We start from the raw sequence: 141,756 nt of genomic DNA on the forward strand, positions 1-141,756 counted from the left end.
AGTTATACTGACATATATCTACCAGCAGGCAGTGCTATTGTGTTGATCAGATACTTTCTGGTTATGTTTCCTTTGTCAGAAAATTTAGTTTAATGTTTATCTATACATCATCAATTTTACGACATACATAAGAGAAGGCAGGATCAGAGTATATTTGCCAAGTATGTACAGTAGAACTGTATTTCATTAATTACAACTCTGAAATGACAAATTAGTCTATCTGATTATAAGTTTGCTCTAGGGAGCAGTAAAGGCCTGTTGTGGCAAGCTCGAGAGGAATGGGTGCAGTCTTTGTTGTCTTTCTTGTTGCAAATAAAATGTCCACCTGATGGCGACAGAGTTTAACATATATGCTGTAGTTGTTATTCACAGTATTACAGTTGAATAAGGTTTAATTATGCCCAGGTGCTTTGTGAAAACAGAACAATATTGACAATTTACTGTCAGCACTCTAGATAGCAGGGCACCAAGTGGTATACCAATGGTATCCATTTTATTACAAATTACTTTTGATAAAATAGAAAATGTGATGTTTTTCATACCCATATATGCTATATGACTTAAACTAGATATATTTACACCCTTCATAAACCCTTTCATGACGAAAAATGCAAAATGAAAGGAAAACTCTTCTAAATGGAAACAAGATGCATCATACTTCTGCAGCTCCATCATAATATAACCACTGGTGGAGAAGTTACGGCCTTTAATATCAGAAATTTTGCAAATTATATAAAGTTAATTAATGGTAGCCTAATGTTTGGTATTAGTAATACACCTATAATCACCCTTGGCCAAGGAAATAGTGGCCTCAGAGTTGGAGCTGGACACAGCACTACACTGTGGTTGCACTGTTCCTAAATAGCTGGCAAGAGTGAAATGCACACTTTCTCACGGGGATTAATTCAAAGCACCAAATTCTGTTATCCCTCAAAATGTCACGTTTCCTTCCCCAAATCTACTCTTACACATTAAATATGTTAATTATTGTCTTGATGTGTGATGTGTAGCATTTTAAGGCCATTCTAAGCTACAGGTATTTTCATTTTCACATGCAATGATCAGTGCGCGAAATAACTCATTTGTAGTCCCTGGAGCTAATTAAAAACACGCTTCTAGGGGTAGTGATGCCTTCAAATGCTCCTAACGAAACATTAAGTGAGACCAATCGTTTATTGTGCATTCAAATTGAGAATAACAACAACATTTACTATGTTTCTTAGAATGCAGGCAGTTTTTCTTCTTATTTTAGATCACCAAGCAGTGCCAGAGCTTATTTTTATTCACCGGTTTTGTGACTGATGTTGACATTTTAACTTGCCCAAGTTAATTTGTTACTAAAATATAAGACTGTATGTTCACAAAAAGAAATGAGAGAACAATCATTGTAGGAGGAAGATGTCAAACTGTTTAAATCTGATTGATCTTTCAATAAAAAACAGAATTGTCAAAAAACATATATAAGTAAAGAAAAATGAAAATAAAAGTAAAGAAAAGTAATATATATATATAATTGAAAACAACTTGTAGCTAAATTGCATTTGCAGCTGTTGTTTCAAATTAGAAGAATGACCAAAATGCATGATACCTCTTAAATTTAAGAAAGAGCAAAAATAAACTTTGCACAAACAATGTCAAACAACAAGCCCTTAAATTATATATCCCTGTGTGTGGTGGCGACCTGTCCCCGAGCTCTCCGCCCCCTCTATCACGTCACATGTTGTTAACTCGGTTATTATTGGAAAATCCCAGCTCACTCATTCATCACTTCGTCGGTGCTTCGTGCTCCACTTGTGATTCTGATATTTCCGACGGCACAGTAAAGGCAGCACCGATTGGAAGCTCAGCGGTACCGCGTCGCTCCCGACAAACTTACGGAACAAAGTGTGTAAACAAATATGAAACGTCCCGGAAATGTAATAACAGTGTATTTAACAACAGTCACTCTTCTGCTTTGCCTATCTTCAGTCAGAGGTGAGTCTTTTTTTTTTTTTTTTAAACCAGAGACACGTATCAGAGTGTATTAATTACATCCATATAGCTTATAGGAGTCCTGTGATCAAACTAGTATGTTCATGTTGTTGTCTGGTTTGTATCGCCTCTACTTCTAACACCACAACTCATTCATTTTGCACCATGCCATCCACAAGGGGACTCTGGAACAGAACTATGCCAGCTAGTCTTATTTTCCATGCTATTTTCCTCCCTTTTCCCATTACGATGGAGCAACCTAACCAGTTCATAGGCCTGCTGATTTTACTGACTCGTGAATATCCTGTTTTTGTGTGTGTAAAGGTCTCATAGTGATGGGAAAAGTGGGGGCTATAATGAATGACCAAAGGGGAGATGTGCAACAGGTTGATAACACAAATTAAAATCTAGATAATGTTATAAGTTATTATCTTTGACAGTGTTAACATGTCATCACCAAAGTCATTATTTATGAACTTTGGGGGGTTTCCCCCCCTAAAATCTGTAAATATGTATATATTGTTCACCCTATATTCCAAGTTTATTATTCTCATGGTAAAATGAGTGATTAGATGTGACACTCTGTTATTACATATGAGACTCTGTTATTTTGTGCACAGCAGTTATATTGTAAGAGGCGGGTCTGTAAAAGAGATGTCACCTGCAGCAGTCAGCAGTTGTTATGTGTTATTTGTGTGTACATTGTACTGTATTCGTGTCCCAGCTTTCACCTTTGTGGTCACGCTAAGAGCTGGTGCAGATGGAGAAGAAAATAACGCCATATGTGCCTCAGTCTGGAGTCAACTTGAACCAGCTGTCCCCTCACCTAACTTTAGTTCGACTTTAAAAAAAGCACTGCCAACCTGGAGCCTTTGACACCACCTTAAATGCTCTGTGTAAAACCTGGAGACAATAAGTGTTTTGACTGTCTGAGCTGTATGTGGCAGCTGTTCTTCTGCTACCATGATGTTTTGTGTACGTGTAAACAAATATGAAATGTCCCGGAAATGTAATAACAGTGTATTTAACAACAGTGACTCCTCTGCTTTCCCTGTCTTCAGTCAGAGGTTAGTCATTTTTTAAAATCAGAGACACATATCAGAGCATATTAATCACATTCATATAGCTTATAGGAGTGCTGTGATCAAACTAGTCTGTTCATGTTGTTGTCTAGTTTGTATCACTTCTACTTCTAACACCAAAACTCATTCATTTTTCACCATGCCATCCACAAGGAGACTTGGGCACAGAACTATGCCAGCTAGTCTTATTTTCCATGCCGTTTTCCTCCCTTTTCCCATGACGATGGAGCAACCAAACCAGGTCACAGGCCTGCTACTTTACGAATACGAAACCTTTATTGTCCACAATGTGGAAATTTGCCTTCAGTTTCACTATAAGCCATGTCATAAAAACATAAAAACAATCACACGACAAAACGTCATCTCAGCATACACATTCATAATCCTACTGGATCCTCGTTTCATTTGTTACCTTTGGACAAAGCTATCGGTAATCTATAACATCTCCCTGAGGGTAGAAGTTCAAATTCACTGTACAGTGGGTGAGAAGGGTCATCAATACTTCTGTCAGCTTTACTTCTCAAGAGTTCATGATACATATTACTCAGCTGCTTTTGTGGCTTCGCTAAGATTTTGGAGGCCATGTTACTGACTGTTAAAGATCCTGTTTTGTGTGTGTTAAGGTCTCATAGTGATGGGAAAAGTGGGGTGATAATGAATGACCAAAGGGTAGATGTGCAACAGGTTGGTCACACAAAATCAAATATAGATATTTTTCTAAGTTATTGTCTTCGATAGTGTTTAACATGTCATCCAAAGTCATTATTTTTAAACTTTGGGGGTTTTCCCCCCTAAAAGTAGTCAATATGTAATTTGCTCACCCTATATTCCAAGTTTTCAGTTTATTATTCTCATTGTAGAGTGAGTAATTACATGTGAGACTCTGTTATTTTGTACACAGTGGTTATATTGTAAGAGGCAGGTCTGTAAAAGAAACGTCACTCGCAGCAGTCAACAGTTCTTGTGTGTTTTTTTCTTGCGTGCACCGGCTGCATTGAAGAATAGTCTCTGAAATGTAATGAGATGATGCTGTAAACAACAGATGTGTTCATGTGTTATTTGTGCGTACATTGCACTGTATTTGTGTCCCAGCTTTCACCTTTGTGATCACGCTAAGAGCTAGTGCAGATGGAGAAGAAAATAACGCCATATGTGCTCTAGTCTGGAGTCAACTTGAACCAGCTGTCCCCTAACCTAACTTTAGTTCGACTTGAATAACATGCTAGGAGCCTTAACTGCTCTGTGTCTGAGCTGTATGTTTTCTTACGCTGCCATGATGTTTTGTGTACATTGAGGATCTATTGCCCACCTGTCAGTCAGGTGTGCTGCGTGTCCTCAGCTAATCGTGAGCCGCTGCACTGTCATGTTGTGTAACTGCTCATTCCTGAAAGAGCTGAATGCTTCTGCGGCTAATCCTACAATCTCTTAATCCCGCACATAAACACATTCTGCTGTCAGTCTTGGCCGCATAAAAATGTGTTCGTTTAAGATTTGTTTTCCCATTTACTATCCAAGAAACTGGAAACACAAAATGTTCCCACGAAGTCAGCATCAATTCAACCAGAGGAGGCTGAATAATTTTAATTTACTGCTACTTTTATCCCCAGTGATGCATCTTTGAAAGTTTTGTTTTCACATCAATTAACCCACATTAAAATCTATCATCACTGATGTCATTTAATCTGTGAATTGCTCCACGTGGTGGTCAATTTATTCGTCTTTCAAAACATCTGTGCTCAGATTTTTTCACACGCTAAACAAGTTTGTCACTTCGGTAGTAAAGCCAGTCTGTCCAGTTCAAAGAGGTTTGACAACAGCTGTCAGACCAGTTCTAGTGTAAAAGAGAGTGAATGTGATGTCTAATAAGGACAACAATGATCATGTTCAAATACTCAATATAGCATTTCTATGCTACATAATTGTGGTGACAAGTCTACTGTATTCACAAATGATGCAAAGGAAAATTACTAAAAAAGTCCAGAAATTTCACCTGAGGCTGCTGAGAGCTTGAATAATGACTCTGATTTTCATCAGCTGAGTAAAGAATAACACAATGATTACGAGTTAATGATTAAGGTTAAAGGTTTTGCAGTTTTGATAGCTCAAGTGTGACTCATATATGTGTGTTTTGCCACTCCTGCTGAAGGTCTCTGCCATCATATTCCTGATCCAGCCAGGATCTATGACTCAGCAGCTGAAGCTGCAGAACTTCTGTTATAAAAATCACTCAGACCAGACACACCGGCGACAGAGGAAACACAGCTGAACTAGGGATATACTGATGCTTCGTTTTTCCCTCCCAATACTGACTCTGATACCTTAACTGTTTAGTACAGTTGTTAAGAGAAGAAAAGATCCAACAATGCCACAAATCTCTCCCAAACTCAGCATGTATTTTACTATTATCCATGAAAAATCCACCTTTAGATGCTTTTATGCTGTTACATATAAATCCCCATGCAATATGACGTGCATTCAAGGGATTATTTTGGGATGAATTGTTGTCTTTTTACTTTTTGTTTCACCAAAACCTGTGTTATTTTCTTCTACCAAAGGGATCAATGTCCCACATTTCCTATAATTACTTTTGGCAAGCTCCAGGGAATGAGAGGAAGTTTGTTCAGTTCAACTGGGATTTAAAATTAAATCCAGAAGTTTCCAAAATTTTCAAGATGAAGCAAATGACTCAAAACAACATGTGTGTTTTGTAGCTACTGGCTGTGGAGAACTTTGTGTGTCTGGTATCCATGGTAATAAGTAAAATACGCCACCATTGTACAACAAAATGAGAGGTGCGCTGGCAGTAGCTGTGTTACAGTGTTGTAGGGTGGATTTCTAAGAGTTGTATAAGTTATTTTTTTGCCTTTTGCTCACTGTTTTTCTCTCTCTCATTTCTTCAGGTGACTACTGTGAGGTGAATCTTTGCCATAATGGAGGAACGTGTGTGACGGGGGTAGGCGAGGATCCCTTCATCTGTATCTGTGCGGATGGATTCGGTGGAGACAACTGCAACCTGACAGAGACAGGTAGAGCAAAGAGGAAAACATTTGGAGAAAAATCAGGGTTAATTACATACTTAACTAAAAAACTTAACTCTTTTTACCCTTTTCCATCTTTCTTCTCTCAGGACCTTGCAGTCCTAACCCCTGTAAGAACGATGGGTCGTGCGAGGTCATCGCTCCGACCAGACGAGGAGACGTTTTCAACGAGTACATCTGCAAGTGTCAGCCCGGCTTTGAGGGAGTGCACTGCCAGATCAGTAAGTAAGATCTCTTACTGTGAGCTGAGGCTGGGCATCCATACAACGTTTTTTTAGACAATGTATTAATTGTTTATTGCCTTAGATATGCACACATAGGAACAAAAAGTAAAGCTGTATAAACAAAAGTACACATTGTGGAATTTTACAACAAATGATAAGGTCCATACATATCACAAAAGCAATAAATTGTCCTCAAACCTTTGTGGAAGACTTGATAGCATCTGTCTAACTCACTGTTTAACACTAGTCTTTTTCCTGTCAGTCTTTTGGCTTGCATAAAAGATCCATTATTTTTCTTTCCGCTTCAACATAACTGTGTTTCTTCTGGATTCAACCCTAATATTAAATCTTTGGATCCACTGGAATGTTTTCAGAAGTGCGTTGCCAAATACACTGTAACAGCATCCGCTTTACCTCAGTTTATTAGTGTATAAATCTGGAATGTTACTGTAATATTGATTTGATTTTATGGGAGGGACATATATTCGTACAATCAATCAATCAATCAGTCAATCAACATTTATTTATATAGCACAATTTGTACAGTGGAAGTAATTCAAAGTGCTTCACATAAAAACATAAAAATCAAGATAAATTAAAACAGAATAAAAACAATTCAGAACTCATGAATAATAAAACAAAAACAAGCTTAAAACTTGATTATCAAATTATAAAATCAACAATTAAAAACAAAAAAAAAAACAACAGTGCAAGAAAAGTTATCATATGAGAAGCAAGTAAAGAAGGAGGAGGAAAGGTGGAGGAAGGCACCATCGCAAACACAGTCACATTCAAAATACAAGCCCTTAACACTTTCCAGAAGATTTATTTTCCATAAATACAACAGCCAAATTTGTCAGAACAGGTCAGAAGAATGTGCAACACAAATAGCAACTTGACCCACTTTCAGATGATTTCTCTTAAACCCTTACATACTGTTCGGGTCAAATTTGACCCATTTTGACATTTGAAAGCAGTAAAAACACCCTAAACAACATTCTTTAAGCCTGAATTTTTAGGACTTTTCCTAAAGTGGCCCAGGATATACAAAAATTGAAGTATTTCATAATAATTTATTTTTGTGCAGCTATTATAAATATTTGTACATAGAGAGTGTTCCGGGTCAAATTTGACCTGTATTTATTCAATGGGATTTTAAAGTCACTAGAGGCAGTCAAATCGAGGTAAAGAGTGGTTATGGGGAATCTTGAAACAGTGAAACTATAGATTTGCATGTGTGTGTCTTTCTGTCATTGGGACAGTGAGGACAGGGCTCAATGGGGATGTTGACACTGTCACAAGAACTGCCTGTGTTCCCAACATACTGCTATATTTGCCAGGGTTCCCATCCAGGTGGGCATCTGCACCTGCAAACAAGCCTTTATATAAAGTAACAAATCAAACCCATCAATTCCCACACAACCAACATAGTGGTTGCCCAACATAGTTCTCCCTATAGTGGAGGGCAGCTTTCATATGACTATAAAAAGCACCTGAGCCCCTGATTGTACTGCTTTGGTGGATCTGTTATTCTAAGAAGACAAAGGAGACAGTGAGTTGAAAGTATTAAAGAGGAGGACAACATGGAGAAAAGGCCCTTGTGACTTCTCTTATGCAAAGGCGACACCACCTTCCCCACACGCCAGCCACAGCAGCAGCACAGTAGTCCGAATCTTGCTCTGATCAGTCTGCAGTCCCATAGTTTATTGTCACAAGGGGACAAGAGTGAAGGAAATACAACTTCTACACAACAAAAAAGGATTATAAACGTAATGTTTTTTACTTTGTTTTATGACTAACACACTCAATGCAGAGTTGATTGTTTACAATTGACAGAAAAGTAGAGCATGTGGTTTACAGGCAGTGTCGATTGATGGTTTTAATGGTTATAATGAAACCTACCATTCAAGTGTTGTGGCATCCTTCACTTCACAATAATATTCATAGAAATAACTATGGCGGTTTTGTTCTCCTGTTTTAGATAACATGAAATCATAATATAGTGTGATTGTGAACATATTTTCTCTATAAACGAATATGTATCAAACCTAAAGAAAACACTCTCTCTGCTCTCTGAAACATTAATAAAGGATAAATCACCTGTTTATTAATGACTGATAAGAGATCTATGGATGCAAAATACATTTGTGGCTCAAAATATGGCACAGTGACTATTTATAAAGGGATACTTGAGCAGGGTCAAAAATGACCCGCTCCATACTATGAAGGGTTAGGATATGAACAGTATGTAAGGGTTAAATGTGAAAGACTTAAGGTTTTTCCATCTTGTGGTAGCATCAGCAGTAGAGGGGATGTGTAGTCAGCTCAGCAGCTTATGAAAGGGCCTTATTCAGTAGGTTGTGTGGTCACTCTGTTTGGCTAATTAGTAAAAAACCACTCCAAGTCTCTTAGCATGCAGACGCCTTCCACACAGGTTCAACACTGTTTGTCTTTCTCACAGACTTAATCTTGACCCAGTGAGCTGAAAGGTTTGATATTAGTGAATTCCATCATATCCTCTTAATGTAATAACTAAGTTTGCTCGTACAGTAATTATTTAGAGGTTGTTAGTGGAAGAATGAATGAAATACCAGGATTATTTCACAAGGGTGGTGAATGTCATCGTCATAATCCTATAGAGTAAATGTAGTATTTCTGAGTCATAATCTACACCCATAATTTGGAATTTAAATAGCTATAAGCACTGTGTGTGTGACTGCTCAGAGCAGCTAATTAAAAAAAGGTGAATTATAGTTTGAAAATAACTCAGCCAGTGTAACTATTCCTATTCCTAAAGGGGCGTTTGTTATGAATGAACCCTCCCAAAGCCCACAGCCTGACCACCAATTGTAGTGTTTGTGCAGTCTGGTAGTCAACTCCCAAACATTTTCTAATTTTGATTCAGTCAGACGTCGTAGTCTGGACTGGTGAAGAGGTGCAGGAATGGGTTTAAACCCATACAGCAAATTCAGACATACAGACTTAACTTCAGAGCTAAAATTAATGACATGTTAGTAGTTAAATAATATTTCTGAGCTGGACAACTTGTGTTTGTCAGAAATTTGCAGTGCACTTTCAAATTCTGGATACCATATGTCCTTTTACTTACGCTTGATCTGCATGAACGTCAACTCAACTGTGTTGCCAAAGCATGTGAAAATTAGGTTAACAAAATAAAATGCTCAGCTCAGCCTGCACGGTGCTGACCGGATTTTAAAGAGCAAATCAGAAAGGCTGTTTCATGGCCCTTCTCTCGGTAGGATCACTTGTTTCTCAGTGTTATTAGCTGTGTTTGTGCAAGCGCTGTCACAGCCATACAGGCATTTCTTTCTAAGTTGTGACCAATCCTCTTAGTGTTCACGGGAACAAGAATTAAACAGACCCATGTGGCATTACGTCAACTTGTCATCTGCTTTAGATGTGAAGTAGGGTCTCTTTAGGGTGAGTGAGACAGGTAGAATGAAGTAGTAATTCAGTATTGTTTCATGATGTTTAAATGATATAATGGCACAGATACATTATTATGGTGTATTATATATAGATATATAATATATATAATATACAGATATGGGACAGACACGGGGATAAACTGACTACTGGGATGGATGACCCATCCTACCCAGTATCCCAGTTCACTGGCTCACAGTTCTATACATAGAGCAGGCACACTGGACTGGACAGATTGAGTTTGAAGCGCTTATGTGTCCTAACGTTACCCCCTGCAGAGCCGAAAAAGTCCAGAGCAGTTACACTGATTTAGACGGTGGTGTAACATCTGATTCCACCTGACCTGATCTGGCTGCAGCGAGCAGTCAAGGACAGTCTCAATGCATAGAGTTAAGAAACTCTTTATAAACATACATTAAAATCCAGTCAAAACTACAAATTCCCTGCAAGAACTACTGTTTTTGTTCAAATTATAATAAACACATACTGTATAAAGCCAGGTTTTCCAGACATGCAGTCACCAGGTGTTCAGTCTGTGATTAAATGGTGAGAGAGAAACTCAAAGGCTGTGTCCAAATCACTCTTATTCACTCATTCACTGCACCCTATTTAATAGACGCTCAGTAGTTCACTCTATAGTGAGCAATAAATTGAGATTTCAAGCACGTATGAATCATCATCATTTTCCGTCTTCACTGACAGGTGTAGACTCGCACCACTGTTACTTTTGCATCTATAAAATGCAACACATTGCATTGAGGATTGATAGGAGAAAGTAGTGTACATGCCATGGACGCCACCTTTTTTTGTCCCACTGTGGGAACTTTTTAGGGCACATAAATTTATTCAGACACACATTAAACACTGGGCAGTAAATTTTGTGCACTATATAGTAAATAAAGAGTGATTGAACCTGTCAGTAGAGTAATGGGCATCTGTTATGCTTTGTGGTTGGAAAATAGTGTTTATAATTGCAGTTACCCTCCATTTATGAAAATATTATGGTCCAGAGATGAATGGAAGGAGCACATTTTACCGCTGTGTACTCATCTCACTGCTGTAGACAGTTTACAGTGTAAGTGTGCCACCTTCTGGAGATCAAAGAGCATTACATGATCAGTGCTCAGAAGGAATACAGGAAGCAACCAGATGGTTACTGTGAAGAAGTCTGTCTATCTGTGAAATGGGATCTTTATTAGAGGAAGAGAGAGCAGGAAAACCTCAGATATGACATCTATCGGCTGATATCACCATCAGTGCAGCTGAAATAAAAAATGTTTGCTCTTTACTGACATCAGAGCTCTTTGTCCTCCTGCATGAGACAATAATGAAGCGTAATCTTTCACCTTTAACCTGCTGTGCCCTCTGAACTGGTTGCCAAGTGTGTCCCGTCTCCTCAGTGTTGCCCTCAGGGGCATTTCTGTCATCATCTGAGACTTAAGAGAAACTTCATGTCACCATCTGTACGTCAGAGGACAGTGAGACTATTGTGTTCCTCCACCTGCTTCAAAACCCCTCTGTTCTCTCACTGAATCACTTGCGGGCAGGTGTGCGCCACATCTTAAACTTTTGTGATTGTTGCGTGTCACAGAATATTTCTCAAACTCTGGACTAAAGTAAATTTTAAGGCGTTGAAAATAATATGATGTCCTTATTTTCAGACGTGAATGACTGTGCCAACCAGCCTTGTAAGAATGGAGGGATGTGCAGAGATCTTGATGGAGACTACACCTGCCAGTGCCCCTCACCGTATGTTGGGAAGCAGTGCCAGCTACGTACGTTCACTAACTTTGATATAATTGCAGCCACTTTTTTTCTGTAAATGTATTCATTGTTCAAATGATTGCTTCCTTGGCCAATTTTGACACACACATTTCCTCAAATATGTATAACTTTCCTCAAAAACCTTTTTCAAAAAGTACAGCATCAAAGAATGTGTTTCTAGAATTGGCCAATTCAAGACTATGTGTACTGATTTCATCTTAAGTCAAGAGAATGATACAATATTTGATATGACAGATTATTTTAATTGGAAAATGCAAAATAAACAAATCAAAGCAAGATTACCATTTTGGACTAACTATTTAGTGTATAGCTTCAGTTTCCATGATTTGTAGGGAAATAGGAAGAGGTAGATGTAGAATTAGGGACAATCAGGGAGAAAATGTAATGACATGCTTCCATCCTTGGTAATATTTTAATGTCTGTGTCCTAGGTTGTATTTCTCTGCTGGGGATGGAGGGAGGAGCAATCGTCGAGTCCCAGATTTCTGCTTCTTCTGTGCACTACGGCGTTCTGGGTCTTCAGCGTTGGGGCCCGGAGCTGGCTCGGCTCAACAACCAAGGCATCGTCAACGCCTGGACGTCAGCCACTCACGACAGGAACCCCTGGATTGAGGTGAGAGAAGCCGGACTGAACACTAAAAACCTTAACAGGTCACACACGCTGACCAATGAGAGCTGTGAGGCTGATTAACACTCAACCTCTTGTTGTTGAAACCAGATCAACATGCAGAAGAAGATGCGTCTGACAGGAATCATCACTCAGGGTGCCAGTCGCATGGGCACAGCGGAGTACATCAAGGCCTTCAAGGTGGCGAGCAGCTTTGATGGGAACACTTACACCACGTACAAAGTGGAAGGTCAACGGAGAGACAAGGTTAGACCTTATCTCACACTAAATATTGGTTACATACCATGTTTTTAATTGTACCAGCAGCTTTTACACAATCTTACAAAGTAGATTCTACAAAAGTTTCTTCTTCCTCCACTGACCTGCCTCATACTCTTTGCCTGTGCGCTGCAGGTGTTTGTGGGTAACGCAGATAACGACAGCACAAAGACGAATCTTTTCGACCCTCCTATTGTGGCCCAGTACATCCGTATCATCCCTGTGGTTTGCCGCCGGGCCTGTACGCTGCGCATGGAGCTGGTGGGCTGTGGACTCAATGGTAAACACTCAGAAAGCACACGGTTTAAAAGCACAATGCAAGTTCAGAAACTTGTCAGATTGTAACAGTAGATACAGACACACATGTGATATTGATGGAAAAGGATGGATGACATAAGGTTTAAGTCAAGTCATGGCCTTAGTGAACTTTCCATTTTGAACCCCAGTTCAAACAAATATGTCTAAAATCCCAAAGGAGGGTGAAGTGAGGGAAGACTCTTTTGTTTAACTTTCCCTTTGTCTCTTGTTTTATTGTGTTGACGTCTTCTTGTTGCGGTCACACTGACAAGTAAAATGACAAAGGGTGTTTTTCAACTGTGTAACATCTACTCGTGGTTAGACCACATAGAAAATGTATCATATAACCAGTATTCTGTGGGTAGCCATGCTGTGTAGCAATAAAAGCTAGACAGAAACACATCTTACTTGTTTATTCTTCTGTCTTTTGTCTTTGTTGAACATAACAGAGAAACATGTGTACACACTACATATGTAGCTCTATGCACATCACCGCATGCATTCTTCGACTGTCTTTACGCTTTTTTCTTTTCCTTCCACTTGGGCATTTGGTGGGTTAACCCTTTCTCAATGTTCCTGATTTTCTTTGAATGGTGGACGAAGTTGATTCCTCTTTTCTTTGGGTGTATTCACTGGTGTTTTCTTCTCTCTCTTCCTGTCGCTTTGTTTTTCCGTCCCTCCGTCTTTCCGTCTTCTTTTTTTTTTTTTTTTCTTTTATTCACAGTTTATTCAAACACGGCAGGTTGCTCAGAGCCTCTGGGAATGAAGTCTCGCCTCATCTCAGATGGGCAACTTTCATCCTCCAGCTCTTACCGCACATGGGGCATTGATACCTTCACATGGCACCCTCAGTTTGCCCGACTGGATAAGCAGGGAAAGACCAACGCCTGGTCTCCTGCCCACAGCAACCGATCAGAGTGGATCCAGGTGAGAGAGTCCTTAGTCGTAAACTGTTATAATTGGTCAGTGTTTGCATGAGGAAGTTCAGCGGCACCTTCACACTGTTCATGTGGCTTTTGAGTGTAACTGTTTTCTTCTTGTTTTCCTCACCAGGTCGATCTAGAGAAGACAAAGCGCCTCACAGGCATCATCACTCAGGGGGCCAAGGACTTCGGGGTAGTACAGTTTGTGTCAGTGTTTAAAGTTGCTTACAGTAACGATGGAGAGTCTTGGAGTACGGTGAAGGATGAGGACACCAGCAATGATAAGGTCAGACATATGTTGATCCCTAAAATTTACTTTCTAAAAAAGTTATACATGGTTATCAGCCTGTCAGCACTTTTGTTTATTTCTTTCCCTTCATGATAAGATAGATTTTTCCCTTCGTGTAGCAGTGGAAGACTTGTTGCTCAGCATTGACCCTTTTCTCTGAGTGAACCAGGAAATATTTTTCTCCTTTTCCTTTTTTAGAGAATTTGAGCTGTTCTTATTACGGTAGCTGGACCCAGATGATCCAATAAAACTATAAAACAACCTTTGATGTTTTTATTGCGCACAGAGCTGACAGGCTAATGACATAACCATGCTGCCCGGGGCTTTGTCTGGGTGCTTTTAACGTTTTGGTGGGGCTTATAGGATCTGGGTTGTAAATAGAGCTGCACCAATTAGTCAATTAATTGATCAGAAAAAAATATTATTTTGTTATTTTAATAGTCAGTTCATGGTTTTAGTCATTTTTCAGATAAAATGTGGCAAATATTTGACGGTTATGGGTTCTCAAATGTGAGAATTTGCTGCTTTCCTAGTTTTTCATTCTAATAAAGAGAATATTTTTTAATTTTGGACACTTGATTGGTCAAAACAAGACATTTAATGACGTTGTCTTGTGCGCTGGGATATTTTGATAGGAATTTATGACAATCAGTCATTGAGACATTTGGTGGATGTATTCACCCAGAGAGTCATGAAAATGTGCAGGTCTAACGTAGTTGGAGCCAATAGAAATGAAAACCTTACTTCAATATGTTAGTTTCAAACTCATTAACTATGCAGAATCAGCAGCCTCCCTCCTTATCACCTGTTCCTTCTTATAATAGAATTTTCCTCCAAGATAAACTGCACAAAATTGAAGATAACATACATAATATGCAGCAACTATTGCCCATAAGTCATTTTCATTCTTTTTTTTAATTTTAATTGCAGCTTTTCCAAGGCAACATTGACAACAACACTCATAAGAAGAATGTATTTGAGCCACCGTTCTATGCCCGATACGTCCGAGTCGTCCCCTGGGAGTGGCACGAGCGCATCACTCTACGCATGGAGCTGCTGGGCTGCGATGACTAAAAAAAACTTATCAGTCACCATCTATCAGTGCCCCATCCTCATCCAGCGTCCCCATCACCTCAGACGACAGCGGACAATGGATCCCTGACAGAATCGTCTGTTTGTTTCTCTGGATGGATAAAGATCCTGTTGGCTAAATAGCTGGGACTGTTACACTTATAGCACTTTCTAAATAGTGATTTTTTTATGTTCATGTTAATGAAATTGTTTGACATTGCTCTACTGAGTATTCATGCTTTTGAATTTAAAATTTGTATAGATTTACTCTTAGTCCATATTTTTTGCTCCTTCTAAAAATTCATGTTGATTTTGACTTGATAATAGTGCTTTTCGCCTCTTCATTATACTCCAAACTAAAGGCAAAATTGCCAATTTTAACCCTTTTTCTGTCCTGGCTTTGAAATTACAAACAACCCTGCAATTTTTTAGTAGTTTTAATGGTCTGCAGAGGACAGATAACAAGAATCATGTATCTCACTAAACTCATTATCCAACTTGTCCGGCACAAACTAGAATAATAAAGCAGGGCCTGTGCAATATGTGTTTTAAGATGTGAGGAAAAAATACCCAATGTAGAAAAATAAAATTTGAACTCCAGTACACTGCTCTGTTACTCAAACTGGAATGACAAACTGTAGTTTTTACTGCATGATGTTTTAATGTTTTTCATGTGACATCAGTGTTTTGTTTTGTTTTTTTAACATATTTTACATATTTTAACTTGATTTTCCATTTCATCCTGACACATAATTTCATTTCGTAATTTAATAGTTTTTACAACAAATGTGAAATACAGTACGTAGAAAGATGTGTAGAAAATAAACACGGTTTACATGTTTTGTTTTGTTTTTTATTAATTGTTGGTCTTGAACTGAGATCATTAATTAAAAAGTTAAAAGAAATATTTGCATTTGTTTCTTTTCAATCAAGAAACATAGGACATGCTTTGTCATGCACGAAGTATGAGATTTCATATGGCATGTCACCAGTTACATAATAGTTTTATTCCCACTGCTTGACAGAGTCTCATTTGGTCAGACAATGTCCATGTCAGAGTGGGTGTTGGTGGCCGTTTTCCTGCATGTACAGACTGGTTATTGAGGCCACATACAGGGGACTGGATCTGTGACTGGGGACCATAAAGGGAGCTACATGAAGGAGAGGAACATGCTTATCAAAAAGTGCTTTTAGGGGGGCATTACTGCAACGTTCAGATGCGGTTATGATCCAAAAATTAGACCTTCCTATGTAACATGAAGCATATCAACATAAGATGATATGAAAGGAAGGTATAGTAGGACCTTTTTACTTGCATAGAAAGAATAAACTCAAACATTTTGCAGAACAAGTTGCATTCTGCTTTCCTGTCTTCAATGTTTCCTTGAAGATGTAAACACAAACTCAGTCCCAGCCACTCAGAGATGTTGTGAGTCTCCTCCATGCTGGACTACCGGTCTTTGGCCTGCTGTTTATGAGAGTAATTACACCCTGTTAGCCCCTCATCTCCCCGCTAAACTCACAGTCCTGGTATGTTTGGCCCCTGGCAACAGCTTTCATCTCTATGAAATGAATGTGGTGGAGGATGGAGCATCTCTGACACATCTGTCACTACTGTGCATGTGTATGCCTACACTGTATGAGAGTGTGTATATCATGTGTGTTTTCCGCAACATAGCAGGGTTCCCCATAAAAGATCACAGTACTTCCAGGAAGTACAGTCCACAGTCGCCAGCTGGAGAGATGTGGGGACCCTCGTCAACTAACATCTGCTTTCACAGAGTTAAGGAGCAATGCAAATGATGCAAGATCACAAGATATTCCTTCCACAAACAGCTGGACGAAATGAGCCTATTTGTTATGGTCGGCCCCGTTGTGATTTTAAAAAACAGTGATTCTGTAAATTATGTTTGTGGGAACATGACCAAAACAACTTGACCGAGTGTTAATATGTGAATTCACCCAGTGCACAAATTGTCACTTTTGATCACATTAATATAAAAATCAAATAGACCAAATATATTTGGGTTCATGTTAATCCTAAAGCAGATTTAGCTTTGGCATGTATTTTATTAAATGAGAAATAAGCTAACTGTGACCACACAAAAATGGAACTGGCATTGGAAATAACATGATGTTTGGTTTTAGATCCATATGGACCATATAGTCTTCTTTCTGTAAAATAATTTACATTTTAAATCTTTCTCATCTTTGGTTGTTTTGCAGAGAATGCTCATGAACTTCAAACATTTACATTCATAGGAACATTTATTTATTTATTTATTAACAAATGTACACTTCACTGCCCAAGATTAGACAAAAATAAGGAAATTCTTTTTTCATTCTTTCATTTGTTTAAACACTGGCACTATACATTTAGAATATGTATGAATTTTGTTGGTGGACTTCATATTTGGCATCACTGTTCCTCTTTCACTCACTGGCTGTAGAAACACTCAGGTGGGTTCATTAGTCCACAGAGGCTGAACTGTTCCTGCAGCAGAGCGGCTCTGCTACTCTTCAGGGAAACTTTAGACTACACGTATCATTGTGAAATGTTGCACCTAGTTTAGTGTCAAACATCTGGTGTAAGTTTTTTCTAATTAACGACAAAGATCGGAGACAAAAGCCCGGATTTTTTTGTTTTCTTCAGTGATATCAGATAACCGCTGTGATCGTCAGAAGAAGAGACACTGACGTGCGCATCTTTTTCTTCAGCTTCTCACCATCAAAGCTTTCCTTTCAGAGGGATTTAAAACCACGACAGCAGAATTGTTTTGCGGTGAGTGAAGAACAACAAATATTAATAAAGTGCTTAATTATGTTCTTTAATCTTAATAAAATGCATCACCTCATTAGCCAGAGGAGCGTCTGTAAATTTGTCTTACGTTCCCTAAATTTAGAAGAACTTTTTGCGTTTTTATTCCATGTTTTTCAATGAGCTCACCTGTGTCCAGGTGTTAGGTCCCTGACACTGAGGAAGCTGTTTTCACGGGTAGATGCATATATTTAGATGCAGATCAGGGTACGGATGCAAATAAGTCTGATGCTAAAATTATCTTCTCAACAGAATTATCTGTATTATAGAAATAAATCTGTCGAAAATACAAAGTGAATTACCTCAGCTTATATTTTAAATATGTAATTTGAAGTAACTGTGTTCGGTTACAATGAAAAGAAAACTATTTCCACAAACTTACAGGTCTAAAACACAGCAAAAAGTTGTCGAAGTAGAAACATGAAGTTTTATAGAAAACAGACGGGACTTACTAACATGGTGTCATACTGGCCTCTACTGGCACTGTACTGTCACTACAAACAATGTTAAAAATACAGCAGACTGTGTATTAACTAAAAATACAGTCAAATACAGTAAAAGTAATTATTCTGCTATGTGTTTCTGGGAATACAGAGCTAATCAGATCTCTCTCCACAGGTCTGAAGATTGTACAGACACCATACAGGATCAGGATTTGTCATTACAGTCAGGACGATGGTTTGTTGCGTCCAGGCTCTGCTGTTGTTGGGAGTCCAGCTGGCTCTCTCAGACCGGGCCCTGGCTGTCCCCAGTATCCCAAACCGCTTCTTCTACCACAATTTCCTCAATGGAAAGGGCAACAAAGAAAGTATGCACATTATTAACAGAATATATTGTAAATCCTTATAGATGTTTACATTAGAGCTGCATTTCAATCTGCTTAAGGTCATATTTTTAATATAAAGGTGATATTTTCAAGCTCTATTCTCAAATGTAATGTCTGTATTTCCTCTAGTTCATTTCAACGGTGTGAAGCTCCACGTGGACTCTGCTCAGTCATCTGTGTTTTCAGTCAGGGGGGGTAATGCCACTCTGCCATGCAGGTTTTGGTACGAGCCTGAGCTCAGCTCTCCAAGGGAGGTCCGAGTCAAGTGGTCCTGGTTCCCTGTTGCTGGGGAACATGAGACAGACGTGCTGGTGGCTATTGGGTCCCGCAGTCGAAGCTTCGGAGACTTCAGGTTGTTGGAAAAACCAATGACTATTTAATTGATGATCATTCTTTAAACTTTTACTTACAGTGTGTCTGTTGGTTTGTTGCTTGTTGCCTGTCGATCAGAGGTCGTGTGCAGCTCAGACAGGACTTCCCAGGAGACGCTGCACTCGTGATGACTGAACTCCAGCTGAATGATTCAGGTCGTTACATCTGTGAGGTGGTAGACGGACTAGAGGACAAGAGCACGTCTGTTGAGCTGGAGTTACGAGGTACTTCATCCTAAACTTTGACACTTTCACTTCCTTCCGATGCGAGTTCAATTATTACAGACACTTTTAATTGAGATGTAAGTAAAACAAAAGTGTGACATTTACTAATTATAAGAATTTCACTCAAATTGTATAGCCAGAACACATCCTAAGACCCTAAGACAGGATCGTTTTGACCATTAGAGTCCTTTAGAATGACATTTTAGATTTTACATTGCTTAATTGTTTGTTTGTTAGTACACTTGCATGCTTGTGTATATATAATTCATATTCATTCCTTGAAATAAATGTGTTGCTTTATATTGACTGCTAACACTCACTCTCACTGTCCAATGACTTTTGTAAGAAGGATTTAATCATTTCTTGTAGAATTAAATTAGATTCTGATAAGTCTCATTGTTATCACTGGCAGGATGAGTCGTAGCAGAAATACATTATATTTTAGATCATATTAATAGTAATACATGTTTAGTTCGTTAATTAGTGGTAGTAGCTGTAGTTGAAGAGTAGTAGTACTTGTAGGAGAAGTATGATAAGATAACCTTTATTGTCTTGGACCATGAGTGCTGCTTATGTCAGTCATGACAAATACTAAACATCATCTAAACAAAAGCCATCAGACAAACATCTAGTGCAAAAAAACAGATCATACAAAGATAACAAGGTAAAAGATGTACTGAATAAATAAATAGAATACATAGACGTACACAAAGGCTAGAGCCTAGAGCTAGCAGCAGACAGATATTACACATGTGCCCAGTAAAAAGTACTCACATCATGGTGACAATGAGACAAAAAAATGGGTGAGAAACGCAATAAAATACTATCGATAATAAAACATGATCTAAATGATACACTCATATCTATGTCTCGGTGCTATTTAAAAGTCTAATGGAGGTTGGGATGTATTAATAGCAGTGGATGCAGAGATACTAGCAGTGGTAGTAATAATAGAAATATTTTAGTGTACATATTTTAAAGGTAATCAAAACACTGCAAGGAGTTTTACTGTGCAAACCCTCATAAAATGTAACGTAGATGTACATCTCACTATTATAAATTCACAGCTGTCTGATTAATTCCACCACACAGGTGTAGTGTTTCCCTACCAGCATCCTCGTGGACGTTACCACCTGAGCTTCCTGGGTGCCCAGCAAGCCTGTGAGGAGCAGGACTCCACACTGGCAACCTTCGCTCAGCTCTTCCAATCCTGGAAGGAAGGCCTGAACTGGTGCAACGCAGGCTGGCTGGCTGACGGGACGGTCCAGTACCCCATCACCCGGCCCAGAATGCCCTGCGGGGGGCACGACCTCGGCCCAGGAGTCCGGAGCTACGGCAGACGCCAGCTGCACCTTCATCGCTACGATGTCTTCTGCTTCTCCTCCTCACTGCGAGGTGAAGTGATCTTTGAGAAATTTAACATGACTGAGGACATGTTGACATGTCAGAGTAGGAAAAGCACAGGTGTCACTAATAACATCAGCTCTGTGTCATCATGCATGCACAATACCAAGACCCTGAAACCACAGCTAAATGGAATTAATTTAGTTATTTACGCCTGTGACCTGTCCAAATGTCTTCCATGGTAGAGGCCTATTAAATATCTCCCTTTGGTCTTCATCAGTGAATTAAATTGAAGTTTCAATGATGAAGTACCTCCCTGCTTTGAAACTATCTTTGCCAAAAGGCACAATTTTTATCTCTCTGTCTCTGTTGCCTTTATTAAGAGGGCGCTGTCACTGGAAATTGTGTGCAATATTCATAAAGCCCAATATGAAGCCTCATTAAATCTACATTGACCTGTATGCTCAAAAGTGAACAATTATATAGCAATATTAAGTAACTATGAGTTTGAAGATATCTAACACTAAGAAATTAAACCACATACAAGGATTCAAAGACAAATTACAACATACTGACTATATAACAAAAAAGCCTCCATACTTTACTTTTTCACCCCATAATTGGTCAAGTTTTGTCCTTTTTTTTTTTTACCTCATGACCGAAGTCAGTCACCATAATAGTAGAAATATTTATACCCCAACCCCATAGCTTTCTTTTGGTTTATGTACATTACAGTGTAAAGTAAATCAACACTTATTCCCTGAGTCTTTGCAACCAACCTATCAAATGGTCTGTACTTTAATGAAGGGTCTGTTTGATTGCATGATCTAGCCTGCAGAAAGATCTCTAAATACCACCATAAATATGTTTCCTCTAAAGGGAAGGTCTACTATCTTCAGCCCTCTCAAAAGATGAATCTGACGGAGGCTCAGCAGGCGTGTGAGGAGAACGGAGCAGAGATTGCCAAAGTTGGACAGCTCTTTGCCGCCTGGAAATTCTCAGGTTTGGATCACTGCGACGCTGGCTGGCTGGCTGACGGAAGCGTTCGGTATCCCATCACCAGACCAAGAAGAAACTGCGGCCCCTCTGAGCCGGGGGTGCGCAGCTTTGGCTTCCCGCCTCCACAGCACAAGCATGGAGTCTACTGCTACAAGACAGATGATTAATGAACGTTCAGTCGATCCCAAATCGTCTGTGGGGTCAGAAATGTAAAATTTACACTGATTTCTTTAAAATATTTATCCTTATCAGCAAGTGGCTTTAATAATAATGTGTAGACCCCAGTTTTATTATTATAACTGCATCTCATGCTATTTTTCTATTAGTACAATCTCTCTGTGAATTTAAAGCATTACTTTAATGTGATGCTGTCTCATTTATGAGCTTTTCAAACTATTATTTGTGAAGTACTTGAGCATTGAATTCTGCAAAAGCTAGTAAATGGACCTTAGAATGATTTTGTCAATAACATTTGTACTGTTTTATCATGCACCTCAGTTGATTTCCACATTAAGGTAAGCGTTGATTTGTGGATATTCACATTCCTGGAAGAATAAGTTATTTTGTGTATCAAATACATTTCCACCATTAAAATCCTTGTACAAAGATCCCTGTGTCTCTCCAGACAAAGGTTTATGCCCCCCCCCACACACACACAACTTAAACCTGCTATCCTGCTACCAAAAAAGGTTTGAAAGAGACATATCAGGTGGAGCTTTAAGGTCCCCCTCCAGACAGTTTTATAAAATAGACAGCTTTAAAAATATTAAAACTTTATTTGTGTAGCACTTTCCTTAACAAAGTTGCAAAATGCTTTACAAAGAAAAGCAAATTATGAAGACAAAAGTGAATAAAAACAAACAATAAGATCATCAAACACAGGAAATTAAAAAGTATGAGAGTAGTTTTAAGATATAGACAAATACTCTGTACTACTACTGCTTGGAATAATAATATTTCCATAAAAAAAAAGATTATCATGTTAAAAATCCTTAAAATTACATCTACTCCTCCCTTATTGAAAGATCCAGAATCAAGGAATGTGCAAATATTATTCATTTAAAAAGTTAAACTGCTGGAAACAAGATGTCTCCTGAAAAATCAATTCTCATTGTATGTGCACTGCAGGCTTCAAGTTTCAAATCAAGCACAGAGAAGCTTCATTTGAATGAAAAAACAAACATATCAACATTTTTCAGGTTTGACAAACAGCAGCTTCATTTCTTCATGCAAAGACTCTGTCTGAGGTAGGTTCAACAGGCTTAACTGCCTAAAGCATTTGGTTATTCTTTATTTACCATACAGCACACATCTCCGTCTTATTGTGAAAGTCTAAAAAGTATAGATCTTACCACAACTGTCCAATTTATTTTGAGCAACTATTTTGTTTCACACACACTCAGTATCTCCTTTTATAACTGCCAGGATAATCTGCATGGAAAAACATATAATACAGTACTCTACGGTGTTTTCATACATATTAGTGTTCAATCAGAGGAAATATTGAATTCAGTCTGTGGTAGCAGCTATACTGAGTATAAGGAAAGTGGCTGTTAGCAGCATACTGAACTTAAGAATATTCATAAGATCCAGAGTAGATTATTGTTCTCAAGTTCAGTCCAATATCAGAAAGCAACAAGGCATCTCACCTTAATGAGTGGTATCAATGCTTCACAAGAGCTGTAAATAGTAGTTTTACAGCTCCACTGAAGGTGCAGTGGCCTGGCACAAAGATACTGTTGTGTACAGTGTATTTCAGGTAATGTGCAACCATGTGACTAAAACTCTGCTTATTACAATCCCCCCCCCAAAAAAAACACATGATGATCATTTTGTTTGTTTGTGTGTGTGTGTAAACCCTCGGCTACTCAAACCCAGCCTCAAAGAGAAGTCTCTCTATTTTCATGCTGACCTCTGCCTTTTTCTGAGGGGACAACCTTTTAAACATTTCCAAAAGGCCCATGAAGTAGTATTCATCGCAGTCTTGTGGTTTTTCAGAGTTTGTCGAAACAGTTTGTTCATTTTTTGGAGAGTCTGTGCTCCTCTTTGTCATTCCTGCAGTGTCACATTGGTTTGACTCGGAGATGACGGAAGAACCTGACTGGCTGCTGCCTTCTCCACCGTTTTGGTCGTCTTGATCCTGGATGATGATTATTCCGCTACTGTCATCTGTGTTCTTCTGTGAGGAAAACACATTTTTTTAAACAACAAACTATGGGGTTCAAAGACAATCCATATTATATAAACAATCAACATATGATGCACAGCTTGTGGCTCAGTGATTAGCACTGTTGCCTCACAGCAAGAAGAAGGGTTCGAATCCCGGCTGTTGCTTTCTGTGTGGGGTTCTGCCGGGTTCTCTGCTTACCTCCCACCATAAAAGACATATATGTTAGCTTAATAGTCCTAAAAATGGTTCCCCTTTGCTCCTAGTATATAGGATGGGTCAAGTGTAGAGGATACATTTCATTTCAATGTATGCGAGTGCTGAGAAATGACAATAAAAGTCTGAATGTTAAGAATGTGAAATTATATCCATTTCTGGGGTTTGTCCATCCGTTCAAATTTGCATTCAAAGAACATGTTTAAAACATTACAGAAATTTGTGATCATAAATGTTTTTAAACAATTTGCTGCAAGTTCAGTTAGTGTGTAAAATGTTCTACAATATCCTTGAGAAACGAAGACTCTCCTTCTCAACAGCTGCACATACAGGATGTTGTTTGGTTATGGATTGATGGGCATAGAAATCATATTGGTGTACATAACAGTGACATACAGAATTCTATCTGGAGAATAACAGTTAAATCCTTCAAAGATATTGCAGCCAACATCACCAGATCACAGTAACAATATGCAACTCTAGGCTAGAAAAGGCTAGCAATTTTCTATATGTTTCTTACTGGCAACAACCTTATTCTTTAAAAGTGCATAATACATAAGCGCAGCCTTACTGTGTCGTATGCAGGGACGTCATTCTCTCCAGGGGTCACCGCTGGGGCATTCAGTTCTCCAGTTTGGACTATTATGCCCATGAATGTCTGTAATTGTGAAGATCTTATGGCTCTCAACATATGGGACTCTTGGCAGGCTGATAAGTGATGGGTGAAGTCATATTTCTTTAGTAGCGTGGATTTGCAGTACAAACAGTGGTAATGGGGCCTGTTTCTGCACTCCAGACTACATCTGTGGATTGTGTACTCTGAAATATGGATGGCAGACTTCATTATTAATAAATTGCTGATGAAAAAAAAATTCTGAAATTGTCAATTAATTACAAAATAAAATAAAAAAACATAGAAAGCTTACCTCCAATGAAGACGGCTCTCCTTAGATGATCTTGCAAATGAATCCTAACTCTGGTGGGTATTTGGGGTTTGAAAAAAGTTGGTGTACAGAAAGGACAGTGCACTTTACCCGGAGGACAGCAACTGTTGCATTGTAGCAGAGGAGGAAATGATGATCCCTTCTGGATAGATATATGAACCTGGAATAGAGGATAAAATAAGTACTCATAAACAGCTGTAGCTCCCATGAACTCTTTATTAACTTTCCAGTTGTCTGCTCTTATTAAGAGAAAACACAGCTCATTTAAAATGTGAGTAACTTATACAGGAAGAAGGAATGTGATGTGGAAGGACAAGATGAGTTTACCTCGAGTTATAGCTACAACTATGTTATTTAACATGGCCATGTCAACACAGCAATGCAAGTGTGTGTTTGCACATTCAGTTTGATCAGCTCTTCATATCATATTAACCCTTCTAGAGCTACAATAATTAGTTGATTAACAGATTTGTCAATAGTCAACAGAAAATTAATCGCCAGCTATTTTGCTAGTTGATTAATCATTTTGAATCATTTTTTTTTAATTATCTGACTCCAGCTTCTAATATGTGAATATTTTCTGGTTTCTATAGTCTTTAATGATACTAAACTGAATATCTTTGGGTTGTGGACTGTTGTTTGGGACAAAACGAGACATTTTAGGTTGCATCTTGGGTTTGGGAAACAGTGATCGACATTTTTCAACATTTTCTGATTAATCAATAAAGAAAATAAACGTTAGTTGCGGCCTTGAAGCCCTTTAATCCTGCCGAATAGCTTTTCAACAGCTATTATTCGGCTAGTCGCACTAACGTTGTTGTAATGTTTCTATCGTGGAAGGTGTTAACCTTATATTTTGTTTTTTTTAAAAGTGCAACGTTGCTTCCTCGGATCCCCTAAATGACGCTCTGGTGCTTTGGGGTAAATTAAAGAATTAATGCTCACAAAAACACGTTATTATGATTAGAGTTAGGTTAGTTAGCGGGCTACCTCCATGTAGCTAGCTAGACAATTAACTTTGTTTACCAACAGCTCGCCAAGTTACGAAAAAAGACAACTCCTTTGAGGCATTTGGTCTACTTCATGGCTATATAGTGAGGATGACGTAATGGTTGTTAACAATATTAAAACACAGAACGGTCGGGTATGAGTTCTGTTACGGTAATAAACTATCTTTGCTTACTTTTAACTGTTGATCACTGTCCATCTCTGCTGCCACGGTGCAGAAGTTGTTGTGTTTCCCCCCTCTGCCTCTTCTTCTTCTTCGTCTGCACTATTTTGGCTTCTTCTTCTTCTACTCCTTTTTCTTCTGCTGCTGCTGCTTCTGCGTCTGCGTTCTGCTTCTGCTTCTTCATTTCCGGCAGGCTACATGCCTTGCTGCCTCCCGCAGGTCGGGATTATGTTGCAGGTCGGGGTATGTATTTTCAAAGGTGTAATAATTCTGTTGTAATGAATTCAAGGACTGCTTTCACGGTCTTTGACTGGTTCTCATTGGGATTAAGAAGTTCCTCATTGTGACTGTCTATATTCCCATACGTGATACTGTGGTAGGGTGAATTACAGTAATGTGGGACAATTTTTTGCAATTGGCACTGATATTTGTATTTTATTACAAGACTAAAGACCCCTGAATAACTATTGGTATTGCACATTTAATGTGCTTAAATACATATTTCACCAATTTAAGAACCTCTATTACTGTCCCACAGTAGTAAAATCATGTTGTACCACATTTCAAACCACATTTTCTAGAGTGGGATGAGGAAAAGTTAACTGAAATAAAAATATGAAACATGTTTTAATCATATTATAGCATGTTTGATGCATGGATATATCATAAACACAATCTGACAACTTTAAATCCTTTGTCACTACCCATTTACTGGACTTCAACATATGGACTTCACAGCAGGTATTTCCTGTTGGAAGATTACCCCACCCCAATCTGTAGCATCACATGTGTGGAGTCATGTGACTTTAATTACAACACCCCAGGTTTAATTTAATGGCAGTCCTTTTCATTAGCATTTGTTAGGGAAGAGGAAGAAATAGATGCATTTGAGCTTAGGTGTCCCACATTTGGCAGTGTCCCACATTACAATAATCCACTCTTATAGCCGTGCTCTTTACTTTTCATATAAGATAGATTCCATAAGTAGATGTTTACAATATTTGTTGTTTTCTGCAGTTCCCATACAGTCCATCCTCATGCTTGCCTATCTTCACTCAGCCCCATGCTAATCCACACTGTCCTTGTCTTAGTCTTAGTCATAATGGCAGTGTGCCTTCTCACGTTGTCTAGATAACAACACTCAGTCTTTAAACTCTTTTGTATCAACAAGTAATGACAGCCCTTCTTTTCTTTTTCCCACTGTTCCTGCCACACAGCTGTTATGTTTTCCTTGATGATAGATGTACATTCACATTGCATACACTCAGATCAATGTTTCTCTTCAGTGCCCTTTTAGCCACCATGTCTGCTGCCTCATTCCCTTCTACCCCAACATGGGCTAGTACCCAAAAAAAACCCAACCGAGCCACCGGCATGTTCAATTTTATACAACAGAACCAACAACTCCACCACAAGGTCCGGCCAGGTCCCTAACTTGTTTTCTTTCTTCGGTCTAAGCATATGACTGCCCTCCTCAGCCTGGCCTCCTCTACCCACTGCAGTGCCCACATTATAGCTATTAGCTCTGCTGTATACACTGAAACTCCATCAGAGAGTCATCAGTTTCAAGGTCTGGGATGTAAAAGTCAAAGCCTGATCTTCCAGTTTTGGAATCTTGAGCTCCGTCTGTATAAATCTGGAGATAATGTTCCCAGTTGTTTTTTAGCCTTTCCTTTACCATGCCCAGATATACAGTACTCCCATGTGTTCTTATGCTTTCTGATATACTGAAGTCTATTTCTGGTGTGGGTGGTATCCATCGTGGTACAACTGACCAGTGTATTAGAGGAGCCACTCCTACTTCCACCTCTTTACTTATATTGAAAATAAAACAATCTTTCTTCATTTTCCCTACTCCCCTTTCCCAAGCAGTATCCAACACCACTTTTGCTGGATACTCTCCTTGATGCCCCCCTTTAACTATTTACTGCATTGCCAATTTTGCTCTCAGAAAACTAGTGTTGGCAATCCAGGTTAAAGGTGTATTACCACCACCTACTGGACTAGAGTGTGGAACAGTCAGATACACATGGATGATAAGTAAAAGATAAGCCAAAAGACTACAGTATTTAAATGGAATAAACAACAAAATTGGCCATGAATAAGGAACTTGTATGATACATGTAGTATTTATGGGTTTGAAGATCAACTCTTTAAAGGATAGGTTCACAATTTTTCAATCAAGTGCCCATAAGAACACCAAAATAGGTTTTCCTTGCTGTAATCATTCTTCCTGTTCGTACTGGATATTAAAAGATCCCCTTCAAATGTGCTTTCAATGTAAGTGATGGAGGCCAAAAATCCAGTGTGTCCACACAGTCATTTTGTGTAAAAATGCATTTAAAAGTTTATAAGAAGCTTATATGAGGCTTCAGCTGTCTGAGTTAGTCATATCAAGTGGATATCTGCCTCATTTACAGTCTTTTTAACATCAAATTCTCTCTTTATGTTTCACTGCTGAGCTGCAATGGAAGTATAATAAGAAAAAAAGGGACTGTGGCACTAAAAAGAATGTAACATTGAAAGATATCTACTTGATTTGACTCTTTTGGATGCTGAAGCTTTATGTTGTGGCTTCAGATAAACTTTTAAATGCATTTTTGCACAGAAGGAGGCTTCTGGATTTTGCCCCCCTTCATTTACATTACAAGTGCATTATGAAGGAATCCTCTAATGGTCAGTATAAGGCAGACTTGAAAAGTTGTGAACCTGTCCTTTAAACTGGATTAGACTGATATTGTATCTCTAATGTTAAACAGACTGAGCAAATGAGATCTGGAGTAAACCAAAGCTACATATTGTGAAATTAAAAAATAATATTTTAATGAAATATTAATATATATTATTTATATTTAAATGAAAATATCATCTATCAAAGAAAAAGCGGTCTGTCTGTGTGCAGAATAGATCTGAGTGTCTCTTCATATTGAACCAGGGTGGTACGCAGCTTTTAAAGAATGAAGTCAGATCTGTCCAGTGATGATCTGGGAGAAATTGAAAGAAGTCATTATTTGTTTTGCCATCTTTTGTTTTCTACTGCCCTTTATACTGGGAATGTTGTGATCTTTTGTTGAGTGATATAAATGATACAAACTGGATATAAATGACTCACATCATCTGAAATTTTTGTTTGAGAAAGAGACCTTCAAATTAGCAACTTATTTAGCGAATGCATGAGAGTTCAGGAAGAAAACCTTGTATCATGATTACTACATGATTACTACTTTTGTTGCTTTTTATTATTAGATTACCTGGACTACTTTGTGTGCTGTACTGTAAACTTTAATGTCTTGTAAAGCAGTCTTTACCAGAAGTATAAAAGCCATTAAAAAGTGTCAGGACCTGAAATTCATTCATACTTCAATCCTTGATATACATGTACAACACTCTTTAACCTGACAGTGTTAAAGCTGTTGGATCCTTTCCTACTGTCTTACTTTATTCAGAATGACCAAGTCTTACACTGTTTAAGCCTTAATCGGTTTACTTGCTTACATTTCTAAGTGCTTTCGAAGTGCTTGATAAACTTTGATAAACTAAAGCTGTACAAAAAATTTTCCCATCATCTAACTACTCTTGCCACTTTGCTTTTCTCCAAATAATTCTCTTGACCTCTGACCTCTTGCCAAGCTGTGAAGAGCTTGTTTAGCACCTCATTCCCCTTGAAGAGGTAGATGAGTAGGAACAAGTATAAACATACTGTGAATGCACCTTTAACACTGAATATATTATCTTGACAACTGAAATAAAAGCATCTCAGGCTCTTGACAACCGAAACACAATCAGAACATGTTAAAATATTTCCAGGTTTATTCTCCTCTCCCCATTGTAAAGCCAATAATACTACCAGCATTTCCACTTTCTACAGAAAATTTCATGACCTCACAACTCTTTCTTTCAGGAGCTGAAAATATCAGTTTTCACTTGTTTTGGATCTTCTCTTATGGACATTACTTTTTGTCTAATATTAGTGTTTTTAGTAGTGGTTATGTCCTTTTAGAGTTAAATTTTTATTTTGAACATGTATTGTTTAGTTTGTCTTTGCCATGAACAAATCTAAGTACTATGTTATTCATTTATTTATCTTGACAAATTCCTCATTCATAGTAAATTTACCAAAGTTAAGACCTGTTTTTTTTCCACTGTAGATCTTATTTTTTTCTGTTCGATGTATGTTTACTGTAGTATGTGTTTGTTTACTGCAGTCACAAATTTCTGGGAAAAAGTAACACATTATCACATTATATGCATCGGAGTTACTCCCATTTCCTGGGACTCCAAACACATGCTGTCCTTTGTAAATGCATGTGACAAAAAAAACAAAAAAACAATTCATCTATCCCTACAAGACTGGCTCAAAAAGCAGAAAAAAGAGCCTTAGATGGATTTATTATTAAATTACTATACTTTTTCCAATAAATCCAAACAGCAACTTAAACTAATCTGTACTTTCTATCCTCAAATCTGAACCCCATTCACTTTAGAGAGCTACATCTCTCTCTGGATGTCTTCATCTTCTCCACTTACTGCTGAAAATGATCGGCCCCAGCAAAAAATATCCAAAATAGTACAATATGCCCCCTCCGTTGCTCTCCCTGAGATGCTTTCCTTTCTTTTTTACCAATTAAAGAGTTATCCAAACTGATGGTCTAAGGATAGAGGGTATCATATGTTGTGAAGATTGTAAGGCCTTTGAGGCACATCTGTGATTTTGATTTTGGGCTATATAAATAAAGTTGATTTGACTTGTTTGTTTTGTTTTTCTTACCATACTGAAAGACAAAGGTGAGTTTTAAAAATCCAGACAACAACAGGAAGCATACAGAACAGGGTGTATGTGCATATCTGTTTCTCTTCCTGTCTTTTGGTCTAAATAGAGACCTGAAAGTGAAGAACACAGGCAAAGGAGGAACACAGCTTTCCAAAAGGAGAACCTACCACAGCCAGCAGATGGCAGTCAGGTGTTTGAGTACTCTCATTCAACAATAAGAGCAGAACAAAATGTGCAGTAACTATTAAACCGTATTAACTCTCTGCTCTGTTACTAACACATCCACTAGAGAAACACAAGTTCTATATTCGAATCAGCACTTGCATAAACTCTCCCTGTGTTGATATAACATGATCCGCTAACTGTATCACACTGCAAGATTGGATAGTAGATTTCCTGAATGCGCTGTGAACAAACTGAAGTCATGCAGAAAATCTGGCATTTATGGAAAAACAATCAGATTAAATGTGAAAATTGCAGGATGACACAAATGTGACTACTGGAAATCTGAGGTGAAATGTGACAGCCAGACAGTGAGTAAGAGAGAGAGAGTGGGAGAGGGAGAAAAAGTGCAGAAAAGAACACAGTGTACAGTCATTGAAGTATGTTCACAGACCCCGCAGTATCTCTCAGGTTTATGAGACATTCATATGTGGGACAGTACAGTATTTGCTTTTCAGCTGATTCAGCAGTACAGGTCTTGTTAGGCTCATGTCAGCAAACACTGACAAAAATCTCACTTACAAAACCAATCACGGCTGATTGTTCATCACTAAATCTCAGCTTATGTATTTAAGTACGTGAACTAAGGATTAAACAAGGAGTGAGACAGACTGCTGCTTCAGCAACACGGAAGTGTCATTAGAAATGTTAATGTAACATGAAGTTATTATGTAAGTATTTGCCATCATAAGGGCGTCCAACAAGACATAAATTTAGCAAAAGGAAGCAGATTTATGCTCTGACCTCCACACCCACTACTGAAAGTGTGTAACAGTTTTTCTGTGTAAAAACTGTTACACACTTTCTGTGGCATTCTGTATAAATGCCTCAAAGTAGTTCTGACAAAACTGACGCAAAAGCCGAAATGTTTAGGTTTATTTATCTTTTGATCATATGATTTGAGCTACACTGTGTTTGAAAAATGCCATACAATGTTTTATTATTACTTCAATAAACTGGCGTTGTGTTGATTTTTTTCACTTACTCATGTTCAGTTAGTAAATACAATTCTGAGTATTTACACTTGACTTGGGCCATTTTGACGTTATGCTACTTTATACTTGTACTCCACTTCATTTTCCTGACAGCTATAGACTTTGCAGATTAACATTTCACATACAAAACATAGGATCATGTTATAAAATCTGATAAATTGTTATAGATTAAACTACCAGTTTATAAAGTAGCTGAAATTAACTCCACAACATTAAAATGCTGCTTACAAAGCAATGTGTCAGTAATAATATTCCACTATTATAATTACATAATGATATAACACTAACAGGAACCATTCTGCTGCATAACGAGTACCCTAACCCTAACATTTTGAATGCATGACTTTTACTTGTAATGGACTTGGGGGTGGATATTGAGCAGCGTTGACCAGTGCGTTGCCTTTGGCTCCCTGTTTCAACTACCCAGTCTACGGACGAAGCAAGGGGAGTGATCGAGATAACTTCAAACTCCTAACCCTAACTCTAACCCTACCACAACCCCAACCCTAACCCCGGTATTACTCTTAGGTTGTAGAGTAAAAAAAGTCCAATTTGACACTCTATCTTGAATGAATGAAATCAGAGGATATTTCATTCAGTGACTTCCTGAAAAGTAGCAGGCGTGACGCAGACAATGCATGCTGTCCATTAATTGGAAGATGGGCGATTCAATTACCGGCTCCTCTAGTCCGCATGTCTAAGTGTCCTTGGGCAAGATACTGAACCCTAAGTTGCTCCTGATGGTTTTGCCATCAGTATGTGAATGTGTGTGAATGATTATATTCCCTCTGATGGGAAGGTTGGGACATTGCATGGTATCCCTGCCATCAGCGTATGAATGTGTGTGAATGGGTGAATGTGACTCATAGTGTAAAAAACGCTATGAGTGGTCGAAAGACTAGAAAGGCGCTTTACAAGTACAGTCCATTTACAATTTAAAAAGAAACCATCACATCATGGGCCTGAACAAAAACAGGGATTCGCAGAAAAGGTCTTCTTCACCAAATCTAGTAATCACATGAAAAATGTGATAAGACCTTCATGTTACACTTTCAGCACCAAGAATCTCCTGGTCACATGTTTAAGGTGATGTTAGTGTCATTACATCACATGGTAGTCAAATGAGAAGCAAGAATTTGTTGGAAAGTGTTCATCTGGCTTGGAGACCAATATCATCAATCTCACCAACCACTATTACAGTATTAGTAGAAGTGGAGAAGTTTATTTATCTCAGCTTGACCCCCTTCAAACATTAGACTTGACTTAACCCTTGAATGTAATAGCTTTTTCGCAGTATATAGTTATATATGGTTTCAAGAAATTCAGGAAAATCTCAGTTTCCAAATTGGCAGAGTGAAGCTGAGTCAAGCTATGAATAGAAATCTCACAAGCTGAATTGAATCCCACACTTGGCGAGTCGGCGATTTCCTCTTCATAGTTGAGGTTCTCGAGGGTGTAAACCCCAACATAAGTAATATTTTGGTGTAACCTCAGGAAACTGTGTCATGGAGTCGTTGGAGAAGTTTCTAAACAAAACAAAGAGAGGTCAGCGGCAGGCTGATGAAATAAACACCACAGAGATGTTACGAAATGTTATGCCCCTATCATTTGTTATTTTGTTGCCCTGACATTTATTATAAACTGTTTTCTCAGAATTTCCTATGGCAGCACAGGCAACCTTGTCTTATATAATCTGTACACTGACATGTGTAAAACAGAAAATTAATATAAGGGGAGAAAGTCATTTGCACTATGTCTGTGATGTATCCTTGTATAGTTAACATGTGTCTGTTAGGGCACCAGTAGTACAAAGAGGCCCAATATATGAGTTCAGTGCTATTAACAATGAACTGCAAATATCTGATGTTCGAATGCACGCACTGTCTTACATAACTTTCTTTTTTACTGTCTTATGTGTACATTTTGAGGTGTTTTCCCTCTTTATTAGTGTTTTATATGTTTAATTACAGAAAATATTTGATCTTGTGTGGTCAACAAGGCTCTTATCTATTTTAGTCATCATATCATTATATTCATCATAGATTCAGTGATTGTAAAACTGGTAATTTACATTCTTTTACTCTTTCCTTGAGTAAAGTAGCACTAACACAGTGTAAAAATGCTAAAATCAAACTCAAAGTCTCAAAGTCATAATCATATCTAGTAAGGGTTAGAATTTATTTGCTTAGCTTAAATGACCGTAAATGATTGATGTGTTAACATGGAGGCAGTATGTTAATTAAGTATGGCCAAGGTGGACGTCTACTACTCGATGAGCTAAACTAAAGTAACTGCAAAGTAACAAAGTCAAATATTATTTAAGAATATTTGCCACTTAAATGCAGTGTGGGGAAAAGTGTAATAAAAGTATACAGTCCTAAAAAAACAAACAAATTAACAAAAGTTAATCATCCACTATTTTGATAATCGATTAATTGTTTTGAACCATTTTTAAGAAGAAAATGTCCAAATTCTCTGATTCAGGCTCCTCAAATATGAATATTTTTCCAGTTTCTTTAGTCCTCTGTGATAATAAACAAAATATCTTTGGGTTGTGGACTGTTGGTCGGGACAAAAGTAGATATTTGTGGACGTCACCTTGGGCTCTGGGAAACACTGATTGACATTTTTCACCACTTTCTGACGTTTTATGGATCAAGCTAATTGATTAATCAAGAAAATAATTGACAGATTAATCATTAATGAAAATAATCGTTAGATATGCAGCCCTAAAGTAAAAGCAGAAGTACTACAATGTGAAAATACTTGATTACAAATAAAATTTGTGCATTCAGGATCTTAAAGTAAAAGTATATAAGTACCTATCAGTGAAATGTTCATGATCCCCTGTGAGTGTAAAATATTATACTATTGGATTGTTAATTCTGGTGCATTCAGGTGGAGGTTATATGGCATTTTACTGTTATTGGTCAAGGTCGAGCTAATTTAAACTACATCATATAGTGTACTGTAGCAATGCATTATTGTGTTTTAAAAGCTAAATCGACAAAATTGAAAAATTGTGAATTTATCCTTTAATCTGCAACATAACTAATAAATGTAACCGAGTAAAACGTTAATTTGGTGTTGAAATTTTTGGAAATAGATCTATTAAGTAACAAAAAAGTGGCACGATTCAGTTAATAGTAGTATAAGTAGTATAGGGCTTTAATAAATATGCTTAGTTACATACCGTCACCGCCAAATTACGGCAAAAATGCTGAGTTTTGTTTGTGTTGTTGTTGGAAAGAAATAAAATCCAAATGTGCCAAAGATTTCTATGTATTACTAGAAAATGGTCTGACCAATGGAATGTCATAAAAACCAACAATTGCTTAGACAATCTTTTTATGTATTTTATGGATATTTTATTCAACTAAATCTATTTTATTTTTTCATACAGTGTATCTGTGTAAATGTTTTATGTCTCATGTGGTGTTTTTTCATTCTAGATGATGAAAAATTATATAATTATAATGATTGTCTCACTGTTTGTAAATTCAGTTTTTGAACAATAAAAAAAAAAAAAGTTGAAAGGAAGAGGGGGGCGGGGGTAACGTGGGGTCTGCGGTTACACTGGCTCGTGATTGGTTATTCCGGATTTTCCATGGCGCTCGAGGCGTTTAAATAGCCAATCACACCGCGGTCTTCAGTATGTGTAGTAGTGACAGTGAACTGAGGCTCTCTCTCGGTGGAAGACCGCGTCCGAGCGACACCCCGTCTCTCCGCTCTTCGCTTAACTCACTGAACTCAAGTACCATGGAGGAATCAAGTAGTTGACGTTTCCTGTTGCAACCTTCTCTTTTTCAAGCTTTCTTCCCGTCTGATCATTGTTCTTCCCGAACCGGTCTATTGACGTTTTGAACTACCAACGACTTTCCTCTCCTTTTTTGACGAGCTCCAAAAAAAAAATCATGAAGTACATCATCGGCATCGGCGGGTGAGTGCAGACCCGATGAATGGGCCCCGGTGTTGGGGAGGGGGAGGTGGGGGAGCTAAGATAGCCGGCTAACGTGGCTGCTAGGCCGTAAAAGCCCGGAACACGTGGAGAAGGCGGTCATGACATCCGCAAAATGGTTGCTTCCGTTTTTTGTTCTGCTGTTGAAGTTGTTCAAAATCCAAATATGTCACATTTTTCTTTCTGTTGTTTGTGTAAACATGCACGGCTCTCTATGTCAGCATAGCTTCAATTAATAACAGCGATAAGCTGAAGCATGGAGAAGAGCAAACCCGCCTTATACCCGGTTGACCCACCCTTTCGTTTTTAATGCAATATCCGAAAAAATCCGAATTAAGCTTCTGCAGCCAATGTTATTTAGACTGAGCTCTTTTCTAAAATGAGTGTTAAATCATAGGATGTCATGTAATTACCATTAATTACACGTTAAATGTGTAACTGCACTATGAAGTGGACGTTCTTGATACCATGTGGTGTTTTCTGTGATGATCTAATCATTAACTTTGCAGCCGTACAACTGCTGCATAGGTTGCATCATCCACCATTCATTTGCCCTTCATGCCTTTTGTTCCATACAGCGTAACCAATGGAGGGAAAACCACCCTCACCAACAGACTGATCAAGAATCTGCCCAACTGTTGTGTGGTACATCAGGATGACTTCTTCAAGGTGAGCCACATATACTTATCACTCTTTTTGAAATATTGAATATAGTTAACTAAGGGGATTGCTCTGAGTAACACAAGTTGGTGAGGTGTTTATACTATGCTGCTTATGTTACTAGATACAGTTAAAGCTAGTGTGTTAAAAAAAACAAACGCTATCTGAGACTTCCATATAGCAGCGTATAGTCGAATGTACCTGGGTACATCTTATCAATGTATGTTTCAGCCCCAAGATCAGATTGAAGTTGAAGATGGCTTTAAGCAGTATGATGGTAAGCCTGGGTTTTTATGGAAGGGTTTGTGTGCGTGTGTGTTTGTCTATGTATGTTTATTTGTGGTGCGTATGTGTGTGTGTGTGTGTGTTCCCACTGTAACGTATTTACTCATTTGTAATCTGCATGCAAAATAACCTAACATGGATACTTAACATGTGTTTTCTCAATTGCTCTATGCAATTTTCTATACATTTCTTTTTTTTTTTCCTACCCCTTCCGTCCTTCCTACCCACTTTACCCTTCAGTCATTACTGCTCTGGACATGGACGCCATGATGAGTACGATCTACGCATGGTTGGAGAACCCGGTCAAGTTTGAAAAGTCTCATGGCGTTAATAACACCCTGGATACGGAAATTGTTCCAAAGTCCGACAATAAGGAGGAGGAGACTCACATCCTTATTGTGGAGGGCTTCCTGCTTTACACCTACGAGTAAGTACACGTGCTTTTTACTATCACTATACTATATTACTACTACCAGCACTATTACTATGGGGGGGGAAAAAACAGGAAATGGGATCCTCAAGCTGGAATTTAACTTGTCTTTACCCTTGCAGACCTTTGATCGACGTGCTGAACCAACGTTACTTTATTTCCATCCCGTATGAAGAATGCAAAAAGAGGAGGTGGTAAGTGCTTCAGTGTTCACACCGTTATTAACAAGCATTTGTATTCTTGTCTTCTGTCTCATGACCTTTTAACGTAAATGGTGTTTCTCCTGCAGCTCTAGGAACTACACGGTGCCAGACCCCCCCGGCCTGTTCGATGGTCATGTCTGGCCCATGTATTTGAAACACAAGAACATCATGGAGACATCAGGTGTTGACGTGTGTAAGTGTGTCTGCAGTTTGTTTCTCGTAATGTGGTGTTTTTAGCCTGCATCTTGTATTGATATTTAAAGGTGAAGTATAATTGTGTTGATTTTAAATGTGTTTTTATGTTACTACAGTGCAGCTAGATGGAACCAAGTCAAAGGAACAACTGTTCAACTTTGTCTACGGTGACATCCTGAATAACATCCAGAAGTCTCTTTAACAAAGGTACACAAATCGTCTGACTGACCTGCTACAAAATCATTTTCATGTGTAAATGTGTGAGTTTCTGAACATTTTTTTTTTTTTTTTTCTGTATTGCAGGTCATACGATCAGCTAAAAGGAGCATATATTCATCCCTGCAAGAAGAAGAAGACCGCCTTGCCTTAAGTTTCTACCTGGCAGCCCATTTAGCTGACTGCTACGATTTTTATTTGTAAATGTTAAACTGACGGCATGAAATGCTGGCATGATTTTATATCGTCCATATTTATTGCTTTGATACAGCGTACACTCCAAGAGAGTTGATGGATATGTTCAGAGGATGGTTGCACTTGTCAATAAATGATCCTCCTACAACTATTTTCTCTTGTTGTTATTCTAAGGAGATATGCCTCTCTGTCCAGATGTCCATTAAAAGTCAAGATCTACAAAATAAGAGCCATTTATTTAAAGAGTCTTGGCATGTGTAAAATACACATTTGTAAATTTGTAGTGTTATAAAAGTGTAGTGAATATAATAGTGTTCATTACAGTCCACTTTTCAACACTTAAGTGCTTAGTTGGGCGCAGTGAGCTGACAGCTTTAACTATCTGGCTCCAGACGACAGTTGGTGTGAGTGATAAGTGGAATCATGAGGTTACACCTCGTGACCTCAGGTTTATCTAAATTTAGAGACACTTTCCCTGGAACAATTTCCGTCAGAAAAAGAAACGTAGACTTATGTACATAAGTCACAAATCTGAGGGCCCCTTCAACTGCAGTTACGGAGCACCAGCGTTGTCTAGTAAGTACATAATGTACTGGACTGCAGGAGTTTACCTGTCTGCTTTAATGTAATACTTAACATGGTATTGGAGCAAAGTTATGATAATGATGAAGTACATAATGTATATGGGCATTTTTTTAAATTCATTTTCCACAAAAATAATATATTAAGGCCTGGAATATGCTGGTTGAATCAAACGAAATGTCCTGGTTTGGGTACCTGGTTGCTGTAAACAAAGCCAAGCTGTCCAGAGTTTCTGGGCAGGAAAGTAGCATCTCTGGATACCATCAGACCATCACTTGGAGCGAGAGGAAAAAAAATATTCAATTCTACCCCACTACCACACCACTCCTTGTTGAGTGAAAGTCTTCAGAGCAGTGGTTTTAGTCCTTCGTGCAAAGAAATTTATTTTTAAGAAAGAGCTGGCAATAAATAAGCTCAACTATTTTGTCAGATGTCTATAAAGCTGTGGTACCAGCCTTCTGGTTGCAAAATGTGGTGCCACTGCATGCACATAAAGTAACTTGTATTTGTGTGTTCATACCATATATGATTAATGTTATGCATTATGAGAGAGGGCTGTGTCATTTATGTGTAAGCTAAAAAGCACATTTTCATCTTGCAAATTAGTTTTTTCATTGGATCCAATGCATTGCATTGGATTATGTAATGCACTAATATCACACATGTGTATCAGTACATTTATTTCCCGCAATGATAAAAATACAGCAGAAGCCACAGCTTATGAAATCTAAACTAAATGTCCAGAGAAGTCTGGAACTATCAGAGTCATGGGTGTGTCGGGCCCCTCTGAGGGAGTGAAATCTGTTTCACACTGTCCTTTTCTTCACTCCTCTGTAAAAGCACACGTTATGTAATTCTACTATAGGCATGTATGGAAGTAGGTCAGAAGTGCTGAAAAAAAAACGCTTGGCCTACATATGGGGGGAGTCGTTCTTTTTTTCCCCTTTTTCCCTTTGTGTCTACATAAAGGTTCATGATGTTCTGTTAATAAGCTATTATAGTTCAAAGCTTAAAATATGTTTTCAGTATATTGATTTCAGTTTTAAAAAATGCATGTATAAGATTCTTATTCAAGCGTGTTGTTTTTTTTAAACTAACCTGCCTTTTTAAACAAACTATATGCAATTTTTAGATCTATGGCCGTGACTATTTTTCCATTTAACAGTCACTGTTTTCGTACTGCTGAATGTGTCATCCTGGAATAAAATCATCTCTGACTGTTGATATTACGCTGCATGGAGGACACCTGGAGGTCTGACAAAGAGAGCATGTGCTGTGTTATTCACAGAGCACAAAGCAGCTCTTATGTGTTTCTCTGTTTCCAGACAGTGATTATTGACATATCAGTGTTTCTGCAGCAACGGCACGGACACACGCTGAACATCTGTCTTATGCGGCATGTACGGTTTCCAGCAAATAATGGGAGACATATTGATTTGTCACAAATTTGTACACTGTTGTTTAGTTACAGTTTGTAAAAGTGTTTTTAGTGTCATGTTTATACATTTCCATGGCCTTGAATGACTTGCCAGTGTTTACTCCACCCATTTCCCTTGTGGTACATTACAACATACTTCCTATATCTGTCTTCACACACATGAATGTTCACATCTGGCTGAACTACCGACTTTTCCGGTGCGGCGTCTGATTTTTATGATTGTTAAACCATAATACAACATATGTTCATTCAGTGGCTCTTAAACATAAACTATTTACAGTCATTGAGTATTCTTTGCTTTCTACCATTCAAGCTTAGTTAGATTTACTTCAATTTACGGTTTTCATATGGATTGAGTTCCAAAAATCTATGTCAGTACATTCAAATGTATCAAGAGGGAGAGAAATAGGGTGAGTGTGGGAGAAAAGAAGAGGAAAAGATAGGAGATCCTATTACAATCCTATCCATCTGAGGGAATTTCCTGCAATCTACTTTAGTTTCCAGCAGGACAAACACAAAAATACTTCATCCGCCCTGTTTACAATGCAAATCTTCAGCTTGGACAAGACAGAAAGTTTTACTGTGTATCAACTTTTGCACAGTTCTAAAGAGAAATATCAGTTTTTGCATGTTTTCTTTGTGAGATTACTGCTCAAATGTCTTCATATGGCTCAACATTTTAACAGTAATTCATAACATGCCAAACTTCAATGCCAACAATTACTTTGAGATGGCTCTAATCTCTCAAAGGGTAGCTAACTCATTTTAAAACGGGTGTTATTTCGCATAGTGTGCATGCTACTGGTAGTCAGTCTAGACTTGAATGTGTGAGATAAGCAGTTACATAACTGTGACTGCTGCTGGCAAGGCCGCCCTTGGAAAAAAACAAAGAAAAAGTGAAGACACGCCCAGTTCTGCACAACGGCTTGACTGCATACAGTTACTGAACTCTACTTCTGTGATACTGTAGCTTATACACAGTAATATGATGAGACAGTCAGGGAAAGCTAAAAACATTAAAGACAAAAAACCAATATGCTTTAAATCCTAGGTTGCTGGTTATTGTGAACTCCTTGTCCTCAGATACAATACTGCATGGATGGATTGCACTGTGGTGATAAAGGATTTCAACTTCTGACACCCATGCTGCCTCTGGACTACAACAAACCCTGCAGTTTTCCAAACCACACCAACCACCACACTAGGGATTATGAGGGTTGCAGTACTGGATCTTACTGGATCTTGTTTGTGGATGTGAGTAAGTGTGTGTCTGCATGAGTGTATGTGCGCCCGTCTCCTGCTCTGTCTCCCTACACACCTCTCCACACTGGATGCAAAAAGTAGAGGAAACAACAGTCTGCTGTGGTTGTCTCAAACAGAGCATATAAACAACGCTATAAATCCTCTCTACAGACCTCTAACTCCATACAGTTAAGGTTTGGATTATCAAATCTTCACCTCAGACAAGTCAGACAGGACTCGGCAGCACGACCACTAACCATCGTGGCAGTAGAGGTGACTGCGAATCTGTGGCTGTCTGTCTGAAAACAATTTCTTTGTCTTGCTCACATCTTTGCAATGTCTCCTTTAACATATTTCCTTTATATCACCCAACCCAAGAAAACAACCGAGACAGGGCACATTCATTAAATCAAATCATTCTTTCCCTCCACCGCAACTAGGCCTACGCTTTTCTTCAAAGCACTCTTTTCAGCCTACGAGTTGTTTCTATATTTACAACTTTTAATACAGTCTAAGAGGAGCCCATGAAACCAGCCAGTCGGGCCATAAAATCTTTTGTGACGATTGGGGTTGTTGTAAGGACTTGTTTTGAAAATGTGACCCTTTAAAGCCGCCATGCCAGTGAGCTGAGCGGGGTTATCACTGCACCTGTAGGGCCGGTGGGTAAACAGTTTTTCACCTACTGTGGTTTATCCACACTGTATGTGTTTACACTACATGAGACTGGCCCAGGGAGAAGTTAAACCACAGTGCAGACACAACAAGACACTGTTCAACCCACACATGGCATTAGACATTTAATTGCATACATTCTACTGGTGTTGTTGCAGCAAATGAGGGGTGGGAGAGGTATTTAGATCCAGAACTGCTGGTTTGTGCTAATTTTAATTGAAAAATAAAACAAAAAACAAAAACACAATAAACAAACTTAAAGGTGCAGTGTGTAGGATTTAGTGACATCTAGTGGTGAGGTTGAAGATTGCAACCAACTGAATATCCCCTCCCCTCCCCCTCCCCTTCCAAGCGTGTAGGAGAACCTATGGCCGTGAAACTTGCGAAAAATGTGAAAGGTGCTCTCTAGAGCCTGTGTTTGATTTGTCCGTTCTGGGCTACTGTAGAAACATGGCAGTGCAACATGGCAGGCTCTGTGGAAGGGGACCCGGCCCCTGTGTAGATATAAAAGGTAATGAAAACACAATGATTCTCATTTTCATGGGATTATAAACTAATGAAAACATACTTATGAATGTTATATACTATTTCTGCCAAGGCTGCTAAATGCCAATAAATTCTACATACTGTACCATTGAGTCTTGAGACCCTCTTTGGAGAGGGGACCTGTGTCAAAATCCAGTTTCAAGATCTTCATTATTTCAGTTTTGTGCTTTCGTCTCAAGGTTTATAAAGAAACATGATCAGCGTAGTAGCAGACTTCCCATCATGCATTATTTGAGACTTAAAATCCTTCTTTTTTGTAATTAAGGAATCTTGCTGTATGTTTTATTACATACAAAATATGTCATGATTGTTTCTTTTCATAATAATGAAAATAATGCTAACCATGATGGAGGTTAGTATCAAATTCAATCCCTCAGAGATAATTGAATGCAGCATTGTTTATTGTCAACATATCAACTCTGGTATAAAATGCTCAAACATGAGCAGCCACAACTTACTGTCAAATGAAAAAAATCAACTCTTGCAGCTGAGAAAACATGAATGGAAAGCAAATCAGACTGTGATATTTAATACATTTAGTTTATTGAACTTATTAAATGTGGTTTTGTTGACTTGACTCAATTGGTTTCACATTTTCACAATTCATGAGATGACTTTGAACTAATTATTCAACTTAAGTTCAGTTAATTCATATTTTTAAGACAGCAGAGAAACTGTAGTGAACCAGCTTAAAAAGGTTTCACAGTGCAGAGAGTTGAGGAACAGAGGTTTATATATAGACTGTAAAAAAATAAGGATGAAGTCACCATTACGTCACCCATTGGTTTGTGGACTGCCTTTTTGAAACCTAAAGTTTAGCGATTGCACCGTCGCCATCTTGGATTTTTGGAACCAGAAATGACCATATTTGGACAAGAGGATAGAGCTGACCCTGGTGCTAGCTGCTAGCTTGACTAGCATGGTGCATTTACAGTCTATGGTTATCTTTAATAATGCTAATGCTAATGCTAGTGTGGTGGAGACAGATGTCCCCAACAATCAGTTATGTTAGTAACTGTGCAACATGTTAGTAACTGTGTAAAGATAACATTCATGTTAATAAGAGATGGTTCCCAGATCTCTAGGCCATTTGTATTGTGAGAAATGCGGAAAATGCCAGGTACAGTTGATACATGTTAGAGAAGTTTGAGACACCTTTTTTTTTTTAGATGAATCATGTCTGGATTATTATCAAAGTGTCAAGGTCAAGCGAGGTGGAGTTTAGAAAATAAGCTCCGCATTAGGAGGGGTTATGAGAGATATATAATTTATGTTTTATGATTTTACATTAGTTTCTTTATGCCAGGATCAAGGGTCTATGGGGATTGACTCACTTTTGGAGCCATTCTCAAGTGGCTATTCAAGGAACTGCAGTTTTTGGACACTTGGCATTGGCTTCATTTTTCAGCCCCTGAGGTTGCCGCTTGGTCTTTACCACGACTAAACTCTGAACAAGACTCTTTTTAGGCGACCAAAATGTTACAGTTAACTTTAATGAACTAAAACACACTGTGAGATAGTGGCAGCTACACCTATACTCTGTGAATCTGGGGTTATGCCATGGTTACGTTATATTATCAACGTTGTCGCCATGGTAGTGACTTGTCAATCACAAGGTAACCATGCCTTAAAGCATACCCTGCTATATCGTCTATTTTACTCTAAATGGGACCATAATATACAAAATGATCATCATACTGTATTGAAGAAGACACAAAACTAGCAATTGAGACCATAAACTAATTAGGAAACAGTTTACTGAGGTAATAAATCAAGTGAGAAGTAGTGCCATTTTCTCATAGACTTCCATACAATCAGACTTCTTTTTGCAACCGGTGGAGTCGCCTCCTGCTGGCCAATAGAGAGAATGCAGGTTTAAGGTACTTCTGCATTGGCTTCACTTTTCAGATCGGGAATGAGGAGCCCTGTGAAGTTATGTTGTTTACCTTGAGTGTTACTCAACAGAACACATTGTGTGCATCCTTGAGGTTTAACACATACTGTAAATGCATTCCCTTCCTCATAAAACATTTGCAAAACTTTTTTAAACTAAATTAAATTTTGATTTATTTACATACATGTTTACAAACTTGCAGTCTTCTTCTTCCCTGCCTTTGCTGGTGCATTCCTGCGTTTCTTGGCACATTACAGCCACCTCAGTGGAATAGTGAAAAACCATTGGCAGGACTGTGTATCGTGTCACCCACGTGCTCATGCATGTGTGTCCTCAAGCAACATGGGGAGACACTCATAAAAAATTGCTTCATAGTGCTGCAAGAGGTCAGAAACTCTTTAATAGGGCCCAGCAGCTCAGTTTCTGCCCCACGGTCCCCCAGCGGGTTAATCCAGCCATGGCAAGATGAAGCTAATTTAATCACTTAATGTGCTAGCAAGTTATTTTATTCTATTAGAGTGCAAATTATTTCATAAACTGATCATATGTTTTGTACATGCAATCTTTATCTGCATCTGTGTAAGAAGTAGAGGTACCATAAAATGAAAAGACTCAGGTAAATCTCAGGGAAGATATCTCAATAATAATAACTTCTCATCAATGTACAGTATAAAGTCAAAATAGATTAGAAGTAGATTTATGATTGGCTGTTTTGGAAAGACGTGTTAGTTACATAGTAAACAGTTTCTACCCTGTGCCATCTGTTGAGTCACAGAAACCTAATTACTAACGTTCTCCATGCCCACTTATCCAGACCTGCGTATGTACAGTTATATAAGACCTGGTTGAGAAGGGAAAGTAACCTCATTCACTGTTGCTTTGGTCAAAAACACCACAAAGAGATATGTTTTCCAGTGTCGTCGCTCCAGTTCTTCTCACATGGTACACAGCGTGCATGAATACTACCACGCCAACCAAATGGTAAAAACCAAAGGGAAATAATAACATGATGCAACCATCCTCAGTGTGGGCCCAAGGACCATATCCTGTTATGGTGGGTCTGGGAGGGGCTTGGTGCTGCCAGTCTGAAGCAGACCACAGCCTCCCACTCCTCACCCGTCTGAATCACTGTTTACTTAGACAGGAAGGCCGCCCGCTACAACATCATCACCGCTGCTGCTCCATGTCTGTGACTCGCTTGTGGCTTTGGTAAAGGGTGAGTTTGTGTTTTCCCCGACGGCCAAGTTTCTAAAAGCAGAGACAAGTTAAAACCAAACGCTTAGAGGAGCAGAACCCAGCCTCGGAAACCACTACTTCTCTGTGCACCATCATCCACCCCCTCCTTCCCCAAGAACAGAACCCTATTCAATAAAAATACTGACTAATTAGGTCCCCTTGGAGATTTTGCTGGCAAAATATTATGTTGTGTTATCTAAAAGTGTGAAAATACAAAAAGCAAAACACAATCTGTTGGGACAATAGTAACTTTTAAGTGAATAAAATAAAATGTAATAAATGCTTAAAACTGCATGATGAAAACTATGAGATAAGCTGAATAATTCAGGATAAACAGTAATAAATGTGTAGTTTACTGGTTATCACATCTGGTGGTCATTACATCTTTGTAAAATGATTTAATCAATGCTGCCCAAGCTATTTAGAGCCGTAACAGAATTGACTTTGCTCCTACACCCTCAAAACAGTTCAATAACTAATTTAAATCAACTTAAATCTCCAAAAGACAAAGATGAAACAGGAAAAACCAAATATCTGCTCAGTTTACGTTCTGTTCTAGCAAATAAAACACAGAAAAAGTGCCATTTTTCTTGACAGGATAATATTGAACCTGCAAGAAATCGCTTGTTGTTTTTGAGTATATTTGCACCATCAGTGAGAGCGGCAGAACTTTATATCTTTTATCTTTTTTATATCTGACAGTTCCAAACTGAACTCTTCGTATAACACTGACCCAGTTTCAGAAAAATGAAGAAAAACAACAGCAATTAGTGTTGCAATAGCAGGCATTCATATGTGGAACTGCTGTATTTAGAAATACGCAGAAACATGTCAAACAAAACCCCTAAAGTCATGGTACTGAAAACTATATTCAAAATGTGGTTTCCACTGCACTGGCTCACTTTCATCAGTCTGGAATCAGGTTGCCCCTCTCCCTGAGTCCAGACCCCTCCATGGCCACACTGTGGTGCAGTTTCCGCTTTGAGCAGGATTGGGCGGAGGTGAACCGAGCCATGTTGGTTTTGAATGAGTTTCCTGCTGTAGTAGAAGGTATAAAATTAGAGTTTTATGTGAGCTGGAGGGGGCGGGACAGACACATGGTGTTGTTGGGATGCAGAGGAATGTAACCTATTTCTTTGTCAACAAACGCCTGTTTGTATGTCTGGTATGTGACAATGGTGCTTAAATTGGGTGTGAAAAGAGACAATGTTTGTTGAAAACATCGCCCTAGTGTTTACCAATTCAGTGACAATCAAGATTTATGGGAGAAAAACTGGAGCTGAATTTTGAACCAACTGGGGTAAGAGTCAATAACTTAAGTAGCTTGTTATTCCTGCTCCTCCTGGCCCACTATTATACCGGCTTCTCAGCTGCAGTTTATGAAATTTCACCTGAGATCCAGGTGATCAGGCAATAAGCTTATTGTTTGGGAATTAAAATGGTTGTAGCCCCTGAACCACAGTGACTATAGGCATAAATAAGGTCTTGCCAGGAAGGAAATCTCCTAAAGTTTCTGGTGGAAGTGTAAGAAACACTCCAGGTGATACAGAAACAGAGGATCAAGTCTTTGAAGTCTGTAAAAATTGAGAATATTTGTCCTTCTAAAATAAAAATGCTTCTTTTCAGTCTTTCAGTATTTTGAATAGTGCTCTATAAATACACACAATATGACAATTCTACAGTGTTTTATTCATGAAAAGGTCCAGGTGGATTTCCAAAAAAACATTTGGAGTCTCCATATTTTTGTAAACACGAGGTCTTGCTGATAACGGCAAAACCACAAGAAAGGGAGAAAAGGACAACTGGTGGACGTTGGTGTCCTAGAGCAGTTAATGAGGTTAAGAACTTGCCAATGATGAGGGTTGTGGTCCATTTTAAGAAAGTTAAATTGTGTTTGGAGGGCAGAGACTCTTAGAATTTTTATTCCAATCAAAGACAACACAAGGTCAACTCACTAATTACATCTTCCTCTCTGGTTGTAGGTGTGCTGACCAGCAAAATCAGTTGGTGCAGAAATGATAGAGCCACTCAGCCCTCAATGAAGCACCAGTACTCATCACTGAGCGCAGTAGATCCAGATCCTGGTCCATGCTGCCACCTGGTGGACAAGGATTCTCATCACAGTTCATATTGTCAATCTTTGTGCACCCTCATGTTGTACACATGAAGTCTGTCTCTCCTACACAAACACTGAAGACATTACTGTAATTGCACACAAGAAGGCTCATTTTCATGCAACTGTATGCAGCTGTGACATATGCAGAGAGTAAAATGCAAACAAGATACTGAGCGAAAAACAGGCTTAATTAATAAAGCAAACCAGTTTATGTTGATTTTATTATTAATTGTACAAACAATGGAGTTCCAGTTTTTAGTAGTGCATAGAAACTTCTTGAAACGTCTGTTAAAATAAATTTAAATATGCTGTGTGTAGTGGGGGGGAACGTTTGATACATATTGTCATCCATTATAATATCTGGACCCCAGAAACACAGTCAGTCAAACAACAGTGCAGACCTATCTGATTCTTAACAACAGTTCAACATTCAACACTACTAGGGGCACAATGCCCCTCGACAAGATATATTAACACTTTATCTTTAACAAAAGACAGCAAACGCATTGATTCTTCTCCCGGTGAAAATCTCTTGAGTTGTTTTCTTTTTTGTTCTCAGGAGTTTCGAGTGCTCGAGTTTGTGTGTGTCCTCAGAGGTTGATAGTGGGAAGTACCAGCATTTGATGATTTAGTCCATGTCTTTGGTTTGTGGTGATCTTGGCAATGTCAGACTTAAAGGATCAAGAGTTTTTGCATGTTTTAGCCTATTTACTAAAACTCACATACATAATACTGTCTGTTAAGTGAATGGATTCCCAGAGAATACCACAATCTCACAGTTTTTATGCTTTTTCTTACCTACTGGGTAGCCACTGTTTCCATTCCTTTCAGTTAAGACTGTTTCAATTATAAACATACAGGTTTAGTATAATTGCTGTTGCAGTATAGGTGTGTTCATTATAACACATTTGACTGCGGAGGCCTTCCCACACTATTTTACTATATTTGGGACGTTGTCCTCTTATAATCCTTAAAATTAAAAATATCTATAGCTGACAGGTAGTAAACTTGAATGCAAGTTTCATGCACACAACAGGAGGTCAGATTTTAAACTTGTAGAGATTTAAAACCTGATCAGGAATCTGTCTGATGTGTTATTGGGCAGAAATTTAGGGCAGACTTTTCAGAACAACTTAACTGTAAATTAAGTTGTATACTGTAAATTACCTGTCCCAAGCAAATTTCAAGTTGATTTTAACATAATAACAAAATTAACAGAGATAACAGTTGTGTGGAAGGCAAATAAATCATCCAAAAATGCTCAGATGCCAGGACTGTGTGGTGGTCTAGGACGCATACTATGTGACTGTAACATCCTCAGTTTGAATCCATTTAGAAACCTTGCGTGTTATCCCTCCTCACTCAGCCCTTAAAATTTCCAGTCTCATTCTCAACTGGTCTCTGTCAAAGGCAAACATGCCCCAAAACTAATAATCATTTTAAAAAAAAAAATCTTAAAATGCTTATGCCTTGGGAAATGGTCAGTATTTATGAAAATGATACTCGATTTGTTGTAAATAGGCTGAAACATGCAAAACTACCTGTAACCTTTAATACAGTGGTCATACTTGAGGACCTTATGTTCTTTTAGCAGGTTTGGCAATAAGCTGCCTTTCTCTCTCAAGCTCTTTCTCACGTTGTTGCTCCTTCTCCAGTTCTTCCTTCTGCTTCTGTTGCTGCAGCTTCAAAGCTCTTTTCTGACAGGAAACAACAGTCAACATTTAATTAGTGTTTCCATTGTTATATTTGCACCCACCGGTGTCTGCTCCTTATCATTGAGCATATCATATAAATATATATACGTTGGAAAAAAAACACACAAAATTTGACTGAGATGAGAGATACCTTTAGTTTAGTTGTCTTCTCATGCAGCATAATCATTTCTTTCCTTATGTTCACCAGTTTATTGTGGTAAATCTTCGCCTCTGTAAACTAAAGTCAACAAACTGGATTAGGAATTATACCTGCTGGCTTGTGCAGGGATAACAAACAAGAACAACACACAAATGAGATTATAATGTGGTCCACACATACCAGTGAATTTAGGTCCAATAAGGCATTACATTCTCTGAACTTGGTGACTTCTTGGTCCAGTGTGTCTAGTAATATCACCTGATTTTGTCTGGTCGAAACAAAAGTAAAAAGCAAGAAATAAATGTCATCGAGTGCAGTTTTTCAACAGGATGTAAGTTATGTTTCAGGACATTTTCACTTAATATTCAACATCAAGACTTCTGGCAGAGTAAACAGCTAGAAAAAGTATATGATCAGTATTCAGACAATGGCAGGATGTTTTTAACTATCTAAAGAACTTCACGTGTTGCTAAATACATGCAGGTGGGTGCCAGCATGTTGATAGTGAATCTTTTCAAAGCCAACAACTACCCTGGCAGTCTCTCAGCGGTACCAGCATGAAACAAACTGGTCAACCCATCCATCCGGTTCTGCTTGACGCACGACAACTGTGCCACCTGTTTGTTTACTGCATGCTGGTGTCTATGAATGTCTACATGTTGGAGAATGTTGTGAATCATAAATCTGTCTGTGCAGGCGGAGAAAGCTTGTTTTTAAGGATGTTTTATTTAATTATTTTTCACATGTCAATTAATAGAAGTTTGTCAGGGAGGTATGCAGCAGAGCAGTAACCGGATTTCTCTCCTTCCACCAACCTCATTTTGAAAGTGTGGCTTCCTGATTTTAACTGTATAGTGATAGAAGATGCCACTTGACTTTTTGACCCTTTCTGCATTGTTCTCCAAGGGAAATCTACCTGGGAAAATCAGATTTCTCCAATTCCCTTCCCTGATTACGGAAACCAGGTTTCTTGTTTACATAATGTTTAAGATATGAGCTTTCTGGAATAAAGCTGACTGTAACTTGGTTACTTAAGTTCATGTAAACACAATAAGGAAAAGAAAACCTTCACATTTTTTAGACTATTCATTGCAACTGGGGCTTATTAATGTGAGTAGAATCATTAGTTGGAATATATTCTGCTTACACTGAACCTGTTGTGGCACATAATTGTTGCTGATGTAGCCTAATTGCCTGTCACTACTATTACAGTCCCCCCGTAATTTTGCATGTGTGCTTGTGAAAAATTTGAAAATATCTGGCAGCCAATCTCATGCCATGTGACTAGTGACCATTGGGTGCAAAGTTTAGTATTAAAATACTCACGTGAGCTCTTGGAGGGCTCGTTTAGAGTTCTGTAGATCTGGCAGGTAGTGGGACAGTAATCCCTCTGTGAGTTTATCCACTGCTTTCTTATCCACAAACACATTCTCTACAGGGGCTGAGCTCTCCAGACACGCCGATTCCTGCTGTGCCAACTGGAGATCTGTGAATTAAGAATAAGTGTATCAACATGTTTTTTTTTTTTTTTTTACTGCATCACCGCTATCATCCACTCTGTTGGTCTGAGAGTAATTTAGAGCATCATAAGGTACGTAACTAAACTTGAGTATGTGTTCATATAAATTTAATTTCTGATCATCACTGATGAACATTGGAAGCAGACAACATCAGCTGTCTAAACATCTTTTTCTGAACTCTCAGATTCACTCTTACTCAACCAGACAATCATCATCCTCCAAAACATGACAACCAGTAGTCAAGCAGATACAGGGGTCCCAGTTTATGGAACTACTATTCTCATTGGGTTCACATTTTTTCTTCCTTACAGTCCTTTAGAGTATCTTTTAAAAATGCTTTAATTTTGGTGTTCTAATTTAGGTAGCGGTAATCAATAAACCCATCTAGGCTTTTTCCCCTCTCCCTGCACATTGATTTTTTTTTTCTTGCTGTTTGTGTGTATTTGTTTGATTTTAACCTGTGCAAATAAATAAACTCACAAACACAAACATCAGACCAACTCAGTGTGTCAAAGTAAAGGAGGCCTTTCACATGCACTAAATACCATCTTTAAACAGAGTCTTGAGTTACTACCTCCCCTCCATATACGACTAGATGTTATCATATGACTAATGTTCCACACTTAGGTCACCTGATGACACCCGATCCAGCTACATTTACTGTTGAAGACCTTGAGATGCAGTTGAAAGCTCTGATATAACCAGAAAGCTGATGTCGAGTTGAGATTATTTTGTCAGACATATCTAATGCGTCACTGGCATCCTCGAAACTGATAGGCCACCTTTCCCCTCTTTAATTCTGACACGTGAAATGTAAGATTGCATAGTTTTAAAGGACAGGTTCACAATTTTTCAAGTGTGCCTTAAAAAAACAGTCAAGTGTCCATATGAACACTGAAAGAGGTTTTCCTCGCTGTAATCATTCCTCCTGTTCATACTGGCTATTAAAAGATCCCAGTCAAATGTGCTTTCAATGTAAGTGATGGGGGCCAAAATCCACAGTGAAGTGGAACAAAAATGCATTTAAAAGTTTATCTGAAGCTTATATGAGATGTCAGCGGTCTGAGTTAGTCATATCAAGTGGATATCTGCCACATTTACCATCTTTTTAGCATCAAATTCCCTCTTTGTGTTTCCCTGTTGAGCTGATGTGGAAGTATAGTAACAAAAAGAGGGACGTTGGCACTAAAAAGACTGTTACGTTGAAAGATATCTACTTGAGTTGACTAATTTGGACGGCTGAAGTTTCATATTAGCTCCAGATAAACTTTTAAAAACACTTTTGCACAGAAGGAGGCTTGTGAATTTTGGCCCCCATTACTTACATTGTAAATGCATAATGAAGGGATCTTCTAATGGTCAGTATGAACTGGAGGAAAAATCCTGTTTAAATGTTCATTTGGGCACCAGACTTGAAAAATTGTGAACCTGTCCTTTAAGTTATCTAGAGCACCTCAGTGACAAAATGAAGAAGAACTGCAACTATTATTTTCATTATTGATTAATCTGTCGAATTTAGTCACCTAATAATTTAACACCCATCAGAAGTCCAGGTAGGAAGGTAAAAATCGTCAAATGTCTTGTTTTCTTTGTCCAACAGTCCAAAACCAAAACAATAATCAATTTAGAGTGATATCAAACAGAGAAAAGCGAATCTTCACATTTGAGAAGCTTGACCTAGTAAATATTTGTTACTTTTCCTTGATAAATCATGAATCTGGGTATTAGATTTGACCCTGACTTCTGATGACCATATAAGAACCTCTTTCTTCCATCTCAACAACATCCCTAAACTCTGCCCCTCTCTAACCCTGACAGATGGAGAGAAACTAACCCTAACCCACACTTCACAGGGATCCCTGGCAGGAGCATCCAGTACATTCAGAACAGCGCTGCCAGGATCCTGATGAGAGTGCGAAAACACAAACACATGACACCAATTCTGTTTTCAAAGTCCTGCTACTTACATACAAATTCATCAACGGACATGCAGCTCCCTACCTACAGGAATTGATCACTCCACAAACCTCCACCTGCACCCTCAGATCCGCCAGCAGCTTGCTCCTCCGGGGTCCCAGTACCAAGATCTGAACCATGGGGGTGTTGAGCCTTCTGCTCTCACAGATCCTAGTCTCTTAAAAAGGCCTAAAAACCTTTCAAGTCAAGAGGGCTTTTTAATCTTAACTCTTATTTTCTTTATGTTATATGTTTTAACGCTGCAGCACTTTGAAATTCACTGCAAATGAAAAGTGCAACACAAATTTTACGCATTATTATTATTATTATTTTAAATGATTACTAAATCAGTTTTTTTTCCTACATGCAATTTGTTTATGAACCTCTTTTGTTAAATCTTGCAGCGTTTATTAAGACAACATGTAAGAAAAACTGTAAGACACTGACTTGACTTAGTCTCAACCTTGTTCACCAAGTTACTGGTGGCAACTCACAAGTACATGAAGATCACAGTATGAAACCAGTTAAGCCGGCCTGTTCATATTAAACCTGACAGATATAGACAGTAGGAAGCAGGGTATGACACTGTTATCAAAATACACACCATCACTATGTGGAAGTTCACTGTGAGACGAAGGTCCTTCATCCTCCATTTCCTCTACCTCCATGTGCAACTAAACTATTGACCCACACCTGAGGAAAAAAATGAAACAAGCAATCATCAACATATTTGTCTGACATATTTATCAGATGTAAATTATCAGTAAAACACTGTATCTGCCTCGGGGTCATAGCTTATCACAGTACTGAGGAGGTCTTTAGCTAGCTTGCTCAGCTGCTTCAATAATGTGCACAACATGACAGTTAACATTTCACTTCATTTAACGACAGCTTACCTGTTTAACTGCTTATTTAAGAGTCACTGCAGGTGTGAGGAGATGAGTTTTGTTGACCCCCCCTCAAGAAAAAAGGCAGAAGAGACAACAACGGCAAGATTTTTGGGTTTGTTGCTGCGCTTGAGGAAAAAAAAAACGTCATGTGACTTGTGCGTCATCATGTGACTGCAGACGAAACCAAACTTGCTCGGTACTTCCGAGTGCGGAGGTTGTTGTTGACCCGACTCTAGTGTTTACACCAGTATTAACCACAATGACAGCTTTTTTTAATTTAAAAACGAGCCACGTTTACACAGCCGGGATGTCAAACTGTAGGTGAGTCCTGCTCGTGTTTTTAAATAAATTTACCACAAGACAAAGACACGCGGCGGCAATTTTGTCGCCAACTGACATAAGATAGCTAACCTTGCTAGCTTGTTACTGTTTAGCCAAGGCTGTTTTTTTTTTTTTTTTTTAAAGAGGACTCAAAGTTTATCAGCTCGAGTGGGAATGTTACTACCTCAAGGACGTATCTCTAATAAGTAACAAACTTGACAATGAAGATAATAAATTTGCTGAAGCTGTCATGCAAAGATGCTCTTTCTGTGTTTTTTTTGGTAACACTTTCCTTTGCTGCTCTCCGCCAGGTGCTGAGATGGAGTATAAACGCTGCAAAATGTGAATGATTACCTCAGAGGACAGTGACCCACAGTTAGTTAGAGCTCACCTGGATATACCTGCCCCTGCCTCCCCTGTAATTATTAAAGATGTCAGGTGGGAATCTCTTCAGCAAGGTGCGGTCCGCCTTCAGGAGGGAGCGCAGCGACTGGGACCTAAGCGACACGGCGCAGTTTGATTTTTCCGACGAGCTGGTGGACGATGAAGCGCCCAAATTCAACAAGCTGAAGGTGGTGGTCTCCGGAGAGATGTCCGATTACTCTGCCGGGGCTCCGTCCAACGGGGTGGCCGTGAACACGCTGGTGGTGTCGGCGGATGATGATGACTCGCTGCTCGACTCAGCGTCCAGCCTCGGCAGCCCGGGGTTAAACATGGACCCCTGTGACAACTGCACCAAGAAGAGGGAGAGGATCAAGCAGAAGAGAGTGATGAAGAGGCTCGTCATTGCGGCTATGCTGTATATTCTTTTCATGATAGGAGAAATTATAGGTAAGCATGTGCAGGGTGAGCCTCACACTAGTTAATTAATGTGAAGGAAAGCTCCCCCCCCCCCCAAACAAAAACAACAAAACAAAATTAATTGTTGGGGGTATTCCCCAGAGATAAAGCTCAGCTACTGACACAAGTAAAGTTTTCTCAAGGGACTCTCCATAACCTGTTGTTCCCCTTCTCGTTTCTACAAAGTGAGGTTGTAAAAAAATAGGCAATGATGAAAAGTGCAAAGCAATAATTGTTCCTCCATACACGTTACACGATGTGCTGTCTCTGTGCTACGGGTGTATAAATAAGGTAGAGGTCTGTCTGCAATGAAGCGATGAGTAAAGTTTTAGCTCAGTAATCAGCACAGTCGTCTATGATCTGAGAGACTTCAGGTCAAGACCCAATGTGGGGGACCTCCTTCTTAAGGTAGTTTATTCATGAACACTTATTGTAACACTTTCATTTTCTAAAATTAAAAGTGTCATAAAACAAAAACAGGATTTTTAAGCCTTTTTCCACTTTTATTCAAATACAAATAGAGATACAAATACTGAGATCTCTGCACATCCCTATTATGTAGACACTGTGTGATGATGTCTAAGCAAGGAGAGATACTCATTGCTCATGTCACCCACCTAGAACTAGGGCTTCAACTTGATTGAACATTATTGACTCAAAACGATTGACGGATAGGTTCACAATTTCAAGTCTGTCTTAAAACAACAGTCCAACATTACAAAAAAACAACACTGAAAGTTTCCCTTTGCTGTAATCATTTCTCCTGTTCATACTGACTATTAAAAGATCCCCTTCAAATGTGTGTTCATTGTAAGTGATGGGAGCCAAAATCCTGTTTGTGCACTTTATCTGAAGCTTCTATGATGCGTCATCAGTCTGAGTTAGTCATAACAAGTGGAAATTTGCGAAATTTAATCTTTAGCATAAAATTCCCTTTTTGTGTTTCCCTGTTGAGCTGTTGTGGAACTATGGTAACAAAAAGAGGAACCATGGCACTAAAAAGACTGTAACATTGAAGAAATCCACTTGACTAATTTGACTGAAGCTTCAGATAAACTTTAAAATACATTTTTACACAGAAAGAGGACTGTGGATTTTGGCCAGTATCACTTTCATTGTAAGTGCATTATGAAGGGATCTTCTAATGGTCAGTATGAACAGGAGGAATGATTATGAAAAAAAAAACCTATTTCAATGATCATTTGGGCACCTGACTATTGTTTTAAGACAGACTTGAAAAAATTGTGAACTCGTCCTTTTATTGAGTATCAAAATAGTTGTGGCTCTAACTAGAACAGTCAGATAAGTTGAGAAATTACAATAAAACATATTTTCTCGTATGCTTCTTGTGGTATCAGCCCATGTAGATAGTTTGTTTTTATTTGCTGAAGTCCTGAGCTATAATATCTGACATTTCTGCCTCCACTCAATACAAATGAGATGAGTGGAATTTTAGTCCACAAACCACTAAAGATTCAATTAAAGACCTCTTTTCAGCAACATTGTTCTAATTAATTTGTATAATCCAATGATCTCATTGAACAGTTATAGTGATGATTTTGTCAGTATTTCCAAAGAAAACTGTTCACAGCGAGTTCTGTAAACTATACAGAGTTAAAGGGACATTGACCCTAGAAAGACACGCTGCTGAAAAATTTTAAACATACATTCGCAAGGCTGTGACCAACACAAATGAAAATCCATTCACCTCCTTTGTATTGTGGTGGAGGCATACATTTTAGAGACAGACGCTTCAAACCCTGGACAAATAAATCAAAACTATTTGCATGGCTAGAAAATATCTTCTTTTTTTTGTAAATTGGGTGAATTGGCCCTTTAAACCCAGGATGCTATAATGCAGTCTAATACAACAGAACCATTGCCTTTAAAATGATCATAGTGGAATCCTCAACAAAAAAGAAAACCGTGGCTCGTAGTATTAAAGCTGGAGTGCGGGACTTTTGTCTCCACCTTCTGGTAGTGAAAGTTAAGGGGGCGCTCGGCTGTGATTGCCTGACACAGGTATGCAGTACGCCCTCATGTGCACCTCGACCGACAGACACACATATAGGGCCGGTAAAAATGGATATGTTTTGACAGTCCACCAGCCCAAAAACTTATTTTTTGACTGCCTACCAGGATTTGTCCCAGTATGCCCGATGGCCAGTGCAGTACTGGCCGTAACCTACTGTTGACACTGTAGAACAGTGGATTAATTGTTTTGAGCGTCACACAACTCCTGCGAAATGACTCATTTCACTGTCAGAACTTGATCCGTTCGGTCTGATAACATTTGGAAAGTCTAGAAGAGCCGCACGATTAACAGCCATCGCGGGAATGTCGCCCCCCCGACATGAAATTTTCAAAACTTCATATAATGTGAAATACAGAGAGATTTATCTGGCAGTGACAGGCTTGATCAGCATCGTGTGAACTTGTTTGGCAAGTACTGCACGTTTAAGTGCACAAAGATAAAGATGACTCTGTTTGTTATATCAAGACCCTGATGAGGATCAGCAAATGGAGACAGAGGGCCTCTGTTTTCTTTTTCTGAGTCACTGTTCCTAATGAAAAAGTTGTGACTGAAACAGCTTCTTTAATAAAGTGTGTGCTGTGTGCCAGAGTTCACCAATTTATTTCTTTTAGATTCCATTCTCCTGGGGCCGGTTTCACAAAGGTATAGTAGACTGGTCTGTAGTGTTAGGTCAGTCTTAATTTTGCTCATAGATTAGTCTAATGCAAGTTAGACTGTTTCACAAAAATAAAGACTGACTAATTTTAAGCCAAAAGAATTAGACACCTTATCCGCAGGCTAACTCAGGCCTAAGACCCATGTTACCATGGTAACAATCAGTGACACCAACTAACTAGTAGCACCCAACAAAAGAAAGAGGAAAACATTTCTTTCTTTGCGTCTTGTACCGTGTTTTTATGTCTTTTTTGAGCGTCTTTGATGCTCCTCTGAACTGTGGGTTTAACACTGTCACTGTCTGACTATCAGATTTTTTATTATTATTATTGTTACACTCTTCACTAAATTTTCCAAGTAAAATGTCCTTGTAACTGTTGAATTCCTCCAAAAGACATGTATTTTCTGCTGGGGTAAATGTAGCGGTTGGATGCGGTCATGGCGGTCACCCGGTCGGCCATTTTTTTTGTTTTGAAAAAGGTCTTAATTTACCCAGAATTCATTGTACCATAGTCCTACTTAAGATAGTCAAGAATTAAACTGCTTTGTGTAACGGATGAATTTAGACATCTGTCTGAAGTCTGACTATCTGTTATATCTAAGCCATAGTCAAAGTCTGTCTTTTTGAAACCAGCCGCTGCACACATGAATTTCTTTAAGTCGCTGTTTTCAGAATAACATTTTTTTTTTTGCTAGCAAATGAACAATCCATAAAATTCAGACATCACTTTGAATGTACCTTTCCCTCCAAACAGTATCTGTCTGTCACATCAGACCCAAGAATATAATTGTGTATTTACAGTTGATTTACATAATATCTGCAGGGAGCTATACCTTTCAAAACCTACCTCATCCATGTTAACTTAGCAGAGATACATTCAATAAATGTTTATTATTGGAGGATCTCATTGTATGTTTTCTTTCAGGTGGTTATGTATCAAACAGCTTAGCCATTATGACCGACGCTGTGCACATGCTAGCAGACGTGGTGGGCATTTTGTTTTCTCTGTTGGCCCTCTGGCTCTCTACAAAGCCGCCCACTAAGAGATTCACCTTCGGACTGCATCGCCTCGGTGAGTGTCTGATTTCAGAAGCCTTCACACTCCTTCTCTCTTGTGTGAGGTAAATGGATATGTTTAGATTTTATGCAGGTGGATCATGTTCAAAGAAAAAACAAGTGTGATCAGCAGTGTTCAAGCCGGATCCGACTCACATTTTTAACTGTATGATTCAGTTTCCATTCAATTACATTTTCTATCCCCAGTAATTTCTGCTTTTATCAGTATAAATAGTTATAATACACGGGTGTGTTTCTAGTTTCCACCAGTTGAGTTTTCCTGTCATTGTTTAACTGTGCTGTTTGGTGCGGATATGGATGTTTAAAACATGCTGCTTCATTAGTACCTGTCCAGATTCATTACTGAACACCACACTGCTGCCAAATGTCTGAGTCCAAATGACTTTCAGCTCAATTGTCGAAAGCAAGTAACATTTAGTTAGTGGTGCTAAACAAGTTCAATTTAATTAACCTTTATTTACACAAGGAAGATTGTCTGAGCATACATGCTCTTTAACAGCAACACCTGTTAAAGGTGCAGTAAAATGACATAAAATGAAATGAAATAAAATAGTAGGAACTTGACAGGGTCCAAATAACAAACAATAAACACAGTACCAGAGCAGCAAAGATGAGATATAAGATGGCAATTATACAATAAAGGCTATGTAAATAAATAACAAACAGTAGCCAACCACCTTTATCATTAAAATGCAATGGTGAGTGTTATAATTATAACCAGCAATGAACCTAAGAGCAGAATGGTAAATGGAGTCTTGGGGCCTCACAAAGGGAGGCTGCAGCATGTTATTAAATAGCTCTATAATACAGGAACTGAGAATGGAGACATGCTTTACTTTGTCTGTCTGTTAAAACATTAAATGTGATGTCATTTGTCCTCCATACAAGTTATTAAACAAGATTTAGTGAATATCAAATGGGCAGAAATCTGATTGTTAAATCATCGAAGAAAAAAAATTATGTACAGAAACAAGGATATGAACTTAAAACATGAAAAGTCATATTTTAACAGATTATTTAAATGGTTAAATTATGTTAATGAATCTGCCCAATATACAGTTTAACACCAATATAATGGGCATAATACCACTGATAACCATACCAGTTAGCTGAACCGGTATTGTTCATCCTTGCATGTCTTAGATCTGCATGTTGAGAACATGTCTATCTCAGGGCTTCTGTATTAAGTGTGTACATATATATATATATATATATATATATAACTGCTTGTGATTTCCTTCCTTCCTTCCTTAGAGGTGGTATCGGCAGTCCTCAGTGTGATGCTTATCTACATTCTGACAGCGATACTGCTCTTTGAGGCGGTTCAGAGGACGGTACACCAAGACTTCAACATAGATGGAGATGTCATGCTCATCACTGCAGCTGTTGGTGTGGCTGTCAACCTTATGTGAGTGGAACTGAAATATGTAAATGTCCTTCGAGAGAGAACTGTGAGGCGTTAGTATTTATATACACGGTGTGAGCTTGTCCTGCGTTACTGTTTTCATCGTATTATTTGTAACTTATTGATTGTAAATTTGCACAAGACCTTCAGTCGTATTTTTATGACCTTTCATATCAGTGTTTTTATTTCTCTTTATGATGGTTGTGTCTTGACACGTGAGTATGATTAGATGACTGATATCACTGGTCATTTTACTACACATATGCCTGATTTCCCTCTTGTGGGTATTTGCATGGTCCTAACAATTCAGTCCAAAGTACAGTCTAAATGACACAACTGCTGATGCTCAGTGTGAAATGTTTGACCACAACAGGCAGATGAATAAATGAAAACGCACCGACTGCAGTCTATAAACTATAATGGTAGTTGGACAAAATATCCTGTATGTAATGTTAATCTTTAAAATGAATTCCTTTTTCCTTTGTTTAGAATGGGGTTCTTATTAAACCAAGGTGGTCACCTCCACTCTCACGGCCACGGTCACTCTCACGGCCCTGCAGCTGCCTCAGGTTCCCAGTCTTCTGGGTCAGGTCAGCAGCAGAAGCAACATGGCAGCCTGGCTGTCAGAGCTGCCTTCATCCACGCTTTGGGAGACCTTCTTCAGAGCGTCGGGGTGCTCATAGCTGCCTACATTGTCCGCTTCAAGGTACTTTTTCTCATGCTCGGGCTTCAGCTTTAATAGTAGTTATTTACAGCTTGATAAAACTAGCCTTAAATACAGACAACATAATATGCCATTTGACTGTCGATTTTCTATATTTTTTCTTATTGTCAGTAAATCTCATGTGCAGAGCCAAACCAACAATGAACGCATCCCACTTATATGTATTATGTGTGTGTGTCCAAAGCCTGTTATATCATATTCCTCTGTGCCATAGAGCTCCAGAGAGTAAGGCCGTATTCAAACCAAATCAGGCGGTGTGGCGAAAATGTCAGTCCTCCCATTCATTTGAATGGGGGTAGTGCATTTCAGCTGCAGCCATTTTGGCCAGACTGATCAGAGCTGTAAATACTGCCATGAGGGAGTAGAAAAACGTTACTAGGACGAAGGGAGGACATATCTCTTCGTTTGATAACGTTAAAAGTAAAGTTAGACTTGCTGTGGGTTTCCTGACTCATTATAAAAAAGACGAGAGACAGAGAGAGAGAGAACAGAAGTGGTCAAGCGAGCTAGAGAGTGAATGACGTGAAGTGAAATGTTATTTTCTGATCGTTTCACAGCTCAAGTTCTAGAGCACAAATAAACACGCCCGCAACCCCGTACACCTCTGCTCGACCCTGCAGCTGAACGCCACACCGCCTGATTTGGTCTGAATACAGCCTAATAACAAGAATCACAACGTCAGTCTCTGGAGACTGGTATAGTCTTGAGAACCACATTCAGGCGCATGCACAGTGGTGTCTGCCTTACTCCGAACTCTTCTCTGTAGAGTGAAAACGTGATTGTTCTTATTAGTCTTTGAAGCCATTTCTAAACAAACTAACATGCCTGTGATCGTCGTGGTGAAGGAACACGTGGCTCATTGATGTGTTTTTAATAGATTTTAGGGCAAATAATGGAGGTCTACGGCACAGAGGAATAAAATATATCAGGCTTTGCATACAAACTCAATACTTGTAAATAGACCAATTCATTGTTAGTTTGGATCTGCACGCGACATTTATTGACAGGAAAAATATAGAAAATCACCAGCTTTATCCTTTAATGTTGAGTTGTCTTTTAAACAGTTGTTTGCAATAAATACAGTTTACTTTCAATTAAATTTTCTAGAACCATTGTTTCATTTCTTTGATATAATTTAATATTTCTTTACAGTAGAATTTCTAGATGATCTTTTCTGAATATGTAGAGGGGGATTATTAGTAGCACTGCATGAAAAAAGAGGAATTTGTACCTAAAGATGACATTTACTGCCAACAATTCTATGATTTACGTATTGAAAATGTACCTGGCAATGTAGAGAGTGACTGCATCATCCCATGGTACAGTACGAACCAATAAAGTCTTATATGCATGCTTAGTAACAAGGTAAACAAGATAACAATGCAAGTGTTGACTTACTTATTTACTCTGTCATCTATGTTTGACTCTGAAATGCTCCCATCTGAAAACAGTCTAAATCTAAAACATAAGCAGAGTTTCCCCAACCAGTGCAGTGAATAAACCAGTGAATATAGTTGTAAACAAAGTACTGAAATATTGGCTTTGTACCATGCAGTCAATCAGGCTGTATGTGATGTGTTTCTGAGCATGCAAGAAGTGCCGGGCAGATCGGTACATTACTATAATAACAACTTATGCTTCAAGAAATCTAAAAATGTTTGATTTCAGTTGATCTGATATAGCCCTCTTGTCTTCCCAGCCGGACTATAAGTTGGCAGACCCCATCTGTACCTACATCTTCTCCGTTCTGGTTCTCTTTACCACATTCCGCATCATACGAGACACAGTAGTCATCGTGCTGGAGGGTAAGTGTCAAATCTGTCCTCTTTTTGGATACCATGATGATATCACTACATACCTGTCTCGGTCTAAGAGTTCTGTCAGATGATGTTCAGTATTAAATTTGCAGTAAGTGCTTTAATGGTGTTGTTTCATTTCCTGCCGTGTCAGGAGTTCCCAGACACCTGAACACTCAGAGAATCAGAGAAGATCTCCTGAAGCTGGAGGATGTCCAATCAGTCGATGAGCTGAATGTATGGGCGCTGACCGCTGATAAGACTGCAGCACTAGTGCATCTCCAGCTCAGTGAGTAGCTTTGTAACATCATACATTGATATACTTGGCAGGCGGATTGTTCCAAGCTTCTTGGAGAACATGCCACAGTTCTTCGGTGGATTTAGGCGTCTCAGTTGCTTCATGTAATCCCAGACTGACTTGATGATGTTGAGATCAGGGCTCTGTGTGAACCATACCATCTGTTGCAGGGCTCCTTGTTCTTCTTGTTGCTGAAGATAGTTCTTTAAGAGTCTGACTGTATGTTTGTGGTCATTGTCAAGCGTTAGAATGAATTTGGGACCGATCAGAAGCCTTCCTGATAAAAATCTAAACATCTCAAGTGCCTAAAACTTTTGCACAGTACTGCACGTATTTGTTAGGGCCATTTTTCCAAATATGTGAACATTAGACAGCAGAGAGATGACAGGAAATGAGGAGACACTAGGATGTCCTAATAGATGCCCATATTTAGAGTTAATTCCTTACTGTTCACACACACACAGCAAATAAATCATGTACAATCATTCAGAATGATTGAAATTAACATTTTTAAACACAAAAAGAGAGCAATCAGGACAAATAGCCCCCCAAAAATACAACAGTATGCAACAAAAAGAGAAAAAAGGAAAAGAAAAATCTGTTTTCTCTATAGTAAATCCTTACATTTTCAGTTAAACAGTTGACCTTCTTTTCTTAAACAACTAAAGAATCTCATACGTAAAAAGGAACATTTGATAGGCAGTTATTCAGTCCTGCAAGCAAGGTGTTTCCAATCCTCTGTGGTACATGACTAAATTTTCTTTCACTCCCACTTATGACTGCAGACAACCTCTCTAGAGGAAGAATCTTATATATATTTTTCATTAAACCACATATTAACTGTTTTTTACATTTCCTTGTAGGCAACAAACATTTTCCCAAAAGTTAAAATTCAATTTTATTTAGGTCTAATGTCCCTTTATTTCACCTCAACTTGATTCTGATTCTAATGCATCTCTATGTTTACAGCGCCCTCTAGTGCTAACAACTGGGAGGACGTCCAGGCAAAGGCCCGCCACCTGCTGCTTCACACCTACGGTCTCACAAGGTGCACGGTACAGGTCCAGACACACAGGCAGAGGCCAGTACGCAGTTGTGCAAACTGCCAGCAGCCCAGCGCCTAAAGAGAGACTCACGCTTACATTGACCTTCACAGTGCATTTCATGGAGCCACGAGGCAGAGAATATACAGAGAGTCTGGGTGTTGCACTGCTGTCACAGCTCAGTGCCATAGCAGGAACCACGGTATACATTATGTAAGTGGAAAAAGACCGGTGCCAAAGGACAGTCAGAGGAACAACAGCAGATGCACATGTCTAATTAAAGGGTCACTGCAGCCTCCAGGGACTGTATGCTCTTATGCTTGCAAAGCTTTCAGAGTGGAGGTAGAACGCTAAATGTTCAGCTGAGAAGAATGGAAAAAAAAAAACAACTTGCTCTTAATTCACCATTAAAGCCTATTCCAACAGGTAACTTTTTTTGTATTTTGCTATTTGATTTATTACAAGTCACAACTGATGTTTTGTCATCAGATGTAAATTTTTTGTTACTAGTTGTTTGAACTGTATACTAAGATTTTGTTTTCTTATTTTACAAAGAATGTCAGCAAATTAAAAAGTACCTCATGTCAAATGATTAAAAAAAACTGTACTCCACACTACTGGCATCTCTGAGGCAAAAAACACTTAATCATTATGTCCCCTTAGAAAACATTAGTCCAATCTCTAATCAAATCATGTTAATTTTCTTTAGCTTTCACAGGCAGATTCTCTTAAAGGCTAACAACCATAGATACTCTTAAACTAGTCTTGATTGGCTGTACTGACCAACACTCAAAATAACATTTTTGACACTGACATTTTATTATAGCATGTCTCTAATTAAATGTGGCAACGAGGCAACTGACAATCAAATTATAACTGACTTTAAATAAGAGTAAATGCTACAGTGGTTGGACCAACTTTAGTGTGGTTTCAGCTGTACACTCCATACTCAGCTTTTTTTTTTCTCCCATATCATTGAATGACAGTATAATACCACAAGGAGGTCCTCAGTATTTCAGAGTTGTATTATTTTGGAGGGAGAAAGTGTGAGTTGAAATTTGCCAATAATGCTGTCTATAGTGTTTTCTCTGTTAAGTGTTGAGGCTGCGGAGGGTTTGATGTAAACTTTTCCATGTCTCTGATATTAATCAGCAAGTTAAATCAGGAACTGGATCACTGCTTTTGTTTTTGTTAATAAAACAGTCTTCTTCTTTAGTTTCTCCCTGTATCTCTTTTTTTTTGACAGTCACTCTGCACAACTGATTTACACAATTATTGTCCTCTTAATCACTTAATCTCAGTCACTATTGCAGATGTTTGGTTTGACCCATTTTCACCTACATTTGTGTTACAAAAAACACTTTATCATTGTGTCCCCTCAGAAAACATTAATCAAATCTCTTATCAAATCATGTTAATTTTCTTTAGCTGTCACAGGCAGATCCTCCTAAAGGATAACAACCATAGACCATATACCAGTTTGAGGGTTCTTCCAATTCTAATTAAATGATCACTTTAAACAGCCAGAGTGCTTGTTAACATTAATGTGAATTAAAAAAGGAAAAAAATAAAACACCAAATTAGAGATGATTTGTCAGATGTACTTGAATGAATATGATGGTGTATATGTTATTGTCACTTCTCAACACTGGGTGGCGCACTTCTATAATAGATGTCAGTGACAGGAACACTTTGATCAGATAACATGCTTAATATAGTTTGCATTACACTTCTCTGTTCACCACATTCAACCCTTTGAATGACGGTGCACATATGGGCTGAGCAATCTCATTTATGTCTAAAGATGAACTGGTTTGAAAACTGAAAACTAGTTTGTTTGTTTTTTTTGCTGCAGTTTGACTGGTGACTGCATTACTGGGTGTAGGAGTTGGGTGGTGAAAAAAGACTTCCTTATGGAGACAAAAGAGTGATTGTTTGTGCAGCACACACATTTAAAAGTATGACAAGTACATGACAAATGGTCCTTTAATATGTTAAAGCTGATGAGTTTTGTTGTGAGTAGTTATCTAGTGTTAAATGGGCAAAATGAGCATAATTATTCAATGTAGTATACTCTATGTGTAGTATCCACCACATGTTTAAACATTAAAACTTCAGATACTGATTCTTTTCTCCATAAAAAGGTTAATATTCAAAAATGACAAGGTTTATTATTGACCACAGGAGTAAACTGGGAGTGTCTGTTTCCAGGCAACAGCGCCATTAACAGGAAGCCAATGAACCAAAGGCAGGCAACTTCTCTGTTTGTATAAGAGCAGAGCCAACACAGCATCCACCTGACCGCCCTGCCGTACATTAGAGTACCATAAAATGCTGGACTGTGCCTTCTCAATCACTAGTGTCTGAACCAGTGACTAAATTGAAGTAACTATATGTATATTTTTTCAAAATTGATGGCCTGCAAGTCACAGATCAAAAGAGTTTAGAGTGTTGTCATAGTTAAAACAGTACAGTGACCCACTGATGAACATATGGGGAATTCCATCTTCTCTCTTCTCATACACTGAGAGCACTACCTGCCTTACAGATCATCGCTGGTCACATGGTCTGTGATGTCATGATGTCTTTTACCCAGTTCCTGTCACGTACACAGATTCCAACATCAGACACTATGTATATCCTTCCTCTTCTGTCATTGTTTGCATAAATAGCCTTTCAGTTTCACATACAGGTCAGATTAAGGTCTCTGCCCTAAATTTGACTACATGATACAAGAACAGTGAAAATGCCTTCTAACCATAATTCAAGTCAGTGCTCTTCCACAGTACATCCTGTTTATGTCCTCTAAAGCTATGATAGGACTAGGTCGCATATCACTGAAGATTAGAGTATAACATATAAAAAATGAAAGGAAATGTTAAAAATGTGAACCACCCATGCTGAGGTATGCGTGTGTAACAAGTGTGTAAGTGTAACTAGAGAAGGGGGAAAAAAGCTGTTCAAAAAAGCAACTCAAACAGGAAATAATACTCAGGCCTCACCCTCCCTCTCTCTCTCTCTCTGTGATACCCTTTGTTTAGTGTTTAATAATTTATTTAAAAAAAAATCCCTTCAGATTCACAGTGCAGCCAGCAGTACAGTAGGCTGTTTGCCAAACAGTGCCATGGTCACACACTGGTGGAGGGAGGGTTTCCTGGTATTTTTGCACTCTTCAGATATGAGATGGACGTTAAGCAGATTGTCTCAAACACAATGGGAGTGTTGAATGCCCATGCAGCCATAAACTGAGCTGATGAGTACGTTTGGCCGTCGCTCGGATGGTAGTAATTACTTTACAGCTTTACATTGCTTGTCTGCAAATAACCTTCAAACGTTGACTGTGTCTTTTGAATCAAATGTAGAAAGAAGCCGACACGGTGTTTTTTTTTTTATTATTGCCATTCATCTGGATTAAAGACACTAGTGTCACAGAATGAGGAACAAAAAGACAAATTATTTCATGTTAAGATTTAAACTGCTACATTGAAACCAAAAGAACTTTTTATTATCAGACATTTTGAAATGTCATAGCAGGAAAAGCAAGGGTGGATCTGATAACATTAAAAATGGCTGTATTCCATGTAGCTTCGCCTTTTCCAGTGAATTGAGATTTGCATGCTGGTCTTGGTTTGCCAGGACACCTAAATGAACAGGAGCTATTGGGGATGTCAATATTTACACCTTTACATCTGACATGTCCAAATGTTTGCTGCAAAACAGATTTATTTAATAATGTATTGACTAGATACCATAACAAAGATTTGAAAGGATGAGGCCGGCATTATTTTACATTCTATATTTTTTCTTATTGTCAATGAATCCCATGAAACAACCAAAAATAATGTATTTTATTATGTATTAGTCCGCCTCTCAAAATGCTCAGATTTACCTGTTCTGTCTCTCAGCCACAAGTCCATTTGTACCATCTTTAAAGTCTTTAAAGGAATAGTTTGAGATTTTTGGAAATATCATTATTTGCTTTATTGCTGGGAGTTCAATAAGAAGATATATAACTATAAAGCTTAGAGCCAGCAGCCTGGCCTCCAAATGTTACAAAATCTGCCAACCAGCAGCTGGAAAGCTCACAAATTAACTTAATTAAGTTATAGCTTGATTGCTTGATCTGTACAAAAAACAAAGTGTATTAACGACTAGGGCAGGACTATTTCTTGGCTAGATGCAGTTACTTTTTTCTAATCTAATCACCATCAGCTGTGTTGCTAGGGTGTGTTCTATACAACATACCAGTGTCTGTGTCCTACTATGACTGTTGATCTTGCGTAAGTCCCGAGGGCTGAAACATCATCTGAATAAAAGAGAAATGCATATGAAGCCAGAGTGTACGACACTTTTTTCCTACTCTCAAGTCTGCTTTGAGTGATCAGCGCCTCACTACAGCCCTTAGTGTACATTACTTCTCCATTATATGAGACTAGATATAATCTTAGATTTTGGATATCGTAATATCGTGATATGGCATGAGTGTCTTTTACTGGTTTTAACGGCTGCATTACAGTGATGTGATGTAATTTTCTGAACTTACCAGACTGTTCCAGCTGTAATATGATTTGTCTTTACCCATTTAGTCATTATATTGACATTACTAATGATTATTTATCAAAAATCTCATTGTGAGTAAATATTTTGTGAAAGCACCAATCCTTACAATATTGTTGCAATATTGATATTAAGGTATTTGTTCAAAAATATCATGATATTTGATTTTGTCCATATCACCTAGCCCTACTTTGAAAAGGGCCAAATTGTTTCCAGTCTTTATGTTAAGATAAGCTGAGCAGCTGCTGGCTGAAGCTTTACTATTCAGATGATCAATCCTCTCATCTGACTGAAACCAACCCAAAATATCTAACTTTCGTTTTAAATGCGTCACAAATATAGTTTCATTCTTAAAAAGACACAGTCATTTCCCAAAACAGCAAACATTACCCAACCACAGAAGTAATGGATTTGCTGGGAACTATTTTTAACTGTGGATTTACTCATGTTTGATGCTATAGTGACTCAAAAATCAGTGTCCATGTTCATTTTAATAAGTGAACAAGTCACCCAGCAGCTTGATGTGTTTTTCACTGTTTTCAGACAACAGTGTAGCTATATTAGCCTCTGGTTACACAGGAAATATTTGTTAGTAGGATAAATTCATTACTGTTTTTTTCATGGGATTGTTGACTTGACAATATGAAAAATATACAATATAACTGATCCTTTAGTCATGTTTTGTGTTAAAAGAGAGGATGCAGCACCACAAAGCCGAAGTCAGCTTGTTGCATTGCATTTATTGATGTACATACATTTTGTGAAGGAGATATTACTATTATCTCCTAAACACAGACCAGACAAAGGATATCAGTATTTTCTTTCCAGTACATTCTTATACATTGAGCACACAAGCAACAGTGTGATGAAAAAAGATGACATCACATCACAATCATAATTTACTAACAAAACTATATATTATATTACTTGATTTACATTTTGCGTCTTTCACATTTAGACATTATCGTACAATCACATACAGTAATAGGGTTACTGTGACTACCAGCCGCTTTGTCACCATGACTTATTCAATATAATTATACATAATTCTCTAGAGGTAATCACAGAAACCCAGAGTTGGACATCATGGCAGTATGAGTATCTGTTGTGGATGGATGTCCTTGGGCTGAGACACCACAGAGCAGAGTGAAACCCCACCAGTGGAGCAGAAGCATTTCCGCACACTGAGTGTCAAAGCATCCTAGTTTGTGCAGAAAGGATTCTGTTAGACTGATGGGGGGCTGAGCAGACAGTGAGTCACACTGTGACCACGATCTTTCACTTTCTTTCCAGCAGATGCCGGCCTTTCACTTGGTGAGGCTCTTCACCAGCTCCAGCTCCTCCACTGGTTTCCACTGCTGATTGATGGTGATAAGCTGAAAGGTAATGCCAGAAATAAAAGAATGGGCTTTATCTCACCTGTTTGTAAGAGGTACAACAGCTTAAAGTAACACAAGTAGCTGCACAGTGGTGTGAAGCAGCATTCCTCTGATGTCACGGTAGAAGTCTGGCATTCATTTGATAATGTTTCTACCTCAGTGACTCAGCAGGATTCAGATGCACTCTGCAAGATTCTGCTGGTATTTCAGTGCCAAAATACATCAACAGACTTATTAACAAACATACAAACATTATAAAATGTTAGGAATGTTATTGATTACCTTTTGGGGTTTTGATGGATCCACTCTCTCCCATGGTTCCGGGTTTCGAGTCTTATTCAAACTAAAAACAGTAAATGAAAATGATTCATCATTTTTATGTACTTCTGACATGCATGAGACTGATAAAAGTCAGATATTAGTATGAAAACTGGACCAACAAGTGTAACTTAGAGTACTTTAACTGATAAAATAACAAGAGTAGAATATTATTTTTTTTCAAAATGAGAAATAAAAATTATAAAAACACTCACATAACATCTGGTTTGGTAAACAGAAAGTAGGTAGCAGCAGATGTGGCTCCTGTTGCAGCAAAAGCCATGAACCCTATCAACGGGATCAGCTGGAACATACATGTAAAAAAATAGTTTTTTAAAAAAAAAAAAGTGTATCATAATATTTAAAAAAAAATAAAACAGTGGCTACAATTTTAATCTACACAATACAAAAATCAATATAAAATGTCAACTCACCTCCTTTTTCTTCCTCAGCATTTGAAAAAATCCACCCACCATTTTTCAAACTTCTCAGACACCTAAAAAGAAATTAATCATACTTCCACTTAATGAATATTCTGAGGCAGTGAATCCGTTCACTGAATTAAAGTAAAAAAAACAAAAGACAAGGTCATAGAAGCATCTACGTGTTGCATGTCTCACCTGTTGTTGCCGGGGAGTACTTAATGGCTCTTAATGCAGCATCCACTGACTCTGGCTGATGTAGGCTGGATGAGGGGTAGTACGAGGTGAAAGGCACGTACACAGACACAGCTTCCTGTACTGAAATTCACCAGTGGAGGTCAATTCGTCAACAGAGCCGATATGCTGATGATCAATACATTTTCTGAATGGGCAGCACCCTCTTGTGGCTACATGTAAGAACTGAAAGTGACAGTGACCGGTGGATACTTTGAAGTACAAATATCAAACTTTAAAGCATTGACGTATCTGTTAGTGGAAGAAAACCAAGAGAAAAATACCAGACACCAAAAATCAAGTTATAGTCATTTTATTCAAAATCAATTTTTGTGTGATAATACAATTTATCTAGAGGACTTTATCATATGAGGCGAGTCATCTGGGAGGTTTTTGGTACGTGTGGATCTGCTGGGCAGTGAGAGAGGGGCTCATTTTGTTGAGGGACTGCAGGAAGTATGCATGTTTGATGGTAGAAGCTTCCATGTTCTCCTCTTGAAGCGCCAAAAGAGCAGCCTGGAAAACAAAAACATTTGTCAGGTATTTCTGTTCTGTCCATCTTGTCTATGTCAACATTTAGGGGCAGGATTATAACGTATTCAACAGCAAGGTGTAAGAAAAAAAGGCCATCAGGTGTGTCTCACATTACCTCTTTACACAGATTTTCCAGGTCAGCTCCAGAGTAAAGATCAGTTCTGGCAGCTAGCTCTTCCAGACACACGTCAGAGCCCACTGGCATCGACTCTGTGCGCAACTTCAGGATGGCAAGACGAGCCTAAACACACAGAATCACACATATTCAATGATTTCAGTCTCCTTTTTCTGTGCATCTTTTAAATGACTTCTAAAAAATTTCTTACAGCTCTGTTTTTATGCCATAATTTTTTCATGTTTTTATTCACACCAGACAAATAGTTTACCTGCTGATCAGGTGGTGGGACATAGATGATGTGGTCCAGTCTGCCAGGCCGCAGGAGGGCACTGTCTAAGCAGTCAGGTCGGTTTGTGGCAGCTACAACCATCACATCTTTGTTGCACACTTCATGCAAGTCCAACTGTCAAAGAGCAGAAACAGTTTATAGCATAAAATGTTCACTAAACACCTCACACTGATCAAATGTTGTAATATGTGATGGAAAGAGGAGTGACAGTCATATTAGAGTCATATTTGCATATTATTTAACCTGTTCCGGTGTGTGATTGTGCTCTGCACCCTCAACCTGGAGGATTTTCTCCGTCCCTCTGCTCTCCAGCGTCTTCACGCCAACCCCATCCATCTCATTCAGAAGCACAGACAGAAGGCGTGTCTGTACGCTGTTAGGTGTCTGACTGTTCGACCGTGAGCCGATCAGAGAGTCGATCTCATCGAGGAACAGAATACAGGGAGAGCAGGCTCGTGCCTGGCGAAAGAGCTGCGTGCGGGCAAACAGGCAGTCAGACAGGAAGACACAATCACAGCAGCCTTTCACATGTGTTATTACGGGCTGGGAAAAGAAAATACCTGTGCTAAAGCCTTCTCTGAGTCTCCCACATATGGAGAGTAGAGGTCAGCACCACTGACAGACAGGAAGGCACAGTGGGAGGAGGTGGCTGCTGCTCTGACCAGCGTCGTTTTAGCACATCCTGGGGGTCCGTAGAGCAGCACACCGCGGGGTCGACATAGACCCAGACGAACAAAAGCCTCGGGGTACATCATCGGCCACTCAATACTCTGGATGTTCAGATCCAGAAAAGCACAGATAACAAACAGAATGGAGAGAAAATATCATTCATAAATTGCGGAGACAGATATTCAGATTAAGCGCTTCATCATTACACAGGCTGAGGCGACAACTGTTTGTATTATACCTGTCTTAGTTTGAGTTTGATCTCATCAAGGCCTCCTATCTGTTCCCAAGACACTGGAGAGAGGTCCGTCCTGCCCAGACTGCTCCGCAGGCAGGAGGGACGCACTGTCTTCAGGGCGTCATAGAAGTGCTTCATACCCACCGCCTGCTCTCCTGAACCCTGCATACAACCGATCAAGGCAACACGAGAAAAAACATTCATAAATTTATCATCAACACTCCTTTAATCAAAAGATTGAAGCTCTTTATACACTTGGCATCAATTTCAATTTAATGCAATTTCACCAGGATAATCCACTCAGTTTGTACAATATATTAACAACAATAAACAGTATGCAATTAAAATTCAATTCTTGAAGGCACACCTCTAACTACAGATATGATTGCACACAAAATGCACTGATAACACACTGAAATCCGACTGTGCAAAGCACATTTTAGGTTGATCAGGCTCACAATCAGGTCCGTAATAAGCATACATACTGTGGGTTGCCAAATAACCACTGTAATCCTCTTCTGTAGCTGTATAATCAGGGACTAAACACTTGTAGTTTCCCCACATATAACATCAAATATCAGTAAAGCAGAGAAATCTGACGACAGGTGCTCTCTTAAGACACATTTGAGATGCAGCATGTGAACTGCAATCCAATCTGGACACCTCCAAACACGAGATACCACATGCACAAGTAGGTCTGAGCAGATGTTTCCCTGGAAGGAGTCAAGCATCATTGTTTTGATATAATACGCTGCTGTATTTACCTTTGAGTTTTCCCGTATAGAGTGCATGGCGGCCTCCCTGCACAGGGCACTGAGGTCTGCTCCTACATAGCCTGTAGTTCTCTTTGCAAGCTCTGCCATGTCCACACTGGGACACACTGGCATCCTCTCACATAAAACAGACAAGATGGCTCTTCTCTGCTGCAAGGTGGGAGCTCCGATGATAACCTGAAGAAAAGACACACAATTTAGAGCCTCAAAAGATTTATTTTAAGTTTATTATTATGTGCTGGGTTATCTATTTCCTCATCTGTACTTCTCTGTCAAATCTTCCAGGCCTCCGCAGTGCCGGATCTAAGCTGTCAGGCCGGTTTGTGGCTCCGACAATGAGGAAGCGATCCGATTGGTTCATCCCGTCCATTAATGTGAGAAGCTGAGCAACCAGGCGGTTCTCCGGTGCTGATGAGCCGGTTCTCTTTGGACACAGAGAGTCCAACTCATCTAAGAACAGCACACATGGACCCTCTTCTGCCACAGTTCGAGCCCGCTCAAACACAGCCCGCAACTTCTCCTCACTCTCACCCGGTCGTGACCCAACCACCTGAAACAGTCAATCAAAATGTACTATTCTGACACTTTTGTTATTTTAAAAAATGCAGGGTGCAGAAATGCCTTTTATAATTTGAATGAAACTGGACTTAAATCAATCTCAATCAGTGACCCAAGATTTACAACATCAATAGGTTTCAAGCATAATCTTCTGTAGCCTATAATGGACAGAAACACAAGCCACATAAAGGGCAAATAAATCATGATTTATATCATGTTTTGCTTTGTTGTTTGCTCTCTTTGGCTTGAGAATGAAAAGTCTCACTTTTAGCACCATTCTTTATTGTTGAACACTAGAAAATGTGGGGCAAGATTTCTTCCAAAACACAATACTGGCATGAGGATTAAGTTTCTGGCGGCTAGAAATAGTTAAATCCTCTTGTAGTTTAGTTTAGGAAACTGATAGAAATATTTGCTTTTCCTGAGGTAGCGTCCTCTTTAATATCTGTGGTTTTTATTAGGCAATGTTACAAACCAGTGAAGAGGGCTGGTTTGCTACTGGATTGTTGCATTAACATCATGAAGGTTACAGAATTTACTTGATAAGTCAAAAAAACAAACATTCCTATCAGTTTTTAAATCTACAAATGGTTTCCAAATTGAGTTTCCAGACAATTTACTATATCACAACATACACCTAGGTTAACTAAATATAAACTGCACACACTGTGACAGAAAATTTCGAAACATATCGCTCAACTCTTCCCTGAATAATGAAACACATACAGTATGAAGAGCTGTCACTTATATAATTTTGTACCTCTGGCCCTCTGACCACCACCAGGCTGGCTCCCACATCCCCCACTACTCTGCGGACCAGAAGGGTCTTCCCCACCCCTGGGGGCCCCACCAGAAGCACGCCTCTGGGACACGTCACACCCAGAGAGCTCAGGGTGCCTGGATACAGCAGAGGCAGCTGCAGCATCTCTCTCAGGGAGGCACTCACCTAAAATACAGTTTAAAAAGCAAATGTACGTCACATGGAACATGTTGTGCATGATTACACATGATTACAAATTAAGTCATTACAGTGATTATATAATGACCTCCTCCAGGCCCCCCAATAGCACCGTGTGCTGGTCCTGCAGCTGGTTCCGGTAGTGCCGGACCGTCTGGATGCCGGCTATCTCCACACCTGTTTTTGAGGTGATAAGTCCAGCACTGCTCGTATCTGGATTGATGCTTTCAACAACAACATATCTAATCTCTGTGTCATAATCCTCAAGGTTTATCACATGCTTGCTCTGCACATAAACACCTTTCAGCAAGTCTTTCACAAGTTCATGAACAAGGCGAGCAGGTGTGTTTTTCTTAAATTCAACACTCTGGACCACCACAGTTATCTTTATGCCTTTCAGTTTGGGGCAGGGTACAGGTGTGAGCTGGTCGGGGTCCAGGTTGAGGTGTTTGGGTGGGTGAGAGATCAAACTGGGAGAGGAGCACTTCAGATCCATCTGCAGGAAGCCCTCTGTCAGGTCAGGCCTGGGCCAGGCGGTACACAGGCAGCTTCCCCCGGGAACAGACACCAGCAGCGGGGAGCCCAGGCTCAGACCTAGCGCTGACATCAAGCCTGGACCCAACCTGCATCTCTGAGAGCCCCGGTCTGATGGATCCACTGACAACAGCCTGAGAGTCATCGTCATCCATCCACAGCTTCAACCCTCAGGGTCACTGACAGTAAAACAGAACGGAAAGCATGTGATCATCAGTTTTTATCAATGAATACAGACACTGACAGAAGAAAGATTATGCTAATTTGGGCTACATGCTACAAGCTACAACTTCATTTTCAGCGGTGACAAACTTCTTACCATAAACAGTGACTCTCTTACATACCAGAAAGTGGCAGTAAACTACGAACAAAAGTTATAATTCCATCATTATTACAGTAGCATAAGCAGAAATCACAGTCTGGGTGGACCATGCTGGTCCAAAACCAATCGTACTTAATCAGTTCTGAAACGCATATGTTAACCAAAATAGGTCATTAAACTGTACTTACCTGAATGCACTACAGTATAACCGTACAAGACTTGTACATCATCCGAGGTAATGTTACAGGAACCAAGATGAACATTTGCTGCACCGACAGTAACTGATGTTTACAAAATCCATGTGGCGTTAAAACAAGGTGGCCGACCAAAACATTTCCCTGCGTGAGACAGAATCGATGACCTTAATTTCCTTTTCTCATATTTTGTTATGATGGAGTTACAAGACACTAACAAATTCGTGGTGTAATTCCTAAAAGTGAACGGCAAGGACGTGAAGTGCTCTTAAGTACTATTATTATTCTTGGTACATTACTTTTTACATAACGGAAAGTTTCTAGAAAAACAAAATCATCTAAGATTTCGTGGAGAAAATGTCATCTGTTCTCAATTTTTGGGTTTATGAGGACACGTTATTCAGTCATTTATCTAGTTATTTGTTTATTCATTAATTTTTAATGAACTAGTAAAACAAAATCGGAATGTCATTGTTTACGTGGTCTGTTATTTAGCTATTACAACAAACTAACACACAAAAAAACCCACACAATACTTTGGTTACTGACTTGCAGTGGTGGAAAGTAACCAAGTACATTTACTCATGTACTGTACTTAGTACAAATTTTTGGTTCTTGTACTTTACTTGAGTATTTTCATTTTATGCTACTTGATACGTCTACTCTATTATTGATAGAAAATGTATAAATAAAGAATGAAGTGGTCAGGTAATGGGTTTCCTTAATTGATGGTGAACTGTTGTGTATGACTTTGATTCTTTTTTTCTCATGTTACTTGTGAAATAACTAACTGGCTGACCATCTATTTCTATTGTTTATTTATATTTTGAGTAAGAGGCAGGCAAAATAAGATTTTCTTCTCCCTGCTCCTTTTCGGCCATGTAAATTGAGTTGTGTTTTGATCGTGAATCGCTTTGTATTTCTTTTTTGGACCTGTACCATGAGCAGACCAAATAAAGAATGTAATGAAATGATTTGACACAGGTAGTTACTTTTCAGATTAAAGAAATACACTCAATAATATATAACAAGCTTATAAAATACAAATAAAAAGTTTAAGATTAAACCAGTGGTTCCTAAACTTTTTGGCTTGTTACCCCTGTGTGTAGTTGTGTCTCCATGTCATGTTACAGAAGTTTGAGTTGTTAGTAGTTCAACCAAATAAATAACTGTTAATTTATAATCGTTTATAAATTATTAAATATTTCACGAAAAGGCAAAGCTCAAAGAAAAATCTGAAAAATTAATCGAACTTTGTGTGGCAGAAGTTTTCTTATTTCCTATGGGTGAGAATGGTGTAACACGAGCCACTTTTTACATTTGATGAATGAAAGTGTATTTCTTTCAAATAATTGTAACTATATATATCTCAGGTTGTTGTGTACCCATGGAAATTAAAACAAGTTATCTAATTGTTATGGTTTTAGAACAATGACCCATCAAAAAAAGTTAGTCCTATGGCACAACTTGCCCCAAGGCAGAGGTAAAATGAGCATGGGGATGGGGTAAATTGAGCGCTCTATGGGTAAATAGTGTTACCATTAATACTGATTTAAAAATTACACAAAATCAAACAAATTTGAGGTTATTTTGAACTTGCCATCAATTTAACAAAGGCAAAAACTCATACTTTTCAGTAAAATTATATGTTTTGTGTCCTGTTGTTCAACATGTTACTTTGTGTGTTAGCCACAGAAAGAGTGTGTGTGTAAATGTGCTTTTGTGTATACGGACAGGTGACAAATTAAAGGAAAAACTGGTCCAGGGGATCTGGTGGCTCTATTATGCTTTGGGGGGCATTTTGCTGGCATTGTTTGGGTCCACTTGTCCTCTTAGAGGGAAGGGTCACTGTGAATCAATACAAAGTTGTTCTGAATGATCACCTTTATCCTATGATCAAACATTTCTACCTTGATGGGAGTTGTTTCTTCCAGGATGACTGTAGTGGAAATTTAAGATGAATTCACAGAGAGCAAGTTGTCTCTCAGAGTTTTATTGCAATATCCAGAATACATATTTGCAAATCCAGATCTCCCAGTTTGCTGGGCTGAAGAGATATTGAATGAAGTTCAGTGTTGGTACTTGCATATACAGCCACATGCATCACAATCATCCCATATTCATCACCCTAACAGTTATTTTTAATTAATTCGCCGTATCTCTAGGGAGTTTCTTTTGGTCTCTGCTGAGAATTAAGAGTTGAAGGCCAAATCCTTATCTGCCTTTCACGTTTTACCCCACTACCTCCATTTTGACAAAACTGTTTCACACAGTGGCTCAGATCCACAGTTATGCTAAGTTTATGACCTTGTTTTGTAGCCTACACTGACTTAAATAAACATGTAATAATGTCCAAAACTTATCTTTTTTAATTAAGATACAAGAGTGATAACTTTAGTAACATGATGAATTCACTTGGCATGACAAAAATCTTTTTTTTTACTCTGTTTTGCTGACCACTCTCTCCATGTGCTTGAGTCCAAGATGGATTGAGTAATGTGAACTATACTTTCTTAATTTGTGATCACATGATTACTCTTGCATATGGTTACCTAGATAAAGGGAGTGGCTCATTTTACCCACTGGCTCTATTTACCCTGTTCTCCCCTACCTGGATGAAATCTGTGACAGTACTGCAAAACAAGTGCTTTTAATACTAGTAAGTAAATTTAGCAAGTAGTAGTGGTAGTAGTAGTAGTAATGGTAGTAGTAGTAGTAGTGGTAGTAGTAAGTAGGATCTTAAATGCAGAAATTTTACTTCTAATGGAGTAATTTTACATTATTGCACATTGCATTATTTCTATTTTTACTTAAACAAAGGATCTGAGTACTTCTTCTAACCACTGCTGACTTGGAATGAAAAGTATTCATCCATTTACATTAAAGTTGTTAAAAAAAAACAACAACAAAACTCAGGGTTCAACATTGGTCGTCCAACAATTTGTAGGTTTTTACACGTTTCTTTGTCACTTTGGCGCCATCTTGTGTACAGAAATGAAAACGCAGCAAGTCAAATCATGGATCCATGAGTCAAATACAAAACAAATACAAACAATACAAGCAATACGACTATTGAAATATTCCCGAATTGTGTGTGAACTTTTTTTGTTTTATTAAACAATACATTTACAAATAACTAGGCATGTCAAGTCAACCATGGTATTAAAAAACCTGGTCATGTGTCTGAATAAGAGAAAACAAACAAACAAACAAACAAAAAACATACAATAAAACTATTAAAAATAATATAAATCGTAAATAATACAACATAAATAATACATTAAATAAAGTTAAAAGATAAATTAACATAAATCGTTCTTCAATTTAAATTAAAGGTTACATTTAGGGTCTGTTAATAAAATTGTACACATTTCAGCAGCTCTTTTGCAGATTTTAAATTCATACACTTAATTGATTTACAATACAGTCGAGACCCATTATAAAAAGCGTTGAAAATGAGTGGGGGTCCTCATAAATTTGGTTTCGTGTATAGTTTTGTCATTATGAGAATAGACTCGTTTCACAGCAGACATTTTGACTTGTCAAAGCAGGAAAAGCACAGGTGCAGTTAATAACTTTGACAATGGCTTCATTCCGTTTAGGTGAGTCTGTTCCAGGGTTCATGCTCATTCACTGACAAGACTTACTGGAACAATTAATGTCATGGAGCCATCGTCTGTGTTTTTCCTGTTTTGACAAGTCAAAATGTCTGCTTGTGTGAACTTGTGTGAACTTGTGTGAACTTAATTAACATAATTTTCGTTTTAAGCGAGAATGACTATCGCGAGACTTTCCACGGAATTCTCACTAATTAAACTACAAGTTTTGATGGATACATTAAACCTTTAATTCACAAGTAGTCTGTCAGAGTTTTAAGCAGCCTCTGGGGGTTGTTTATCTGCTACTAGGGTGGTCATGAGTATAGTCACGTGGTTTGCTATTTATACATAAATAGTGCAGCAGCGCTATCGAAACTGCGGAAGGTCGTCTGTCTGTCTGATTGAGGGCAGGACGTTTCACAGGTGACCCTGCTGCTGAGGGAAAGTTGAAGCATAAACCTGCTCTTTCTGGAAACCTTGAAAGGCAAGTTTGACCATGATAATCAACAAATCCTTTAATTTATGAATGAGTTAATGAGACATGAAGGACACAGACTGACTGGGTGACTCTGTGACTGACTGAATGAATTGATGAATGAATGAAAAATTGAAAATACATCGGCAGTAACAACTGGTCTGACTGAGATATTCTTAAAATCAACACACCAAGCAGAGTACTGCAAGTTTCCACACTCTTATTTTCTATTTTGGTAACAAAAATGTGTGTTTGTCAAGAGTCTAGTATCTGCACACACCTCATTTTCAGTACAGTTTGCTTGTGTTTGAAGGTGTCTGTGTCATTGTCTGAGTCCTAATCTGTCCCCTCTAGCCCTACAACATTTTATGTGAGTGCTAATTTCTCTGCCCGGTTCTCTCTGCTCCTGCCCACAACAACCAGGCCAGACTTGGCACAGTTTCCCCCTGTGCCGTCATAATTCCAGATCTCGCGAACAAGCCCGAAGTGTGTAATCAACCCTGGGCCCTGTGAGAGTGTGTCGTGTCCTGTAGAGCTGAAATGTCACTCTGCTGTCTGTAGGCCTCGCAGCACAGATAGCTTGAGTGTGTGTCTCAGGGGGCTCAGGACATACTTTTGGGGGGGGATTATAATGTGCTTTGTTTTCTGACAGCAGATGCAGAAGAAGTATTAACTTGTCACCTGTCTCTGCTTGTTTGTGTTAATATTCAAAAGCCAGAGAGAGTCTCAGGGCGGACGCTCAGTGGCCATGTCGACCCTCCTGCGCTGCATCTCCAGTTCTTCTGCCACTTTTTTCCAGCAAGGGGTCCGTCAGAAGTTACCTGGAAGGAGGCAATTCAGGACTTTCCCTGTGTTATGGGACCAACAGGCCTCCAAAGGTAGGAAATGTACAGGTCTAATAAAACCTCTCTGCTTAACCTTACAGTATTTTTGCAGAGGACAGCCCGGGGCTGCATGACTTTCTTTGGTTTGGATTTCCTCTGTGTCTGAGTTGAGGAATGAGAGTTCACTCAAGGACACACTCCTTGTAGCCAGACGAGTGAAAAACTCCAGAGATCACGAACTATTCGCAGCATATTGCTAGAGATGTCCTCAAAATAGGGAACGCTGTTGTGAACCAGGCCGTGAATATGCTCACTGTGCCGTAGGAGAGGCTAAAATGTGGGAACATATGAGAGGTCAGATAAAGGTGACATGTAAAAGTTTAACAGCGGCCTGGCAGATTCTGTCCAAACATTAGTTGATGGAGTCAGTGTTGTTCGCCGGGCGCTTGTCGGCGAGTGTTTGTGAAAGTTTTGCCGGTTACTGAGTGCTTTTTTAAGTTTGAAGTTTCGAGCGTGTGGGAGTGCAGGCCTCTTAGTGTGTGCTGGCTAAGAGCCAATCACCTGCTCATAATGTCTCCATGGCGGCGAGGTCACCATGCCGTGTATGGAGAGAAATGTGTAACCTGACACTGTTCCCGGCTGCACAATCTCAGCTATACACTCATGCCTTCCTGTGTTGTTGCGTTAAGAGACAAAGAAAAAAAAGTGAATCTAGTTTTTTAATAATAAATTGATGTTGTTTTATAAAACTCACAAATCTCTAATAACCTTTTTTAAACTGTCTATGCATTAAATCCATATACTTCAGCCTCAACTATCGGCTTGTGTCTCCAGGTGTGCTCTACAAGGATGTGGTGGTTGGAGTTCCTAAGGAAACGTTACAGAATGAGCGTCGTGTGGCGTTGTCACCCGCTGGCGTACAGGCGCTGGTCAAACAGGGCTTCAGGGTGCAGGTAGAGAGTGGAGCTGGAGAGGATTCAAAGTTTTCTGACCAGCAGTACAGAGATGCTGGAGCCACCATCACTGACGTCAAGGGAGCCCTTGGCTCAGACCTGGTCCTCAAGGTTTGTTGACCTGTCATTTGTTTTTCCTTTTTAACAATTAGCCTGCAGGTTGGCTCCATGTTAGCATATTAATGGATATCTAGGAAGAACAAAATCTTGCTTGCGCTCCTGAATTGTGATATTTTTTGTTCTGCTTTAGGTTCGAGCCCCCAGTTTGACCGAGGCAGACCTCCTGAAGCCTAAGTCCACTCTGGTGAGCTTCATCTATCCAGCTCAGAACGCAGAGCTGATGAAGAAGCTCTCAGAGAGACACAGCACTGTGCTGGCCATGGACCAGGTTCCCAGAGTCACCATCGCACAGGGCTACGATGCACTCAGCTCCATGGCTAACATTGCTGGGTGAGGAAGTACACAATATAAATAAAATACATGCTTGCACGCAGATTCAATTGTGGTTGTAGCTGCTCCAGAATGTCTAGTTGCAGTAAATATGACTTGAATGTTTGCTTTGTAGGTATAAGGCTGTGGTTCTGGCCGCCAACCACTTTGGCAGGTTCTTCACTGGTCAGATCACAGCTGCAGGAAAAGTACCTCCAGCTAAGGTAACTGTCAACATATTTTGTAGTTCAACATGAATGCTTGTGTGTTTTTAGCTTACAATGCAGCTGGCTATTGAAAGCACAAAATATTGCACTTGTGTGGTAGTTGAATTTAATGCTTTCTTTCCACAAATTTTCCTATTCCTCTTCATTATACCTCAAATAAAATGTTTAATAGTGAACTGCGTCATTCTTTGTGGCAAAATAATGCCCTTTTACTATTTCTTTTGCACACAGGTCTTGGTTATTGGAGGCGGAGTGGCTGGTTTAGCAGCAGCAGGGGCAGCCAAGTCAATGGGAGCCATAGTCAGAGGATTTGACACCAGGTATAAGATGAAGGGGGGACATTAAACCAGACTAGTCTATAGGAATGAAGAGAGTAAGTAAGGTTATGATGATTATGAGAATGACCAAACTGTCTCCTGATTGTCAGACAGGCAGCTTTGGAGCAGTTCAAGTCATTTGGGGCAGAGCCTTTAGAAGTGGACCTCAAAGAGTCTGGCGAGGGAGTCGGAGGATATGCCAAAGAGATGTCTAAGGAGTTCATTGATGCTGAGATGGCCCTGTTCGCCAAACAGTGTAAAGAGGTCGACATTCTCATCAGCACTGCCCTGATTCCAGGTCATTAAGCCTGTTTTGTCTTTTGTTTTTTAAATTAACATGAAAACAATCAAATTAGCAGTGTAATCTAAAAGTGGTTCATAGTGAGTAAAACGGTTAATTACACTTCTGAGGGGGCTCTTGTAGCCTCTTTTAGCTTGTTGTTTTGGTTTAATGGCCCTAAAATTTACTCTGTTGCTGAGTCTCAGTCGTTCCCATCAACCCGTATCAGAGCAAAAAAGTCTTGACAAGCCCACTGTATGCTTCCAGCCAAGCACTAAATGGCAGTCAGATAAAGTTACTGATTGCCTGTGTAACATAGATTTTAATTTAGCAGCTAAATAGATAAAAGCTGATATTGTGGAGACCAAACCAGAGCTAAAAGGAGACTGACTAGTGGACTTAAATGTATAACTTGGTCAGAAAATACTCATGTGGGTATACGTCTGGTAATTCTGTAAGTAGATAATTAATTGCTAACTGGTTAGTCACAACAACTTAATGAGTGAGTGATATGATCATGACTGCGTATATGTCAGTTTGTTTTGATGTTTCTCTACCCTCTAGTGGCCAGAATTTGATTAATGCGGCTTTAATTTGGATTCATTTCTGTTTCTTGTCCCCGTGCAGGAAAGCGGGCTCCCATTCTGATCAAGAAGGAGTTTGTGGAGACGATGAAGGACGGCTCTGTGGTGGTGGATCTGGCTGCAGAGGCGGGGGGCAACATTGAGACCACCAGGCCTGGAGAGCTGCACATTCACAAGGTGAGCTGTCTGCCAGATTCTAGTAGCAAACAAAAGAAATGTAAAATGTACTGATGATATACTTTTTTTTTTTTTCTTAATTTAATAATTAGAACGTAACACACATTGGCTACACGGACCTGCCCAGCCGCATGGCCACCCAGGCCAGCACTCTGTATTCAAACAACATACTGAAGCTGCTGAAGGCCATCAGCCCAGACAAGGAATACTTCCACTATGAGCCTAAAGAGGAATTCGACTATGGAACAATTGACCATGTCATCCGTGGGACTCTTGTTATGAAGGTGGGTTTTACTTGTAACTGTCTGCTGGCAGCCTCCATCTCCACTGGCGTCCGTCCCTCCCTCTCGGCATGAGCTATCAGATCCTGTCATGCTAGGATACTGCGCCAAATGAGTACTAAAAACCCAATCCCAGCTGGGAATAGCTCACATTGGAACCCTGCAAGAATGTTATGAACGTTTCAAAATATACTTTCCCAGGAATTTTGGCTTTGACACATTGTTTATGGCAGGGAAAGCATGCAACCTCAACAGGACATATCAGTTTACCCCTTGTTAAACTAAGCATTATTCAAGCCCCTTAAAAGAGAATTTATCTTTCAAAACCACTGTTAACTGGTTCGTGATTGCTGTTTGTTCAGTATAATCTCCTATGCAGTCCATGACTCTGCATTCTGAGTGCTCCCACCATCAAGCCGAGATCTCCCACAATGCAGGACTCCAAAGTCTTGATGTCTCTTTCTCACGCAAAAACTCTGTGGACGTTTTGTTGGAATCCTTTCCTCTGTGTTCTCACACTGCTCCTCTTGTGTATTTCTGATGCATCCAGGAAGGCAAGAACATGTTCCCGGCCCCCCTCCCTAAAACAACCCCCCCACAAGCACCACCAAAACAAAAAACAGTCGCCGAGTTGGAGGCTGAGAAAGTGGCTGCGGTCTCTCCCTTCAACCGCACCATGAACTCTGCTGGCATCTACACTGCAGGTCTGAAACAGATGCACACATCAATGCAGCAATATGAAGACACCTGGACATTTTATACAACTTCTTATGCTGTGGAGTTATTATAGGAGGAATTTAAATAGGATTACAACAATTACACCTCTTTTTAAAATAAAGTAAAAACAAACATGTAAAAGTTTATAGTTAAGCCAAAAAAAATTGTGGACCTGATGAAATTTTATAGTTTTGTTTTGCCTAAATTGCTCAACCTGCAAAAGATTGTTCAGAATTTCATCAATCGTCAGTTATTCTGGTGTTAAATTCAGGTTTGGGGTCTCATTTGGAAAGTTCTTGTTTATTTAAAAAAAAAAAAATTGAAAATAATTAATCTTCCTTGCTTAGAGCACTGAGATCACTTGGTCTTAATGGGACTTTTGAATGTAGGCACTCTATCATAATCAAGCACAGTTGGAATATGTTGTTCAGTAGACACATGAGTGTAGTTCTTCAAAGTTTTAGAGAAAATGATTCACACTTGCATAATCTGTTATAAACATGTAGAAATATTTGTTTTTTCTGATCAATCATTTCATAGTTTAGATTTCATAGTTAAAAAAAAAACAGACTGGGGAAAAAAACAACTGAAATTGCACTTTTTTTTTTTTTTTTTTTTTTAAACAAAAGCAGTGTGGAAAGAACTGTACATAGCCATACAAATATAACAACAAGAACAACTCTCTTGTAGGTCTGTCCACCTGTCTGGCTCTGGGCATCATCTCTCCCAACGCAGCCTTCACTCAAATGGTGACGACCTTCGGCCTGGCAGGAATCGTGGGATACCACACTGTGTGGGGCGTGACCCCCGCTCTGCACTCACCTTTAATGTCTGTCACCAACGCCATCTCCGGTCAGAATTCAAGCCTCGCCACTGAATATGTAATGGACAGATTTAGAAACCTGGTGTAGGTGATTGGAGGTAATTTTTTGGCTATCCTGTTTGTGATTATTTCAGGTCTGACAGCAGTAGGAGGTCTGGTTCTGATGGGTGGAGGTCTCACACCCTCCAGCCTGCCCGAGAGTCTCGCTCTGGCTGCTGCCTTCGTTTCCTCCATCAACATTGCTGGTCTGACGTTAAACACTTTAATGCAACAATAATGATGGAAAACAAGATTTATTTCTCCCCCAATCAAACAAAACTCACTTTTTTTTTGTGCAGGTGGTTTCCTGATCACCCAGAGGATGTTGGACATGTTCAAGCGTCCCACCGACCCTCCTGAGTACAACTACCTGTACATGTTGCCCGGGGCTGCATTCGTTGGGGGATACGGAGCTTCGATGGCAGCTGGATACAACATTGAGCAGGTGACAAGATATACGTCTTCTCTTCCTACTCACATTGTTCTTATTAAACATAGAGTAGAGTGGCATTAATTTATTATTTGAAGCACACAGAGTATGTGTGGTTCAAATTCTATGATTTTATTGTGTACTATATTTTATTTCCATAGTGAACCTATAAACATGATACATACAAGACAAAACAAAAATTTATTGAGGATAACACTCCCCCAACTCCCCAATCTTGTCAACCGAGACAACAAAATCCACAACACCACAAATAATTACAATTAACATGTCATTGCTCTGCGATTAAAAACAGATGCCAATCTCATGCAAAATCAGAAATCCCCCTGATGCAATACAAAGCTAAAAAAAGAGTAATTACGTAGTAGCCCCAAAAAGATACAAAAGAAAATGAAAGGGGGGATGGGGAGAAGTCAACTATCTTTACAGCAAATCCTTATCCTCAATCCTTGAATCCAAATCCAAGTGTTTATTCCTCATATCCTCTTTACCCTAACCCCTAAGGATGCCTTGACTCAACTGAGACTGTATCTGTGATCTAGGGCTACTAAAGTAAAGCTGACTTGTGTTTGTTCACCTCAGATGATGTACTTGGGCTCAGGCTTGTGCTGTGTCGGCGCTCTGGCAGGCCTTTCAGCGCAGGGCACCAGTCGCTTGGGCAATGCCCTGGGCATGATGGGAGTGGCAGGAGGCATCGCCGCCACCCTTGGCGCCCTCAAACCTTCACCAGAACTGCTGTCACAGATGTCACTGGCCATGGCCACTGGAGGAACTCTGGGTAGGTAGCTTCCCACTTTTAGAGAAGCTACAATTTGAGATACACATGATGCCCTCATGGCAGATGTTCCTCTCTTTTGTTGCACGCTGCTGATTAATTTGTTTTTGTTACAGAAAAGAACAAAATTTGAGTTTTTCAAATAATTGATAGATGAATTGTGCTGCAAAATGTCTATTGTGGCATTGATTATCATTCATTTCAGCACTTTTGTTTAAGAACAGATCTTGTCCTCCGGTGCAGTGTGGCAAAGAGACCCACCAATGAGTCAGCTCTGTGTTTCGGTCTCCATTTAAAAAGAAACAAAATTAATAAATTTTGGGTATGGCTCTTTTTTGAAGTCTAACAGTTTATTTGGAAAACTACAAGACCATCATGAATGAGTTACATGTTAACTTGGCATGCGACTCCTCCAGTCTTTGAAGAGTTGTGAACGTTTTCTAACTCATAACAGAAAATCAATCATTCTGTCCAGATACTGAGATGAGTGGATTTCGTCATCATGTCTGAATGTTGTACATGTTAATAGTAATTTAAGAAAGCAGGATGATAAATGATCTTAGAGTCAACATGAACACACACACACACAAGCATCAAAGCATGATGTTTAATTAGTAATCCCATGTTTTTGAGAAAACACACTTAAATACTTAAGACTCTTTTGACCTACTTTGAAGATCAGGCCCCATTTGTTAAGAGTGAAGTAACTGAAAACAGGCATCTGCCTTTTAAAGATTTGCTCATATTTTTTCTTTAATATTTGAACTTATAAATGTTTTTTGTATTCAAACTTAGCCAATGTGCATGAGAAGTTTGGTGTCTGGTGCTTGATTTAGCCAGACATAGTAACTCACTGAGATTTACTGAACTCTCTTTTCTTTCTTTTGGGCTGATGCTCATATCTCGACTGCAGGTCTGACCATTGCCAAGCGTATTGAAATCTCAGACTTGCCTCAGCTTGTGGCGGCCTTCCACAGCCTTGTGGGGTTGGCAGCGGTTCTCACCTGCGTCGCCGAGTTCATGATCGAGTACCCTCACCTGGACACTCACCCAGCCGCAGGTGTACTCAAGACCGTGGCGTATCTGGGCACTTACATCGGAGGCGTCACATTCAGTGGATCGCTGGTGGCCTACGGCAAGCTTCAAGGTATTGAATTATACTTAACAATATTTTGAGCATTCACAGTATAAAAGTACATGTATATTTTGTACAAGAGACAAATTATAAAGCAGATTATCCCCTTTACAAGTCTGATCACCGTTCTTCATTTGACACACAAATATCCATATAAAACACACTGAGCTCTGCAAGCCAAAGATCGTCTGGTAAATCCAGGCCTGGACTACGAGTTTGTGTGCATGTGTCAGCAGTTACTAATTAACGTTGTAGTGCAACTGATCAAGAGGAACACATGAGAAGCTTTCCGGTAATTTGTCATGGGCAGGGCAGTGGCTGTGATTTGTGAATGGACAGCTGATTAGAGGCTTTGACAGAAGTCTGAGGGTTCAAAGACATGCAACATCGCTGAGGAGAAAAGTGTTTTATTTATTAGTGTTTTATTATATCATTTCCCTTGAGTCATGCAGAAGAGCGGCTTCAATTTCAGGCTTCCCTGAGAATGTTTGTTGAAAATGTTTCTGTGTTTTTCCCAGGCATCCTGGACTCCGCCCCCCTGATGTTGCCAGGACGCCACATGTTAAATGGTGGTCTGATGGCAGCGTCAGTGGCAGGCATGGTGCCCTTCATGCTCAGTTCCAGCTATGGCACAGGCATGGGGTGTCTACTGGGGGTGTCTGGGCTTTCCACTGTTATGGTGAGTATTCACTGAAAGTGATTGAAGGGTGGTGCTTCACTTTGCTGAGAACACATGGAGCAAAATGCATATTAAAACAAATGATGTGCAACATTTGGTTTCAGAAAAAAGGAATCAATTCATTTGGAAAAAGTTTAATGTGTCAGAACATTAACCTCTTTTGAATGAAATGATTAAATAATATTCCCACTGAGAGTAACAGCTGGCATATATTCATTGTTTTCAACTCTACACGCTGAGATATTGTAAGTTGTGGTACAGTATAATGGTAAAATACATTAAAAACATCCTTATAGGAGATTGTAAACAATGTCAAATTCCTTGGTGGTTGTTTCAGATTAGGTAGAAATTCACACCATAATTATCATATTGTTGCATTACATTTTGCAAACATGCATCAACAAAAAGTTGGTTTTAATTAGTTTAAGCAGCTCAAATGTTTTTGCTAACCCCCACGTTTTATTTTTGTACAATTTCTCCATCTTCCTCATAGGGTGTAACCCTGACAGCAGCCATCGGAGGTGCTGACATGCCCGTGGTCATCACCGTGTTGAACAGCTACTCTGGATGGGCGCTCTGTGCTGAAGGTTTCCTGCTAGACAACAATCTCATGACCATCGTTGGAGCTCTGATTGGCTCCTCTGGTGCCATCCTCTCTTACATCATGTGTGTGGTGAGTAGAAACATGCACACATCACAGTCCCATGTGCATAGACACCACTGCCACCATCCTACTTGCCAGTAAATCCCAATTATTAACCTGAGTTATTGTTCCTCCTCTCTTCTAAGGCAATGAACCGCTCCCTGCCCAATGTGATCCTGGGTGGGTATGGCACCACCTCCACAGCGGGCGGTAAGCCCATGGAGATTGTTGGCACTCACACTGAGGTCAATGTGGACCAGACCATTGACATAATTAAAGAAGCCAACAGCATCATCATCACACCAGGTACATACTCTACATGTAACACAAGATACCTCCTCTTCAGCTGTTACTCATATTAGTAGCTGATATTAACATACCGGCTCACCTGCCTACAGCTGTATACAATAGATCAGTCATTTTGGCAAGTAAAAACAATTCTTGGTAAAGATAAATTTTTCAAAGATGCCTGTTGCTGAGCACAGATGTATTATTTGAAACATAAACAAGTGACAGAGATTTCATGTAATATCTGCTCATTAATACAATTTTAATATTGTATTTTTTGTCAAATTTATTTGTATAGCCTAATATCATATATCACAAATTTGCCTCACAGGGCTTCACAGTCTGTACAGCAATAAGGCAATAAACGGTTATCACTTGGGAATGTTTAAGGTTTAAACTAAAGCCAGTTGATGCATCAGAAAAACATTTTCTTTGAAGCCAGTCAACAACAACAGATATCTTAAGGTTTGAAAACAGGCAAAGTTAAAAATTTTGAGTAAAACCAAGACATTCAAGTGTTACTGTCTCATAAAGTCACCTGTCGGTGCGTCAAGTCTGCCTGTTTTGTTTTTGAGCTGAAAACTAAACCAGATTTTGGTGTTTTATTTTAAACGCTGCACATTAAGGGGATACAGTAGAAAAAGCAGACGCTTCTGAGAAAGACCTGAGCCATTGGAAGAGACAGGTGTAGAAAGAGCTTTGAGTTGACATCAGAGACTGAGGTGAAGCACAACTGTAATATCAGATTCTCTGCGCTGCATGGATCCAGTCCACTCCAGCTGCAGCTCCTCAGACTGCCTGGATCAATAATATCAACTATCTCTCTCATCTGATTAACTTCATTCGACACAAAGGCTGAGCTGGATTGCTCTGCCAAAGTCAAGATCAAAAATGTTTGCACAGCAGCCCTGGAAAAGTTAGAAGCTCAAGCAAAGCGTTTGGAAATGGTCAGGATCTTGGAGTGATTGATATAGTAGTAATTAAATTCAGAATATTGAAGCATGGTGACCAAAAGGGGGAGCAGTTTGCCCACAAGTGATCCCACAGCCACCTGGTCTCTTGTGACACACATAAATAAAGCCCGTTTGTCAGTACATGTTTGTTAGGGAAGTGTAGATGGTGATGAATTTGATTTTTGAGTGAGATGATGACCACATCTTGATTCATAAATAATAAACGCCAAACTTGCCTGACAACTGATGAGTGGCCCGAGCGAGAGGAACTACGCAGAATGACTTGGATACTGGGATTGCTGTTGTTTTCCAATGGCTCAAAACCAACGCAAGGACAGCTGTGTGGTCCAACATGCTGGTTTAATTAGAGAAACAGTGAAAAGTCATAGGAGCTATTGATTCCAGACTCAAAACTTCTCCATGCGCTGTCAACAACAAAGCACGGCAGTGAGGAAACAGAAGGCTCCAGTTGTCTGGGGAATTAGAAGATACGGGTTACGGGTGACTGGCTTCAAAAAACTCGATTAGGGGTAATGCTGAACTCTACAAGGTACCCAACCACTTGGGGTTAAAAGAGGGTTATGCAGACACAGGGAAAGGAGTTCTTTGCACGCAGGGGACTCAAATGCACACCACACAAAAGTTTTCCTTAGAAAAATGTCGCTCAGACCATTGAAACGCTATGATTTAATACAGAGAGGAGACTTGTGGTGGATGAGGAAAGGCAGAGGAGGACAAAAGAAGGAATGAAGGCTTGAGGAATGACTGGTTTTAATGTTGTTGAACTCCAGCTGTGTAGCTGTCCTTTTTTATTTAAGAATGAACAATAATGTGTCATGTTGTCAATGTCTCAAATGGCTTATTTATGCCAATAGGGCAATAACCAGAACACAAATCCAGAATAGGACATGCTATTGGATAATAGACTTAAGAAACCCAAGGGATTACAAAAGATGATTATTGCATAAGATTAGCACATAACTTGTTTGGCTTTTGTATGTTTATTCTCTGTATATTCTGTGTTTAGGCTGGGGTTTGTGTGCCGCAAAAGCCCAGTATCCAATTGCAGACATGGTGAAGATGCTGAGGGAACAAGGCAAGACTGTCAGGTGAATCTCCAGTCTTGCTCTTCACTCTTGCTCTAAATGTCCTGTATAAACAAGATTACTGCTGCTCTGATGAACTCAATGGGTTTGTTCCGAGGATCCACTGCTTTTTTAAAAACATTTCAAACCTTTTCAATGAGACGTTTTGAGCAAAAACAATTTTCAACACCTGATGTGATTAGAATCATCATTATCCACTGTAACTAGATTAAAATCAAATCTAAACTTGTCAGTCAATGCATTTTAAATTGTGGTATGGGGGATTGCATTACTAATCAGGGGTAGAGATTTATGTTCTTCTTACATTTTTTAAAGGGCACATAAAATGCTTTTTGTGATTTTTCCATGGGTTGTCCACATATTTCAGATCGGATTTCGGTTCGAACATGTATGCATGTATTTGAGAAGTTCATCAAAATTAAAACATGTCGCACAACTCTTCTCCAGTACTTCTGAGAGCAGAACGCTGTATTTGAGAAGTTGACATTTTTTAGTAAAGAATAAGAAAAAGAGGTGAATTCCTGCTACTATTGTTTGTTTACATAGAGGCAGCTTTGAGAAGCTAACCAATCAGAACAGAGTGGGCTCCTTGAGAGGGGGTCCTTAAAGCGACAGGAGCTAAAACAGCCTGTTACAGACAGAGGCTGAACTGAGGGGCTGCATAAAGAGCCAGTATAAGATAAATAATGAGTCTTTTTTAACTATAAATCATGCAAAGATTTACCAGTAGAGCCCCAGAATAAAAATATAGACCTGGAAATGTGCCTGATACTTTCCCTTCAAAATCATTAGCAACAGTGACTTAATAAAGGAAAAAATGTCAGAAAAAAATTAGTGAATGCTCCCTTTGTTTTCATATTGAGTTTACTGGAACAAATTAATGTTAATGGGAAGTAACGTTTTGCTTTCATCTCCGTCAGGTTTGGTATCCACCCAGTGGCCGGACGTATGCCAGGCCAGTTGAATGTCCTCTTGGCTGAGGCCGGCGTACCTTATGATGTGGTTTTGGAGATGGATGAGATCAACGACGACTTCCCAGGTAAACTTTTTTTTTTTTTTTTTTCTTTCCCCACAAATTTTCCAGTGACAGAGCTGTTAGAATACGTACGACTACATGGCTGTCACTTTGGCAGGGGACTGTCTGCTAATACTACATTAATTATGTGTAATAATCACATCCCCCTTTTCATCTAGTCTCAGAGCAGCCTCAAGTCGTGTCTCGATATTTTGACATGCCATGTTATCAGGGCAACAGTCTTGTTTTCTTAGCAACCAGAAATGCAGTCCGAGACACATGGTTCTGTTTATGCGAGAGGGAGATAAGTGTGGTGCTGGGGAGCCCAAAAATATTAGTGTAATGCGAGAGTTCGATATGTGGTCGGATCACTCTTAATGAGAAGAAACAGCAGGATATAAACGGATAACTTTCTTAAGCGGCACTTTACTGTTCTCCCCACTTCATCAGCCTCACAACAACACTTCCTTCTTTCTAACTCACATGTGACTGAACTAACCAATCAGAGGCTAGAAGGACTTAAGACTGAGGTAAATGTGAGGAAAACCAGACGTAGATTCTTGAGATTATAACCTTTAAAGATGCTGATGTAAATATTTAAATATGTAAATAATAACTCTGTAAACATATGTAAATAGTTAACTTTGCAGATATATTTTTAATAAATTCATATAAATTAACTTCTAAACCTTACATTAGTAAAGACGACTGCAGTGTGTTTGTCTGACTTGTGTATTAACGTGTAAATGTCTTCGGCCAACAGAGACAGACTTGACATTGGTCATCGGTGCCAACGACACTGTGAATTCAGCAGCACAAGAGGATCCCAACTCCATTATTGCTGGCATGCCTGTCCTGGAGGTGTGGAAGTCCAAACAGGTTGGTTCTTGGCTTTAAATAATCTTTGATATGTAATGATACATCTGCATTTCAGTTGTGTGGTACAAAAAGTGACTATGTACACTTGTTTAACTTTACTCTAGGTGATTGTGATGAAGCGTACCTTGGGTGTGGGCTACGCTGCAGTAGATAACCCTATTTTCTACAAGCCCAACACATCTATGTTGCTGGGAGACGCCAAGAAGACATGCGACAGCCTCCAAGGCAAGATCAGAGAGACCTTCTATTAGTCACCCCTCACTAGCTTTGCCACGTATACTTCTTGAGTCCAGTGACACATTAACAGATGCTCTATTTCCGGCTTTGGACACATTTTTGGAGAACAGATATATTAGGTCTGCAACAAATGATATTCTTTATTCAAGATGCCCAAGATTCAAAGAGATTTTTTCTGAAAATGAGACATGTAAAATTGAAACTCATATGTATTGATTTGTAAATAAAAATATTTAAATGTATCTGAACTTGTTTTATTTGTGTATTAGATTTCATATTTTGGTCATACTGTCTGTATTTGAAATTAATTGAAGTAAAAGTAGCAAAAACAAAATGCACCAAAAGATATATTTTTAAATTTCAGCATCACAAGGAATTGAAGTGGGGTTTTTTTTCCTGGTTAAACCATGCCAGGTTCGACCCTCTGTAATTTAAAAAAAAAATGTATCACATATATTCCAATGTTTAGCAATTGTAAATCCTTTGTATTTTAAGTACAGTTGACTGGTACTGTAGATGTCACAGTATCCCTTACAAGATAAAATATCAATCATAAGATGAAACTTGACATACAAGAACTCGCAGGTGAATCTATTCTTCAACTACAGTTCATAACTGATGCTTATTTCAGTCTTTCCTCACAGCATTTTTCAACACTTTCCAGCTGAGATCTTGGCTTTGTTGACAACTGTGTGCAGGTAGGAGTAGAAGAAGAGAAGGTTATCGTATTCTCCTGTGTACTCCCGAGCAAGGCATTTCTCATGGAAGTCCTTGAGGAAATAGTAAATGGCTTCAATAGTAGCTAGGTAAGTGTCTGGTTTGCCCTTCTGACGACGCCAGAAACACGTTTTCCTCATCTTCAGCTCTACCTGGAGCAAATCTGAAGGAGAGCACATGTCAGTCAGAATAAAGGCAAGAACACAGTGATGTAATGTTAAACAGCGTTGTGGGTGAAATAAAGTTGCCCCTAATAATCACCAACTGTCAGAGCCTTTTGAAAGGCTGCGCAAATGCAATCTTCCATGATTACCTTGCAGTCTCTCGTCTGTGCTGATCTTGGTGGTTTGGTTCCATGTGCTGTCGATGAAGACCACCCTCTGGAGGGGATACACCCTTGACTCTGAGCCTGTTGCCTCATCTGGGGTCCCTGAGGCCGAGTCCTCTGCAGCGTGTGTGGCATCTTGAGCTTCCTCACTTTTCAGCCTCTTAAGGAAGGGTTCATCAGAGGAGTCATGTGACCTGCTGTCAGTCCTGTCATGCAAACACTGGATCATGTCTTGCACTGTGACTGCCTGTGGACCAGGGAACACCAACACTACCTAGAGAGAACAGAAAGACAAGATTCAGAATGGACCACCATCACTCAAACCTAGAGTAGAAAAAAATGTGTTTCCATTTAGGAAGCAATGGCAGAGAAATACAGTGAGATAGGAGCAAAGTAAAACTCAAAAGATGAGAAAATTCAGTTAAATAAAATAGATTAGAAAGCAAAATGGAGAAAATTTGAGTGTGAAAATGTACTAACTACAATGAACATACACAACTCGAGCACTTAAAGCTAGAATGCAGGACTTTTACAGATAAATGAACATCTGTTACATTCAAGCCCGTGCCAAACGAGTTCACACAATGCTGATTAAGCCTATCAACACACAGTAAATCTGTATTTCGCACTATACCAGAGTCTTTAATCTGGTGTCTGTGATGACATTCCCATGCAGGCGCACCAGTAGTGATATGTTTTCCATCAACCAGCAATGATTGGTTTGCATGTGCGCCAGAGACTTTTGCCGGCAGAGCTGACTAACTTCCGGGCTAGCTCCTCTGCTGACTTGAGGAATAAAATAATTTAATTATAGATTTAATTCTAGACTTTCTAAATGTTATCAGACCGAATGGATCAAATCCTGATAATGAAACAAGTCATTCTGCGAGGGTTGTGACGCTCTAAACAATTTCTCCACAGTTTTACAACTGCAACAGTAACGATGGGGACCGGCTCACGCATGTACTCATAGAACTGGAGTTACATCCATGTAACTACTGTTTACTCTCACTGCCAGAGGGGGGAGACAGAAGTTCTGCACTGCAGCTTTAAGGCTATGTAACTACAAGAAAATTCAACTTACAATATGATTATATATTCTAACAGCAGTTGACTAAATCTCCAAAATCTTTAGTATAGTACATTAAGCACAGATACCATACATTTACTTATAATAATGTGATTTTAGTGGATAGTAACTATCAAAACATGACTCAAAGGTAGTTTCTTGCTTTAAAAAAATACAATATTAATGAATAACATCTCAATTAAGTGGAATGACAGTGGATAAGCCCCAGGTAAACTTGGAGCTGAAAACATCAAGGAGCAAGCCAATGATGTTCAGTAAAATAAGACAAAAAAAAGTAGAAATATGAACTTAGATGAAGTAAGGTGAACTGCTCCTTTTTTGCTCTGAGGGGCAACTAACCTTGTCCTTTTCAAACTCAGGTATGCAAGGGTAAGTGTATATGGTGACATCACTGGGTGCAAGGATCTTGGCATGAATTGCGGTGCTCTTGCCGTCCGTCTCATTGGGGTGTTTGATGATGTCTATCTTGATAGGAAGCTGAGCACAACACACAATATACAGTCAAGTCAAGAAGACGGTTAAATTTCAACCACACCATGTGCAAAATTTTATAAATCTTACATAAAAAGACATGACTGAACATTTTCCACCACATAAAGATACTGTTATTACAGCAGCTCTGAAACTGAAGGCCTAAAAGAAAAATCAAATGACCTCTCACTGACCTTGATTAAGGGGATTTCTTGCAGGCTGACACCCACTAATGAACAGCATGTGTAGCAGAAGAACATCCTTGATCCTCCACATTTAGCGCACTTCAACCTGCCCCTCTGCTGTGCTTTCTCCAGCACTGCATGTGATGCCAATTTTAGACCTTGGAGAGGCTGCTTGGCAAGCTCATGAACGTCTGATGAATCACCGGAGACTGTTGTTTTGTCACGGCAACTAGGATGGAGACGCTGTTCTTGATCCAGGCCGCTCATGCTTGTTCTTTAAATGTTGAAAGATCAATGCTGGAGTATGCGGACCCAACATTCAGGGCTGAGCGAGAATGACAAAACAAATGATGATATTAGCAGACAGAAATAATCCAACATTTATATAACTTTGAATGTGAGGGACATAATAATGTGGAAAAGCCATTAAACAAGGAAGGGGTTGTTATTAAAAAGGTCATTCGGGGGTCTTTTTTCTCCAGACAGATGGCTTGAGTTGTGAGATACTGACTGTATTTATATAATATCCATATTATGATGAGACAAGATAATGTCTAGGATTTTAGCTGTAGTATAATATGATTTTTCCTGGTAATGAGGCTCCATAGCAGTAAGGGTAAAATAAGTAAAACTACGCACGCAATATAAAATATAGTCTCATATCACAAATGTTTAGTGCTAAGGCAACTCTGAAACGATGTGTAGGTATGCATATGTATTTATATTTTTATAAGCATTTTTTTTATGTGCAGATTTTTTAAATATGGCTGCTGTTTTGATCATTGCTTTGAATTTGTCCTTTTTACTCATTTTGTTTGCGGTTTCTATTGTTTACTTGTGTTTTATTATAGTTTTATTTGTGTATATTTGCTGGTTTTAATTGTGCAATTTAAATAAACTTTATCATGAATATTATTAAAATATAAACAATTATCTGACCTTTTTTTGAGTATTCATTAGGGTGAGATTATAAATAAAAGGTATCTTGGCAACAATATCCACAATCACTTAATAATGATCTTTTTTGACATCATTCCTAGTTTGGATATGAAAGCATCAGCATTTACACCCAAAACATTGCCATATTGTGAAGAAGAGTTATTGAAACATTTTATTTAACTGAATTGATAGATTAGGTCAGTATCAACAAGTTCTACAGACAGCAGTGCTGAGAAAACAGATAGAAACTTGTTGCACTACAGTATTAACCAGTGGTAGAAAGTAACTGGAAAGTGCATTTACTCAAGTACTGTACTTAAGTACAATTTTGAGGTACTTTACTTTACATGTGACGCTACTTTATTCTTCCACTTCACTAGTAATACTTATTTGACAGCTTTAGTTACTTTTCAGATGAAGATTTGACACAATGGATAATATAACAAGTTTTTAAAATACAACACATTGTTAAAGATGAAACCACTGGTTTCCAACCTTTTTGTCTTTTGACGTCTTACAAGAAGCAGTGTGTAGTCGGGGTCACATTTCAGATGTCTATGAGTTGTTAACAGCTCCACCAAATAGTGATTTTTCCCTCTAAACTTCTCACATGGTTTCATTTCAATAAATGTTCAAATGATCCAATAATTCACCAAAAATCAAAGATTAGAGAAAAGTCCAAAAACTGAAAACAGATTTGTGTATCAGAACTCTGTTTTTTCTTCTTTCCTCTCCCATTAATCATCTCACGACCCCTTAGATTTATCTGGTGACCCTTTGGAGGGGCCCGACCCCTAGGTTGGGAACCACTGGACTAAACTAGCTTACAGTATATAAAGTAGTTCAAACTAGCTCCACCTCCAGCAGCTACAACAGTAACATGCTGCTCTAACACTGATGCTTCAGTATTAATAATCTAATGATGTCATATATAATAATATATCAGTCAGAGGGACTGAACCACTACTTTTACTGCAATACTTTAAATACATTTTCCTGCTAATACTTATGTTACTTTCACTTAAGTAGGATTTTTCATGCATGGAGTATTTTACACTGCTGAATTCGTACTTTTTTTTTTAACCCGATTTACAAAGACAGTAGAAATACTATTGGCTTTAGCTAAAAGGTAGCAGGTCTGAGTGAAAAAGTTATTGATTGATTGATTGTGAGAAACACAACCAACTACATAAAACACAGTAATTCGCATTTGAAGCATTTCAAGGGCACAACTCGCAGTTAACATTATATATGTAGTCATTTCTCTTTCGCCTGTATTTGTCCCAATTTATGTGGCTACTGTTTAATGTTACCCAGTAAATCTAGACTCCAGCTTACCACATGCTTTACATCCCGTAGAGTCAGCTAACTTAATAGCAGGCACACACAGATCATAGTGGTTGATTAGCTTTGATTAGCTAATATCAAAAGTTAAACAAACGTCGGTGCAGTTCTGTTGAGTTGCAAGCAACACGTTATCCACCATGAAGTGTGGTCAACTAGCTTCTCACATAACACAACCAGGATATATAAAACGTGACTAGCGGTATGTAAGTTGTGCTAAATGATGCAAAACAGCATGAATGTCTTCTTCTACGCCGGAAGTACCGTTCCGTATGACGGAAACGGCACTCTGCCCGTTGTTGGCTGAAGGAGGCCGATTTTTTTTTTCCTAGGTAGGCGAAGCCACAACCCGCCCTACTCTGCTTCTGATTGGCTAGTACTAGTTGTCTTCGTTGGTTGGGTTTAGGCATGAGGAGTGAGATTGGTTAGGATTCGGGAAAGAATATCAGGATAAGCCAATCAGAGACAGAGTAGGGCGGGTCATGACTTCGCCATCCTAGGAATAACACTCATACAGGAGTGGTTTTAACGGGTTTTACGTATCAATTCAGTATTAACATGACCAAATCTGTATATCGGAGAATGCAAATACCTTGATAAAAAATGTAACAACGGTCTAATTAGACAGACATTGACTAATGACTTATATCCAAACCAGTTTAACAGAGTACTTGATTTTAGGGACAAAAGTACCAAAGTACTAAGATTAAAAACTGAATTCTTGTATTATCCCATATTACCCAAAGCTAAAGAAATTAATTTTAAACTAATACATGATATATATATCCTTCTAGCGAATTCCTTAGACTAAGATTCAATTTCATTCATTTTGCAACACAGATACTGAAACCACAGAGCATATTTTCTCTGCTTGCTGAAAAGAATATATCTGTTGAGCTCAAATCACATGTGGGTGTAATGTATGGACTGGGTGTGAAAGAAAAAGGAGAAAATCTGCTGATTTAATGAATTCTCATAATGGCAAAATATTATACACACAAATCCAAATTTATGAATATCCCACCCATTTTCAATGCTTTTTATGAGTTATGAGTTTCAACTGTATTGTAAATCCATGAAGTGTATGGATTTAAAATCTGCAAATGAACTGCTGAAATATGTACAATTTTACAAATTAATATGTACTAACTTTTAATTGTATGATTGCCGCAGCTGCAAATAAACAACCACAAACAATGCAAATTGTTAGATTTAGGTAGAGATGTATGGAAGCAAATAAGGGTCATTAATCCTGTCCTATCTCCTATCTTCTTAAGGACCTACGCTTATGAAGATGCCTCACACTGATAGAGTCTAATCACCAAAATCTCTGTTGTTTATCACAATAAACAATGTTATTCACTTTTAGATGATCCCTCCTTATTGAAATGCCATCCAGCCAATCCTGTAGTGCTTATGCATGTGTGACCCATAACCTTTAACACCACCATCACCCACCAGCAGCAGTTTCCTCTGTACGCAGAGCCTAAGAGCAGAGTCTCACCAGTCTCACCAGTATGCTCCACTGGGCCCTGTGAAGGGATGCCAGGTTAATGTGAAAGGTCAGGTCATTACCTTGTAGTTGTAGCAATTTTACTCCATTTTTATCTTTCCTTTCTTTAATATTTTCACCTGTTTGGTTTTGTTTGTTTCCTGTTTGTTTCTCTTTGTGCTTTGTTTTTACTTTTTAGTTTTTTCTTTTCTTTTTCTGTTTTTCCTTTTTGCTTTGTTTTTACTGTTGTGTTTTTTTTACTGTATTTTTTCTCTTTTTGCTTTGTTTTTTGCTTTTTATTTTTTTCTTTTCTTTTTCTGTTTTTCTCTTTTTGCTTTGTTTTTACTTTTTCATTTTCCTCTGTTTCTCCTTTTTGTTTTGTTTTAATTTTTTTCTTTCTTTTATTATTTTTAGTTAATTTTTTCCTTTCTTTTGTTCTCTTTTTTCATATGTTTGTTCTTTGTTATTTTGTAAACTTTTTTTGATGTATTTTTTCTTTAATTTACTCATGCTTTTAAACTTTTCTGTCTTAATTTCATGCTCTTTTCTATTTTTTGTCTTTAATCAACAACAACAGCCTGCGTGCCATGAAAATCACGTGATTTTCACGACCCCCAGGTCAATGCCGCCATTAGCCTGTGTTCCATTAAAATCGCACGATTTTTGATTTGATTTTTTTGAACATGGGGGTCCTCTTATGGTCTTTCGTTACTCACAAACAGCTTGAATTGATTACAGTTTTTATATCCGCACTTTACTCAGGACCTTACATGATGGGTGATCTCAGGCTTATCACCTGGAATGTTCAGGGAATGGGCTTTAATCAAAGGGGGAAAAAAGTGAACTCATAAAAAAAGCAAAAGGCTGCTATAGCAATGCATCAAGAAACGTGGTTATCAGACATGGAATATTTGAAACTTTGAAACTCATTTTTCTTCCTATAATAATAATAAAAGAGGCACAGCTATTTCTATAAAGAAGAATATCCCTTTCATATCTGAACAGGAAGTGAAGGACCCAGGGGGCAGATTCTTTTTGGTGACAGGTTCAACTCTTGGTAAACGTATAACTGTTCTCAACATATATGGCCCAAATACAGTTACGTCATTTTATAACACATATGATCTTAATGTTCAATAGGTCCTATAAGGGCTGTAAGGTTTTCTTCTTCAACTGTATAAGGAGCCCAATCGTGCACAGACTCTCCTCTGCAAATATGTCAAACTCAAACTTCCCATATTCGATATTCGTAATATTTTATGTAAAGACACTGGCTGATTAGATACATGGAGAGAGTTGCATCCGAAAGCCAGGCACTATACATTTTACTCCCACCCCTGTAACTCTTACTCTAAACTTGATTACTTTTTTATACCCAAAACCTTCATACAAACTATCCAGTCATGCCCTATTGATCCTTTTGTATTGTCTGAGCATGCTTCTGTGTATTTAGATGTCAAGTTAGAGTCCAATAGCCCCAGAACACCACTCTGGGTGTTTCTGAATAGTGATACATTTTGTTCACACTGTATGTTCAATAAAATGTTTCACAATTTTGGCGTGAGAATAAACATTCCTCTGTTTCACCTGCTACTATGCGGGATGCAGCTAAAGCTACTTTACGTGGCTATCTTATTTCTTACACCTCCCTACAAAACAACAACAAAAAAAAAACAAAAAAAAACAGAGAAACAAAACTTGGATAGTGAGAGGAAAAGTCTAGAAAAAGTGACACAACTAGAGCAACAACATAAACAATCACCTACCAAAAGAAATTTAAACTGTTGACCTGCACTAGAACAAAACTTAACATGGCTCACACTAAACATATACAGCTGGTACTTTTATCTAAACAGAACTATTACAAATTTGGAAATAAACCAAACCATTTACTAGCCTATCAGATAACGAAACAATGCAATGACTGTACAATAAACACAACGAGGACATCTCAAGGTAGGACTCATGATCCATAAATTATCAACGATACTTTTAAAGAATTTTATAACTCTCTTTATGCTTCTCATTGTGCTGCAACAGAATCTGATATCTCTTCTTATTTAGATTATATTTCTTTGTTCTGACTCAGAGGATCAGTCTAAGTTCAGTGCAGCATTCACCCCAGAAGAAGTTTGGGCTTCAATTTTCCCTAATGGAAAATCACCTGGGTTTCCCATTGAGTTTTATAATAGTGTTTGGCCTGTAATATGTCCAATCTTAATGCCGGTACTTAATGATATTTTGGCAGCCGCAATACCAGATTCATGGAAGTTTGCCTGTCTGAGGGTCGCTTTGCCATCAATTGGAAACGCCTGCCTTTCCACGGCTGGGGCAGGCAACACACTGAGAGCAATTACACTTAAGTCCTTTTCGCTCTTTATTCTTCTTGCTCTTTATTATTCCACCTACTTCTTCTTATTATTCCACATTCCGTACGTTTTTTTGGACCTTTTTAACTGCCGCATATTTTGAGCTACAAAAACCATTCAAATGTCAAACTGTGCAGCTCATTCAGCAGATGTGTGCCATTACTTTCCTTTTTTTCTAGCATATTCCAGCAATTTTATATTAATTAAACATCAAAATTTATAATGGTAGTCTATGGGAGGAATGACCCAACTAACTTAGAACCTTTATTACTTGGAAACTCAACTTCTCGGACATCCCTTATCCTACAGACTCCATTCACTTTAAAACGTTCGCAAAACTTTGAATTTTCAAAGTTGTATTCTGTGTTAAGATACCCTTTGAACTTTTGGAGCAATTTAAGTCCAAAGTGAGGTCTTCTACAGCAGTTTTCAGACCTCACGAGTGTGTCGTGATGAGGCACAGTGCAGAGCAGAGATATTTTTAGACCAGAAAAAAAACTCTACACGCGTCTCACTCCCAGTTTTGACTCCTCGAGCACATATCATACCTTAAAATGTTGCCACAAGCCTCTTCTCTCTCAAAATGTAAATATATTTCCCATAGGAGTTATAGTTTTTGAGATCTAAACCTTAATTGATAGGGAGAGGGCTGTCACTCTCTCTTTGACTGCAGATCTCAGAATGGATCTCAGTCTCACTCTCCCGTTTCTTAAACTTACAGATACTCTCTCTCCTTTTGTGCACATATTGTACTACCTCAGGCTCAGCAAGTCCTGCTGCTGCCACTAATAATGTACAAATCTCTGAGCTAGAAGCTTCGTTTTAGGCAAATCAGTTTTTCCTCAACAAAATGTGAATTTGTGCTCAGCGTTTCAGGGATCCCCCGCTGGCTTTGTGGTTTAGCCCAGCTTTCCCTGTTAGATTGCGAGGTTATGGGTTTATTACTGACTCATGGCAGTACTCCTCATAACTCTGCTCTTATAAACAAGGTTGCTTAACATGTTTATTTTGTACCATCATGCTGTGCAACCCATTCACTTCTAGGTATGTTACAGTACAAATCAACTTTAAATCACTATTTCTAGCAAAGCTCTATCAGCACAGAATTTTGCAAGGATGTGCATTTGAAATACTGGAATATTTTGCGAAGTTTGGAAACATTTGTCTGCTGGGGTCACTGCGAGCTTTAAAGGTTTCTAAAAATGAAACCTCTTACGGGGACTCTTTCAGCAGCAGCAGCTGCAGCAATAACACACATTTTCTTCAGGGAAAGCAAATATTCTAGTTTGTAAATGTATTGTTCAATAAGGCATTAAAAAAAGTCTGCCTGTTGCTAACCATGGTTGCTAAGCATCATCTCTGTGTGCAGTTCCTGGTACAGTTGGCCAGTAGATGGAGTACAAAGAGGGTAGTAACAGAAAAGACTTCATGTAAAGTTGACGTAGCAAGCGTTACTCTACCAAAATTACTGGCAATATAAACTAATAACTTTGGGTTAGCTAGATCTGCCTGCTACTATTGTTGTTCATTTAGTCAGTGATAGTGTTGAAACTGGCCCACTAACACTAATATCAGGGAACTTTATCGCGTTACCAATGTTGGTACTGTAAGTAGCTTGCTAACACTATAGAGTTATATCACTATATGAAGGAAAAATCTATATAAACAATTTATGCATTCATAATTAATATAGAAAATATTCACGGGTCATTAATGTTAGCTTGTTGTTTGGGGAAAACCATGATAAGAAGAACCTTGGGTGTGGTTATATCATCATTATCATAATTCCTTATGAAGAAGAAGAAAATAATTTTAGAGGGAGGAAATCAGAAACTACAATACACTTTGTCCTGTGAAACATTTTTAAAAACAAAAAATATTCCATATCTTCAAAATAAACAGCTAAAATGAACTCAAGCCAACAAATTATGCAAGGATAATTGTGCTATTAAAATAATTATCTATCAACCAAACAATCATTCAACCAACACAGAAACCTTCATCTGTGTCTCTGTTTGTGGATTTTTGGAGCTTTGCTTCAGAATTCTTCCATTTATAACCAGTTCAGTATTTCTACTTAATTTCAATCAATATCCACATTATTATTATTTCCTCCATATTATCAATAATGTTGTTTAATCTATAAAGCAGTTAAACAACAGGTATTAAAAACCAGCCTGCAATGCATGCACATTTTATAAAACTTAATTCATAACTTTATGATGAGCATGATGCAATGGACACCACATTATTGACTCTGGTTGTTTTTTTAACCAGGAATCAGAAATGCCACATAAATTATGCATCGATTTTATTTAATTATGATAGATTCATTGAAAAAGGAAAATTCCACAAGTCCCCACAATTGTGCAGGATTTACATTGATGTGTTGTGCAGCCATTTTAAATGTGTGTCATTGCATTGGTTTTGGAAGTGAACCTTTTTCCTAGTCTAATTTCCTATTCTGTTCATACAATATTGAATTTGAATGTTTGACTAGCCTTGTTCCAGACCTTTGAAACACATCCCAGCTCAGCTGAGCTCAGCTCTCAAATCAAATGAATGAAAATGAATATTGATATAAAACCAAATGGCAATTCAGGCTGATCATAAGACAGTAATTTCACCATATTATAGCTGAACATTCTTGGATGTTCTGCAACCAATCATTCTAATCTAAGAACCTGGCATCCATTAAACTCATGTTGCATTAGAAAAATGTCAGTTTCACAGATGATATTCCTCCAGTAGGGCTCATCAGTACCTAAAAGAGTAGTTTAAGGAAAACAAGTGTAAAATATTAAGTTAGTTACTAAGTAAGTATTTGTCTTTTTTTCAAAGCCAGATGTGCTTGATGTGATGTAAAACAGATTGTTTTATGTCAGATTTCAAAGATACCTGAGCTGTCTTTTTATGAAACAGACAATTGCATGCAGACTTGCATGGCAAACAGATGTGTATCGAATGAGACTTTCCAGTGTCTGTTATATTAGATTAAAAACAATCAGGAATCTGCCAAATGTGTACAGTGTGCCAGGTGCTTTGAGAATCGTGGCTGTGAAACATAGTTGATCGATATTAGTCATATCATTCACACCAGTTTTTCCTGCCATCTCTGCAGGCTGTATGGAACCTATTTTTGTGTCTCTCTCTATACAATATGTGCCCAGGCTTAAAAACTTCTTCTGATGGTTTGTTTTCCACACGTTCAAGATGACTCTACACTTTAAACCTTTACAGAATGTCTTAAATGTGCAGATTTAGATTTTATAGGAAGATTTCCAGATTTCCAGATTGTGTCTTTTATTGTGTTGTAGTCCTTATGATCCATATTGCTATTCCCATTGAATTGTTACATAACAACAATTGTTACAACAATATTATGCTCGACATCCATCAGCCCACATCAAATATGAATGGATTTACATGTTACTGACATGTCTTATTGTTAAAATTAATTAATTTTCCCTCTTCTTTTTAGTCTAATATGGAGGAGGCAAAATAAACTGCCTGACTGCCTGCATTACAGAAATGTTTAGTCAAAGTTACTGCTAGAGATAAATCTTTTTCCTCTACAGTCAGACAAATAAAGATCAAATATCTGAATTATGCTCTTTCAGGTATATCCAGACTGCTTGGCCAAGGCAGTCTATTCTTGTCTATTTTATTAAACATTCCCTGAATCAAAAGAGCAACTGGATGACAGTTTTAAGAGATATCCTGCAAACCTGGAGACCCTTTTTTGATCTCAGGTAACCACATACTGATTATACATACCTTTTTCTCAGATTGACAGACTTATTTGACATAGTGTGACGTTTTGATCAGTTGCATGGTATGTTTTTCATGTATGAAGCCCAAAACTCTTTTCATGGCAGAACAAGAACTTACGTTGGCTCGCTACAGCAGCAGGAGATGAGTACAAAGAGAGAAACCCTTCTCATGGTGAGATGTACTCCAACTGCGTTTTTGCACGCATGTGTTTTCCTATGTGTTTATACATGTAAATGAACCTTCTAACGCTCAGGCTGGTTTTTGCTCGGGTGAAAATAAAGCCAAGTTAAAAACCTTCCAAAGGAGGCACCAATAACTATCACAAAAACATTTTCTCACTTTCCTTTAGCGGTATCGAGCCATGGAAATAGTTTTGGTTTTACTTGTAAAGGTTTTTGTGACTTCTGCCTTTTGAAACACCCACTGCAATGGAGGGAAACAAAAATTCTTTGTGCTGATCAAAACACTGAATAATTACATTTGACTTAATACCAGCGTGTCTTTCCAGAAACAATATCCCCATTCCCTGTTCCTCTGGATAATCCGCAGACCATGCTGTTAATCATTTTCATTGGGCCTACATACATTTGGTAGAATGTAGCTCTAGTCCAGCAATCATAATGTGTCAGCGGGGGTTCAAACATTTCGCTAACCAACACTGGCACTCATCTTTTAATACAATAGTTACAGACATTTCAAGTTTCAAGAAAGAATGTGAAGCATACTCGTACTGAGTGCTAAGTATTCAGTTTAGTTTCATGTTGAAGGTCGAAGGAGGTCATAAACCTTAGTAGTGGAGTTGACGTATAATTTGTTGGACAGATAAGCAACCTACCCAACATTAGCCCTACAACCAAACAAAGTAGCCTGTGTGTCCTATGCATCTTTCCAGTGTGGCGGACAATTTGTCGTATGACTTCCTCTTTTTGAGTATATCCTAATTGAATTATTACTGTGATGCCCCTATGTTAACTTCAGAGCAATTTATGATCCAGTAGTTGGAGGCTGACAGGTCACGTTCTTGTTGCATTCGCAGCTACAATACACAATGTCCCAACAACTGGAACACACTGCTGCATACAGTACTAAAGAGAGGATGCATCATCTCCTAATGCACACAACATCCCCTGTCCTTTCCTTACTGGACTGAATAAGCTTTGTAATCTCTCTGAAGGACTATAAACATGGGAGACTGATTTAAAGGCACACAGATTCATAAGAGGTCAGAGTTGTGCTTCTACACCAAGTGTAAAGACATGTATGTAATTCAAAGAATCAGCATTATTATTGTTATTCCTTTTTATTAATAATAATAATACCTTCTTATCCTACTCTCTTTATTATAATACCTTCTTACCTTCTATAATTATATATTGTCTTATATGTTTTTATATATGTAACATCTCCTTATTTTATGTTTTTATCTTACATGTTTTATATATTTAATGTTAATGTGAAGTTATATGTTTTGTCATGTATGATCTTTACCTATTTTTTTGCTTTTGTTTTTATGCACATTGAGTTTACACATGTCATATGAAATGGGCTATATCAGTGAACTTGACTTGACTTAACATGACTTAAAGATGCGGCCCTTGAGATAACATTACATATGTAAGTAAAAGTCATGCACCACCTCTATGACGTGCTGAAGACAGTGTCAGTTTCAGGGGGGAAAGCTATTGTCAAGCTTGCTGATGAAAAATAGTTTTGAAGCGGTGACATAATTCTACGGACCTAAAATTGCAATGAAAACTGAGACATAAACACATTACTGTAGGTATATGCATGCATTGGCTTTATAATTCTTCATGGAAAAGGCTACGAGACAAACTTTCCTCAAATAATATGTCGGAAAGTGGGATACATGCACAAGTTTAACACACAGAAACCAGAGTCGTGATGAGTTTGAGGACATTTTCAAATCACAAATCCATTTATAGGTGTCTGTGGGCATCAATCTGTTTGTTTGAATGGCTTTTCTGTGTTGACCACAAACCGCAGGCAGATACTCTTTATCTGTTCCAAACTGTATGGCCGTACCTGCAGAGTTGACTCTATGGTTTGATGAACTTTAATAAATTTGGTCTCTAGTGGTGCAGAAAAGACCAGAAACAATCTCTAATGTCCATATAGTGAAATACCAAGTGGTGATTAAAGTTATATTTAAAACTTTGAGAGAAATTATAGACCATTTAACTGGAACTAAGAAATGACTTGCAATGTGCAACAATAAACATAGGCGCATTTAGAAAGTTCATGTTTGAAATTGTGAAGTGTTTTATTTGTAAAATTAGTTTTAGGATGTTTAAATTTAGCCAAGAAATTGCAGTACACATAAGACATGTTTGAAGAGATTCTGTCTCCAGTTCTTCCACTAGAGAGCGCTGGCTGTAAAATCTTGTTCTGTACATGTTGTGGTCACAACTTTTTAATAACCAAATTTAAGGGATCCTCATCAGTAATGTTTATTTTCTTTATGTTTTTCATTAATTACAATATCTTATTGCCCGATTTGTTTAAACTGTCAAATTTTGATATCGGCATTGCCCACAATCCAGTATCGTCAAGCACTACCACACGTTGTTATTATTCTGTAGTGTTGTAAATGGACATTTGAGACAGATGTTTTATTTGCTGGTAGTCCAAGATAGTTTCTGAATATAGTTAAAATAGCCATTGTACGCCAGCAGTGCCAGTTCTCTTTTTTACCTCAATTTCATGGTATACTTTGTAGTCACGGACTAATTGAGCGGTCTTTCAAGTCTTAAATGTTTTAGGTGATTATACACATGCTCTTTTCATTACAACTTATTATCTCTGTGTGTGGATTTAATTCACTGTCAGGAAAAGTGTGATACTGTGGTGATTTGCAGGAGGTCCGGACTCTCTTTCACAATGATCTGGTGTTCTGGGTATTCCGTGCTAAGGGCTGCAAACACAGAATTCCCTAGGTTGCATAACCGCACATTTCCTCTGGGGAAATGAAGGTTTACGGCCCTGAAATGTATCAAGTTCAGCTGCGTGCTCCCCCTCCTCCTCAGGGCCTCCCCTTTCTCCCGCTGCCCCAAGACCACCTCTCCACATCGCACGAGACTCCCCAGCCTCCCTCCCTGTTCATCTTCACTTGCCTCACTTTCTCTTCCTCCCCCTCTCTGTTTGTCTCACTCCATCCTTCCCCACAGTGTTGTTAACAGCCTTCCTTCAACCCTCCCCGTAGACTTTGCCCTTGTCTGCACATGTTGTTTGTAATATGGGACACATGTGGTTCTCTGCATTCATGCTTCCACACAAATGCAAATATAATACTGCTGTTCTAAAGCATTGCAATGAATAGTAAATCATTGTCATTATTTATCCCCAGAGGTCCATCAGACTACTCAGTAGCTCTTTAGCTGCTTTTCTGAGCAAAAGAAGTGAAGAAGTACGAACATGTAAACAATCATGCTGCTCTACACTGATGTAACCTTTTGTGAAATTAGATCCAATTAATAATAACAAATATTCATTTGACATAAGCTATGAGTACATCTGGTAAGTAATTAGCTATTGTTAATAATACCTACTTAGATACATTCAGTGACAGCATTAAAAGGCAATATTTTTGACCATAAAGAAACTCTTTGTCATTACTGGCAGGAGTACAGCCAGTTTGGTAATTTTACTGTTTGATAACTCTAACACACAACAGACCAAGAGAAGTGCATGGGAATCCCACTTTTTGTTAAAAAGAAAAAAAAATAGTATAAAAATGATTTGTGATTTCAGGAGCATTTTATTAAACAAAATCTGTAGGTCTTGGAACACCTTGTAAGTATAATTTATGTGTCTGGCATGCCTGTGTTGCATCTCTTTTCTTGGAAGTCTGCAGCTTCACGTCGACGACAGTTCTTTCTCATTCTTGTTGGCTTCAGCCTCTCCTTGTCCTGCTGGGAATACACAGCCTTGAGTCCGAAATGTGTTTACATTTTGAGCATGTTACAAATTATCTGCTAAGACTAACTTTGCGTGACTTGGCAGAAGCCTTCACCTTGCTCAGATGTTGTTTGGGTCAAACGTATTTCAGGGGTTTGCTCTCTCAATTTGACTGTCTTTATCTGACAGGGGTTCTCCAAGCCAGATGTGAACCCAGGCAAAAGGTAAAGCTCGTGCTCTCTGTCGGTGTGTGCATGCACATGTGTGTGCCTGCACGCATGCGTTTGTATGTGAGCACATATGGTGTGGGAACCCTGCCAATATGTGTGCGATATTTTGCTGCACTGACAAGACTCCACTTATACTCTATACAATATAAACTCAGAGGGAATTAATGTAACATTTGACCATGTCGATATATTTTTATCTTCCATCATAAATGAATAGATTTATCCTGAGTTGTATTACCACATCTCAACCTTTCTTATCAGATTGAGTGATTTTATTCGTGTATATCATGTGTCTAGGATTGTCCAAGGACACTAAAGTTTTCCCAAATGTTTCTTTCCAATGTGTATTCAATCTTCTTAAAGACAACATCAACAGATTTGATTATCTTGTCATTATATCAGCTAAGCTAGGAAATGGACTGCTTAATATCTCCAGAGGACTGCAGTAATGTCGAGGTTTGAAAGGCTGTAGTTGCTTAATGTGTAAGGCGTTTTCTCTGCAGGTTTTTACAAATTATAGAGTTAAGAGTCGGAATGACTCTATATCAATTTCATTGAATGATATTCAAACATTAGATTTGGATTAATCCTGAAAGAGTCATTTTCTTTTTAAGATCAAAATCACAGCAAATAACAAATCATACATTTCATACTTAATTTATCTTAATACTGTTTTATTATACACTGAAGACACCTTAAGTAGACCCGAAATTAGATATTTAACAATTGTGACTGAATAACAAGGTCACTATTGATATAAATGGTTGACATGCAAATAGTAAAAATATGTTTATTTTTCAAATCTGATTTATTATGTGGACTACAGTGCAAAATATGTTCCTCAAAGGAGTGTTGAATTTTCATCATACTCACTGCTCAGCTTTGTAGTTTCAGGGATTCATATGTGGAGAATAAAAAAAATGTTTATGTACAGATTTTCCTCTAAAAGTTGCATTAAGTAATATTTTTACATTAACACTGAATCAAATGGTGGCTTATAATATAAAATGGTTGCTAATATCACCAATTTCACTAAGAGTCAACACAGCAGTTTTTTTTATAGCTCTGTTGTCTTCTGACAAAACAAAACTGGTTCATGTAAAACTGCGTGGAGCACAAACTCACAGAAGCAGGTTGTACATCATGGCATCAAATTATGACAGTCCAAAGTACTGTTGAAGAAAGGTAGAGCATTTATCATGTCAAAGAGTCTAAAAGAGACCTTTTATGGATGTGTGTTAATGTAAGGAACTCGATAAGCTTCATGCAGTGAGTTTCATACCTCCAAGTGGTCAAAAAACTCATCAATGCAACTTTTTTTAATACTTTACTTCAACAGTTGCACAGTAAATGTTCAGATTAAACAATACACATTGTAAAGCAAAAGGGACACATATCTATAACTCGTCTGTTTGATATAAATAAAACAAATAATTTACAACCATGAATGATAAGGTACCGTAATGCTATATGAGATATTGAAGTGATATCATGAAGAGAGAGTCAGTTGTTGAGACAAGATGGGTGTCTGATTAGGTGTGGGAAAATAAATGGACCTCCTGGTATGTACTGCTTACATTTTTGTTTTAGTAAAATATGGGAATGTCTTAACAGGAAAAAAGTGATCTTTTAATACATAAAGGATTATTAACCGGTGGTGCAGTGGTTAGCACTGTCACCTCACAGCAAGAGGGTTCTGGGTTTGAGTCCACTGGCCTGGCTGGTGCCTTTCTGTGTGGAGGTTGTTGCATGTTTTAACTGTGCCTACGTGGGTTCTCCTTCAAAAACATGCAGATTATAAGTTAAGTGGTGACTCTAAATTGCCCGAAGATGTGAATGTGAGTGTGAATGGTTGTCTCCGTACTATATGTTAGCCCTGTGATTGACTGGAGACCTGCCCAATATCAGCTGAGATTGGATCCAACTCCCTCGCGACCCTCTAGAGGACAAGCGGTTAAGAAAATGGATAGATGGATGGAAAGAGATCAGATAACGCACAGCTTTATCATGTTGTTCACTTTGTATTTTAATCTGGATATCTTTTCAGCAGCAGCAGCAGCAGAATATTTTAGCATTTCAAAATCACACCTCGATAATGAAGAAGGGGGGTCGATGAGCAGCTACAATGCATTTGACCAGCGTCTGGTCTACCACGCAGGGACGACAGACAGATCAAAACAGATCATCCTATAATATTTCATGAAACATGCTGTTGTAATCTTATTTATTGTGCCTCTGTTTTGTGTACTCTGAGCACTTGTACCAGTAAAAAAGACAAGTCCAGCTTGCTTCAGCACATCTACAATATCTCCGTTCTGGACCTGTCTGTTGATCACACAGGTCTCCTCATCTGGCTGGTTGTAGATCATCTTTGGAAAAGGATACAGTCCTGATTGTGTGTAATACATTTGACTGTTTTATAAGAAATTATGTAACTGTTTTATAAGGACATATAATATTTTACTCAAAATAACAATAACATTGAGTTGACTTTAGTGGTTTTACAGTTTGTGTAACAGTTGAAGATATTTCAAATAATTCAGTATTTTCTTGTGTCGACATCTTATAAGATGTTTGGAATATTTTAATGTGCTGATCTGATATCTGTTGTTTTCTCTCATGAAAATGACAACATATTATGGAAAACTACAAAACTAATCTACAACTTGAGAATAGTGGAGTGTGGTGTCGGTAATGAGTTTACATGTATCTGTTAATAATATGTGATTGAAATCATACACAATTCGCGACTCAGTCCTCCGCTTTTTCAGTCCACCCTCCTCTCCTCCTCCCTGCATTTCATAGGGATGAAGTGAGATGCTATATGCTCCCTCCTGGTCTTCTTCCCTCGCATTGGCCTTCCCTTCTGAGATAGGGCTATGAACATGTCTTTTTTAGTCCACTTTGCAGAGGAGTAAGCATTGAAGTAGTTTTCTAGGAAAACCTCCTTGAAGTTGCAGTGATCATTGTAGATCCTCTGTAACAATAAGACAAACACTGCAGCATTAGTACAAAACAATCTGCTGTGGCCAGCATTTATCTTCATAGACAGTCCCTGGTTATGATTATTTAAATGGATGTTTTTTGGAGCTTGTTCTCTCTCTGCTTGATTTTGGATGATCTGAAAACACAGTGACTTTTCCCGGTGAGGAATTACCTTGCCTTGCAGCTGTCCAGCCTTGTTCATGGAGATATAATACTGACTCTTCACGCCTTTGATGGCCAGTATTCCCCCCTCAGACACTGTCCTGATCTCCAGGATACCTTAGGAAAATGAGACATATTACAGGACAGATAAGACACTGTCAACATCTTTCAGCTTTCACTCCAGACTCCACAATGCCCTCAACATTCATCTTCATTAACGGACGGGATGGAAGTTCCTGTGGTTAATCAGTCTGTGGTCTCTCTGGCTTTATTCAAGCCTTGTTAACTGGCCTGGGTGGCCATTACACAAACCACAACCTATGCCATAACACATATGGGAGACAGATTAGGGCTCACTCCCCTGGGATTGAGAAAACTACCTTCCCTCCGTGCTTTGCACGCTACATTTCAAAAAAAAAAAAAAACTGGCCACAGTGTGCCATTTTGAAAGGACATATAAATACAGATTATCTATCAGCAATATTTATAAATTTCCAAAGAAAAATGGAAGAATATTATTAATACATGAACAATGTTTGCAGTAATGATTACAATGTACTGTTTCACTTTTCCTTGAAAATGAAGGCATTAGTTACTTATCTTGCTGGACTTGAGTAAGAATTAATTTTACTTAATCATTGAGCTCAACAGATTCACTGATTATTAGTCCAGCAGTCACAGGTCCGTTAAGTTCTACTTGGCTCAGTAAAGAACTAAAAAATGTCACGGGACTAGCCAAGTCTAAAAAGCTTTGGCATGAGTATTTTAAACCAACTTCCCGCTTTACTGCATCTGTCTTGCCTTACCTCATCTAGCCATCAAAACGAAACTTTTATACATATTGGGTATTGCTCTTGTAAAGTTAAATAATCATTATTGCAGTTCTGCTAAATCTAATAGAATATATCTCAGAAGTCCAAACCTGTCACAGTAAAACATACTAACACAAAAATATCTATGTCAAGACCCCAACGTGGTGCCGATGACAGTTTTTTGGGAATACAGACATTACTGTCAATGTATACATATTGCAGAAACTCTTCCTTTTGACAGGCAGAGGGAAAAAAGGGAAGAACTATATTAAAGTTTTTCAGACAGACATTGAGCATGCTTCATTTTAGTGTTTGCTAGATCACAAACAGATGGCAGTCTCCCAATCTTGGAATGTTGTTTGTGCTCTTCTTGCACTATTTGACTGAATATTACTGCCATTTTACTGTGTGTTCATATTCATTTATCTCTTGTTTTTCTATTGCCATGTCGGATTTTATTTATCGTGACTTGAGGTGCAGGTGATCTTAAAGTTTATATTAACACTATTAGAGCTACAGTACATCATAATTTACAAACCTTTTAGTCAATCAATCAATCAAATTGGTGCGAGCTGTCAATACAACTGCGTATTTTTCTCTCACGCTGGGATTTCAGTGTTTATTAGTTTTGAAGAATAGCATCTCACAGCATGAAAGTGCTGTTCCCATAATATTACATGTAACAGCTACAATTGTTTGGTCTACTGTAGAAAGATGGAACACATTTCCACACACACATGCACACACACATATCGTTAACATTTTGGCTCTGACAAGGTTAGCCTCTCAGGCTATCCTCAGCTTGAACACATTTGTCATCACTCACTGGTCCAAGCCCCTGGCGAAGCAAACTAACTTGTGGGTAATCCCTAATTCTGCTTTCTCTGAACAGACTTTGAATCCAGTGTTTACATTCAACGGTAGGGATGTTGCAGACATCCTTCAAGTGATTCTTCAGCATTCTTGCGCAACTTTGCAGTTAATTTTGACAGCTACATAATAAATACCTTGTTATTAAACAGAGGTGATGTTTGAAAACATGTAATTGTAATAACTTTTATTCACTCTGTCTTTAATCGCAAACCAATCTACTACATATTGACACTGAAACTACAAAGTGCTCCAAATATTTATCAGATGATCTATTTTTCAGTATGACTTTACCAAATTATAGTAAATTTAACAGCAGCTACAGGATACGACCAGTTATTTTTATTTGGCTGCACCTGATACCAGGTCTATTATGCGGCAATGTGAGTGACTTAGTTGAACTAGGCTCAATAATACCACAACACACGCTCATGAGTTACTGTCTAGGAATTCCCTGTTTTTCATTTGTCATGCTGTGGCTTAGAATTTGTTGATTGCCAACTTGGATGTTGTTTATCTGTTCTTTTATTATATTCTTTTATTCTATTATTACATTTTGGTCAAACTCAAATTATGCTATACCATGATCTTTCACTTAATCTCAAACTTACATGTGTTATTCATAAACATTTACTATTTTGTAAATAAGTAAATCCCTCTGTTATCTTATATGTACCATGGGTTTGTTTGTTTTTGTGGATAGGGTTACGCATTCAGAAAAAATTGTACCGGGAACTGTTGCAATATCCCTGACCAGAGTGCACACGTGATTTCTTTTAGAATGATTGCATGGTCACAGCTCAACTCTTTTTTTCTATGATGACCAATATCAGCCTCAGACATTTTATCTCCTTAACATCATAGGTACATAAGTATGTTTTGATTTTGCTTGATCTACACAACTCTTTGAAATGTAATTAAGTTAGAAAAAAACTTGATGTCTTGTGGTGCAAGTGATGAGTTTACTGGAAGTAAGCCTATATTTTTGTAGCAGAGACACATGGAATGTAGAAGCCAAAAATAATGCTGCTCCAAGTTTCTCATTTTGGTTTCTTTCTTACTTGCTTACTTTTTGTTTTTGTTTTCTCTATTTGTAAAGAAGCTTTTATACAATCAGCTTTTCTGGACTTCTTGTTCACTGCAGCCAAAAAGTACAAATCACTGATTTATGACATATATATCTGCACCATGCTGGTCTCTTCACAGGATTATTGGTTAAAATTTCTGTGTGCTTTTTGCGTGCAATTGTCAGCCACATATGGGTGTATCAATTTTTCTGTCTTTCATTGCCAATTGTTGCACAAGAATCTTTTCCATCCACTTTGAGGCATTTCCCCGTCATGCCAACATTCCAGCCACAGCCGCATTGTCAGATAGGAGGAAATGATAACTACTTAAAACATCCTCACCATGACAGAGATTTCCAGTAGTATCTAAAAACATGCACTTGAAAAATGTTGGCTTTAAATAAACAACTTTGACAATTTACTTTATTAAATTAGTGAGCCATTGTTAACCGGAATGCATTATTCGGCAAATATTTCATTTGATTATATGTAACAGTAAATTTAATAATAAGGAAAATTATGGAGGTTGATTCTTTGAGATGAGGTTTACACTTCATGGAAATGGTGGTTTAACCAGACACGGTATGGAGGCTCTGTGTGAGATGTCAGTTGCTAACCATAAATTCATCAGAAGGTGGTTATGATTCATTTTTCCGTTCCTAATATTCATGCCAATTCTTTGTCCCAAGACCTTATCCCAGCACTGTGTGTTTGTGGGAAAGTAAATCAGGCTGAGCAAATGTCAGTCTGCCAGTGTGAGTCTGAGGTCACAGAGGCCTGTCTCCAAGCCCCCTCAGTTTACTTCATTACAGACTGTGTTTAGATGCTGTTATGGTTTAACAGGCCAAAACCCCCACCTGCTTCATTTTACCTCTGTCACTTTGGCTGCTCTACTGAAACACATGACCCATTAACACTGTGATTAAGCTAAGGAGAACTTTGTACAATAACACCTCCCACGTGCTCCTGTCAGTTTGACAGGCCAAAGGCTCAAAGACTCAGTGGAAAGATCTCACATCCAAACTCTGCATCTGGAAGAGTTGAGACGCTTGAAACTAAGACAAAGTTAAATCCTACATTTGAGTTAATTCAAACATGGAGCATAAAATCTGGAAAAACAGTGGTGTTTTTGTTATTACTAATAAATACAGAGGCGCTCATGGTAAATCACTGGTGTTATAATTAGACAAAAACAACCATCCTTACTGTAGCAGTTGGTGGGATCTTGAGTCCCATTGATGTTGCCATAGTCATCAATTGTTAGGAACCACTGGGTGCGGCTGAACAGCTGTCGGATGCGCACATCTCCCCCCTCCATGTAGTCATAGTTCCTGGTGTGGCGCTCGTGTTTAGAGCAGTTCATGATGGCAGCAAGTTGCTCTGGAGTGCAGTCACTATAGACCACACACACACTGCCAAACAGGAAGATTGCATGCAGATACAGTCCGGAGAAGAGATTTTGAAGGTTCCATGTCAGCATCCATTTGCGCATTATAATACAATGCAGTGGGGATCAATGAACAACATACTGAAATGTGAAAAGAGATCTGTGCGCTATCCCTCAGCCCAGCGACCCCCTAAACCCTGACTCGTGACCCTTGTGTTGTGACCTCCGGGTCCCCGTTTCTGCAGCAGGGATTCCTAGTGAGATGTTGAGACAGGGTGGTTGTAGAGGAGACAGTTTGAAGCTGGTTAGGGTTGGTTGAGGCTGGAGAATGATCTGAAGTGGAAGAGGGGTGACGGTGTTATGAGATGATGTCTCTCTTCAGTCCTCAGTGACGGTGCGCCTTGACTGCTCCATCATCTTGAGACCATAGTCCGACAAGGGACGTCATAATCCACTTCAAGAAATGTTATGCAGGATGTCACTATAAGAAAAAAAAAAAGTAGACCTATTTGATTTGAGGTATTTCATGTTGGAAAAAATAATTATACTCACAAGTACATTTACAAGTTGAAAGATTTTTGTTAAAACAGAAAGACAGAAAAACAATCCTTCAATGATCACTGGGATTCATCAAGTTCTATAGTAGAGCTCATACATTTTCAAATAACTTGTGAAAAGTTTCTGGTATTCTCTGTACTGTATTGTACATTTCCTAGCAGTAAATCAAAATTTCTGTGGTGTAATTTGGCATATGTCTCCCTGTCATGGACCCAGAACAGTGAAATATTGCATCAGTTCTGCTGGTTTGCTTCACTAGTCTATGATCTGTAATCTACTCTGTATCAGCATACATATGTACTTTCAAACAAACAAATCTATACTGTAAAAAAATCAGTAGTTTAATGACTTACATGTGCTCTGAGTGATGACAGGAGTTGTCACAGATGTGTTCCCTTTCAGCAAAAGTTTTAATTAGAAGACTCGTTAGTTCTAAAGTTGTAGTCTCAGTTGTAAAACAAGCCCAATAATGCAGTGAAGCTAAGCAAGAGCTGGGAGCTTCTGTCAATTCCCATGGATGTCTCCCTGACTCTGGCAGGCTGACTCTGCGCATCTTCCACTGTCGCTGTGCACTCTGCTCAGATAAATGCCTCCTGCTGACCTCACTTGAGAGCAATTAGATCCCAACCAGTCAGCTGTCCCTGGCCGAGATGCAATGGAGAAACACCCTCTGCCTGCCTCTCACTGTCACTCACCCACTGGACATGAGAGGGAGCTATAAACTCTCAGAATAGCAGGCTCTCTTTGGTATGCACTCCCAAATACTTTTAACATTTGCATGCACACTCACTCTTGCAGAACGTACTACAACCTGTCTGCCTTTTCCAAGAAACATCTTGCTCTTAAATAGGTTTGTGCTGTGCGTGTTACAGATCTCATAGTGACTCACATTCACTTAAGTGAAGTGGTTAAGATATCTCCGCTAATGACAAAGCTTTAAGGAATCTCTTCCCTATCATTTTAAATGTCACAATCAATTAGTGGTTTATAGCTGCACTGAATCATTGGTACAGATTTATTGACTCAAGTAAAAACAAAAAACTTCAAAGAAGCCCCTCAGTTCTCATTCATATTGAGTGTAAGAGTGGGAAGCAATAAGTTATGGCTGGCAGGTATCCATCCAAGTGGAGAAAAACAGAAGACATAACTGCTCAGAAGTAGTCATCTCCGTGTCAGGGGTCACGCACTCTTTCACTTTTCGTGTTTGTATTTAAAGTCACAATTTATTGCCTTACATACCTGGCCTTTCCTTGGACTCACAACTTCAAAAGTTTATATGGGCCCTAATGACGCGCTTCCCTGGGGAGGTCAGGGCTGCAGGCCTGAGAGAGGGGGACTTCTGGCCGCAGCAGGTCTCCTTCTCATCTGGTGGTCGTAAAGACCTGATCTATTAGGTGTCACTCTGGCCTGTTCATCTGTCCCTTCTATCACCTCGGAGACAGTTAACACCCTGGTATTGCATGGGCCAGGGAAACACCACTTAACACATCAGGTAGTCATTAAAATTAATGTGATACCATAAATTTTCATAATCATTTTGATTCGAAATATAATTCCACAGTACACTGTATATATACTTTACAGGCGATACATTTTTGAATCTTAGATAAAAAATCTTTTAACAGACAGGTGGACTGCAGAATTTTACAGAATCACTATCCATGAATTGCCACCTTCTCTTGATGGAGGGGTTTGCGCGACCTAGGACCTGTGTTGTCAGGGGCAGGTAGCACCTGGTAGGGTCCCCTAAGGCAAATTGCTCCCAGGAGAAGGGCCAGACTAAGACTGATTCAAAGACTCCTAGGAATTGGCCTCAACAGAATGAGTGACCTTGTCTGGAGTCGAGAAAGTGGGGCCCCCTCCTGTAGACAGGCCTGTGAGGGGAGCTTGAAAGTGAGACCTTAGTGACTGGGCTCGTGGGGCCTGGTCATTCTCAAAACAATGCAGAGTCTACATGTGGGCTCACTTCCTGCAAGGATCTGTGTTGGGTTATAGTGCCATGCCAATCATGTGACAGACAAAAGTGAGGTCCTTGTAGGACTGGGAAGGAGCAAGTGGAAGCAATGCAGGAGGTTGAGCAATACCGACCAGATATAGTTGGCCTCACTGTAACACACAGCGCCACCTCAGGAACCAAACTCCTAGTTACAGGCTGAACTTTGTTCTTTTCCAGAGATGCCCAAGATAAAAGGCATGGGGTGGATTTGGGGATACGCAGAGTCCACAGCTGATTGCTGCTGTGTTGGAGACTCTCCTTGAGGGTGGCCAATATGCATCTGTATTGCAAAGTGGAAGGCTCTGACTTTTAAATGTGTCTAAGCACTAAACAGCAACTTATCCAGCCAACCTGGAATCTAAGGATGGTGTCCTGGAGAGGGCCCTGACAGACCTGGAGGAGTCAGGAGAAACCTTGTCTAGCTCTCTGGCTCGGGTCAATAAGGTAGTTAAAAAGCCCCACAGTCACAGGATGCCCTTTTGCATGGAGGTCAGGGATATTTCCTATGGAGTGACTGATAAAATGAAGGAGTTAACATATCTTCAGATCTTCTTCACAAGTAAGACTGAGTGTGAGATTGGCATGTGGATTTGAGCGGCAAAGCTCTCAAATTACCTTTACCACCAGCAGTAATAACTGTTACTCTACATTCAGACCTTCACCTGCTGTATGGCCATGAACTCAAAATGAAAGAATAAGATCACACACACAAACAGTTCACCAAGAGCCGGACATCCAGAGCGAGGAGGTGAGGTATTTAATAGGAGCTCAGTATAGAACTGTTGCTCCTTCACATTGAAAGGAGACAGTAGGTAGGTAGGTATTTGATCAGTATTCCTCCATTTGGAGTTATTTCTGGTATGACCAATTATGTGCAGACCCATAACACGCTTGAAGGATTAGATATCCTAACTGGCTTGGGAACACCTCGGGATCCCCTAAGAGGAGCTGGAAGACATGGTTGAGGAGAATATCATCTGGGGTTATTTCTCTAGCCTGTTGCCACAATGACCAAGTCTTGTATGCAATGTAGAATGGAAAGATGGAAGTAGAAGAATAAGTATCAGCATTTCTCACCATTCCTATCAGTAACCTCTTGGGGAAAGGTCACTTCCTGTACTGTCACTCATCCACATGCTGACCCTTTCGGGGAAGTTGGTATGAGGTTGGGATGCCTCAAGAATGGAGGGTATATATCACTAAATAAGCAGTTGTTCAACCAGTGATCCTTGTTGGCACCTTGGGTTGGATCACTTGGAACAAGGAAATTACATCTATGAGGACTCCTTAGAGATGTGTAAAACTTTGCTGCCTCTAAGATTTAATGGTATTAATTTAGACCCAGCAGTAGTGTTGCATGCAGCTGGAACACATATCTAATAGTTGATTGCTGCAGTTAAATGTACTCCTTTGTAGAGTTTTACAAGAGCCCCAAGTTCACAGGTTAAGGGCGGCATCATTGACCTCGCGTGATGAGGAAAGGGAGGATGAGGAAGTTGTAGACTTGGCAGACTCCAGATTCTCTTTAACATATTAGGTTTTTGTGCTCTGACTTTGTTCTTGAATTATGTTTGGGCTTACCTTTGTGACCTTTGCTTTGACTTAACAACATGTAAGATTTGTTTTTATCCTCTGAACAGGTCACTTATCTTTGTTACAGGAACTGCTTTTCCCCTAGTCCCCCGTTTCGCTTGTCACATCACTCTTATTGTTGTGTTCTGTTCAACTCATTACAGTGTTTTTGCCACTGGAGCTCTGAGACTGTAAAATGATATGCTTTAGGATGTTACTCTTCTCTGTGTCACATTTTAAATCACTCTTTAAAACAGATCTGCAGACATTGTTGGTTTTAGCTGTCTTTTGTTTCTTTCTTCATTCTTCATTGATCTACCTAGTAGTAGTAATAATATTACTGAAACTGTAAAGCATCAAGAGACTTCAATAGGGTACTTGCATTCCCAGAAAACAAGACTATAAATCCCTATGTGCGTGATCAGTTGACACTTCAAGTTGTGTATATACTGTAGATAAATCAGAATTTACTTGTACTTCTAGTGTGTGTGTGTGTGTGTGTGCGTGTGTGTGCATGCATACAGGTATGTGTGTGTGCAGGTAGTTTGGTTTTATAGCCTGAATGGTTGCCTGCTGCAGTTCAAGGATCAAAGGCCCAGCACTGTCTGGAGTTTACAGTAGCATAGGAAGTGCAGTGGCCGTGAGGCAGGCACAATAGACCTGCGTGAGTGAGCCTCTTTAAATCTCAATGAGTGTATGCCTTCAATCCCATCAGTTCACCTCACTACTTTGCTTATCTCTCACTTTCTTTCTTCTTCTTTCTGAGTTATTTGCTGTTTTGACGAGTGGAGGTCAGCGTTTAAAATCTTAGAACTCCTTTTAATTGATTCCCATCGCTGCATGTTATGTTGAAGGTTGCTGAAGCCAGTAGAGTCTGTGAGGGTTTGGATGATTGCAGTGTAACACGCAAATATGCAAGCTCACTATGAACCTGTTCCAACTCTAAATTCAGACTAACCTCCAGCTCCATTCTCAGAGCCTTGCTGTGTGTATGCCTGCTTCATCCAGCAGAAACTTACATTGACATTATCATCAGCTGGTCTCATTGCTGCTTAAGTATTTCTTTGGCTTATGTCTAACTTTCCCTACAAGGTTGTAATATTTTACTAGTTATAGAAATAACCAAAAGGGAGGTCATAGCTTTAGTGGTTATTTTGTATTGTTTCAATTCTATTTTTATTTTTTACTTTCATTTAGACATAGTGAGTCTTCAGCAATTTACACATGGCACATGCACACTAGAATCTAAGGTTAATTTCCCTATTTTCTGAACGAATTACAACATTGTAGGGCTTACCTGTCTGAGAACTTAATTAAAATAAATACATATAAATCACGTGTCACTTCTTTGCCTGAAGGCTGATCAAATAAGCAGTTGTTCAACAAGTTGTTTCCAATCCCTCCTATGCAGGACAGGAATATTGCTCTATGATTTATTGCTCTGTTGTATCTCAAGAACTTCTTGGAGTGTTAGCACATGAAGCTAGATCCAGAATTTATGATAGTTTCCACTATTACTGCAGAGACATCTGCCTCCACACAGGGTCTGGTCTCAACAGTCTAAAAGCATTCCTGGAGAGAGAAGAGCCTCTGTGTCTCTATGTGTTAGTGTGTGTGTGTGTGCGTGTGTGTGCGTGCGTGCGTGTGCTCTTTACCCTGTCTTCTTGTGATATGACTGCATTTATGCTAGGAGAATGGATTATGTCTAAGGTCAGTCTATTCTTAGCACTGTTTTAGACTGTTTGGGTTTAGCTTTTGCTTTCTAAATTCCATGATAATTGGGGATCTCTAGGGATGGAGCCTCACAACGTTAGCTCCAACTATAAATAACTATAGCTAACACACGCCACACACTCTCATACACACGCTGTACAGACATGCACACACACACATCGCACATGGTGCAAGGGTGCAACTTTTTCAATAAAGGATCAAGGGGTTTTTTGTAAAATAGCTTGTAAATCCAGTTCAGTTTGAAAAATGAAATACTCTCATTTCACTGGAAACAGTTCATATACAAAATAAATCATATGGATCTTTTCCTACCCAAACCAATGTCACCTTATCCCAATCATATGCAGTCTAGCCATCAGTTTGATCCCATCACAGGCCTGTCTACAGTTTTGATTTGTTAAGATACATAATATTTTCATGTTTAGAAGCACATAATCTCACCAAAGAAGAGATGCTTTGGCTCCCTATATATTTTGCTTGGATTCTTTTTTTTCTTAAATCGTTTTATACAGATCAAACGTGTCCAAATGTGCATTCTTCACCAGTTAAATATCGTCTCACTAAAACAATAGGTTTTCAGTGTTAAGGCTGTACTCACCATGTACTGCAGTGTATAAAGAGGAATAGTGAAGCTTTGTCTGTGACAGCAGGCTTTGCAGCACTCTGTTAACGCAGCACACATATACACAGTGTCACACACACTCTGCTCGGCTCTTTGAAGCGTCTCTTCCTGGGTCCTGCTGACACACCGAGTGTTAGTGCAGTAAAAGGTGACACATGGTCACAGCTCAGGTCACATCATTGCTGCTTTTGCCCGGTCGGAGGTGTGAGTCAGATGTTTGTTTCTCAGCCTTTTTCAGTAAATGTTATTGTGTTACAGTGTATTGAATGAAATATTTTCACCTGATGATGATGATATCAACGTGTTTTTTTTCATTCACTCAAAGCCTGATGACTGTGAAAAAGTCAGTTAATACCTGTATAGTCACAGCACATGATGGCTGCATTATACTGTCGGAATTAAGTTTTTCATTTGAACATGGATTGATTTGTTGGTAGGCACATTTCTCGATGCTGTAGGCAGTTGCAGTGCATTAGGGCTGGTGTAATCGGCCTTGTTAAAGAATGTGAACCAGCGTTGTGCTTCACTGTCAGGGGAATACTCTGATCCCATCTAATGCAGGAACAGCTGTTAGGGATCACAGTCTTAACTGCTCACCATATCTGTTCATGTATCAGAAAAAGCAAGAGCCTTGCTTATAACAACATGCTCTGCCTTAGTGGCTTTAAAGGAGAAAGAGGTTCTAAAATAAGCACTTCGAGATTCGGAGTCTGAACAGTTGACGGTTTACATAGAAACCTCTAATTCAGTCCGTATTTATAATCCAAAACATGAATGCATACAGAAACGATACCAGCTGTTTCCTGGTGTATAAATGAGTCATTTTGTGTACACTGTAATTTTTTTGTTGTTAAAATATTGACCAATTTATTTTTATTTTATAAGGACAAGAACACTCTTACCCCATATTCTCTTCTTCTCTTCTTGCATAGAGGACTCCATCTACAGGGTTCCTCCTGCCACTCTCCCTCAGCTTGTTTTTTTTTTTTTTTTGGGGGGGGGGGGGGGGGGGGGGCAGTTTTATGTATGCAAGCCGTATCGTAAATACTTGCATGTTTAAATATCTGTGCACATGCATGTGTTTTTTAACGGAAGACACGTTATATCAGTGGCATTGGGGGTATTTCAGCAGGGACTGTTATACTGTGTGGCTACAGTGTTTGTCATTTCCACCAGGCAGACAACCATTTCTATTACCTAGTCCAATCTATACTGTGCAGAGATGAGGACAGTGTTTTTCAAATCCTTAAAAAAGTGGTACCAAAAGCTACCATTTATATTGTATTACTTGCTGTCTTATAGGGTATATTTTTCCATAGATTTATACTCAGACTGTAGTTTTTGGTCACAACATACAATTTTGAAACAATATTCACGGTTCATATGAAGATATAATAAATAAACCAGCTCTTTCACATTTCACAGAAAACTCTAAGTCTATCTCTGCTTGTATTCAGTTATTTACATTAGCTGATTGTTATCTGGTTTCAAAAACATGGATTCGACTGCCTCTGCAAGTTTGACCATTTGCACATCTTTGCAGATGTGATTGCAATGTGAGGAAAATCAAACCTCTGCACCTTACAGCCTCTCATGTAAAGATCTATTCCACTTTTTCTATCTTTATAACGCTTCTACTGTACACCCACTAAATTAAAACAAATTGACCATTTTTGATTGTGTGACCCTTGAGAGACATTTTCAAAGATTTATTACATTGTTGGACTCCCAGATTACTATAGTTAGAGACAATGTTTTTAAGGTTTATGCACTCTGTCATGCATTGTACTTTGATTATTTTACATCATCTTTCTTTACATACTTCTTTTTGAAAATGACCACTCTGACAGAAAAGATGAGAGTCTAGTTCATCAATACATTTACTGGTACATTAATGACATGTTAATACTCTTATAACTTCTCATAGCACTAGCAGTGCTATGAGAAGTTCTACATAGTGCGAGCATCCAAAAGGGGGAACAGTGTGTGGTAAAACATAATTTTTTTCCCTTTTTATATAATTTGTTATTTATGTTTCGGTGCTTTTTTTTTCTGTGCTCAGCCAATTCTCGGTAGGTTAAATGGCTGCGGTCATGTCCACATGAAGCAGCACTCAGTTTTTGTTAACCGTCATGTCTTAATCCGAAGCCTTGTAACATTCACGGTACAATTGTCACTAAAGTAAATTGTTTATTGGAAAATATGCCGACTGAGCAAACCATGAAGAATTGTAAAATGCTAAATGTCAAATTGTGTGCCAAATTCAAAGTTCAATTGAAGGATTATGAACATGGAGGTCTTTTTTTCTCTATCCCTCTCTCCTGTCTTATTTACTGCCTTGCTTTTGACCCATCTTGACATCTTAATTTACTTAACTCAAACCTTACTAATATCATGATAAAAAATATATTTATTTTTATGTCTAGGGACGAATTCAGAAATTCAATATATGTTATATATGTTGCTCTTTTCAGCCAGCTAGACAGTAACTCAGTTGCCTTTTTTCCCGTTTCTCTGAGTCCTCTATTGCACTAATTCTACATTCAGTTAATCAGCCAGAGCATCCATTAGAGTCTATATTTACAGATTTACTTTTTCCCCAGGACACTCACTGTGTATCGAAAGTGGTTTGATTCTGGTTACATACAGGCTACAGTGATGGGACGAACAGACAAGTGATACCATATTATATACATACAACTACTTTGTATTACTTCATTCTGAGTTTTATTTACTTTTTTTTAAGCTATCATCACTTGATAACTTGTAAGTTTAAAATCAGCATTGGACAATCCAAATAAAGTGAGATCATAATGACTCCCAGCAGCCTAATGCATTATTTAAAGACAGCTTTATTTGGAGAATTATCTTAAATTAATACGTTAGATAAGAGACAGTCCTCTAGGAGATTGCTGTCACGGCCGTTTGCGGAACCACAGTTGCTTTCCTCTTTGATACAAAACACTTCCAGATGAGTGTCTCATTATTTCTCTGAGTTTCTGAATTACTCTCTCTCTCTCTCTCTCTGTCTCACTCTCTCTCAGTCCTCTTTTCTCACTTCATTGTCATTCTGTAGCCATTACCTCTGTGTGAAGTGAGCCGTGTCTGTTTGTGTGTTGCTATAGCCATACAACTGGTGTGCAGATTGTTTTACAATAATAATAACATGTTAAACCCTCTGCACAACATGCTTTAAAAAACGGACTAACAAATAGCGTGCTAATAAAATGCCATGGCTCATCTAGGTGCAGCACTTTGCATTCAAGTCTAATCATAAAATGTGAGGGAGGGGGGTTTCACACAGCAGGGTGCAGTGATAATAACATGAGTGAGGTTCCAACACACAAAGCGTATTAACTTCATGAGCCATGTGTGAGGCTACACTGAACTAAATGGGGCAATTAATGAACCTGGCATGAATCTGACATCGGAGCGGTGTGTGAAAAGGAGGGCTGGGAGAAAAAATTGTTTTACACAATGTTTCTAGAGTTACAATCAGTCATCAAACTGTTATCAGTAAAGATACGTAATGTTGGGAGTATTTCTTTGTCAAATTGGAATTTGCAGCAAGGTATGAAATTACTAACACTCTGCATCTTCTACATAAGATGTGTCTTGCCCAAACATAGCTTGGGAACTGTAATGGGGCACTATATATATATATATATATATATATATATGTGTGTGTGTGTGTGTGTATGTATGTATGTATATGTGTGTGTATATATATATATATATATATATATATATATATATATATATATATATATATATATACACATACACACACACACACACACATATATATATATATATATATATATATATATATATATATATATATATATATATATATATATATATATGTGTGTGTGTGTGTGTGTGTGTGTGTGTGTATGTATGTATGTATGTATGTATATGTGTGTGTGTGTATATATATATATATATATGTATGCCTGTTGTGCTGTCTGCAGCACAACAGGCAGACAAATCAAATCTGGAGAGCCTCTGGAGAGGATACACAGGCAGACAGTTCCTGTAACACTGATATATGAGTAAAAATCATGGACTCAACTTTATTTATTTAGCACTTAACACACAACACTGTTGATCCAAAGCACTTTACAGGAAACAGAGAGAAGAAACAGAACAAAAGAAAAAAACTAAAAAAAAAATCCCAATGGGTCCTTGATTTCAGATGGAGGTAGACAAAAAACAGGCTTATTTGTTGTTGGCAGATTTTATCAGGTAGCTATCTTGCTAATTAGCATAATGATAGCTCTGTGAGTTGGTTGAAAGTGCTCTCTGTCTGACTATTAGCTGACTCATTTAAAAACAAGAACCCTGTAAACAGATCTTAGATATACACTTCATGGCTACGTGGTATCATTCTAAAAAGCGGAGACTAAAGCATCCTAACCTGTTGATCATCCATGTAGAAGACATGGAAGTGACGGAGCAGCGTTGCTTGTGTGTTGCAGTGTAGTGAGGCGGACACGCTAATGTTTGTAGCTTACGTTAGAGAAATATCTAGAGCTTGACAGGCCTGCCGTGACTAGTTACGGCTGCTATGTTTGAGGGATTATCTCTGTGATACTTGTGAACCCGCATTGGCTGAACTATGGTGACAGAAGCTGTTTAATGGAAGTTTAATGGAAGACATTGCACCATAAGAAAAAACTAATATTACAGGTGAAACATTTTTTTACCGATTGGACTTGTGATCTCTTCTCTTTCACCTCATTACCTCTTTAGGAGTTTTAGTGAACAAGTTATTTATAATCAACAATTTCATCAATTCTAGAGTCAAATTAAGCATGTACAGTAAACACAATAATATATTATTATCCATGACAGCTCATAGCTTTACAACTTTTACTGTGTTTCACTTTTCAGTCTTCCTGCATATGATTGGCACCGGGCAACATAATTGTGTGTAATTTTTGCAGTCCAAAAATAAAACGTGTGCCCTGAAAGTGGATTCACTTGAATATATTTTTTAGAAAAAAACAACCAAAACCCAAAAAACAAACAACCGAAGTGAATCTCTTCTATGGAACAGTTGAGTTGTGGTGCGGTTTGGAGTTGTTACAGATATACAGACAGCAGGAGAGGCCAGCGAGGGAGGCAGTGAGCGGAGACACCTCCAGCTGGTCGTAAGGTACACACACACACACACACACAAACACACACACACACTAATCAGCTGTCAATCATTTTGTATTGGCAATGGTAATTAGTGAAAATAATAAGCAGATAAAAAGGACTCATGATCAGAATTAATCTCCCACCAGTGAAAGGCTAAATAAAATTCCTTCTGGGGCAGAGCTCGTTTTGGATCCATCTGAGGTCCTGCTTAATCTTCTCATAGCTACTGGCTTTAGTGGAGCCATAACCATAACACTGAGTCACTCAACTCTTCATTGGCTTCTGAGAGGAATGTCTGTGTCATGTGTTATGACAGACGTTAACGAGAGCCAGTATTTTGTGTTTTATTTTCATAACCCTCATTACAAAAGGCTGACAAGTTCATGGATTCACAAGAGTGCAAACACACACACGCACGACTAGGAGTTTATACGCAAAGATTTCTCAAAACATGGAGCAAAACAAAAATCTTTTATCAAGTTTACATCAATTGCTTTCAACATTGAGTATAATCTCTGTGGTATTGACACGTTTATTTGTATCCACAAGTTAGTCATCATTCATGTGTGTTTGTCTAACCGGATCATCTACGCAGATGTCATATGTAAGGTAATCTGTGTGTGTGTGTGTGTGTGTGTGTGTGTGAGTCAGTGTGTTTGTGTGTGTGCACAAGCCAAGGCTCGTTTACATCCATGTAATGTATCCATGTGGTTTTATTTTTGACAAGGAAAGCACTGCTGTCTGTGGCTTTTAGATAACAGTGGTTCTCAATCTCTGTTGTGCCTCCCTCTCTGTCTCATTGTAAGGATGGATGTCTTTTTAATGGTGGGAGTGGGAGAAGCGGAGCAGAGCTGGAGAACAGGAGCTGATGTTGGAGGGAGAACAGACACATTACCCCTATGAATTCCTGATAGCACTTAACTCGCCAGGAAGTTTCTCCGTCTGTCTCCTTACCAGAGTGAGACTGGCCTTGAGTTTGCTAGGTGATTAGGTGATGATGTATACTATGGCATCACACCATTTTTTCCTCTATTTCTTTTATCTGTAATCCCATCCACCTTTTTATCTCTCCACCTTCATCTCTCCAAATGTTTTAAGTCACTGGCTGAGCGTTATTCTGGCAAGGCCACAGGTCGGAGTTTCTTAGTGTTTCATTACAGTCCTCTATCACCTGGGAAGCCAAGACCTGCTATACTGGGAGGAGAGAGACAGAGATGAATACGCAGGAGTTGTTCGTGTGGAGAGCAGGTGTTGTCATGAAGACAGAGCCTGGTGCGTGTTGTGTATGCGTACATGTGTTTGGGCGTGTGTGTCCAGCAGAGACCCATGTGAAGCAACATGCATGCGAGGGGCCAGGCCACAGGCCAGAAGAAATAACTTTTGTGAACAGTTAATGTCCTGAACTGGCCTGGTTTATGACTAAAGGTGTGCTGTCGTCTGCTCAAGCAAAACAAACTGCTGAACCTACGAAGGCGACATGTGTTTCTGTTTACCTGTGACATCTGTGGAAGGGAATTAGTCATAAGAAAGCATGTGAAACATTTACTTAACTGCCTCTCTGCTTAATAACAAAGCACGTAAAGAAAACAGTTTACATTGTCAAGTAAAATATTAAACCGATTACTAATTGATTTAGATTAAACATGAGTTTTATGTTTATTATTATTTTAAGTCAACTGTACATAATATTTAGTTGATATAAAATTGGAATATGAGTTGCAATTGCAATTTTGCTTTATCCATCTTTATTACAGTTAAAATCTAACTTTTCATATGGTAACTCCTTTTAGCTGTGGAAGGTAATTGAAATGACTTTTGAACTACAGCAAAGATGGTAGAGGTGTTGTTACAGTTTATGTGGAAACCTGCTGTGAATCAGTCATTGCTATACTTGTAGAATGTGCCAGCTATACAAAGTGTGAAAATACCTAATGTGAAACGCATCAGTTCTGGTGTGCTGGCACCATGTTTACTGGTATTGTCAACCAGGGCAGGTGCAACTTGACAAACTGTACAATATTTCTTAATAGCAGAGTGTAGAGCTCATGATAAGGGCTAGGTTTTTTTGTTTTTATGCTACACCAAAGATGAATATAACGAGGTTTTTATTTATAAATTTAGTGGATTTCAACTTTCAACTTTACAATTTTGCTCCTGCCATGGAGGAACCTCTGGTGGCCAAGGGGTTAAGGTGCTCATCATGAACTTCATTGTCCCTGGTCTGCATCCGGTTGGAGACCTTTGTTGTTGTTTCCTGAAGGCGGAAAAATACCGAAAAGTAGAAAAGAAAAGTTTTCTTCTGGAATTTTTTTTCCAGGTGAAACAGTGTCAACAATAATACATTTAATAGTAAATACAATAAATGATGCTCAGTATTTCTGTATTTTTTATTAATTTGTAACTACAGTTAATTGCAAATATGAATTAAATTATACAGCAATTTTAGAGCTGTAGTCATTATGCAGGAGGACCTACATATCAGAGGAAACAGTGAAATCTTAGATAGAAAAAAACATCAAATTCTTAAATTTCTTATCAGATAAGATCATATCTTATGTCATGTAGTTATTAATAGAGGATAATACTGGTTAGACCCCTCATCCAATTGACTAGGCCCCCCAAATAATTTCAACCTTACACCCTGGGAAGGAAAGCCTGAATTGCCTGTCTTGCTGGCATGCTTTTTCCATTAGCCAAAGAGGACATTGTTCCTCTATTTGAGAAGATGACAGGCTGAAAGGGTGAAAACAGAATAAACAGTCCTGGCCAAATGGAGGGATAGCATGAGTTTACAGATTAGTCCTTCCCACAGGGCGGAGGGGCCTGTTTCACAATGTGCTTTCACTCAGCCCATATCTTGAGTTGCGTGAGAGATTTCCATATCTCACACACTCTTGTAAATCACAATTGAACAGTAGTAACTCAGAGAACAAACTCCAAACACGTCTGCTTTCAATTTGGGCCCAGGGGTCCTGCCAAGGCTGGGGCAGGCTCAGAGACCACCCCTCAGCGCAGATTTACTGGCCTCATCACCTCTTAAGACTGCAGGAACGCCTGACCTGCTGCTGTCATACTAGGACGCACGCCTCACACCTATACAGTTGGGGTGTCGGAGGTGGGAGAGTAGGGGGGGTTCACACGGTGGAATATTTAAACCTCACATAAAGACGCGTTGATGGAATGCAAGCAGAAAAGGAAACCACCAACATAAAAGTTTGAAAAATGCATTTTTTTCCCTTTGGTTTTTTACAGTGTTGTAAACATTTTAGATTACATTTTCAAAGATCATTAGAGACTAGAAGTTGTAGTAGTCGTCATAAAGATATTTTTAGGCATAATGTGAATCTTTGATAAGTAATATCCCCTCTTGTGTGCACTGTGCGTGCTCCAAAATTCTATATCTATGTGATCTTTAAAATTACACAATTCGTGCAAGGCATCAAGTTATATTGTCTCTCTGCAGCCCACTGCTGGCCTTACTCAGCAATTGGACACACTAGTTCACATTTTGAAGATTAAATACTCCCCAGTTTATGGACTGTGTGATCCTGTATCATGGAATGCATGCATGAATCAGTTTCAGAGCTCATCAATACAGTTTCTGCTGTGTGACTTCCATGTGGTCACACCACTCATCTGTACCAAAGACTAGTAGCTCAGGGGTCATAGCAGAGAAGATCACAGTGATGTTGCAAAACCTGCAGAGGTTGAAGAGGTCGGCCTGTTGAATCCAGCTCACTATGGTGCTTTGCATGCTTTTGAAACAGACAGTGTGGGTTGACATACCCGTCCGTGAAGGTGGTTTTGCATTTGTAGTCTGCATTAACAGAGGGCGCAGGCCAAACTTCATCCAGCACAAAGGGCTGGATGAAACATAAGGGCATTAGGACGTACATCAGCAGGATGTATCAACTTACTTTGAAGAGGATTTCAGCGATGACTACTTGAAGATTATGATCGTCTTTTAGAGAACTTTTGGAGATTGTAATAAGACAGTGGCACTTCACAATGAGGAAGGTGGTAGCAACAGTAATATTCTGATCCATCTCATATCAGGTGGAGGTGTTCAGTGACTTTTAGCATTGGAGCTCCCCTCACTGGTGACTACAAGTGCCATTGTCAGCTTAGTCGTGATATATGTGATGTTACTTCCTAAAACTCCTAAGAAGATGATGTTAGCCTTATAAACAGTGTTCATATGGGCATAAAATAGACTAAGCTTTAAGGCAGTGTAGTCAGAAGGCAGTAAGAAGGGCTGTAACGTCACAGCACTCTGAAAAATGATGCAATTGCTTATGGATGTGCGTACTGATCCATGTTGAAATGACGCTACGATCGCTTAACAGAAAAAAAAAACTAACTGCATTTTCAGTGACTATGAATCTTTGTACTGAACAGAATGAAACAAACATAATTTGTAATTTCCACATCATGCTGCAGGATGGGTTTTGCTTGATTTTTGGTTGGTTTCACAACAACCCTGATGGAGTTGTCAACAAGCCAGAGATCTCAGCTCCAACAGGCCTTGCCCAGACATCCAGACTTTGTTATGAATTAATAGAAAATAGCTCCAGCTGTTCGGTGATTGCATGCCCCACCAGGACCTCACAGGGATAATGTGTCATTGATTTGATTGATTCAATGACTGTTTACATAGCAAATTCCAAAACAGTGAAAGATCTCGCCAGGGCATTATGATATTTAATTTCACTTTTTCAGTTGTTCAGTAGTAACACTATCGTGGAATCATGGATTGCTAGACAACTCTCGGGTAGCTCCAAAACCACAACAATTGTAGGACAAGAAAAAAAAAGGAGGTTGCTAGAGTAAACATAGTTCTGTGGTCAGGGGGAACCACACACCAAGGCCATGTGGGATGAGATGAGAGCTCGTTAAAGCAACCAGAATAATGCATGAAAGGTTATAGACAACACTGATCCATAGATAACCTGTAACAGCTAACCCTCATCATACAGACCTGTCTCAGACATGTAGAGGTGTCACAGGGATGTGCTGTGTGTTCACACATTTCATGTAGGACACTCCTCTCTCTAAAACTAATAACCAATCCCTCCATAGTTGACTGTATTACATAAAGATATGCAGTAATAAAACAAACTCATGCTCTGTCGGCCCTGCCATTGAGGGATGGGAGTCTCACATGAAAAAGCATGACAGAGTTTTTTAAGGACCTGAATAATCAGCTCACGTTGGAGCTAAGTAGGAACAGAGGGTGGTAGACTCGTGTTTGCTTTCCATTTTCAGCTCTGGCACAGATTCAGGCCACCTTGAAGAATCTGAAAACCATTATCCAGGACCGTTGGTCAAAAGTGCAGACTGTATAGGATATCACAGCGCTGTGCCTCACAGAGAGACAGAGTGATGAGGATGAAGATGGAGGGGGAGAGAGAGGAGAATGGGGAAGGGAGGTATCATGGATGAGATATCGTGCGAGAAGGGGAGAATTGAGACTAACAGAAGTTCAATATGCCTTCCTGCGCAGACGTCTCAATTACAGTCAACTCCCCATGTCATTCATGTGGATGTGTTTGGTTTCACAGAAACAAAGGCATCCTCACAAAATGATGTAATTCATAGCGGCCGTTTGTCCATCTGAAGTTACCTTCATGGTTGTCTGGCACACCACCTTTTGCATGCAACAGCAGATTAGGTATAGACAGGCCTGCAGACAGGCCTTCCCCCCCTATTGTCTCCTCCACACGCACCCATTGAACATGTATAAAGAGGGGTCACGCACATGAAGACAACATCAATTGGTTTCTTATGTGGCTCTGAGAGAGCTGCTGACTGATGCCCCATAAGAGAAGCCAGTTATAAAGATAGGTGTGTGTAAATGTAGGTCTGTGAGTGTTTCTTTATTGTGCGCTATAATTGTTTTGGCTCTATAAAATGTGTGTATGTGACTGTATCTTTCAAACAGGTCAGATGATTACAACGTGACCTTCAGTCAGTCAGCTGATGCCTTTGTTGTAGAGCTGTTCATATTCTTTGGATGTTACAGCTGTTTTTTGTATTAATCCTCTTTAAAGATAGTGTTAATGATAATGAGATAATAGGAGATTAAACAAAACGTAGCCTTATGCTGTGTTTTTGAGGTACTGGCTTGATATAATATACCAGCTTTACAAATGTTACACTCTATGTGCATGTTTAAGTGTCTGTGCTTGTATCTTTCCCTAGCTATTCCTTCAAGGTCATAAATAACTGAATATAATTTTGATTAAAGCATACAAACAAACAAGCAAAGATAACACAATAACAAAGAGGTTTTTTTTCCCAAATAAACAGGCATAATGATTTAGAAATAGAATTAAGATTTCTTAATAAAATACAGTCACCCAGTGCAACAATGTGGCTCATTGATGTGTTTTTAATAGGTTTTGGACAACAATGGAGGCCTATGACATAGAGGAATAAGATATGTCAGGCTTTTGGATACACATTCAGTCCTCATGTTTTATGTAATACGTAAGTAGGATTAATTCATTGTTGGTTTGACTCTGCCTTATGAGATTTGTTGACAATAAGAAAAATGCAGAAAATTGCCAGCCGTATCCTTTTAGTGTATAAACCTAACCTACATGCATAACTGTCTTTATTCTGTTTTGCATCATCCTCCCCATTTCTATTATTTTCCCCCTCAATTTAACACAAAAGACATCACTAACTGAAGACACAACACAACTCAAAAGAGAGGGAAGAGAAGGGAGAGAAAAAAAAAACAAGCAGGGGGCCGGGGTTAAAGACCATTTACAGCAAAGTTCACTTTCATCAGACAGCAATCATCCCTAAGCCCAAGCGTCTCTGAGCAAGAAGCTCATGTCCTCCTGAAGGCAGCCTGATGTTTGCATTCAGCGAGCAGAGAGAAATTTTTTAACCTACCATGAGTCTTGCCTACTTTCGAATTTAGAATACAGGTTCTTTTAATTAATTAACAGCCCTGGGTCCAAAGTCTTTTAACTGTATTGCCCTCAATCTGATGATCAAACAAGCACATTAGCACTTTTTGAAACACTCCCCTTTGGCAAGAGGCTGAGGTCTGTCAAGACCAAAAGCAAAGAAAGATATTTCAGTGATTTTGTTTAAGATCTACAGAGTGTGTTTTTTTTCTTTCAAAGTGGAATTGAAAGTGAAAAGATTTCTGTGAAAATGTCAATATCTAAAAAATATATAGCAGAGTCATTTGTACAAAAATAGTGAATACTTTACAGCATAAGACTGGTATGCTGTAAGTGTAAATCATACAGTTCAGTGCTGGTCAATTTAGTCTTGTCTCCTTGCGTTAGCTCTAATAATGTATTATTTCTGAATGTTTCCAATTTCAATTGATTGTATTCTCTGGAAATCCACAGATATGCAAGGATATTGTCCAAGTATTCTCCAAGGAGGAGGAAAGGAGCCCAGGTTGATTTTAAGAGGCAAATTATCCCTTTTTAATGATAAGAGGGTGGGGCGATATCTTTTAAAAAATTAGATCATTAAATGAGATCATCTTAAAGTAATCATCCCTTGACAGCAATCATGACAGATCCTCAGCAGTCTACCTCTAACTCTCACGCTAACACACTGATGTCATTTAAAACCTCCTCTACTAAAAGGATTGTTGTTTTTAGACACTTTGACAATAATGGACTTTCATCACGTTATGCTCCGTTAGAGAACAAACAGGTACAAAAACAAAGGAAACAAGTAGATGATGTTACTTAATCAAGTGAGTGATTCAATACTATAAATAAGAAACTTCAGATCGCATTTGACAAGTGATGATTCTCCCTCCCCTCACATAAAAAAGCAAGTGCAGAGCAGTCTCCAATATGTTTTCATTCTTTTTTTTCATAGTCTGACCACCTGCAACTTGCATATGTCATACTAGTGCCAATTAAGACATAAAGTAAATGAAAGCCAGACCTGCGCTTTGGGGTCTAGTGAGTTGTAAGGGGGACGTGTAATGGGAAAGCAGCACACTCCCTCTGCACTGTACACAACGGTCATTAGGAAACCCATCTGCTCAACGCTTGCATGCTAAGCTGTAATTTTCAGACTTTGGTGTGTGTGTCTGTGTTTCTGAGTGTGCGTGTGAGAGGCCAGTGGTGGCGGGCTCAGAGAAGGAGAGATGCTTGTGTGATCTTGTGTATGTGTGTGTGTGTCTGCTATTATCTGGATGTCATCATAACCACAGAAATCAGGGCCTGATAGTATCTTCCCCTCCCCCTGCTCCTATCCCCGGCCAGAGTCACGAGAGCCGAGGGTCTCCTTTGACCACACACACACACACTCTCATACACACACGTTGACACCGACACATAGACACTGCATCATGCCTCTATATTTTGTCGGTAAACATCTCCAGATTGGTGAAGCGGGATGGAAATCCCGCCTTTGTGGGAAATGTGCCCAGAACCATTTGTAAACCCACTTCTCCGCCGCCTCCTAACTCTTTACAGATTGTAAAACTCTGGATTTCTATATTAGGTTACTCTGCTGAGGTTCTCGACCCCTCTGTCTGTGGGTCATGACAGTCCCAGAAAAATGCAGTCACACAAAACACAATATATTTATCCTTCTCAGGCTGAAACCTCGCAGGTTTGCTCACATGTATTCACTTCTCTGTAAAGTTGAGGAACATACGCACACTATGCTATAGCCTGTTGCTTCTGTGTAAATATGTGGTCAGCAGACTACAACATAACATAGACAGTTTACATGTAGACAACACTGTGAATGACATAGATTAACTGTATTGTGTTGTATGTTACGCATTAAGCCACGAGTTTACTCCAGGGGAAAAGTGTTTGCCTGTTTCCCCTTTACAAGCATACGAGTCTACAATCACATGGAAAGCGTTGACAGCCGGCCAGCCTTTACTGTGGTCATGGCTAAACCTGAGCCATATGCCTCATCTGAATCAGTAATAGATTGTGATATGTGTAATAACATTTGTTTTATTATACTTAGCACGAAATCTCGTGCTCATAAATATGAAATATTTTGGCAACTGAGTTTGAGTTCATAAAAATGTCTGCACGCAAAGTGTCATCCGATGTAACGCTGGCTCTAGTATTGGTGACCCATCAGATTCTGACTTGCAGTGTTGATTAGGTTGGTTAGGTTTAGGCATGAGGAGTGATATGGTTAGGGTTAGGGGGTTAGGGTAAGAAAATCAGGCTAGGTCACAGAATCTGATGGGTCACCAAATATGGTGTAACTCCAGCTCCAGTCTTGCTCCAGCTTGTACCACTCTCCAGTCTTTTCTCCGTCTTTACTCTTATCTCAACTTCAGCAGGCTCTGACTCATATGGGACCACAGAAGAAAAACCCTGAATGCCGAGCAGCTATTTGTCCCAGTCATTCCCTAACTTACCGGATTGCCTAAATGTTGTAAACCGCACCATCATCTGAGGGACACAGGGAACACAAATGTGGTTTTGGTGTGGGTTTGATCATGCTTCTTGTTAAAAGTCTCTGTGAAGATTGCACTTATTTCAGTGAGTTGATATCTGCGTGACTCACATCAGTGGCCAGAGTGTTGACAGCCGCGGTATGTGTGTCACCTCACTGCGGCAGCTCCTTATCTTGTATGAGCAGCGATTTCATCGAGTGTGGGAAATGAAAGATCACTGTGGATCAGCTGTCTCAGGGGAGGTTGTGCAACAGGGCCAAACACAACTCACGTCCAAACACTGATGCACCAACTAACGCATTTGTGCACCAACAGGCAGTCACATACATGGACACTTGCTGTCTCAAACATAAACAGGGGTACAGCCAATGATTGGCCATCCATCCACACTATGATCAAGACGTTTTCCTCCCACTTAAATGCCCTCAGCATTTCCTAGAATTGTAATTTGTTGACATCTAACATTCGGGGCACTCAGAGACAGATAAGGTACATCAAAGTAATCTCTCAGCAAGGACTTCGGTTCCGTGCAACGGAAAGTTACTATTTTCGACTGACTGTGGAAAATCTCACATGCCTCCCTGGTAGCAGACCACCAGTCTCAGTTCACAATACGGGCAACGCATGAGTAGAGGAATAAACAAAGTAGATCCTAATGGATGAATGTGAGGACTTTTATGTGATCTGGGGGATACTCATTGTCTGGCTGAGTTTAGCCTCAGACGTAGGAGGAGTGACAACAGGTCAGACACACAGTGCTACAACAGGCTCTCTGCCATATACTGTATACAGTGTACATTAACTTGCTTTAATATCTGTTATTGCATACACTGCATTCAACTGTTTTATTTCCTTCTACTTCTTCTTCATTCCTTTGTTCCCTTTCAAGGAAAGGAAAGTTTGCGACATACAATTTTTGTGTAGGGCATGGCTTTGTTCAAGAAACAATAGGTTGCATCATCTGTTGCAAAACTAACACAGGTTGGACCCAGGATACATTTTATGGTGGGAGATTTCTCCAATAGCTAAACTGTCTTTTGACAGTTTGTCTGACATACGATAAATAACCATTCCTGTGAAAACATATAGAGTGCATGTTACAATTGCATCATCTTTATTCCAAAGCTTCGCTGGATTGAGAAAAACATTATAAAACTACAGTGCAGCTTGTGTGTAGAGCTGCAACAATTAGTCTATATATATATATATATATATATATATATATATATATATATATATATAAAGGTATGGGATGTGTAGATCAGTGAGTTCAGTGTGAGGTTCACGATGCATGAATGACGCACGTGTGTGTAGGTGTGTGTAGTTTGGAGGTCTTTAGTTGGGTTTGTTCTAGTATTAACGTGGTGACCGTTAGTTCAACCTGGAAAGCAAAATAACTAAACCAAACCAAAATGAGTAACTGAAGGGGAGAGCAGAGAGAGCTCCCTCAGCAGCAGCGTAGCAGAGTGGCAAAGAGAGTGAGAGACACTGCCTGCTGCAACCAGACTTAAATAACCTCCACTCCAGCCCTTACCCGCCTCCGCAACCAGATACCTGAAACTAAGCAATTTAAGAGGGAGGGTAGGAACAGAAGATGGAGATGGATTAACAAAAAGGAAAACAAGTAGCACATTTAACAAAAAGCGATCCCTCAATCAACCCACACCCATATGCGGTAAAGGATGAGGACCTGCCTCGTCCAGGCAATTTCCTCCTGAATCGAAAGTCACTACACAGTCCCAGGCCTCCTGGACGGAGCCGAAAACCCTGCCCAAGCCCAGCGCCCCAGACAAAGCAAAAATCCTGTCAAAGACCTGAACCATCAGAGAGTCAGTGTCTCCACCAGACGGACACAGGATGAAAATGCACCCAAAAAGTGTGCCAACCAAACTGCAACATGCCAAGAGAGATGGACTTGCATATAAGAGACTTAGTTTGGGATTTTTTGCTGAAATCTTAGGCACACTGAGAACTGTTGAACTGCCCTCAGCTTTGCTTCTTTCCTTTCTATTTCTGCCTTTAAACCTACCCAGCTTTGTCACAGATTTGCACAAATGGTGAAACAGTTAGCTAACAACTGGAAAGGGTCAAAGAGAAACAGGTTCAATAACCTGACTTGGTTACTGGCATTTATGGCACATCTTGACATACTTGGAAGCATCATGCTTCAACTGAGGCCAAAAGAAATAGCGCAGGACCCGGTCATTAGTCTTCGTTATCCCTGAATG

At 38.9% G+C, this 141,756-nt stretch overlaps 11 protein-coding genes across 20 annotated transcripts; 5 read left to right on the top strand and 6 right to left on the bottom strand.

The window, feature by feature from the left end:
• Positions 1–1,752: 1,752 nt before the first annotated feature.
• LOC137179614 (lactadherin-like) lies at positions 1,753–15,917 on the top strand. 3 transcript variants are annotated; one of them, XM_067584453.1, is made up of 10 exons: positions 1,753–1,974; positions 5,954–6,079; positions 6,181–6,312; positions 11,424–11,537; positions 11,978–12,159; positions 12,265–12,420; positions 12,568–12,712; positions 13,472–13,656; positions 13,783–13,938; positions 14,872–15,917. In XM_067584453.1, exons 1-10 carry the CDS (start codon positions 1,899–1,901, stop codon positions 15,013–15,015), a joined length of 1,416 nt encoding a protein of 471 aa, XP_067440554.1. In that variant the 5' UTR covers positions 1,753–1,898; the 3' UTR covers positions 15,016–15,917. The 3 variants fall into 3 exon arrangements, with proteins under 3 accessions (XP_067440554.1, XP_067440541.1, XP_067440548.1); XM_067584440.1 differs by having other exon boundaries at positions 1,754–1,974; positions 13,454–13,656; XM_067584447.1 differs by lacking the exon at positions 1,753–1,974 and adding an exon at positions 2,611–3,038 and having other exon boundaries at positions 13,454–13,656.
• A 1,449-nt stretch (positions 15,918–17,366) lies between these two features.
• Positions 17,367–22,181, top strand: LOC137179632 (hyaluronan and proteoglycan link protein 3-like). Its single transcript, XM_067584463.1, has 6 exons — positions 17,367–17,794; positions 18,449–18,638; positions 18,786–19,008; positions 19,107–19,252; positions 20,345–20,647; positions 21,476–22,181. The coding sequence occupies exons 2-6, from the start codon at positions 18,506–18,508 to the stop codon at positions 21,760–21,762; spliced, it is 1,092 nt and encodes a 363-aa protein (XP_067440564.1). The 5' UTR covers positions 17,367–17,794; positions 18,449–18,505; the 3' UTR covers positions 21,763–22,181.
• A 690-nt stretch (positions 22,182–22,871) lies between these two features.
• Positions 22,872–26,237, bottom strand: LOC137179642 (uncharacterized). The gene is made up of 4 exons (XM_067584476.1): positions 26,106–26,237; positions 24,905–25,082; positions 24,550–24,797; positions 22,872–23,774 (listed from the first exon to the last, which is right to left on the bottom strand). The coding sequence occupies exons 1-4, from the start codon at positions 26,127–26,129 to the stop codon at positions 23,460–23,462; spliced, it is 765 nt and encodes a 254-aa protein (XP_067440577.1). The 5' UTR covers positions 26,130–26,237; the 3' UTR covers positions 22,872–23,459.
• A 9,496-nt stretch (positions 26,238–35,733) lies between these two features.
• On the top strand, positions 35,734–38,371 carry mibp2 (muscle-specific beta 1 integrin binding protein 2). 3 transcript variants are annotated; one of them, XM_067584501.1, is made up of 8 exons: positions 35,735–36,021; positions 36,618–36,708; positions 36,931–36,976; positions 37,225–37,411; positions 37,537–37,608; positions 37,704–37,810; positions 37,929–38,019; positions 38,116–38,371. In XM_067584501.1, exons 1-7 carry the CDS (start codon positions 35,996–35,998, stop codon positions 38,012–38,014), a joined length of 615 nt encoding a protein of 204 aa, XP_067440602.1. In that variant the 5' UTR covers positions 35,735–35,995; the 3' UTR covers positions 38,015–38,019; positions 38,116–38,371. The 3 variants fall into 3 exon arrangements, with proteins under 3 accessions (XP_067440610.1, XP_067440602.1, XP_067440617.1); XM_067584509.1 differs by lacking the exon at positions 38,116–38,371 and having other exon boundaries at positions 35,734–36,021; positions 37,929–38,022; XM_067584516.1 differs by lacking the exons at positions 35,735–36,021; positions 36,931–36,976.
• Positions 38,372–47,501: 9,130 nt separating this feature from the next.
• On the bottom strand, positions 47,502–54,323 carry bloc1s6 (biogenesis of lysosomal organelles complex-1, subunit 6, pallidin). 3 transcript variants are annotated; one of them, XM_067584535.1, is made up of 8 exons: positions 54,176–54,323; positions 53,884–53,972; positions 51,130–51,289; positions 49,984–50,071; positions 49,795–49,881; positions 49,586–49,646; positions 47,789–47,931; positions 47,502–47,595 (listed from the first exon to the last, which is right to left on the bottom strand). In XM_067584535.1, the coding sequence occupies exons 2-7, from the start codon at positions 53,945–53,947 to the stop codon at positions 47,834–47,836; spliced, it is 558 nt and encodes a 185-aa protein (XP_067440636.1). In that variant the 5' UTR covers positions 53,948–53,972; positions 54,176–54,323; the 3' UTR covers positions 47,502–47,595; positions 47,789–47,833. The 3 variants fall into 3 exon arrangements, with proteins under 3 accessions (XP_067440636.1, XP_067440628.1, XP_067440643.1); XM_067584527.1 differs by having other exon boundaries at positions 47,502–47,931; XM_067584542.1 differs by lacking the exons at positions 47,502–47,595; positions 47,789–47,931 and having other exon boundaries at positions 49,395–49,646; positions 54,176–54,320.
• A 19-nt stretch (positions 54,324–54,342) lies between these two features.
• On the top strand, positions 54,343–65,578 carry slc30a4 (solute carrier family 30 member 4). Its single transcript, XM_067584486.1, has 8 exons — positions 54,343–54,490; positions 54,802–55,321; positions 58,946–59,092; positions 60,352–60,505; positions 60,992–61,208; positions 62,926–63,031; positions 63,177–63,311; positions 64,290–65,578. Exons 2-8 carry the CDS (start codon positions 54,922–54,924, stop codon positions 64,442–64,444), a joined length of 1,314 nt encoding a protein of 437 aa, XP_067440587.1. The 5' UTR covers positions 54,343–54,490; positions 54,802–54,921; the 3' UTR covers positions 64,445–65,578.
• A 4,062-nt stretch (positions 65,579–69,640) lies between these two features.
• On the bottom strand, positions 69,641–71,371 carry c1h15orf48 (chromosome 1 C15orf48 homolog). Its single transcript, XM_067584555.1, has 5 exons — positions 71,238–71,371; positions 71,052–71,113; positions 70,833–70,921; positions 70,582–70,642; positions 69,641–70,296 (listed from the first exon to the last, which is right to left on the bottom strand). The coding sequence occupies exons 2-5, from the start codon at positions 71,091–71,093 to the stop codon at positions 70,228–70,230; spliced, it is 261 nt and encodes an 86-aa protein (XP_067440656.1). The 5' UTR covers positions 71,094–71,113; positions 71,238–71,371; the 3' UTR covers positions 69,641–70,227.
• Positions 71,372–71,570: 199 nt separating this feature from the next.
• On the bottom strand, positions 71,571–76,598 carry afg2b (AFG2 AAA ATPase homolog B). 3 transcript variants are annotated; one of them, XM_067584570.1, is made up of 11 exons: positions 76,452–76,598; positions 75,496–76,120; positions 75,210–75,395; positions 74,157–74,441; positions 73,883–74,068; positions 73,122–73,280; positions 72,775–72,984; positions 72,458–72,685; positions 72,194–72,328; positions 71,923–72,048; positions 71,571–71,789 (listed from the first exon to the last, which is right to left on the bottom strand). In XM_067584570.1, exons 2-11 carry the CDS (start codon positions 76,090–76,092, stop codon positions 71,652–71,654), a joined length of 2,250 nt encoding a protein of 749 aa, XP_067440671.1. In that variant the 5' UTR covers positions 76,093–76,120; positions 76,452–76,598; the 3' UTR covers positions 71,571–71,651. The 3 variants fall into 3 exon arrangements, with proteins under 3 accessions (XP_067440671.1, XP_067440688.1, XP_067440680.1); XM_067584587.1 differs by lacking the exon at positions 76,452–76,598 and adding an exon at positions 76,261–76,397; XM_067584579.1 differs by lacking the exon at positions 76,452–76,598 and having other exon boundaries at positions 75,496–76,205.
• A 3,811-nt stretch (positions 76,599–80,409) lies between these two features.
• Positions 80,410–94,582, top strand: LOC137179708 (NAD(P) transhydrogenase, mitochondrial-like). Of its 2 annotated transcripts, none has more exons than XM_067584601.1 (22): positions 80,410–80,544; positions 81,250–81,409; positions 82,190–82,419; positions 82,559–82,758; positions 82,874–82,961; positions 83,196–83,284; positions 83,392–83,579; positions 84,189–84,322; positions 84,415–84,606; positions 85,154–85,307; positions 86,011–86,172; positions 86,278–86,388; positions 86,482–86,627; positions 87,213–87,408; positions 88,319–88,552; positions 89,059–89,219; positions 89,713–89,892; positions 90,009–90,168; positions 92,131–92,212; positions 93,130–93,248; positions 93,988–94,103; positions 94,208–94,582. In XM_067584601.1, exons 2-22 carry the CDS (start codon positions 81,280–81,282, stop codon positions 94,352–94,354), a joined length of 3,219 nt encoding a protein of 1,072 aa, XP_067440702.1. In that variant the 5' UTR covers positions 80,410–80,544; positions 81,250–81,279; the 3' UTR covers positions 94,355–94,582. The 2 variants fall into 2 exon arrangements, with proteins under 2 accessions (XP_067440702.1, XP_067440711.1); XM_067584610.1 differs by having other exon boundaries at positions 80,411–80,544; positions 81,254–81,409.
• dtwd1 (DTW domain containing 1) lies at positions 94,409–99,680 on the bottom strand. Its single transcript, XM_067584623.1, has 5 exons — positions 99,409–99,680; positions 97,141–97,456; positions 96,815–96,952; positions 95,371–95,659; positions 94,409–95,220 (listed from the first exon to the last, which is right to left on the bottom strand). The coding sequence occupies exons 2-5, from the start codon at positions 97,396–97,398 to the stop codon at positions 94,991–94,993; spliced, it is 915 nt and encodes a 304-aa protein (XP_067440724.1). The 5' UTR covers positions 97,399–97,456; positions 99,409–99,680; the 3' UTR covers positions 94,409–94,990.
• Positions 99,681–112,302: 12,622 nt separating this feature from the next.
• Positions 112,303–119,833, bottom strand: fgf7 (fibroblast growth factor 7). The gene is made up of 4 exons (XM_067584635.1): positions 119,389–119,833; positions 118,297–118,958; positions 114,352–114,458; positions 112,303–114,171 (listed from the first exon to the last, which is right to left on the bottom strand). Exons 2-4 carry the CDS (start codon positions 118,580–118,582, stop codon positions 113,962–113,964), a joined length of 603 nt encoding a protein of 200 aa, XP_067440736.1. The 5' UTR covers positions 118,583–118,958; positions 119,389–119,833; the 3' UTR covers positions 112,303–113,961.
• Between the last annotated feature and the right edge of the window lie 21,923 nt (positions 119,834–141,756).

Source organism: Thunnus thynnus, chromosome 1 (assembly GCF_963924715.1).
Source record: "Thunnus thynnus chromosome 1, fThuThy2.1, whole genome shotgun sequence".
NCBI classification, from domain to species: Eukaryota; Metazoa; Chordata; class Actinopteri; order Scombriformes; family Scombridae; genus Thunnus; species Thunnus thynnus.

Bases quoted from the DNA above. Each gene is read 5' to 3' on its own strand.
- LOC137179614 (XM_067584440.1), top strand. From the start codon at position 1,899: ATGAAACGTCCCGGAAATGTAATAACAGTGTATTTAACAACAGTCACT. The intron at 12,421-12,567 runs GTTAGACCTTAT...TGTGCGCTGCAG, and splicing joins AAGGTCAACGGAGAGACAAG to GTGTTTGTGGGTAACGCAGA. The intron at 12,713-13,453 runs GTAAACACTCAG...TTTTATTCACAG, and splicing joins GGTGGGCTGTGGACTCAATG to TTTATTCAAACACGGCAGGT.
- LOC137179632 (XM_067584463.1), top strand. From the start codon at position 18,506: ATGGTTTGTTGCGTCCAGGCTCTGCTGTTGTTGGGAGTCCAGCTGGCT. The intron at 19,253-20,344 runs GTACTTCATCCT...TCCACCACACAG, and splicing joins TGTTGAGCTGGAGTTACGAG to GTGTAGTGTTTCCCTACCAG. The intron at 20,648-21,475 runs GTGAAGTGATCT...TTTCCTCTAAAG, and splicing joins CTTCTCCTCCTCACTGCGAG to GGAAGGTCTACTATCTTCAG.
- LOC137179642 (XM_067584476.1), bottom strand. From the start codon at position 26,129: ATGGACAGTGATCAACAGTTAAAA. The intron at 24,798-24,904 runs GTAAGCTTTCTA...TCCATATTTCAG, and splicing joins GAGAGCCGTCTTCATTGGAG to AGTACACAATCCACAGATGT. The intron at 23,775-24,549 runs GTAAGGCTGCGC...TTTTCCTCACAG, and splicing joins ACGTCCCTGCATACGACACA to AAGAACACAGATGACAGTAG.
- mibp2 (XM_067584509.1), top strand. From the start codon at position 35,996: ATGAAGTACATCATCGGCATCGGCGG. The intron at 36,709-36,930 runs GTGAGCCACATA...TGTATGTTTCAG, and splicing joins ATCAGGATGACTTCTTCAAG to CCCCAAGATCAGATTGAAGT. The intron at 37,412-37,536 runs GTAAGTACACGT...TTACCCTTGCAG, and splicing joins TTCCTGCTTTACACCTACGA to ACCTTTGATCGACGTGCTGA.
- bloc1s6 (XM_067584535.1), bottom strand. From the start codon at position 53,947: ATGGAGGTAGAGGAAATGGAGGATGAAGGACCTTCGTCTCACAGTGAA. The intron at 51,290-53,883 runs GTGTGTATTTTG...CTTAATTCACAG, and splicing joins TGAACTTCCACATAGTGATG to ATCTCCAGTTGGCACAGCAG. The intron at 49,647-49,794 runs GTATCTCTCATC...GTTTCCTGTCAG, and splicing joins AGAAGACAACTAAACTAAAG to AAAAGAGCTTTGAAGCTGCA.
- slc30a4 (XM_067584486.1), top strand. From the start codon at position 54,922: ATGTCAGGTGGGAATCTCTTCAGCAAGGTGCGGTCCGCCTTCAGGAGG. The intron at 59,093-60,351 runs GTGAGTGTCTGA...TTCCTTCCTTAG, and splicing joins CTTCGGACTGCATCGCCTCG to AGGTGGTATCGGCAGTCCTC. The intron at 60,506-60,991 runs GTGAGTGGAACT...TCCTTTGTTTAG, and splicing joins GGTGTGGCTGTCAACCTTAT to AATGGGGTTCTTATTAAACC.
- c1h15orf48 (XM_067584555.1), bottom strand. From the start codon at position 71,093: ATGGTGGGTGGATTTTTTCAAATGCTGAGGAAGAAAAAGGAG. The intron at 70,643-70,832 runs GTGAGTGTTTTT...TACTGTTTTTAG, and splicing joins TTTACCAAACCAGATGTTAT to TTTGAATAAGACTCGAAACC. The intron at 70,297-70,581 runs GTAATCAATAAC...ATTACCTTTCAG, and splicing joins ATCCATCAAAACCCCAAAAG to CTTATCACCATCAATCAGCA.
- afg2b (XM_067584570.1), bottom strand. From the start codon at position 76,092: ATGACGATGACTCTCAGGCTGTTGTCAGTGGATCCATCAGACCGGGGC. The intron at 74,069-74,156 runs GTACAGATGAGG...TCTTTTCTTCAG, and splicing joins CTGGAAGATTTGACAGAGAA to GTTATCATCGGAGCTCCCAC. The intron at 72,329-72,457 runs GTTAAATAATAT...GCTCTTTGACAG, and splicing joins ACAATCACACACCGGAACAG to TTGGACTTGCATGAAGTGTG.
- LOC137179708 (XM_067584601.1), top strand. From the start codon at position 81,280: ATGTCGACCCTCCTGCGCTGCATCTCCAGTTCTTCTGCCACTTTTTTC. The intron at 83,580-84,188 runs GTCATTAAGCCT...GTCCCCGTGCAG, and splicing joins CAGCACTGCCCTGATTCCAG to GAAAGCGGGCTCCCATTCTG. The intron at 85,308-86,010 runs GTCTGAAACAGA...ACTCTCTTGTAG, and splicing joins TGCTGGCATCTACACTGCAG to GTCTGTCCACCTGTCTGGCT.
- dtwd1 (XM_067584623.1), bottom strand. From the start codon at position 97,398: ATGAGCGGCCTGGATCAAGAACAGCGTCTCCATCCTAGTTGCCGTGAC. The intron at 96,953-97,140 runs GTCAGTGAGAGG...TGTTGTGCTCAG, and splicing joins AAGAAATCCCCTTAATCAAG to CTTCCTATCAAGATAGACAT. The intron at 95,660-96,814 runs GTTAGTTGCCCC...TGTTCTCTCTAG, and splicing joins CTGAGTTTGAAAAGGACAAG to GTAGTGTTGGTGTTCCCTGG.
- fgf7 (XM_067584635.1), bottom strand. From the start codon at position 118,582: ATGCGCAAATGGATGCTGACATGGAACCTTCAAAATCTCTTCTCCGGA. The intron at 114,459-118,296 runs GTAAGGATGGTT...CATTTTCCTAAG, and splicing joins AGATCCCACCAACTGCTACA to GTATCCTGGAGATCAGGACA. The intron at 114,172-114,351 runs GTAATTCCTCAC...TTATTGTTACAG, and splicing joins CTGGACAGCTGCAAGGCAAG to AGGATCTACAATGATCACTG.